At 38.7% G+C, this 119,973-nt stretch overlaps 2 protein-coding genes and 1 pseudogene across 3 annotated transcripts; 1 reads left to right on the top strand and 2 right to left on the bottom strand.

Annotated features, from left to right (window-relative positions):
- The first annotated feature begins 202 nt into the window (after positions 1-202).
- On the top strand, positions 203-7,471 carry LTO1 (LTO1 maturation factor of ABCE1). The gene is made up of 5 exons (XM_007425529.3): positions 203-339; positions 2,386-2,491; positions 2,679-2,749; positions 5,522-5,639; positions 5,804-7,471. The coding sequence occupies exons 1-5, from the start codon at positions 281-283 to the stop codon at positions 5,870-5,872; spliced, it is 423 nt and encodes a 140-aa protein (XP_007425591.1). The 5' UTR covers positions 203-280; the 3' UTR covers positions 5,873-7,471.
- An 8,447-nt stretch (positions 7,472-15,918) lies between these two features.
- CCND1 (cyclin D1) lies at positions 15,919-39,023 on the bottom strand. 2 transcript variants are annotated; one of them, XM_007425530.4, is made up of 5 exons: positions 38,493-39,023; positions 36,676-36,891; positions 35,666-35,825; positions 29,092-29,240; positions 15,919-18,022 (listed from the first exon to the last, which is right to left on the bottom strand). In XM_007425530.4, the coding sequence occupies exons 1-5, from the start codon at positions 38,688-38,690 to the stop codon at positions 17,867-17,869; spliced, it is 879 nt and encodes a 292-aa protein (XP_007425592.1). In that variant the 5' UTR covers positions 38,691-39,023; the 3' UTR covers positions 15,919-17,866. The 2 variants fall into 2 exon arrangements, with proteins under 2 accessions (XP_007425592.1, XP_088001940.1); XM_088145814.1 differs by lacking the exon at positions 38,493-39,023 and adding an exon at positions 38,209-38,448.
- A 22,741-nt stretch (positions 39,024-61,764) lies between these two features.
- On the bottom strand, positions 61,765-111,115 carry LOC148214964 (uncharacterized; annotated as a pseudogene).
- Between the last annotated feature and the right edge of the window lie 8,858 nt (positions 111,116-119,973).

Here is a 119,973-nt window from a genome sequence, read left to right on the forward strand (position 1 = left end):
TCCCAAAGGAAACAGATGCGCGCTCCCGCGGCCCTCGCGAGCCCAGGCCGCTTGTTCTCTGAAAGAGACTAGCTCCCTCTAGCTACTAACCTGGGAAGCAACGGAGGCGCGCCGAGAGACCAGTCCAACCCCCGAAAGCGGAATGTCTCAGCGCCTGCGGCTGTGACGTCAAGCCGGCGCCCTTTCGAGCGTACGCAACGAGGCCGCGTTCTTCTGGTCCCTTCGACTTGCCGTCAGTCGAGGGGACGAGCGCCGCAGTCGCTGGGTAGTCGGCGGAGTCATGGCAGCCGTTGAAGGGGAACCGGACGCCTTCGATGCTATTGTCATGGCAGAAACGAGGTAGGTGTTGGCGCCGCCGCTTCCCGACGAGGAGTTTTCCCCCTTTCGCTTTGGCATCGAGCGAAATGGGAAAGGCGTGCCTCCAGCCTTGAGGAGGGCCAAACGGGGCCCTGTAGCTGCATTCTTCCTTCAACTCTTTCCTCGGCTTTAGCGTATCTCCCGCGGGAGAAATTCGTCGCTGAGGCTACGCGGGATGAAGGCTTTTCCAACGAAGTAGCTGCCCCGGCACTATTCGGTTTGGTGAATGGTCACTCTTTCCCTTGGACCTCTCGCTTTAAAACGTCCGCTGCTCCCAAAGGTTGCTAAATTCCAGGTTTGCGGCAGGGCTAACCGGCAAGGCCGTAGACTCTCCATTCTCAGTAGACAACACAGACCAACCTGATGTTGTGTAAAAGTTTTGGACCAACTCTCAGAGTCCCCAGCTAGCATGACTGGGCAAGAGAAGACTTGTGCAGTGCAGAACCTTAGTCTTTGCTGCAACTATCTTGGGTCTCTGGAATCTCTAGGCAGAATGTTCTGTTTCTGCCCTGACAATCTGTGGTTTAGACTGTCTTATCTTGTTCTCCTTCTTAAAAAGTGACTGGATTTACCTCTGCATGTCAGAAGTTCCGGTTTCTTTCTCTTCACTTGGTCCTGGCAGAAATGCAATGATAGGGAAAAGTTTTATATGCTGAATTTCTTCATACTGAATATAAGATTCCAGAGAAAAAAGAAGGCTTAGGTGAGAATTTGGCTTAGCAATTCAAACTCCTATTCAGGAAGGAAACCATGTTGTAGGTGGTCTAGGAAATTGGTACCCTTCCTGCGTTCCTCAAGCTGTAAAATGAGTTGGCTTCCAAGGATAGTGCTGTGTGGTGTAACTGATGATTTCTCATAGCTTTTCTCAAGGTTTGCATATCCCCATTACCCCTCTCCTTAGCCATGCTGATCAGTTAGGGTAGAAGTCAAGGTTCAGCGGTGGAGGAGACTTAATATTTTATTCCCTGTGCAGTAATCACTTTATTCCCCAGGGCTCATAATAATAACAGCTTGTTTTGATGCATCCTTATATTAATGTGTTTTGTTTTAAAGGAGATAAAACTGTGCTTTGATAATATCAGATATACTGTATTTCCTAAACATTGTTTTGCAGCTTTAACATTTTTTGTTTCTAAGGCAAATAGTTTTAACAGCTTGCCCAGTTTTTTTTGAAGTTAGGCATAAAATAGTGTGAAGTAACAGAATTATTACAAAGGTATATTAGGATACAGTACAGATTCAGTAACATTGTGAGTGTTGTGCTAATCTGTTAAGTTTTGTTGGATGGCAAAAGCCATAATTATGTTACATATTTAGAAAAAGGAAAATAAATGTTCATCAAGATGATGATGCTGGCCCACATCAACCCTTCAATTTGTTACCATTGTAGCTTAACAAATTTAGATTGAATCTGATTACATTTCATTCTGTTACAGAGACCAATCAAATTCTTGCTGAGGTTTTCATACAACAGCTGCATTAGAAATATAGTGCCATAGAACTTCAGTCACAATGTTGCTATACATTTTTTAGAGTATGGAAAATTATTAAAGTGATCCTGTTTTACTGCGGATTACAAATGGAATGAGAAATATTTTACATTAATGAAATTCAGTTCTTGTACAATTTGTTGAAAGAACAACCTCAAGAGAAGCCCCTAAAACATTGTTTGCTACTGTAATCTATGAAAGTCCAATTTTAAATTATTATGAATATATGTAATTACACTTTTAGTAGAACACAATATAATCAAGAGTGCAATTCTAAGCATGTCAATCAGAAGTGAGCCTTATAGAATTCAATGAGACCTACTTCCAAGCAAGTTTGTATGCCATACTTCATATGGGATTACAGTCTAAATGAACTTATGTTAAACCAATGTTTTGTATAACTATTGCTTAAATTCTTTTGAAATTGATTGGAATGTACTGGATTATTTGAAAGAAACATGCATAACAACTAAATGCAAGGATACATTTATTGCTGCTTCAGGCTTGTATGACTTGCTGTTCCAAAATCTTTCCACAGATTTCATGGTGAAGGCTATCAGGATGGTTATGCTGAAGGCGTCCATGCTGGTGTTATGGAAGGAAGGCAATACGGAGTGCAACAGGGTGCCAGCATTGGCTCAGAAGTATGTTTTAAAACTAAAATCAGTATTTTGATTAAAAGAAGTAGTTTTCTCTTCAATGCATACAGGCTGAAGTGTACATTAATCCCTAAAGTGAAGTTTCTCTAGCTCTGAAACTATACTTTAAACATATAAAAATAATGTTAGTGGTTTAAAAACAAAATAAAATAATCACTTCTCAAATTTATAGGTAGGGACATACCTTGGTTTTGCAGTGATGTGGCAACAGTTGCTTCGGAAAACATCGGGTGAAAAATACAGGTAAATTTGTGGGGTGCGGGGGGACCATTGTTACCCTGTAAGTTGGATCAAAATTCTGCATCCTGAATATGGAACAACTTCTTGTTAAGAAAGTTATTTGATCCAGTGGGGAAATCTCATGGGATGCTGAGTTGGGAGAGAGATTTTTGTCAGTTCTCCTGCTCTGCTGGAAATTTGCTCTGGAGGATTGAGTAGTTACTGCCATTGTAAAATATGTAGAACTGGTGGCAGCAGAGAAAAGAGAAGATCAGTAACTCCCCCACTATTTTCCTTTCTTTCTGTCAGTGGCAGCATTCTCAACAGATCTCTGTTTAATACCTTATTGCTGATAGAAGGACATTCTGTATTCAAATCTTTTCCTCATTTCTCATGGATCTAGCTAATTTCCAAAAAAAGAACTGCTTTTCCATTGAGTAAAAAAACAAAGCAGTCTAGAATGGTGACAGCCTGAAATGTAATTAAAGTATCTGGTGGAATTAGGTTATGTGTGTGTGATGATGGAATTACATTAATTGAAATAGTGTTGAAATATCATATCAGCAACTATACCACCACGATAATCATTGGGTATCACTTTGATGGTGTTCCAGCAATCGTTATGCATATATCAGAAACATATCTTTTAGTTTCCAGATATTTTAAAGTGCAGCAACCTGGTACTCTTGTGGTGTTTGCTGGAATTGACATTGTTATCAGTCTTGCTGGATTTAGCTGCTTAAAGTTAATCGGCTGCTCTTGCCTTTTCATTTTGATCTAGCTGAATAATTAATTAATATAATAATAATAATAATAATAATAATATAATTTATATACTACCGAACTCCCAGCAACTTTGGGTGGTTTACAATTGTTAAAACATTTAAAAGGCAGAGAACAATACAAAAGGAACAACAGTGGCAAAGAAAATAAACCCAGAAGGGAACCCGAAGGAAGAAAGGGGCATCAATCATTTTCTCCAAAGGCCTGAGCAAAGAGCCAGGTCTTTAAGGCCTTTCAAAATACTGGTAGGATGGGAGCCGTTCAAATTTTGGGGGAAACCTCATTCCAGAGGGCATGCGCTTTACAGAGAAGCTGTGCTTCCAGGGTCCCAATAGGTGGCATTGTTTAATTGATGCAAACTGGAGCATGTCAAACCTGCCAGGTCAAACCGGTCAGGCAAATACTGTGGGAGGCAGGCAGTCAGTCAAGTAACCACGTCCTATGCCATGTAGGACTTTATAGGTAGCGACCAGCACTTTGAATCACATCCAGAAGCAAACTGGCAACCAGTGCAGCTTGTGAAGCAGAGGTGTTACATGGGCATACCAAGGCCTGCTCATCACTGCCTGGGCCGCTGCATTCTGGACTAGCTGAAGCTTCTGGGTAGTTCTCAAGGGCAGCCCCACACAGAGCATGTTGCAGTAGTCAAGCTGTGAGGTGACCAGGACATGAATGAGTGACTGAAGGGCCCCCGATCTAGGAAAGGGTGCAGCTGACGCAACAGATGAAGCTGGGCAAAAGCCTTCCTGGCCACAGCTGCCACCTGCTCACTGAGCAGAGTTCTGAGTCCAGGAGGACTCCCAAATTGCGCACCATCCTTGAATGGGGAAGTGCAACTCCATCGAAGGTCAAAGTTGGAATATCGCCAGATCTGGGTGGAGTAAACATCCACTGCCTCCAGGCACTGGGACACAACCTCAGTAGCCTCACTTGGCTTGCCCAGAGTCGAAATATATAATTGGGTATCATCATACCCAATTATATATTTCGACTCTGGGCAAGCCAAGTGAGGCTACTGAGGTTGTGTCCCAGTGCGGTATCATCAGTATGCTGATGATACCAAACCTCAAACCGGCAGAATGACCTCACCCAGCAATTTCATGTAGATGTTGAAAAGGAGGAGAGAGAGAATAGAATCCTGTGGCAGGTGAGGGGCCTAGGAGATGATCTCTCCCCACCAAGCAACACCAACTGGATCCAGCCCTGGAGAAAGGAAGAAAATCACCGTAAAACCATACCTCCAATCCCCAAGCCACAGAGCCAGCTCAGAAGAATACCATGGTCGATGATATTTCAAGCTGTTAAGAGATCAAGGAGCACAAGGATGGATGAACCACCACCATCCTGGTTCCACACAGATCATCAACAAGCATGGCCAAAATTGTCTCATTACTGAATTCTAGCCTGAAACCTGACTGAAATGGGTCTAGATAATCCGTTTCCTCCAGGGTTCTCTTCAGCTGCAGACTGACCCCTTCTCAACAACCTTCCCCAAGAAGGGAAGGTTGGAGACTGGTCGATAGTTATCGAAAACCATTGGATGGATTTGGAGAAGTACTGAAATGAGAGATTTGATACAGTGTTGATAGAGAACAGGTGTTCTGAGTTATCACTGTAGAGTGGTGTGGTAACATCTCCTGCTGCTCTATTAATGGGTGTAAAGAAGGAAGCTGAGTTGGAATTGATCCATAGTTCTAAATGGCCTGAGTGTCTTTATCCCAAGTTATATAATTTGTCTTTAGAGACACCATTAATTCTAAGTACTGCAGTAACAGATCATGTGGAATGATTTCCTATATTCTAATGTCAGCATGTTATTTGAGCCACTATTACAGTGATGACTACCTTTGTTAGTAATAGTGAACAATAGTCTTGGTTTTCTGAGTTGCCCATCTTGTCAGTGTGATGTTAGAATGAACAGGAATAGTAAAATACATTAAAACATAGGCCTGTATGTAGATGGACCTTGAAAATACAGTGTGTGACATAATTATTAAATCAATTTTGTTTCAGTAAAAAAATAAAAGTCCTGGAGCAGTTAATAGAGATGATTCAGAACTTTCCTTTGGAAGATCCAGTCTATGACAAACTTCAAGATGACTTGGAGAAAATTAGGGGACGGTTTAAACAAGTATGTGCCTAATTTCATTGTTGGAATACAAACACTATTCATCATTTGGTGTTCAAATAGAATAACAATATCATTGTAATGGAACATAACTAAGGAACAGAGGAGGGTGATATTTAATCTTAATTAAAACATTAATGTTTCCAAATTTCTTTTTTTCTTTTTAGGTTTGCTCATTACTGCATATTCCATCTGATTTAAGACTTGGTTCTGAGAGAATTTCATTTTCGTTTTGAAAGCAACATGAAAAGAAAATGTCTGTTGGATATAAAAAAGTGGTTAAATCTCACACAGAGGTGAACATCTTTTCTCCCCACTGAGCAGATAACTAACCTTTTACAAGGATAAAGCTAATAATTTCATTTTATGCTACTTGAATTGTATCATTGGTTCAGTTTGTACATTCAGGCTCAACTCAGTGACTTCATGCTGTTGGTTAATGCACTTTTTCAGAAATTAATGTTACACATTATTTATTAGAGAAGATAACTGGGCTACAGAACATCAGTTCAATAGTCTATTGCCACCATTTATATTGAAAAGGTGACTAAAGTGTTTTAAAGGATTTTTCAAGTAGATTTTGTAAACACTGAAGAGTGCCTTCCTAAAACTGACATTCTGTTGGAAGTCGATAAAATACATAATTTCACTATATTAGTGCAAAAAACCCCACAAATCTGTAAAACAGATGTTATCACTATATCTGTATTTTCACAAGTATTGGTGTCTTTATTTGTAAATTAAAACAATTAAGGTGAAATTCATTCGGCTTGGAGGCTTATGGGCATGCCCTATGTATCCTGTTTCCCTCCTATTCTTTTCCTGCCCTTTGGCATTTGAGAGAAAATAAGTGGCAAACTTAACTCTGCCAGTCCAAATGAGACTGAAGTAATGACTTGAAGTTGCACAAGGAACAACACTTTCATGTATTTATTCATTTTTAAAGCATGCTTGCCACCTCTCAGGTCCAGGTCTTCCTGAAATGGTTTACAATGCATATAGACAATATATTAGAATAATAATTACAATAAAATAAAATAATCAGTGCAGTGGTCAAAGTAGTAAGAGTTTCAATGCAGCATGTATTTACCAAGCCCTGAAAACTTAAAAACTCCTTTGCCTGGCACCAAAAACACAATAAAAGGCAGCTCAAGGAGAGCAAGGCTAAAATTTTATTTTGAAGTTCCAATGTTTTCCTCCATGCTTTGGAGTTCAGAGATATACTGAGCCCTTGTCTTCAGCATATTCACTTTTTAAATAAAAAGAGTAGGGTGTCTTTATCTTTGCCTCATTGGCTTGTGAACAACACTGTAGTAACTAAATCATGGGGATACGAGAAGGGTAGGGCACTTTCCCATTCCTTGGACTGAACTGCTGCGCCAATTGTATTTGCTGCTTTGGGCTTGGAAGGATCAGGAGAAAACTGGGTTATGTTAAAATCCTGCTAGATTCCTTTGTGCTGTACTTGCACAAGTAAGATTGTACTTAAACTGTTGAGATCTTAGAAACCAGCTGGTTAGGGCCACCTAGTGGGAAAAATAATTATATCAGCTTTAAAATTTAAAATTCCAATGTTCTGTTGAAATTCCAAACAGTTTTTTAAAAACTAAATTGGCTTTAGGAGGAAAGTTTTTGTTTTGTTTTTAAAAGATGGAATTATAATGACTGAGACAGTGTTTGCTGAAACAGCTGGATGTTCTTCATTCATGTATTCAAAGTTCTATTCTGAAGCTTTACCTGTAACTTAAGTTATATCCATAATTGTACTCTGTTAGTGTTATCTGTTGTATTGATCATAAGGTGGTCAAATTCACTGCCTGCTTTGTGTTATATATTTGTACTAAAATATTATTTTCTTCAAATTGATTGTTGTGGTATTTCAGTCTGTTATTTAAACTAGAAATCTGTGAAAGTAGCTCTGTTTTAACCCATTTATTGATACAGTTTTTACTTTGGGGAAAAAGAAAACTAATTAAAACAGTAATATGGAAGTACAAAAGAAAATAAATCCTGTGAAGAGAACTCTTAATCATACCCCTGTGTAAGAAGAGTCTGGAAAAGCAGTTTACAAATAATATGGCTGATTTGCAATCAAAATGTGTGCCTTTCAAGAGTTCTTTCTAATCCTCCAGCAGCATTTTGGATAATACAGAAGGGAGTAAAAGACAGTGCTCTGTCTGAATAGTTCTTTGTTCAAATACTGTGATAAGAAAAAGTTGTGACACCTAGAACATTTGTTCACTTTGAAGATGTCATTTTGTTTGAATATGACTTTTTCATCAGCACATTTACTAGTCAGATTACAAGACATAATCAGGTGTGTGTTTCTAAAGTTAGTGATTTAGGTTTTTACATCAAATTATTATTACTATTTAAAAAGCCCACCACCCTAAAACTGCTCCATTCAATGCAGTATCTCATTTTGGTGAAATGGAGAAAAATTAGTAACAAATCCACCTGCAAAAATTGCTTAGAAAAGGCATTGCTGATTGCTTTATATGGACTTGATTTACACAACAGAGATTAATCTCAGTTTGAAAGGTTTCTGAAACCTAAGATCCATAAATGCTTTTATGTCTACACCATTGTTCTTCATGCTACCAAATTAAATATACACCATGCCAAGTGCAGAATGTCTTTTTCCAGGCGGCAGCTTTTAAGGTAAAGATTTAATTATATCAAAGACTGTACTTTGGAGTAACACAACCCAGATCATTAACATGTATAAGAAATTACTCCCTTGTCTAAGAATTTGCACTGATGTTTGACACAGACAAAAATGACCCTTCTGCTTTGATCCCAGGTAATGTACTGCCTTTTGTTTTCCCCTCTACTATACAGATAGCTATTTTAATAATTAGGGGGAAATGTTTGAGTAGTATTTAATGAGATTTAGAATATTTGGGCTTTTTGAAACAAATGTGATGCTTTGCTTCACTTGGTATAACACATCTCATTTTGTATTGAATTTATTATGTTTCTTCTCTGCCCACTTACTGAAATCTTTTGAATAGATTATTGAAACATTTACAAACAACAGTGAAAACAATAAAATGCAATGAAAACATAAATAGTACATGAAAAATATAAAACATTTCATTGAACAGCAGGCACTAAGACTTTGAATGCAAACTATAGAAAAGCCATTCAAAAAGTAATGTTTTCATTTAGCCTATGTTCTTCTGAAGAAAGCATTCTATCAACAGGGCTCATAAGAACATGGGTAGGTAGATAAGGGAGGAGGCTTTGCTTAAGATTTTCTGGTCCCAAGCTACCAGAGGCTTTAATGTCAGCACCAGTATCTCAAAATGGACCTGGAAGTTGATTGACTGCTGGCAAAGGACTGGCAGTGTGGTCATATCAGTCATTCCTAGTTAATAAACTTGCAGTTTTATGTGAATTAACTGAAGTTTCCAAATTATCTTCAGCAGTAGCCTCATATATCCCATGGCTGTAATCCAATGGAGAGGTTACTGGTACAAGGGATGCCAGGCTATCCTGCCTCAAAAGAGGGGCTACTGGTAGATCAGTCTATTGATACAGTTAACGTCTTCCAATTTATGTTCTTGTGATCTGTTGGACTGCAGCTCCCATACATGTTGGAGTAGAACTCCCATTATAAGTATGGCTGTTGACATGAATGTTAGGATTACAAGATACCCAGAGAACATTGTGGTAGGATTGTGGCAAATTAATACATCATTCTTTCTAGCATTTTTAGTCTTCTCTTTCTACACACAGTGTCACATATTTTCTGTCCCCACTCCACCCAGCAAGAGGCAAGCGGGAGAAACTAATTATATTTATGCAGTTTTGATTGTATCCAGCATAGAAAGCTTTACACACCTCTCCCAGTAGCTTTTTTAAAACAATGGACGCTGCCTGGAGGTGCATAACAAAAAGGGTGGTAGATAAATACATAAGAGGCAATGCATTCATTACTTACAGTATTAAAGTTGATGTCTGACCTTATAAATTGGTGCACAATTTATAATATCTTTGACCTTCCTGAAATTGGAATAGTATAAAAACATTAGCACTTCAAAATGAAGCATCCAGAACACTGACATTTACTACAGTTTTTGTTTTGTTTTTTGCACAGCACCATCTAATCAAATGCTTGAAGTCTGAATTGTTCTGCAGATAGGACTCCTGTAATAATTCTGTTATCCCATTTTATATTGTGAACTGCCCAGGGTCAGTTCAGAGTTGGCCAGTGCCCAAAATGAATGATTGATTGATTGATTAATTAATTAATTAAATTGCTATCTTCAGCAAACCTGGCCACCTCATTGTTTATCTCAACTGCAGATAATTTATGAATACTGTAAGTTTAAAAATAATTAATCCCAGTCATTCCCTGATCCTTCAATTTCCAAAAATGGACTATTCCCCCACCCTGCCTTTGTTGCTAAATTAGTTTAATAACTAATTTTCTTCTCTTACCCCATGACTTCTAAGTCTACTCATGAGTCTGGTGAGCAGCTTGGTCAAAAGCCTTTTGTAAATCCAATACAGATGATCTTGGTAGATAATCATCTGTATTTATGTTTGGTGACATTCTCATGAAGAGCTAGTGAGACTGGACATAATCTATGAAAAATACTATTTCTTATTGATTCTATTTTTTTCTTCAGCAATTATTATGGGTGCACATTTTCCCCCTTCCCCTATACTTGTTTCATCATGTTCCATGTGCATTAAATATAAGCCTGCTTTAATGCTAAACAGAATTTAGTTTCATAATGATTCTCAATGATGTAACAGCAAATGCAACAGTGATAGCTGCAAATGGATCTTCCTGTTTTTAAGAACAATATTAAGGAACACAATGTATTGATGCTTAGACATTTTTCTATTTTAACAGTTTTACAAAAAGGGAAAATTAGCTGTAGCTTTTCACTGCATTTGAAGCAGAAATGCTTTTTAGAAATACACAGAAGGTGTAAATGAAGTTTATAATTCAGGTCCCTTAGAATCTAGGGACTAATCAATATTGCATGGAATCTTTTTTGAATGTGAATCAGCAGGTCTTTAATTTTTTTAGTTGGTGCTATTGTTCCAACAGCAAGCTTTACTGCTATTGTCCAGTGTTTGTCCAACTCACGTTTACTAGACTGTGGGAACGGATTAGGGTTTCATGGTTTCTTCCCCCTTCTTGCATAAATGCTTGATCAAAGACATTCCTTGGATGACAAAACACTGTATACTGTGTCACACAGTCCTGACCAGACTGCATGAACAGTAGCTTAAAAACACATGCCCATATTGTTCTCTAACAAGCTTTTTCTTTTTCTTTTTCAAAAAGAACAACACATTTAGGTTTAGGTACACTTAAAAAAAAATAAAGACCTAATGTACTGTTTTATATCTATCTATAGCTCTGTCTACCTATCTAATTATTGTTTCTATAAATGCAACTCCACACAGTAAAATCAAAATAGAAATAGTGAATGATTATTAATATATGCAGTCATATATTAATTTTGACAATGTCATCTTTTTATCCTGATTTCATTTAAATGATTCCAAAGTAGCTTGCAATAGGATATAGTGTTTAAATGCAAAATATTTACTTGTGTCTGGTTGGGAAAGGAACAAAGAAAAATGCTGGGATGGGAATTGGGAGTAATGTTAAAACTCCTCTCTGGCGTTTTGGTGTTACTGCTGTCCTCACAGCCTATAGCGAATGTGGAGATAATTGCCTATTTGATGCCTAAGAAGATTTCTGCTGACCTTAATTGGATGTCATTGTTACTAAAGCACTTTCCCTGTTTTCCGCCCTCTTATTGTTAGACTTGTTCAGTCATTCAGTTGCTTCCAACTCCCTGACTTGAGAAACTTCATTTCACCAGGATTGTCTGTCAGTAACTGAGTTCTAAGCTCATGCTTGTATCATTGGTTATAGTATCTATCCACCTTATCTTCTGTTGGCCTCTTTGATTTTTTTTCCAGACATCAGTGTCTTCTTTAATGACTATAGCATTTGCACTAGGTGTCCAAAATAGGTAAGCTTTCTTATTAATGACTGTTGGACTATCACTCTCATAATTCGTAGGCTAACCATTGGTGTGCTGGCTGGGAATTTTGGAGCTATAGTCCAACCATCCAGATGGACCCATGATAATAAAGGCTGGTCTAGGAAGATGAGCTTTTTCCTTGGGCAGGCTAGTTAGAATGCAGCTCCTGTGACATGGAATAGACAAGTCTTCGATATAATTCTATTGTGTGTAGTTTCAAAGAAAATCCTTTGAAACTACACACAAATAAAAACTGTTAAGGAAAGGAATATAGGAAATGATCCTATTTTGTAGAATAGCTGGATAAGGAGGTTGCTTAAGCATCTCTAATGATGATTATATGTTAACGATGCTGTTTTGTTGATAGTAAGTAGGGGTGTGTAATTTGAAACAGCAGTTTCAAGTTTGAATGTGTTCTTCTGACCTTACTAAAAGTGTTTTGATGCTGTTCCAATCATTCCCCATGCGTTTCAATTTAAGTTCCTAACAGGTGTTTTGAACTTGAAGCTGAGCTGTTCCAAGCTTGGGGTGGATTGCACCAATGCTCCAGTCTCTCCCATGTGTCAGTTATGAGTGAGCATTCAGCCTACACATGTAAGGAATTGAGCCACCTGTAAGATTAGATATGTAGGAAGTCTTCATTCACTTCTTCCTTCTGAATAAGCGGAAGTTTTTTGAACTGAATGCAATACTTTGGAGAAGCCTAAGGAAAGGCTGAACAGAATTATACAAATATTTGTGTTAATTCTTTAAATTTGATTTAAAAACAAATAATTTGGTTTCAGATTGGTCAGACATAAAATATTGGTAGTGAAATACAGAGATCAAATATTGATTGCAAGTGCTGAGTATCATTTGGTTTCCATTATTTTAGTCACAACTTATAACTGGATCTCCACGGGGAGATATAGACAGCTAGATAGCTGGATGGATGGACAGACAAGTTTTAAAAGTTTGCTAGGCTGTGAGGTACTACCCTAGTCCAATGGCATGATGGTCTAGAAACATCTTCTGGTCCCCATTTTTAGTCAATGGCAGTGCTGCTTCTATTCTTCCCTCTGTGGTAACTCTGCTTTCCTCTCTGCCTCTCTCTATAAATATTAGCCTGGGTGAGCGAGCTGGTTAGAATAAAGTCCCTAGCACTAATGTCAGGTCTGGCTGGTAGAGGCAGGGAATGTGTGGTACAAATATCTCCATACAACAATCCCATGTAGTTGGTGGTTCCAAAACTGAACAGATCTTGTTATCCCTGAACAGAAAAGGTGTTGCATCTGAGTGCTACTGGCATTCCACCCGATTCAGATTCAACCCTGATCATGGTTAAGCTTTTCTTTCACAAACCTTTCTGGAAAAAGTTGGTCAGGGCATGTTTAGTAAATTTAAGACAGTAGGAATGAGAGTCTAAGGCTAGGTTCACACATCAGACTGATCTAAGGTTTGTTTTAACCAGTTTGTTTAATAAATCACAATTGACTGGGTTCATACAGTTAACCCATAATCTATGGTTTACAAATCAGAATGGCTTGATTTGCAGAGCCAAAAGCTAACAAACTTCATGTTGTCTTTGCCCAACAGACGTTGATGTGGCTTGGTAATACAAATCAGGATTCAATATGACCATCTTTATCAGCATTCTTGCTTTTATTTGAAACTCTGACCTAAAGGTCTAGAGCCAACTTCTATAAGCCAATGACATCTGCTGGTTTAGAACTCCTATTACCCTGGACTAGATAATTATGAACGAAGTGCACCCTCAACTTTAAAGGCCTCCATAGAGATAGCGAAGTATACTATATAAATTTATTCAATTTATAAAGCTGCCCATGATTTCTAATGACTCATCACATAAACATTGCAAAGATGCTTCTTAACCTGTCTGCCATGTATCACCTATTCATAACACAATCCTAGTTTATAGCCAAATATTATTCATTTGAATGTGTTTCATTCATCTGAATATATTTCATGCTTTAGTCCTCTTGGAATCAGAATTTTTAAAGGGATTGTTTTATCTGGCTTCATTAAGATGGAAAAAGGTCACAATCTACTGTATTCATATTGGATGGCCTCAAAGCTACATTGGCTGTTGAAATTGGATTTCAAGAGTTTCAGTGTCTGCAAGCCCTATGTAAGAAAATGTTAAGTACTGTATCTGGGCAGGTAATGTTAAGTACTGTATATGGGCAGGTAAATCTAGACTCAGATCTCTGCTCATTGGTGACCTTGGCCAAAACACTCTCTGTATTGTTTCGTGGAAGTTAAAACACATGCACTGTTAGGGTCCCCAAGAATGCCTTCAGCCCCCATCTCCTGGGTACTCCTCTTAGCAGTTAGCTCACCTGTCCTTTTTTACTACTGGGCAACAGCATGCTTATGGAGATACAGAATTTCACACCTGGTTTGTCTTTTCTTCCTTTGGGAAGCTACGCAGGTTGGGTCCCAAAAAGCAAACAAAAAGACAAGAAAATATGGGTCTGCTCAGAAGGGAAGCTCTGCTTGGGGCACAAGAAACAGCATTTCTTCCCTGTAAATGTTACTGCATTTTAATTCAAGTTCAATTCTGTTACACTGAACATTTTAGTATGTTCTTTGCTGTTGTAATGTTAGCAAGGTGCAGTGTTTTTTTTCCTGTTTCTAAATGACATAGAGAATGATAAAATTAATCCCGTAGTAACATCTGCTACTACATGAAATAATAATAAAACTAGTAAGTTACATAGCTTTGCACTGGTTGGGAAACATTATGCTCCAGTATTCTCAACAGGTTGGTATTTTAGTCAACCGTGAGTTCTTTCTGTAACTTTTATTCAATATCCCAAATATCTTCCCAAAGGAACACCAGATTGTATATGCTCTATGTCTGAACACTAGGTGTAAGTAATAATTCAATCTATTGAGCACAGCAGATCATCAATGACACTGTTAATACTGAACAACAACGAAGCAGAAAACCAGCAGTGGGTTTTACAAATTTATTTCTAGTCTTTTAGGGGAGGTCTTTTTTTCTTTTGCTGGAAACTTACGTTACAGGTCTGTTGGTGACTGTGCATTTCAGACCAGTGGTGACAATAAGTACAATATACATATATATAGAGATATATATATATAAAAAGTACAATTCTGAATTGCTTGGCTTTCTATAGATTGTTATATCAATGTGACAAATAAAGCATCTCTGTTGGCACGTGAACCTGCTTGTCAGCATTTGGCCTTTTAGTACGTACAATACTTTAAAAATCTGTGGTACACACTGCCGCTTCTCAGTGAAACTAACGTCATACAACTAACAACCATTAACTCAATCGTCTTGGTTGGTTCAGAGACACAGAGATGCCACAAACAGAAGTGTCTATGAGGTAAGCAGTAAGAAATGTTCCTGAAATTTGGACAGAATGTATCAAGTCCTCCTGGGTCCTGCGACTGCTAGTAGCATTACACGGCTGTTGTCTTTAGGTAGGATCTTAACTGCAATTGCCCTCAAAATGAAGTTCTAATTCTGTTTTGGTTTAGCAGCATACAGGCAACTAGATTATTCTTCACCATACAACTTGATTAGCTGGCTTACTTAAGATATTTAGAGGTTGTTGCTTTCTGTTTTTGTTTTAAATTAGCATTATGCTATAATTAACATCATCAACAAAAAACCCTAATATATCATAACAGATTAAACACACAAAATACTTAATTCCAGAAGATAACCTATCATACCGCATGATGAATCCTCACTGGTGGAAAACATCAAAAGGCATATAAGAGTTATATTATAATGCACCTTTCATATAGCAAATGTGGCTAATAACACAGCTTAAAACTACTATGATAATAAACCCCAGATCAGAAAAAGAATCCACTTTATAAAAACACGTAACAAAAGAACCTGACATTACTCAACCTTCTGAAATGTTTAGCACAAATTAGTTGCAAATCGCCGAGACCCATTCAGAATAATGTCCAATGCATTTCTGTTTGCAGTAAAACTATGAGGCACTGTGAACAAACATTAAAACCTGATCTAAACACGGTTAACTGAAGTATGAGGTATTGTGAAACAGGAACCTTTTTTGGAATAGAGCAGTAATCACATTAAGTAAAATTGATCACATAAAAAAAATCTACCAAAAAAAAAAATGATGTCAATAATATAATTTTCTATGAGAAAATTTAAAACCTATAACATGGCAGTATATGACATTGTATAAACAAAAAATGACCACAAAATAGCAGCAAAACACAATGACAAAGATACAGAAAAGCAATGTTAATTCTTTTTTTTTTTTTCAATTCATGCTGGGAATTTATCCATAGCAGCTCAACAGAAAATGTGGGAGCATCCGCTCCTTTTTTTCTCCTTTTTAAAAACTTTTCTTTTTTTTTTTCCTTTTTTCTTTTTTTACAATCAACACCTTAGCGGCAGTTTCTCACATACATTTTGCCATCACATTCTCCTCAAGCATCAACTTCAACAGCTATGTCCACGTCCCTTCAGCTACCTTCTACAATAATAAAAGATACATAGCCAAGATGTGCAAATTTTCTATTTGTAGCTAAATTTAAAAAAAAAAAAAGGAAGGGGAAATACACTGGATTAAGATCTTTTTTTTTTCAAGTACACCAATTGTACAGTTTTAACTATGGTCCTTTCTCATGGTTAATGCTATTTTGAAAATATCTGGGCCAAATGTGTTACTGTCTTAAAATGTCCTAAATTCTTAGGAAGATGAACTTAACTGCAATATTGAGGGTAAAAAGAAAATTCTTATTTTGTTAGACTCAACGGGGCGATTTATTTTACAAATTATACTGGCCTTTCTGAACATCCTCTGCAATAAATATTCCTTTTAGCCTCAACTATAAATTATACATTTTAGTGTTTAAAAGCCTTCAGTTGTACAACATCTAGAGACCACTCTCAAAATATGCGTTCTATAGGTAAACCTTTCAGGCCCCTAAATTTATATTAACAAAATGAATTGGCACCAAAAAAAAAAAAAAATCATCTAAATATCTTTTCTATCAAAAAGGTTAGGAAGATATCCTGGCAATTTTGTGAATGCAATTTCTCTGACTGGAACACAACCTTCAGGTGAAAAAAAAAAAAAAAAGACCAAAAAACACACCTTTCCTCAACACCATAGTTAAATGCACTTGCTTTGCAATTCCAAGTTTGCACACAAGCACTTTATATATATATATATATTTATATATATATTTATATATATAATTTCCAAACCATTCCATTTGAAGAAAAAAATTCCCACACACAAAAAAGGAAGTATTTCCTATACCTAATGAACTGAAAGTGCTTTGAAATGGAATGGTTTTACAACTTATTTTTTTTAAGAGATAAGCTGTGGATTCAACCTGGACATAAGTAGGCTGTGTATCTTTTGGGTTAAAACTAGTATGTTTTATGTATACACAGGTAACTATAAAAAATAGGAAGGTTACAAAAATATATTATGTCACTATTGCAATTTCTCTTTATTGTTGGAACGTATGTTAACGCCTTTCTCCCGCCATGCTAAGGTGGAACTCTAGAAGGCTTATGCACAGGCAATCCACAGGCAGAGAAGATTAACATATAATAATGATGTATGCTAACATATACTAATGTAAAGATTACATTAACCATTTATAAGGTGAAGAGGCTAAACCTAAGAGAATAAAATAAACATTTACAGATGACTTATAAAGTGACTAAATGCATAAGCAAGCAAGATAGAGAAAAGCCTAGAACTGCATTAAAGCTATGCTTTTTAAAAGGGAAAACGCACACACAAACCCAGAACACAGAATCTATCTAAAAACACCCTCTTCTACTTTAAAAATGGTTGGCTTTTTAATATGCAAGAAACAAATCTAATACTCCCCTGGAGACATTGTGTGTTGCTTGTAATGCCTAGTCTGTAACATACATGCATACATACACACACATACGTATGCAGTACAAGTCCCTAGAGAGATCATGCAGATACTATTTTATTTTCTTTTTAAGACAGCTGGGGAATTAGGGAGGGTGAGTTGCCTGCTAAACTGATAAAGGGAAGGAAGGAATAGCAAGGAAAAAAGAATGAATAACATTTTCCCTTCTGGTATAAAAAGTTCTGGAGAAAAGGTTTCTGGGGAGAAGATCTTGATGCCAATTCCTTCTCAGATGCCCTTTTGTCATTTGCTGGAACAGCCAAGTAAATCCAATCACTGAAGTCCTCCTTAAATATTCACATCTCTAACATCAGTGGGTGTGCAGGAAAGATCAGCTTCCTCTTCAACAGTCTTTGTTTCTGAAGATATGTTGTGTTGTTGTGCCTGGCGAAGACTAGATTCAAGGAGAGATTCAATCTGTTCTTGGCAGGCTCGTAAACAATCCTGTAGATGTTTAAGAGAAAGGGACAGGGGAGGGACAATAAAATTTTCTTTAGCAAATAAAGGGAACTATCATATTCTTCCAAACAAAGGGCATGTACCATGGCTTCCAGCCACGTCATGGGATTTTTCCTCACTGTCTTCTGTTAGCGAGGAAAGAGGAATTCATTCCATTGGCAAATGCCATCCTGGCATCAAACAATCCCAAACTATTCTCCTAACTCAAAAGCCCAGCTCATGTGATAGACTTTCACTGGAGGCAGTTTTCAATAGTTGTTGATGTTTATTAGCTTTCTTCAAAAACTGTATTTGGACCTACTGGTTGAAGGTGGTACATAAAAGTACATGCATAGTCAGTCACCCTCCCTCCCTCCCTCTACATAAAAGTGCAGGATATTTGACCATAGGGAAAGATCAGCCACATGTATGATTTGGAGACACTGACTCATTAGGCCGAAGACAGAAATGTTAAGCCATCTGTTTAATCAGCAGACCTCACAAGCAACTCCAGACAATTTCTTGCCACCACTCTAAATAAAGAAACAATGGCTGCCTTCATTGCAAAATTGTTAACTTCCTATCTTGAATAAAGAAGTCTATCTGTAGTGTTTTTTTCCTGTGTAAATCAAAAATATTAGAGAGCAGCATGGGCAGGTTTCATGCTTCCAGATTTATCATTAAAAAACCCCAAACAAACAAATTAAAACACAGCCCTGAAGCCAAGACCAAAAAAAAAAAAAAAAAAAGGGGGTGAGTGGGTGGGGTGGGGCTGCGACCCAGTAGGAACCAATGTAAAATGTCGAGATCATTACCTTTATGGGTCTAAGCCATTGAGATCGTTTCTATCCCAATGTAAAAATTTATGACAGAGTATTTTAAACCAGACATACAATAACTTAATTTATAAAGAAGAAAAAGGGCTTTTCCTGCAATTGATAAAAATAAAAAATTAAGAATCAGAAACTTTCAGCAATCTATTCCAGATCATTCTCTGCAGCCACCTGCAGATCCAAATTCATCCTGCTGCTCACTGTAATGGAGCAAAACTGCCAAGCAATAAGAAAATTACTTCAAACGTGAGTGAATGCCAACACAATCCTGAATGAAAATTAATCTAACAATAACCATCCTGAAGATACCTGCAGGTACTCCAAAACCTTCTTTCTGATTCAGAAGTAGTACTCAAGCGAGTTCATCTGAACAATTGTGGCTAAGAATGTGCATATATATATGTTAGAAATTAAATGACAAATTTTCTTTTTTAATCCCTGTTGCTTTACAGAGCAACACAGTTGATTTCCAACTGTAGGAAAACAAAGAGCACAAGAACTTGAAACTCCAAAGCTAACAGATCAAACAATTATGTGAGTGTAGGCATTAATAACAGGGGATCAATTTGTAACTTCATTCTAAAAATAAGTTTCTTAATTCTGAAGATACTGTCTAGTGCCCCAGTGCATTTTATACTGAGAACAAGGTACTACAGGTAGTCCTCGGTTATTAACTGCCTTGTTTAGCAACCATTCACAGTTATGACAGTGATGAAAAAGTAACTTGTGACCAATGTTTGCATTTATGACCTTTGCAGGTCTGTAAAGCAAAGGAAAGCTGAAGTAAGATTGTAAACACAGTCATGGTTTCACTTAATGACTGCTTCACTTAACAGCCAAGTTGCCAGTCCCAATTGTGGTCGCTAAATGAGGACTACTTGTACTGTGACTTCAAAGCCATCTCCCAATCCAATATACTTCAGATATATTGGGTTACAATGCCTGATATCCCCCAAAAGCATGGGGAAGAATCACGACTGCTGAAGATGATGGATGCTATAGGCCTGGGAAGCCAAACTGAGATTCAGGGGCACCAATGGGCCTATAGAACATCTCCATTGGTGTCTATTTCCCCACCTGATTCTCAATATTTAAAAATTCCTTCATTAAAAAACAAAACAAAACAGAACACTTGAATGCTCCAGAACACGACAACAGCCTTCAGTTTCACTTTTCCTTCCAAAAATGCCTCTGGGCTTCAAATGGAGGCCAGAACCTTGATAAGTGGCTGCAGCCCAATGGGGGTTTTTTTGTAAGCATGTCCAACAAAAGTAAACAGGAGTGGTAGAGAAGCAGCAGCAAATGGCACTTACTTATGTCTCTCACAGCAGTTATTCTGTCAGACTGGGCAATGCCCCCCCCCCCTCCAGCAGCCATTTGGTGAGACTGCCTACAACCTACCATCAGGATTTCAAATGTGTTCACCACAACAAGGTGCTTGGAAATGCCTATTACAGAAAAATGCAATTGGAGGGTATCAGGCAGGCTTTTTATAAGATATATTGATAAAACAATAAGCAGGAAGAGCAAGTGTCTTCCTCAAAGAATCATCAATGTATTTCAGTGCATACATTTGATGGCATTAGTTGTTTCCTTGTTTCTGCAGCAGATCTGGGACTTCTCTGATAGAAACAGGCATTATCAGTTAGAAATTAAACACAGAAAAAATCCACCGATACGCATATTCATGTGTGCTGGTGCAACACCTTTCTTGGTACACAGCCACTGTGGTAATAGCTACCTTAAATGCACAAAACAAACAATCCCACAGTAGTTTGCTGAAGTTCCCTGGCCCCCTGTTTACTCCTGTCTCTAACAAACATTGTAAAAGCTTTTCTCAACATGTTTAACTCTGTGCATTAAGAACTTTGAAGTTTTCTTTTGGGATTGCCTTTTCTGATTTAACCTATGACATGCACTAGCCCTTGTGGCGAACCCAGTCTTCCATGATAAATTGCCGTCAAAAGTGTTAGGATGTGCATGACTGAAAATGAATGTTGCTCTCCTGAGATGGTGACCTGCCTGCTGTTTTCTTTCTTTTCTGTTTCAGTTCTGCCTTCAGAGGCTTCTTGGGTGATCTACCAGCTTTTCACTGATTCTACTGCCACAAGAACCTTCTCTACCACATAGCATTGGGATAAAATAAGATTAAAAATCCAAGCTTACAATTCCCTGCAAGGCTCTTCTAAGAGAGAGGGAGGTTAATCCTACCTCTAAGCAGATCAGACCATCAGTTACAGCTCACTGAAAACAAATAACCCTTGACCTTTACTGATTTAAACTCTAGTGTAATATTTCCTCTTGACAGAGACTCAGTATTTTAACTAGCAAAAAGAAACACTCCATGTCTTAAAGTCATTATGCCACAGATAGTTTCTCTGCTCTTTGCTTTTCCCAATGAAGACAGGAGGATGGGATATCCATTATATGAAATAAGTTTTTTCATCATAAATATCCCTCTTTAAATATCCAGAAGTTTTATCTCAAAAAGAAATGTAAAGAACAGACTTCCACCATATTTTTCCTCTCCTCTCCTCTCCCCCTCCCTACACTTCTTTCAGTTTCAGAAAGTCTGGGAAAGTTCTGAGGTTGCCTCAACCGTAACTATATGGCATATTCAGCAATTCCATACGGGGAAAACAGGATACATATTTCTCTCATGGTTCTGTTCCTGACTAATCAAGTGTGAAATGTTATCTTCCTAAGTTCTCTGTTGGAATTCAGTAGACTGTCTAAGATGAATACATAACCATATGATTGACAATGAAAAAAAATACCCCAAACCTAAAGAACAGCTGCAAACTATAAGTAAAATAATAGGGTGTCCAAGGCCTGTAACTTTCATAGTGTGTTTTACAGCTCAATACACAATCAGGGAGCAAACTGTCCCTTTTTGGTTCTACTCTTGGTAGTAGAACTAGAAATCATTTCTATCCCACTGCACTTCCAGGAAGCACTCCTACCTCCGCTTGAGCTTGGAAAGAAGAAACTATACAGGAAGTCCTTGTTTAATGATCCCTTGTTCAGCAACCATTTGAACTTGCGACACAGCTGAACAAGTGGTAGTTATGACCAATCCTTGAAGTTCTGGCTGTCAGTGCCTCCACAGTCACATGATTATGATCTGGGCACTCGGCACCTGGCTCATGATTATGATGCTGCACCATCCCATGGTCACATGACCACAATTTGTGACACTCTCTGCCAGCTTCCACAAGCAAAGTAAATGGGGAACCTGGCAGAAGTCAAAAGTCATGATCACATGAGGTCCTCCCTTAACAACTTTACCAACGGTAACCAGGGACTGCTGGAACTGCTGTTGCTAAGTGGCACAGTCATGTGATGTCATGCTTTACAACTGCACTGCTTAGCGACAGAAATTCCAGCCCCAATTACTGTTGTTAGGCAAGGACTACCTGTATTGTACAGGTGCCTATGATGTAGATAAATCCCAATCTTCCTTTGAAGTTTGAGTTGGGAATGAGAAGAAGATCATGATTAGTTTAAACCCTATTCCTTTTATTTATGGCTAAATCTGGATTTAACCCAATGAGGAATCTTGGAAGCAGCAAGCAAAATTCTTATTTTCTCCCAAGACTTCATGAAGTAGAACACAAGATACCCTCTGAAGTTTTCTGCGTATCAGAAAACATGGAGGGTAAGGGTGGCAGAAGGCCATATCTGAAGTAGAACACCCCACACGTTTTCTGTAATGCACAAATTCTGGTAAGGGGAATCTGTGCTGGGTACCTGGGGCAAAAAAAGAAAAAGCAGATGACAGAATGTAAATTTATGGCTGGTAGTGGTAAATTCAGAAATCATGTCTGTGGAATCCTGTTCTTGAGAAACCATTCCTGTATTATATTGGGTTGAGCCAGAGTTATATTAAGACAATAATTAATACTGTCAGTCACTGCTTCTGTTAATGAAGAAAGCAATATACTAGAATATACCGTTCTAACTGGAAACAGCTTTTATTGAAAGACTATAGTATTTTAATGAATTTCTAATTGCTAAGTATTTTATCTGGTAAATTGTATAAATGCTGTAGTGGAACAACAATCCTCTTTCATTAGGCTTTGGAGTTATAATATATTACAGTACTGCTACTGCATTATCAGCTCTGTTTATTATTTTTTACATGATTTTATTATTATCATGAGATGGGTGGTGTCTAAATTCAAAATATAAATAAATAAATAATGTGTCTTGAGTTGTCAATTGGTTTTATTTTTATCTTTCTAAGCTGCCCAGGGTCTCATGATTATGGCACAGAAATCCTGTAACACAACCATAAATATGAGAAAGTATCGTGCAGTTTTGTGAATTAAATCTGTATTTAAAACAAGATCACTTCATTCTGCTACTGGACCTAAGACATGTGTGTGTTGGATATAATTTTGGCCTATATATATATCTAGCCAACCTGAATAATAGCTACTAAAATGACATGTAGATTAAACTACATGCCTTCTAATTATCTCCTGGATTCTGCGCACACAGACCCATATGCAAATATATATTGAAGCAGAGAGTATATCAAACTGGCTGTAGTATAGCTACCATGATGTTCTATTGCATATAGGCTCAAAATGATCAGTGGATAAATCTCCTATGACTGGTTCTCACATATGACAGCAGCTTGAGGAGGAAGGAGATACCTCCATCAATATGGCATCTATCTCAGAATTACATGAAAAAGGGACTTCAACTTCACTCTCCAACCCCCATGATCATGATATAAAGAGTGTTGTTTCCCACTGTTCATATCCTGAGATTCTGATAAAGACCATGAGGAGGATAGAGCACAGGAAGAGTAGCTGTTCTCCCATGCTTCTTCCTCAGTGGGAAGAGAGATTTCAAGGAGGCACAGGCAGCAGCATCATACAGTAACTTAAACATTTGTAACTTAAAGCTTGCTTAAGCTAGTCCTGAGTTGGCAGCAAATTAGTTTGCTACTTCCACTAGTTTAAAAAATGATTGGGCTTAGGTAACAACAGAAAACATCAAAAAAAGAGGCAGCTTCAGCATTTATTGCCTACTTGGAATACAAACAAGATGCTCTATGGTTTGAGGAGGCCTGACAAACTCCAATTTATTTGTAAATAACACAGAAACCTAATCAAACTGACTTTTGCCTGGCATTTGTCTGAAGATGGGAAAATGGTCTAACGATGAGGTCAGAAGCCAAACTGATGGAAGATAGTTCAAGAGGGCTTACTGTTTTATCTGACTTCTAATTACCACAGATAAAGGCAAAATTGGAGTCCTAGAAATATAAATATGAACCATAAAGGAATTCCAATCAGATGCTATTAAACTGTGCAATTGTTTTCTCATAGTTAAAGGAAAATATTTAATTACAAAACTCTCAGATCCTTGGCCATCTATTCTAGGTAAGAGTCGGAAATGTGTTTCAAACCGTTCAAATGAAATTAACTGAAGAACACACCGTGTTTTACATTCTGAATTTCTTACACAGGCTTTTAATGGCACAACTATATGATAATCTTTGTATTATACTGGTCAAAGACCAAAATAAAGATTGACTGAATGTTATGGTAGAAAAAAAATATGTACAGACAGCAAGTTCGAGAAACTATAATAACTCACATTCTACCACTCATGATAATTCATCCTATATTAACCTAAAAATAGAAATCACAACAAAATCAAGCAACAAATGAGATTATCCTATCATTGTCATCATCATCACCTGATATTTACATTTCAAGGGATCCATTTTTGAAAAGCTCATCAAGGTTTTGCTTATGACTCTCCTGCATGCTCTCAAAGTCTGTATCACTGATCTATGCTGCTTTTTTCTCTAAAATTTGAAGAAAACTTTTTAAAATGGCTTCCAACACAGCTTTGGGGAAAGGTCAGATAAGAGCCTATGTCATTTAGGTGCAGTATGATTCAGTTGCAAACCCTAATGATGGCTATGCATGAGAAAGTCCTGCCTGAAACTCTGGGAAACTGCTGCTACGTGGCTCACAGACAAATTGAACAGAGTTGATGGATAAAGGTCTTTTTTTCAGCCATATGGTGGTTCTACAATTGAGAAACTGCTTTTGGGAAAATATGAAACAGGTAAAAAATGAAAATAGCACTTGCCTTTATTGAAGCAAGCTTAATTCAGCAGAACTGAACATTCACATTCTTTTATTTAATGTATTTTTCAGAGGCAATATAGAAGTATGCTTCAATCAACTTACAACATTGAGCAGTTTGGAAATATACAAACTGATCAATCCCTTCAAAAGTTCTTTTTTTAATCAGAGAACCTCATGCTAGTTGCCTTAATCATACCTCTGCATGACTGCAGTGTGAACTGAATCTGTACAAAATTCTTTGTAAGGCTCCAAAGCATGTGCTAAATAATAATCTTGCAGTTGACAATGATGGAAATATGAATAAATGGTATGGAATGGAAGAAACAAGCAAGCCATGGGGGCAGAAACATTTTGAGCTTCCCTGTTTTGATAAAAATAATAATAATAATAAGCATGATGATGATGATGATGATGACGATGATGAATTGCTGTGAATACAAAACAGGGAACTATGGATCACAGCTCCTTCAAACAATGTTCTGTCAGATGACTTCTAAATTATCATGACGTGGGTCCAAAGAGACCTGAAATCTGAGTTTGAGAAAACTGGTGCTGCTTTTTATAAAGCAGTGACAACTGAAGGGATCTGGTGCTTGAAATCCAACACATCTGGGTGCACCAGGTTGGGGAAGGCTGTTCAAAAGCAGTTCTCATGTGTCTATGCAAGAGTTTAGACCAGAAATAGAGCATCCTTGGATTTAGTCTTATCTTTCTGTAACAATAATATAGTACTCTAGCCTAAAATTAAAACAGCTCTTCTGTGAGTAGCACACCTTTCCAGGTAAAGTGGAAAACACCTTCCTCAGGTCGAGTGAAATCCATAGACTGAGGCCCTTTGTTCCCAGCGATAAAGCTCCTCTTTAAAAAAAGAAGCTTTGCCCTTGATCAGGTCATACGGAAAGGCACTGTTACATCTGGTCAGAAGTATGTCATGTGACAGGGTCTAACACAAATGTAGGAATCAAGAAGGCTTAAATATGATTTTCTTTTGAAGTCAGATAACAGGCTGGGGGCACATTTGGAATTTTGAGAACATGTATTAGGGGCAAAATGGCTTCTATTGAAGACATGGCTGTTCACAAAATGGCTGCCATACGGTAGGCATGGCCAATCCCAAAACAGTCACACTCACTGCTCAGAAGAAAGTGAATTAGATCCCTACAAGATGCTCTCTACTATCCCACTAGAACTTTGTATGACTTCACAGTATTTCCCAGTATGCTGACTTCTCATTACATTTTACTAGAAGAACATTTTTTAAAAGTCACCTTGGAAAGGATTTTAGTGGGCACTATTTCAGAACCCAGGATGAACACTGGTCCTTGCAGGCACCATGTCGCCTACCCTGGTATTACCAATATAGTAAATCACTTCATTCCTGCTAATTCTCCAGGAAACAAAAGAACTAAACTGCTTGTAGTTGCTGGAACAACTCTGCTCTCTTATTTGAACATTTCAAACAGCCTAAGATTTCCACGGTGAATTCAGACAGATGAAAACTGAACATTTTTAAGATACATCCTTCTAAAAAATAGTCACTCCATTAAAATAAATGGGACTACAGTTGAAATAAGAATTCTGAGAATAGCTGATGAATTTTTTGTAAAGTTGCAGAGAAAGACCTCCATGTATTAAGCACCATCTCTGCATATCATCAAAAATACTGTGCTTAATTCAGCAGTCCTGAAAAGATGTTCTTAAAAGTGACTAAAGGAGTACCCATCAGTGCTGGCTAAATGGCACCCTAACATCTTGAACCCACATAGGCTTTCAGACAGAACGTTCTTAGCAGGGCCGCCACAATCTGGTGTGTAAATTGTGCATTGCACAAGGGCACCACATGGGGTATGGTGGGGTGCCAGTTGCCCCCCCCAAAAGCAATATTAACAACACAGGCTTGTTGACATTGTGCATGTGCACTTGGCCACTGAGACTGAGACAGAACCTATATTGATGACCCGGCAAGCCCTTGCATAATTATATTTAATAAATCTTGAATATTAAAAAAATTGTTGGGGAATTCTGCATAAAGATGTCTTGTATGCCAGCAGTGACCCTGATTCTTAGCACTACTATCTATACTAATACTATAGTAGTACTAAGTACTAACTGTTTTTCCCTGCCTGGCTCTTTTTCATTTTTGTAATACAGATGATAGAGGGGAAACTTCAGATAGAAAATTATGAGGAAGTCAGGATCCTCCATAAAACAATGTGAATCACACACAGGGTGACTATTAAAAAAATTTGTTTAGAGCTATTCTGAAGGATCCTCAACATTACTCCAAAATACGTTGTCTTGCTGTCAGTGGAATGCAATTTCCATTAAACTAAACACATCTTTATGGGCCTCATTTGGTCCTAATTTGGCAGCAAATTGAAAGCCTACAAGGTAGCAGAGCCTTGTCCCCAAAATGGCATTTTGAATTACACAGACAGCTTGCCCTAGGCAAACTTGTTAAGCCACCCTTTTGCTGCATACTGAGATGATGAACTTCAGGACAGGCAAACTGGGATTCATGTTCTTTACACTAAGTGCACATAATCCTGACAAAACTTTGCCCTCAGTCCACATCAAAAAATCAAGGGGGGGGGGAAGTGTTTGAGAAATACTGTACCATAATAAATCTATCCATAATCTAGAGATGAAGCAAAGTTTGCCATCAAAATGCCTCAATATATTATTCCTCATGATCTTTTAGTATGTTTGGGGGCCTATGTGATTGTCCTCTATCTACAATTCTCAGGGGAGACCCTGGAAAGAGGGGGTAGGGTGGGGCATAACACACAATGGGCACCTCAGAATCTGCTCAGAGTAAGAGATCCTGGAAAAGAGACGGAGGGAAGGGTTTCTTATTTGGTCTCCTCCTCCTCCTCACACAATGCCATTACTAGCTGCTCCATTAGAAGGATCCTCAAAGTTTGGTCTTCAATAATATGCACTGTATTTTTATTTAAAATTGCTCTTACTGCTTGTAAGAAAGACACTTTAGGAGGACTGTTATCCCGAATAGTTGGATAATATCCACAACATTTTAGGGATATATGATGGCTTTAGCCATGCCTCAAGATTTGGAGGAAAACCATAGGGCTAGTTTTATTTCATACATTGTTGGCATTTGGAGACCTCACAAGAACCTTTTCCAAGCATCTATTTACTGGGTTCTCACATTGTTCCAAAACAAAGCTAAACTCTGTCTTAAGTTCACACACCATTATAGCATGGATCATTGACTTTAGGTCTCCCTTGTAGGCGCCTTTCCTGCCCATTCATTCATGAAAGGTTTATTGCTCACCAGTTACTGATGAGCATCTCCAGGAAGCTTTGGGGTGGGGGCGGCAGGAAAAGGACCATCCAAGTGTTCTCAAAATTACGGGACATATTTTTGGTGCACTTGTTAAGAGGAAGGCTGAGGGAGAAGTAATTCAGCATTATTTTCTGTAGAGGCTCCCTAGCAGTAAACCAATCATATAATTAGAATATTCTTAGGAATGGGGTCTTCTCCTTTTTAATCATTTACAGTACAGAGAATCTTCTGAGCAGTTAAATAAAATTAAAGATACTATTAAGTTTGCTCATTGCAATAACTATTTTCTCCCCTTATTTTAAGTGTAGCTTTCTTCTGCACTGCAATTTCCTTTAAAACAAATCAATACAGCCTTGATTTAAGAGTTCCTTTTCCTCTTTCTTCGTGCTTAAGTTTAGAACAAGTGGTGCCTTTTCAGCCCATACAATCTGGTATTACATCTGCCGTATTACATCTGCCGTATTACATCAGCATGAGAAAACCACTGAAGACAAGATGACTTACTGCAAAGCATCCTCCTTAACTGCTGTGTATTTTAATTTTTGCATTTATGATGGAACTTTGTTTTTAATTTATTTTAAGTTTGCTGCCCAGAGTCACTTGGTGAGATGAGCAGACATACAAACTGAATGAGCGAATGAATGAATGAGTAAATAAATAAATAAATAAATAAAGCAACCTTTCCACCTTTGCATGACTGGAATCCACAAACAGAACGAACACCATGTGGAGGCACACAGATATACTGCATCAATTTAAACACAAATCAGAATTCAGTTACAGCAAAAAAGGCTTACTTGAGGATCAAGAATCACTTACCGGATCACATTTGATAACTTTTGATAGGAAAGGTGTGAGGCATTGATAAGAGAGAAAAGAATTAGTGTTTCCAAGGTGAAGACCTTGCACAGCTGCTACCACACTACCGGCTGCGATCATGGAAGGTGGGTTTGAAATAAACTTAACATCTGCCAGAAAACAAAAACAAAGAGATGTTACTGTACAAACCATTCTTGTGGATGCAAGTAAAAGAAAAATAACACTTAAGTGGTAGACACCTGACAATTTAAAGGTGCAGCCTATGATAACTTAAAACACAGAAGACCATATTCCAATATTCATAGGCATTTAGGCATCTTGTTATTCCTAGGACACCTCCCTGGATTAGTTCTGGTCTCCTTATAAATAATCCCAAGTAAGTCAACCTACTAGAATTAAGGTAAACTTACCCAAATAATTTGCTTCCATCAATGACAAAGCATCTGGTAGCTATGTTAGGACTAACAGATCTGGGCTGCAAAAATCTGGAAGAGCACTAGATGGCGGTAAATAAATTGTTACTGCCATCTAGTGGTTGTGTGGAACTTTGCAAGCTATATTTGACAGTCTCCAACAAGATAGAATGGGGATTTGTGGTTAGGCCTTACTGCATCAAACCTGAGTAGTTGGGTTAAAACTTGAGCATAACTTTTTCTTTCCACTGCAATTCCTTCTCTGACAGCTGAATGTACAGATCTCAACACTGTCCATTTCTAAAAGTTTCCCCATTTCCTTTTCTATTCAAGCATATTTTTCTTTAATTTGTGAGTTCTACGCAAAACAGCATCTTCCAGACCAATTATATATTTACTCAGAAGAAAAGAACTTGGTCAAATTTATCCTGGAGTAAGAGCAGCCTTGCAGTCTAGGCACATATCCTTTTTGATCCAGGTATCCTCATCACATAATCTCACAGTCCTCTCTAAGGAAAAGTCAGACTAACCCCACCAAACTGCCAACATTCCCCAACCTCCAAGTACAGAAACTAGATTTAAACGAACACTTCCTTTTGCAAAGGCTGTGCTTCACCCTTTTCTCTTATCAGCAACTGCCTGCTAGCCTGGCAACAGGGATGTAATGTAAATGTGGTGTAGCTAAGTGGAGGGGGACCCACGAATTGGCAGATAATCAGTTACATTCTGATGTGACACCCTGCTGACAAGAACTTGGGCCAATTTCCAAGCTGCATTGCTGTAGGTCTTGGTATAAAACCACTCCTGTGATTGATTGGCCTATAACTGCCATAAAAAATGTTATTCCTTCTTACAACAACAAAAGTAATCATTTGCATTTTTAGGCTAAAATTCCTTCTTCTAAGCAAGAGGATTTGATTCACGCTTACATCTGACCATGACTGAGAGCTAAAAGAAGTGGAGCACGGCTTAGTTGTTCTTAGTATAATTAATAAATGCTATCCGATCAGCATCAGCTTAAGAAAATGTTCTTAGCAGCCTGTATAACCAATGAATCTTTTTAACTCTGATCCCAATATCATTAAAACTAGACCACACTGGACAGTTCCTTAATTATTTCAATGCTTCAACTGTGATTCTATGCTGCCAAGAATGCTTTAAATGACCTGAAGATCTGTGTTTAAAATAATTTGATATGTAAATTTCTATCACTTTTGAGATAATATATGTAACTTAAGGACACATGTGAACATTTTATCCACCACACTGCATCACAGTAATATAAAACCCTTTTCTTCTTTTAGAAGTGGGCAGATCCAACATTGTAAGCCTACAATGGGACTTCCCTTCTAACATTCCACCTCAAATTTTATCTATTAACTAAATATATTCGATCTAGTGAATCCTCCATCTTCTGGAATAGATGAATTTATAGAGTGAGAAGGACTCTCCCCATTTCTTTTATAATCTATTTCATCAGTAGCAGGAATTAATTTTATGCCACTCAGTCAGCAAAGGTAACAATTCCAAGTTAACACAATCTGCTCTTAATACTGGTCCTTTATCTGAAGAAAGAAGGCAATTCATAATGCAGTAATACTAGAAGTGCAACATATAATTGCCCATCCTGAAGGTGTCGAATCATTGCATTTTAAATTTATTTAATCATCTTATATGGCTGCCCAACCCACAACTGCTACTCTGTACAACATCAGTTTAAATTCAAGTAAACAAAAAAATGACCCCCACCCAAAAAAATAGAAAGATGCAATACATCAGAGGCCAACCACATTCTTTGAACCTTTACAAAATAGGTTCATTCAATATCCAGGAAAAGAGCCAGATTTTCAGCAGGGTTGGGGCCATCCAAATTGTTTGTATGTGTGAAGGGGGAAGGGGACGTTGTTCCACAGGTGAGGGCCCCCACCAGAGATGGTCCATCCCCTGGGTCCCATCAGATTGCATTGTTTCATAAAGGGACCCAATGCATGCACGCCCACCAGACAGATCTTATGGGACAGGCAGAGATAATCAGATAGGTGGTTCCACAAATAATGTGGTCCTGTGCCTTGAAGGGCTTTTTAGGTGGTAACCAACATCTTGAATTGTATCTGGAAGCCTGCTTGGGGCCACTGCAGCTCACAAAGTAGTGATGTTAAACAGGGGTACACCCGACTACCTGCAATGTGGCCTTCTGAACCAGTTGTAACTTCCAACAGCAGCCCCGTAAGGAGTGCAAAGATTCCTTCAGACAATGTTTCCAATCTGATGCTTTCTAAGTGGTGGAATTACAACTCCCAAATTCACATACAAATGTTTAGGAATGACATAGTCAATATGTGGTATTTGTTAAATACTATTTGATGTCTGAGATTCTTATTTTGTAGAGGTCTGAACTACTGTTAGTGTGTGTACTATATGTGCATCTGTGTAGACTTTGTAAGAAGTAAGTTTAGATAATTTCCAATTTTACTCATTTCAAGCATTCTGATCAAACACATGGTCGCTGTTGTTAAAAGAAATACAGAAGACATTTTATTCATCAAATATCATTTTCCCAATTTTGAAGGATTGTTTTAGTATTTTTTCCCCTTTCGATCTGAAAGAAAGCATTCTGTATTTAAAAGACAAATCCATCACAGATCACATTAAGATGATCACACAAGCACCTTTGGGAATCCATTAAAACAACAACAACAAACACCTTCCTTTTAAAATGGCAATAAACGAGAACATGAATTCCTAGTCACACTTTTTCTTTCCGAGATGGGAAAAGTGATAATGAAGTTTAAATGACCAGTTTGTGTCTGTCCCCATAACCACCCCATGTTCCCATAACAAGCCGCATGGACAGACTTTTTTTTGTTGCGACCCAACAAGGAATTATTTGTGGCAGAGACCACTAATTTCAGCATATTAATCAGGGGGCCCCTCTTGGCTGTAATTGGATGCCCGCAAGTGAAGAGCGTGGCATCATTGTCAGCCTTCATCGCCTCATCTTGCACTATTGAACGCTCCAGAACAAGGGGGCTTCGGTGAGATGAATTAGACCTGACATAGCTACAATGGGGAAGAGGCCCCCTCAATTGAAGCACACATCCCCAGCAGCCTATCTGAGACTTCATCCAAAAAGAATAAACAACTTCAGTGTGGTTAAAAAAAGAGGAGGGGTGGCGGAGGGAGAAGAATGCCAGCCACCCTGAAGGGAAGACAAAGCAGGCATCTAGGCGCTGTAGCGCTTTAAAAAAATTCCTAACAAGGCAAGTCACCCCCTTTTCCTTTTTCAATGGAGCAGCAATTCCATCTGTCTGGAGAGCCGGGGGCTATGAATGAAAATCTTTTCATTGAGCCAAATCAAAACTCTGAACATAAATCACCGGCTGCAAGATTCAACAAGTTCCAACTGGTCACATACCTTGAGACTTCAAATTTTTAAAAGCCCTGAGAATGGAACAACTAGGGCAAGCAAGGTTTCAAAGGGAACAACTTTTATCCAGGAAAATCAATAATAGCAAATCATCATCATCATCATCCTGATTATGCCTAGGCAACCAGACGAACACAATGAAAAATGGTCACGCCCAATATTTATTCCTATTAATCATTTGGCTTTTATGTGCAAGAGCTTCTCTTAGCAGCGGTCTCAGCATCACTTTTACTTTATGTTATTGCTGCCCTGATTTGCAAGTCCTTATTCACTTAAGCGAAACAACTCAGGACTTTCCTCCCCAAAAATGTATCTTTGGTGAAAACATATACGAAACAAAACACTGCAAAATAATCCAGCTGGACCAGGCACATAGCTGAAAGAGGAGATACATTTCTTTTTATCGTCACTTTTACTTTTAATCTTCTTTGTATCCAACACAAAGCCACACTCACGCAACTCTTCCATCTCGTTTTCTCTTCCCCTACCTTCACCTCATGTAAACTATTTTCTTCCAGTATTAAACTTGAGCAATGTTGTGTTGGAACTTCCTCCAAGGGGCCTCTTCCTTACATATTTGCGCTCTAAAGAATCGCCAGTCGTCAAATAGATTATTCCTACAATGAGCTTTGAATGAAACTTCCATCAGTTGCAAATGAAAAGGAGTTTGTAACTCATCCAGATGAAAACTTGGCAAATTAGACGAGGGCGACACAGACATGGCAAATCCTCAATGTGCTACAGAAAAGACAAACACCCACATCTTGGTCTAGGCATCCCCAATTAATCTAATGACTACTAAGGATAAATTTGCTAACATAAAACCCTATTAAGTAATGTTGACTTAGGCAAAATTCACACTGACTTTCTTGGGGTTGGGGGCTCCCTTGTTGACCTCCACACTTCCTTTAAGCTTGTGTAAAACGTTTCTGGACAAGGTTTGCATTCATCAATTCATTTTCCGTATGGGCATTTAGAACAATGTTTAAGATAGGCTTCAAGACCTGCCTTCTAAAGAGAAACATAACAACGCTGACAGCAGATCAAAGTACTTGGCCCTTTGCAAGCCTCCAACCTTTGAACTATTCTTGTTTTCATCATTGTGGGACTCTTTCTGCCAGTGGCACAATCCAGGTTAAATATCCCCATACCCTAAAGAAAAGGCCGGGCAGGCATTTGAAAGGAAGAGTCTATTAAACTAACACCATGGCTGCAAATGAGGCTGATAAAAAGCCTGTGTTTTTTTTATATATATTTAAAAAAATGTTCTAAGGATTTTAAGGGCTTGGCAAAGAACACATTTCCCAGAAATCCCTAAGCCACCTTCTCCCTTTGGTAGCTAAGCTTGGGAAGCAGGGTAAGCTTGAAAAATGCCTAATATTTACGTATTTTCTGTGGCTAGCTTTCCAAACCAGACTGCAGTGGAGAGACCATTTAAAACCTTTTTTTTAAAAAACGATTTGCTATTTTTCTTGGATCCTTCTACCAATTTCATTTCAGGTGTGACATCACAAGCACTGCTGAGCATTACCTCTGGCGCCAACTTGGCCCTTGGAATTTATATGCCTTTCAGGTTTCCAGTCTCAGATAAATCTTAAATTTTCCTGTGCCCATCTGGGATCTGATGAGTCATATACATACAAATCAATCTGTGCAATCCTGGTATGCGTGACTTTTAAAAACATTCAACTGGACCCTCCAGGTATGTTGTAACTGCAAGTCCCAGCCAGCATATCTCGAAGGACCCAGACTGGAGTAGGTTGTATGAGATCCTTGCTAGTCAACCTTACAAGCATTTGAAAGAACACATACCCAGGTTGTCTTGTTCTTTAGTTGTTCTAGAGCTTGCCTAATTACTCATTTTTTTCTCTGCTTTGGCACTTTCTCCTCTCTGGCCTACCCCACTTTGTTCTTTTTTTAAAAAAAGCAGCAGCTGGTCTACCTGGACATCGGGAATATAGTGTTGCATTTCTGACCCCCTGCTCCTGGTTGTTTGAGTGGGTGTGGCAGCAGCAATCAAGGAAATGAAACGACAGCAAGAAAAGTTTGGAGGAGCTGGAGAATGTAGACATGCGCAGACACACACATTGCCCTTGAAACCCAACACCAGGCCTCTCTGTGAAATCCTAGAGCTTAGTCAGTGTCTCTAGCTCCTCCTGAGGCTTTAAGTGCACATGGCTGCAGCCAAGCACGTGGTGAGACTCAACTCCTAGCCAGCAAACTTTTATAGTACCCACTTCTTGTTTCTCCTGGAAAGGAGAAATGCAGTTAAAGAATTCAGGTGGGAAAACCATAAACCGGGAAAGGACAAGAATGAAATATGAGGTTCCAGGGAAAACCTGATGTATGCTTGTAACCCTGAATACATTCTAAACAGTAATGCACCAGCTTTCAAGTCCTGCCAGCCTAGTGGCTTTGGTGCTTTACAGCCATTTACCCATTCCTGCCAGCTGAGCTGCCAACCCCCTGCTCTGACACCACAGTTCACAAAGCACCAACTTCAGCCTTGAAGCCATCCAGAAAGGCCACTTGTAGAGGCCAACTCACCTTTAGCAAAGTAATCCAGGTGCTGGGAGCAAGCTAATGTTCTGTGCAAGCATTAGCTATGCTGAACTACTGCCACCCATTTTATAGGGTGCACTATAAGAATTCTGGACAGTGGAAAAGGGAAGCGGGTGCATTTGCTGGGGCACATAGAAACATAACACGCCTTCGGAGAGTGCAAGGCTCATACCTGTTGCACAGAGAGCCACAAAAGTCTGGGCGTGTTTACGGATGATCTGCTTGCTGTCCTCAGCCACAGGCATTTTATTTAGAAAATGTTCAATAAAATCGTGAGGAGTCATGGCAGCCAGATTCCATTTCAGCTTATTCACCAGAAGCAGTTCCATTTGCTGGGTTTGGGGGAACAGAAGAGAAGAAGGAACAAGAAAAAGTATGTGGTTACGAAGTTCTCTTTATAAATAGTTAGGCACACAACTTTTGTGGTCTTCTCACCCTGGTACTACATCGCTTTAGTTTAGGTCCTCTGCTTCAGGCAACAGAAACTGAACCCTTGCCGAATTCAGCAGCAACCATAGTGCCACCAGAGAAAAACAAATAGCCAAGGTAGGTGCCTTTCCAGATGAAAATTACATAATTCTGTTCCTTCCCCCCACCATTTCCTGGCGCTATCATCAGCCAGCTGTTTTGAACCAGTGTGCGTTAACCAGGCAAATTGTTCAAATTAACACAAGAGGGCGCCAGCCACTCATTTTATCCCATATCTTGTTACTGTATTTTTCCTAGAGTGAATAATAAGGATTTAACATATTAGGACATTTTCATTCAATTAATCTACTGCACCATGTGGGCTGCAGCTGCCCAGGGGTTGACTAATATCCCAAGACTAAATGCATCTACTTGTTTCCCCATCCCCCAAGAAAATGCCTGGTTTAGTGGTCTGATTCTGATGTACGTTCACTTGAGAATAAATGTGCTTGAGTTCAATGGGACTTGCCTCTCTACAGTGTGGTTATAAGATTGCAGTTCAGCTTTCATTTCAAAACAGGGGGTACGCTTATATATTCCATTTTATCCGGGAAGTCTAAGAACTTGCATATTTAACGACTGAAAGAATTCTAATGGGAAAACCATGCCATCTCAGACAAAAAGGACTGTCTGGAGAATGGAAGAAGTTTTAAAAAAATCTACTGCCTTTGTGTAATTTGTTGCTCCCCAACGAAATAAAAAACAGGAAATTACCAGTAATTCATTAGGTCTAATGGAGTTATCAGTGTAAATACACAGTTTTTCTGCTGTTAGAGGAATAGTTTCCTTCATTTTTGAAGCCACAAACATACAGGTAGCTCCAAGTAGTTGCAAGCGGCTTTTCTTGATGGGTTCAAAAGAGAGATATCGGTCCAAATAATTCATCGCCAAGGGGAAAACCTCCTCTTCACATTTCTGTTCCTCACAAACCTGCAAGGAAGGGGAAAAAGGGGGGGGAAAAAAAGAGAGACATGCTAGAAAGCTTTTACTCCCTGAATCAAGTTGGTTTCTTTCCTTTCTGATAACGAATATATTTTTAGGGGGCAGAGAGCAAAAGAAAAAAATAACCCACAAATTAATTGAGCATCCTTTATTTAGTTAATTTTTTTAAAAAAGTACGAAAACAGTGGTATGTAGAAGAAGTGAAAGAGAAAGTCGCAAGAGAAGAAAATGTGCCTTTCGGAAACGTGGTTGGACATTTGGGTGAAATGAAGAAAATAGGTGTCCGAGACCCCACGATTTACCAACAGGCAACCCCAAGGAAGCAATCAGGGCTTCAAAATGTTGGGGGGCATATGCCTTGGTGCCCCCTATTGGTTCCATTTGGCTTGAGTGCGGCTGATCCCCCCCCCTTTGCTCGAGACACAAAGGTGGCGTCGAGAGGCAGCTGCAAGCTTTTTCCCCAGACGTCATCTTTTCAAAAAATATTTAAAAATATTTAAAAAATCAGCAGCGCCCCCCAAATTGGCTGAAAACACCCCCCAGGGGATCCTTTACCGATCCCCATTGGGACGGGACAGGAGTGCCTTACAAAAAGACCTCCCCGAAGTCAAACTCCAAGACCCCCCATTCCTCTTCTCTCTCTTCCTAGAGAAGCAGCGTGCGACATTTGCTTGCACCCAGGCTTTCAAAAATTAATTAAAAATAGTTCGCAAGCACGCAGAGCTTCGGGAAAGGGCTGAAAATATAGCCCAGCCTGTCCTGATTTTGCTGGGACCCCTTTGAAACGTGTCTCAAGGGGGAAACGCGAAACCCACACTGTTTTTTGCCGGGCGACCTTGCCGACAAGTTTCTGTAGCAAAAGCATGTCTTCCAAGGGGGGGGGGGAAGGGAAAGGAAGAGACTAAAGCCTCCCTCTGCTCTGAACAAAGGAAAGTTTCAACCAGCCGCTCCCCGAGATTTGGAAGCCAAGATCCCGATCCCTCGGTCCGGTGGCCCCGCGGGGACCCCACTTTTCTCCGCCGAGCTTTTCCCTTTCTAATTATTAATAAACACTTGGCCTTTGCAATAAAAGAACAAAGATGGCGCATAATACTGGCACTAGGAGCACTTGCATACGTGTCCATGGATATTAATTTAAAATAAAATCCCCATCAAATGCATGGCCAGCACGAGGGGCCGCCGAAGAACCCGGAGGGGGTATTCTGGGTTCGCGGGCTCTAATGTTACCGCCTTTGGGAATCCATAGAGCCACAAGAGGGGTGTGTGCGTTGGGGGAGGGCGCCTTCGGAAACTTCCAAAACTTACTTTTGCACCCCCGCTTTTGCCCGGATTCATGCCAGAGGGGTTCCCGAGCTCCGAGCGGGCTGACAGGGCGCGCGATCGGCATTCCGCGTCCTCCAGCCCGAGTCCCTGCAGCCGAAGAGAAGCAGCCCGGCCGCTGGGAGGGGGCGAAGGAGACCTCTCCTCCGCGAGATCTTTTAGGGTGCAGGAAACAGGGCTTGGGGTTAGGAGAGGAAGAAGGGGGGACGCCTAGACGCAAGGATCGCTTTATTTCTGGAAAGCCCGAAACTTTTGCAAAGCACGTTTACCTCCAACATCCAAGTGGCCACTATTTTCCTCATATATGGTAAGATCTCCTTTTGCACGCACTTGAAGTAGGAGACCGAGGGCGAGCAAGTCTCCTCCGCCTTCAGCATAGTCTGCAAGACCCTGTCATTGAGGAGGTTGGCATCTTGGTACGCTCTCCGGATGGTCTCGACTTCACAGCAGAGCAGCTGATGTTCCATGTCTTCTTCTGCCGCCGCCGCCGCCGCCGCCGCCTCCACCAGCGCCGCCGCCGCCGCCTTTCTACTTCTTCCTCTTCCTCTTCTTCCTCTTCCTCTTCTTCTTCTTCTTCTGCGGGCTCCAAGGGCTGAGTCAGTGTGTTCTGGCGCTCCCCCTGAGTCCCTCAGATGCTGCTCGCTGCCGCCGCCGCTGCTGCTGCTGCCGTTGCTGCTGCTGCTACTGCTACAGCCCTCTGGAGGCTGCAAAACTTTCTAACTTCCAACAAAACTCTCCTGTATGAGTGCCCGTGACGTTACTGTTGTTAAGCAGAGATCAAAGCGCGAAGAGAGAATGCGAAAAAGAGGGGGAGAAGGAGCGAAGCCAAAAGCAGGGGGCCGAGCCGTAAAGCCATCCCATAGGCTTCAAGTCCTTCCCCTTTGCTTAGCTGAACAGACGCAGGGCTAAATTTTAATGCAAATGCAAATGAGGACAAGGACTCGCTTTCTTTTCTTTTCGCTCTCTTTTTAGGGGGAAGGAGCGAAGTGGTGGGGGAAGCCCAAATTGCTCCCCCCCCTCCCCGATCAGGCAGAATTTCTTAAAAATGGAGAGGGCTCCGCGAGGCGAATGATGAATGAGGCTAGGCCACACACAGGCATGTTGGGGCAGAATATGGGCTGGAAGACGGGCTCCGGGTGCCTTTTTTCAAGGGAAGGCACACCACCGCCCCGGTTTCGCGGGAGCACCAGGACCTGGATAGCTAAGTTCTGATTTTTCCTTTCCCCCTCCTTTTTTTATTAGAACCCCGCCATTTTCAGGAAAAGGTTCGGAATGAAAGGGCGGTAGTTGTCAGAGTTTCCCCCTCCGTGGATTAGCACTCCCGGCGATCCAGAATGTTTGCTTTGCGCTTATGTATCTGCTTGCTCTCCTCTAATGTTGAAGGCGACCACCCTGTTCCTCAGCGCAACCCTCCGCGGTGCCGGGGGACTGAGCTTGCACAAGGCTGCGCTCAAGCTCCAGGATGTCACTCTGCTCCTTGCAGGAGGGCATCTCGCCCGCGGTGGCCCGAAGCAGCGTTATGGCCCCAGCAAGGGCATTTGCTTGGTGAGACAGGAGGGGGGGGGCATTCATTCCCCCACCACGCACCAACTACCCAGTGAAAATCCAAGCGTGGTTTGAGCAAGATGGTGGCTACTGTTTCTGGACGCGAGAGAGGAAGACGAAGTGCGGTCTCATTTTGCCCCCTAGATTCAGGTCCCGTGCAAAAACCCAGGGGAACGTTCTCATTCATTCATTTCAATGGGACGGTCTGGTTTTACTTCTACCATGAATTATACAGGCGGATGCATTCCGCAAACATTTTTTAGAAAGCACGTGGCAAGTAGGTTCGCACGCCGGTGGTGGAGCAAGATTCAGCTCTTCGAGTTCAATATGTTCAGGTCCCCAGTGTTTCAAACACGCAAAATTAATAAAACTTTCTTCTCTTTCACCTATTAGTTTCAGGGAATAAAAGGTTTGGAATAATCCCTGGGAGTGGGAATTCTAGGTAAGTCCAAAAAATGCCATGCTTAATATTTCTCTCAGCAAAACTGCCTTTAAAGACCCCGGATGCCCAAGTGTTCATTTGAATTCGCAAATCGTCAACCTCCAAACGCAGTTCACACTTCGAGAGTTGCTACTTTCTTTGTATATGATATTATGCCCTTTGCCCATGTGGCGCCCAATCCTCCTCCTATTTACTTCTATGTCAAGTCCCAGTGAGGTTGACTCTGAAATAAAAGGGCACAAATGCAGTTCTCAGGCAAGGCTGCTTATGATTATGCCTCTGTGGGAGCAAAGTTCTAGGGCGGATTCTGCTCCTTTACTATTAGCAGTATGTTCCACTTTATCTGGTGGGGCTTTCTCCCTCGTAAATGCCTAGATCCCAGCCTGACCTTCCCCACGCTTGGGTTGTGTGCACGCATGTATCTATACGATACTTCCAAGGGTTATTTCTGTGCATTTCTGTTTTAGCATTCTAGGGAAAGCGCAGCCTCGCCTTTAGAAATGTTAAATAAACTCCCTGCAAATTCTAGACGCCTTGACATATAAACATAAAGGATATCTCTCTGCATAATTCCTGACCTCTGTCCCTCCCCCTTAAAGCATTAACATTAGGAAAGGAAGCTACCTCTGCTCTTGATCCAAGTGTTTGCGGCTCCAATTTTTATTTCTTAATTTACTTTTTGTAAATAATAGTCGGTCAATAACCAGCTACGTGCACTTTCCCTCTTCCAAACAATATTTGCTTTGTAAAATCGGTTCCCCTTTCCAGTGCTTTTTTTTTTTTTTGGAAAAAGGAACACGGTGAGAGCAATGTTATTTCTTCATTCATAAAAATGTGCATCGGTGTGGCAGGAGACCTGAATTTATGAGACGGAGTAGTATCAGCTACAGCTTTTCCGGAGCCCCCCTTATACCATCACCCTCCAGCTGAGACGCCTGCCCAGAAAGATCGGCTTCTGCTGCGTGTGGCAATATTGCAGGGGCGAGATCGCCCACTTAAAACAAAATTGGCTCTAATTCCTGGAGGGAACTCCCCCCCTCCCCAACTGGGCTCCAATACAAGAGGAAACTGGAATTAGCATAAACCAATAGGGGAATAGATCTGTTACCAGGCGGATCAGGCAGATCTGAACTAGGAACTTGTTTGATTTCTCTGACAAGACGAAAGGGATTTGGTCAAAAGTGCCAGAACTACTGAAAAACGTGAAAGCTTCCCTTCCCCAAAGGGTAGGAAACTTGTCTGGAACTCTCATTCCGCTGTTGCATTTGTCTTTCTTGCCTGTTCTTTGTTAAAGATCAAAAGAGAAACATGGGTCGAGGCATGCTTTTTCTTTAACGGAGACACAGTGGACTTTTTTATAAACGGCGGAGCCAAGCGCTGTGCACACGTGCAGTTCTAAAGCTCGTTCAGGGACCAAAGTGGAACATCTGGGTGTCAGTCCTTGCGCGATGCGGAGGCCAATTATGTGGCTGCCTCTATTCCAGAAATTTACGAATTGGTATTTGTCCTTTAATTCTCTTATGTAGTTAGAGAATCGTGGGAGAATGCCAAAATGGGGTTCCTTTGCTATCTCTCCCTCCTCCCCCGATTTCTTCTTGGGCTATTTTTCTACTTCAGGAGAAAGAGCAGCCAGCAAATACCATTTCCCCATGACGGTCCAGTGATCTCTGCTACTTGAAGGCGCGTACTTTTGCCTCGATCCCCAGCGACGGGAACCAACCTTCTTTTGTTTGTAAGAATGCAATAAATTAAACAAACCACTTCCCACATGTGTAGGTGGAACCTCACCTTGAGCTAGATACCTGATGGGCAACTTTAAAGGCGTCTCCCCCCGCTTTTCTCCTCCCACCCTCACCTCTGCTCAATGTTTTCCATTGTTAAATCTTTCCATAAAAAAATATGCAGCTCCTTCAGAGCTCACGTTCGATTTCACATGGGGCTCCTAAAGCACGCGCGTAGTTCATTTTTCATCCCCGGTTTAAAACACCCCCCCCCACACACACACACACAGAGGTAAACGATGAGTGATTTCAGCGTTTCTATACCTCGTGGTGGTGACGAGGGCTGGGGGAGAGAGCTTTTCGTTCTGTCAATACCCGACCCCCTCAATAAATATTAGCTGCAGACGGGGGTCTCCTTCAGAGTAAAAGGTACAGAAGGGACAGGGATCCCGAATTCAGGAGGACTGACTCGGATACCAACCCGACTGGGGGCGATCGTCCACGCCAATTCCTCCACCTTCCAGCAGGCTAAACCTAGGGCTACTCTTGCTTCCCTCGCCGAGGAGGCACGCTGAGCAGCTCTTTCGCACACACCAGCCTGTTTACTGGGAAGTAAGCACCTGTGCCTAACGGGGCTTGCTCCTAGGTCAGCTTAGGTGGGCTCAACAGCCACGAGGCATCAAACTGCGAGAGGAGTACTGATGATCTAGATCCACAAGATAGGGATCGGGGAACCTTGCGCCCCTCCCACTCTCTCAACGCGTAAAAGAAGCGGACACTGTTCAGGAACAGCAGTGTTTGGTTAGATCTTGTCTATCGGCTGCCTTGTACCTTGAACGGGCTACAGGCGGTGTGTATTTCTGAGGTTGCCTACCACACCGCGGCGCGCGCATTTCCTCCCAGCCTTCAGTGTTTCAAAGCATCGTGCCAACCGAGTTTCTCTCGGTCCCTGTCTCCAACCCAGTATTTAACGCGTGAAATCTTAATTTTTTCGCTTCTTTTCTCTCTCTCTCCCCCCCTCCCCCGCTTCGTGAGCGTGTGTGCAGGGGCTGCACGTTTCCCCTCTCCCTGTGAGAAATGCTATATTCGATCTGCTTCCCCTGTCTTTGCATGGATTGGATAAGAGCAACATCAGGAAGTTGGAACTTCTGCGTGAAGAAGAATCTTGCAGGCAGTTTCTCATGATGTAATCAGCATTCCACCCCCTCCCCCGCTTGCCTCGCTTTCTAAAAAGTATATATGCAGTGCAACCCCTTGCAAATAGGGAGGGGGCGTCAGAAACTAGAAGGAGTTATCTGTTGCTGTGCCGGAGAGGTGTGGTTAGATCTTTTCTCTCTCAGCCTCCTGGTCTCGAGAAAGGAAGCAATAATCGTCATGGGATTATGCATTCTTACTTAAAAAGCAAATTCGCAAAGGCTCCCCCTTACGTAAGGGCCATTGACTACATTGTATCTGAATAAAAGAGGGAGATCAAAATGCAACTGGATAATGCAAATTATGATTTTTCCGGGACCTGAGCACTTTCGATAATTTCCCAGACTCTTGAAACGCTAGGAAGGGGTGGGGTGAGGGAAAACGTTAACCTATTTCTAAATGCATTTTGAGATTTTAAGAGATGATAGCCTTTTGTTTGCTTCTTTTGTGTGTGTGTGTGTGTGTGTGTGTTTTAGAAAAAAGAGGGGGGAATTGAATGGCATCTGTATTTTAATGAGAAAGGACGCTGTTCGTTTAATTCTCCGGGTCGCCTTATTTTCCCACGCCAAATTCCCGGGGGAGGGGTAGATCCTAAGCACTTCACAAGTAAATGCCAATCCTTCTAGGTGAGCAAGAGTTGTGGGGGTTGTATCAAAATCGAGGCTGGGGAAAATCTAGAATGATATCGCTTTAATTGAGGCTTCTGTCCTCTGATCATTAAATGGAAGCCTGGTGAATTCCTATCATTCCTGCCTGTGCCTAAGTTAACAAGCCCACATGGTTTCTCTTATCACCATCACTCACCGTAATGTCTCGAAGAGCTGAGCCCACTAGAAGGCCGATGTCAGATGGTTACTGTTCTCATCACTGGATCTGGTTTTTGTGAAGCTTGCTGTCTCCAGCTCTAGCTCCCCCCAAACAAAGCAAAGGGAACGGCTTGGGATTTCATTTATTTTTAAAATATTGTTTTAGGAACCTGGTTGGGAACAAAATCATAGGTGCAGAGACATGGAAGAGAAAATAAATCCTTTCATTCTGGTAAAAAAATAAGTATCTGGGCTCCATGTCATCCCCATTTTAAATTAATATAAGATTAATAGAAACAGGGCTGAAATTGTTGGAACTCAGAAGGCCTAGCTTCGGAGTGAATTCGCTCAGGATTGTGCTCCTTGGTTGTGTAACAAAGTTAATGGTACAGTGTAGGCAGTGGGTGAATTACTGTTATTGTCAGAATACAAATAGGAATTAGGGCAAATGTCAAGCAATTTAGAAATCTCATGTCATAGCAGTTCTTGGCTTGCTGCTGAGGCATTCTCTGTCACTGCCTTCCTGAACCAAATGGTGTCCAGTTTCAGTTCGTTCATTTCTAAGGGCTCTTCTTCACAGCCCCATTAATGTGTTGTCCACCCCTGTTGAGTCAGGAGGGAACTGTGTTCATAGGAAAAACGCTGCTCCCACAGCCAGCAAGGCCAGTGAGGTTGCTGCCCTCCCAGAACATGTCAGGAGTTACTTTCAGGGCTGTCACTGGTGGATTCTCAGCCACCCTTTCTCTTGCCAGTGAGAAAACCCACAGCTAAATCCCTTTGTGAACGCATGGCTGGATTGGGGTGTTGAGTTGTTATTCTTTCTTTCTTTTGCCAGACTTCGTAGGGTTCACTGTGAACTTCTCACAGCAAGAAGGCCAGCTACAGAAAGAGGGGACCATCCGCTGAGTTGGGCATTGCTCACGTTTAGTGGGTTCAGGGAGAAATTGGTCTGTTGTGAGGTTAGGGGACATTGATGTAATGCACACTTAAATCCAAAGCGTTCCATGAGCCCTATTAGGACAAAAGGAAGGGCAGGATGTGCCTCAGGCAGAAATGTCCCGAAGCCACACTGTAGAGCAACCAACAATTGCTATCCTTTGGAGCTCAGCCCTTCAGACCCACAATCCACCCCAGTGTGTTGCTACTAGGAAGGCTGGCTGCAGTCTGAGCATGCCTGCTGAATGTCTTGGGGAGATACATGCACATATTTAATTCTGAAATTGCTCCAGCTACTTCCGAAAGCTTTCTTAGGGGTAACCTCTTGGATTACAAATGGCTTTCTCCTTTGGAGCTCCAACTCCCTTTGCGTTTAGGAAACTTTTTTTAAAATATTTTTTTATCTGGCCTTTAATTTATGAATAACTCAAGGCAATGAACATACCTAATACTCCTTCCTCCTTCTGTTTCCCCCACAACAACAACATTGTGAGGTGAGTTGGGCTGAGAGAGAGTGTCACCCAGCCGGCTTTCATGTCTAAGGCGGGAATAGAATTTACGGTCTCCTGCTCTGTAGCCTGGTGCTTTAACCACTAGACCAAACTGGCTCTCTTCATTCATTTGAAATTAAGCCCGAGGCTATGCTGTGGGCTTCATTTGGAAGGTCTTGATGGCTTGCTTTAGGATTGAGACTGGGGCCTTAGCAAACAATACGTATGTATGTTTGTGTATGTGTGTATGTCTGTCTGTCTATCTCTAGAGTAACCTGCTAGAGTTCCAGAAAAAAAATGTTCTCCTTTCAGGGAGGATTATGAAGATTATTTTTATTATTAATAGATAGTAATATGAAGAGAAGGGTCCTGTGTGTGTGATTTTATGCTGCATTAATTCAAAGATACTGATTTCAGGTAGAATCATTGGAGCTCTTCACACTGAAGGAATCCTACCCTAAGTTAATCATGCACTAATAGGATCTGCCCAAGCATTTGTGCAAGGAAAATTGTCTCTGGCTTTTATACTGCCAACTCCCTTTCAAAGTCATATTGGCATTAAATTGTCCTGCCATCTGTGAATTTGGAATTTCTTCTTTGGTTTTGATTTTTTGGTGTTCAGACTTTTCAGCAAAATGGTGCACCTTGGGAAAAGGTGACCTGCTTCTCCACATGTCTTCTCTTCAAAGGCTGGGGTGGGAAAGAACAGCCAACCCTCAACCAGAAGGCTCTGCTACTGGAATAGCCACTTCATTTCTTCCAGGGCTGGTTTTCAAATAGTTCTAGTCAGTGGAATATTTCTCAGTATTCACAGGAGTAGAACTTTTAAAAAATCAATATGTGATTTCCATCCTTTGAAGAATAGAAGTGTCCTGATGAAAATAAGCACTTATGACTGGGGAGGCAGCTACCACATGAGTTCTCCAGGACCTTTATTTTGGTGTACCATGAGATCAATATTGCCTTATCCAACACCCCTCCCCAATATTAAGAAAAAATAGGCTGCACAATTGAAGTGTCTGGTATCTCTCCCAGCCACAGAAGTAATGGCCAAGGAGGTAGAGAGCCCGGTGGTCCCACAGGAGAAATACCATACCAACTGGAACCCAGCATTTTGCCCACCTCTGAAGGCTCCTTGGATGCATTCTACAATGTTCACACAGCAGATCTTGTGTCATGCTATGAGGGAAAACACTGCTATCATGCCGAATCACCTTAGACCAACTTCAGGCTGCCTCAGCAGCAGATTGGCAACAAGACAGGCAATCTTACGAAGGCATATTCTTTACAAATATTTAGCGGGGCATCCTCACACAAGCAAGGCACATCAATGAACCCTACATAGCAAAGTTAATTGTCAGGGATGATAGGTAAAGCCGCTCTACCTAACAAACCAAAATCAAAAGATTCAGTCCTCAGTGGGTCTCATTAAATTCTATGATACAAAGTAAATTGACTGTTGTTAGCAAGCTAATTGGAAGAGGGCAAAGTCATTACTGGGATTGATGGATGAAGCTTCCTCTGCTTTATGGTTAAATATGTATATGCAAAATGTTCTGTTTTTATATTCCTAATTCCCACTACGGTACAGATTGTCTGGAAATGACTGCATGGGGGCTGTAATCTCTTTTGTTCTGATGGTGCGCTGACTTACAACTCACATAGTCTTATCCCATGTGGTCATTTTTCCATTTGGTACTTTAAAAAATGGACATTTGGTTAAAAATGTTCCTTTCCTAGATACCCAGGAAAAATGTGGTGCCAGTTCATTCCCTTCTCTGGAGTTAGTTCCTCAAGTTAATAGTGCAGTTTTAGCCTGTTGTTTCATAAGCCCCTTTGTGTTCAGTGGAGCTTACTTTCTAGGAAATGTACATAGGATTTCAGCTTCATTCCATTCAGAACCCTCTTAGATATTAAATAAAGACTCCCTCGAGTTGAGCTTGAATCCTGTCACCTCTCAACAGCCATGCAGAAACGGTTTGTTACTGTGTGCCTCTAGGATCTTGTTTTACTTCCCAATCTTGCTTATGGCCCAGGAATTCCCTTATGGTCTCTCATTCAAGTATTAATGAGGTCTGACACAGCTTCACTTTTTGGGGATCAACTAAAGTTGGCTAGGTGTAACACAGATTCAACAAATTCTCCCTTCTTTTTCCTGCCTTTCCACTCCCTCAATACATTCAGAAAGTACCATATTGGACTCATAAGATTGTAAGATGGAAAAACTAGAAATCATTGAAACTAGAAGTAAAACACATAGTGAAGAATACGTGGAACCTACCCAGTAGAAAAAAAGAGCAAAACCAACTTGATGACGTATTGTAAATACTTTGGATAGTTAGGAAAAGTCAATCAGCCAAGCATTGTGCTGTGACTCAGCTGTTCCAGGAGATGATAACATCAGTATTTTTTAAGGCATCTGATTCAGGTTTACAGTTCCTAGATTAAATGTATAGATGCATATATGTAACCTTCTAAGCTTCTTAATGTATATTAACTGCAGAACTGCAGCTGTTCCTGCTTGACATTTATTTAGCAGTAATTGTCCTGGTTCATGCATCATGCTAAGCCATAATATAATTTGATTTGGTTTTGGCTTTCCATGTTGTATGAAGCCAACCAGTGTGGCTTATAAGCTAAGGTTAGTTTAACAGGTTCTATAAGATCAGCTAATTGCCATTTATTCAATAGCAAAGCATACAAACCATAGTATGCCAGGTGGGTTGCAGCATTCAGCCTCCATACGTTGTTTGGAATTGGAGAGAAGGAGACCAAATTATCAGTGCTGCCCTAAAACCAGCGTCTCAACCTGGTGACCTGTAATGGCAGCACTCCAAGAATATTTCACCTGGAGTGCACCAGGTAGAAGACTACTTCCATAAGCTCATTGCAACATGCATAGGAAGAACTCAGATCACTGCCTCAGTGTAACCTGCCTGCCTGCCTGCCTGCCTTACATTGATATTGCAAAGAGAAAAATGGAATAAGTCTGTGTATCCCAGCCTGAGCTCTTTGAAAAGACACAAAATCAGGTTTAGTCACAGATGTACTGATTTCTTATTGTTCAGTAGCTGGCACCTAAACCTAAGTTCCATTCTTGCAGAATCTGGGAATTGAAGTGAAAGTTCTACCATACCCGATGGATAAGCATATGTGTAGGTTGTCATAATTTTGGCATAAAGTAAGGAAATGCAAAAAAATGCCACTGTGGTATAGTGCTTACAGTGTAATAGGAATGGGGAGACCTAGATTCGAGTCCATCCACGGTTGTGGATCTCAAAAATCAGAAGAGGCAGTGCTGTGTATGCTTTCTTGTGCTCCTGGAGGAAAGGCAGGATGTAAATCTAACAAATAAAAGCCCTCACCCTATAATCTCAAGAATAGGATAGCGTGGATCACCTGGGGTGTGTTAATAGTGTCTCATAACAGAGACCCAATCTGTCTCAGTGTAACTGAAGTCGAGACTGATTGTGAAAGCTCAGTCAATGGAGAAGTTCTGCTGCACATGATCAGTGGGAAGTGGTGTTTTTGGTCTTATTTAGTAGAGATCCACCAAAGGTGTGTGTGTTAATGTCCTGTCTTTCTAATAGCCGGAAGCCTCCCTGGCTTCTCATGCTTCCCTGAAACCCCAATGGAAGAGAACCTGAGAAAACTCCTCTCATTAGGCTTGTTCAGTTTGGAAACATGTTCAGAGGGCCTTCTGCTATTTCCAGTATGTAATAAAGTAAGCTCAAAGACTTCCTTGAGAGCCAATTTGGTATAGGGTTTAAGGCACTAGGCTAGAAACTGGGAGACCATGAGTTCTAGTGCCACCTTAGACACAAAGTCAGCTGGGTGACCTTGGGCCAGCCACTTCTCTCAACCCTAGGGAGAAGGCAATGGCAAACCACTTTTGAAATCTTGCCAAGAAAGCTGTAGGGCTGTAGCTGTAGCAACACTGACTCAAAGGCATAGTCATCATCATCATCATCATCATCATCATCATCATCATCAAAGACTTCATTAAGAGAAATTCAAAATAAATGTTCAAACACCCTGAAAACAAGACAGAGAAAAGCCTGTTTCATAGAAGAAGAAAACTTTTGAGAAGTACATGTAAAGTTGGACACTTTAAGGAATATACCATTCTGTCTCTAGGCTCTTTTGGATGAGCTAAAAAAATAAGAGATGATACTTCTTTAATATTAAAAAACAAAAATTGTAACAGAATGCATTTTCTATGTGCTTGATCTAGATCCTAGTTTTGTTCGTTTTAGGTGTAGAAAATAGGTTTTTACCCCGATATCAAAAGAAATACATAAGATTGAATCCTCTCAACATGTAGAATGTATTATGGTACAACAGGAAAGGGTTTGTTTTGTGTGTGTGTGTGTGTGTGTGTGTATATGTTTTCAAACTGGAGTATTAATTGTTAACAAACTTAGCAAATCTGAACTCTGCAAGTGAAGAACTCTGGCAAGATTGCAAAAAACTTGCAAATTATAATGACCACATTTTAATTTAAATATCTGTATAAGTTCTGTTGCTTTTTTCCAAATTCCATTCAGTATTTTAATGGCTTTACTGCTGTTTTCCCCCCAGAACATTTTAATCCTTCCCAGTAATATGTGTATGATATTTATTTTTGGTAAAGAATTGATAGCAACATATAATTCCCCTAAAGAGATTTTGAACACTTAAAAGTCTAACCCCAAACATCTCTCCTCACCTTTAGTTGTGCTCTGTAATTTCTAAAAACAAAACAACCCTTTGCTGCATATAGTTCTTAAGTTTTCTCTCCTGATTTTTATTTGGCATTTATCCAGCTACAATTTACTTTGCCTTTTTTTTATTACTTTTACTAGACTTGTATTTCCTCTTCTTTTTTCCCTTTCTCCTCCTCCTCCTCTCTCTCTTTTTTGAAAGGCACTTGGGTGGTTTGGTTAACCTTTTGAATGTTGTCATTTAAATAGACTAGCCTGAATGCAGATGAAGGCAGGCCAAAAAGGAACAATAGTCACTTTCTGTTAAGGCCTTTAGCATATGAATGCATCAAAAGACAGACATGCAGTTATAGGAGGAGGCACTTGGACATCATTGCAGAGTCATTAATTGCATTGTGACTCCCAAATGTAAATAACAACAAATGTGGGCCAGGATGTTAATAGTTAAAGGGACTCCCTACTCACATTCAAGGACACCACAGTGAAGAGTGTGTTGGGTTTGTTATCTTCTGAAGAACACTTCAAACTCACATTTATTTGAATGAAGAAAACAAAGTTTTGGCTTCATCTGGATTGATAAAGGTCTTATTTAGACTATAAGCTGTTTTGACAATTGATAGGAATAATCATTTTTTGTCCTAAATAATGAAAGAAAAATTAACATGTGAATATGATGGAATGCCATAGACAACAGGAGCAACATCCTTTGTTAACCTAAATGAGAGTTTAGAATGTGCTCCTTAATACTAATAGATGTTCTTTCCTGCTCTGAACACTCTTTGATCTGGCTCACACATGCTTTAAGCCACAATGTGGTTTATTTGGCTTGATATCCTGTTTTGTGTGACTACACTATGGTTTGACAATTGCTTAAAGTGTTTGACTAGGTCAAGGAAATCCCAGGTTAAAATATCCACTGAGCAGTGAGGTCTTCCATATGATCTTGAGTCAGTCCCTAACTTGCTCCTACAGTGGGATAAACTTGGTTTAGAAAGTCATAAAGTCTTCTTAGATGTCTTTGGAAAAATGTCTGATAAACATCTAACATAGTAATAATCAACAGCAGCCTGGACAGTAAGATAGATGATAGAGCAGTTGAAATATCTGAATGGGGTCCAAAAGGGCATTATGAAATTTACTTGTATACAATAAACATATGATTAATTTAAGATCATTTAAAGTTCATTTAGTTGGAAATGTTGCCTTCAAAATGTATTGGGAATAAAAGGTGTAGCTGCTTTTTCTAAATAGCAGCTTGATTTTTCCAGGATATTTATTTTTACTATATATAATGTTTAAATAGCTGAAAACACAAAGGAGACAAAGGCGCTTGTTATGATAAAATGGTAGGCTGTTATCTTTGTTCCAGTAATTTCTCTTAGCTCCTGTTTATCACAATTGTTTGGATTTCAGGCATTGTTGTTGGAGAGGATGTGCATAGGATCTGTGAAAAGTCTGACAACTTGCCTGGTTCTAGCCTGCCAAGGGACATAGACTTTGGTTATTTCAGAGGTGAGAAATCTGTGGCATTCCCACCATGCTGAATCATAATTCTCCATCTTTCTCACCACTGTAGGGCTATGATGTTTAGGCTGCACAGAGCTACAATGCGAGAAGGCTACAGATTTTGCACTTTTGCTCATTCCATGGTTCTTCAGTTGTTTCTAATGCTGTTTTTCCTTCATCTTTGAAAGAAATATGCTTTGACAGATCTGATTGATTGGCTCTCCATTTTATGTATTTATATTTTTAAATGTATATTATATCTTTTTTTGTTATAGCTTAAGGCAGACATATATGAGGTTTTGCTTATTTATGTAGATTTATGTCCTGTCTTTTCTCCAGGAGCTCAAGGCAGGGTACTTGCAAGTTCAGCAAAGTTGCTGCATCATGTGTCATCAGTCCATAGCCCCTGGGCAAGTTAGCTAAGCATGGGGTTGGTTAAATAACTTTACTCATAGAGAAGCATATAATTTGTACCATTCTCTATCCACCCCTGTCTCTGGAAGTGCTACTTCCTTAGCTCTGGAAGATTATGAGTTGTTGATATCCTGGATTTCTCAGATGCTTTTGTCACTTCTGGATATCCGGCAGAACCTGGTGTGAATTTGTGTTACTTGGCCCGTTGGTTGGAGAATTACCAAAGCAAGATCTATTGATTTTCTGTCTTTCAGAAATTGGCTTGGCCATTGTGGGGAATAGGATGCTAGAATAGATGTATGATCCAGTACTGCTCTTTATTTTTTAAGCGACAAGCCCCATGAGAAGTCACCTTAGCATTCCTTTTGGCTATGTGTTATCATTTAACTTGTTGCATATATATGACACAAATGAGAAAATCAAAGCTTCATTTAAATGCTAAACTCTATTTTTCTCTGTCATCCAATTGTTAGTTATGATAAGAAATTGGATTTACAATCCTGTGGAAACTCATATGACTTTTAAGAGTAGGATATGGTGCCTTGTATTAGAAGAAAGCTTTCTAGAGGATCAGTTTATAATAAGATTGGGATTGTTTTTAACTATAAAGAAAAATTGTGTATAAATAAATAACTTAGATGTGGTCTAGGATCTGGCTTTGTTCTTGGATGTTGTCCCATTCATGGACAGAGGTATGTCTTATCAATTACCTTTTGATTGTTTGCTGCTCTCATTCCCTTTATGGTAATCTCTTGGAATAAGTACTGCAATGCCACTGTGGGACTGTTTACAGAAGAGTCTTCAGATGCTCACTTGGAAAGCTCCTGGTTTTCTTGGTATCAAGAGTAGAGCATGGAAAATAAGATTCTTCACGATCTGTTGGGAACTAGGCATCTTCTCATATGGTCTCCTCCCACCAAACTCCATTCTGTTAAGATACATGAATGAAGAGCTTGCTTTTGGCCTTTTCTCTTTTGTTTTTATAGTTTTAAATGTTCTCGTTCTTGCCAACGCATGTCTTTTTTTTTTTTTTAACTTCTTAAAAACGGTTTGCTGGACATTAAGGAGCTATTCTGACAATAGCCATGGCATGACAGCTATGATCTGTGGATGAAAACTTGAAAGTGTGAATTATGGAGATGTTGTGCAAAATATCTGGAAGGTGCCAGATGGTTGCCTTCTCATTGCCTGAAGGTACAGGATGCCTCAAGTCTGGTTCTATTTAGTGCCTGGAAACCATGTCAACTTTCCTTGTCTTGAAGAAAGTCTGGCATACAAATGAAATAAATAATTTGAAGGAGCTTAGCATCCATCAGAAAAAGCAAAAATCCAGTCCATGTAAAAGCTAGAAACACTGCAATCATCTGTTTCCTTATTGTCTTTCTTGAGGTCAATCTACAGTTACCAGAACTACTTTCTGCAGAAATGTATTAGTCACACAGAGTACATTTTGTATTGCTAGATGTTTCATCTATTTTTGTTGTGCAAGCTTTTCAGTCCTTGGATATGTGTTGTTTCCCAATCTGGGGAGTTTTACCTGATCATTTGGCCATGACAGCAGGGAATGTAAAGTATGATGATGGCCTCCTGCTTAGCTTAATTGAATTGGTTTTGTTGAGTAATTTTCATTTGGGATTATCTTGTTTACTATATTGGTGAGATTTACAGTCTTCACCTGTGAATATTTCTGGTTGGGGGAGAAAATTGAGAAATTTTGATTGCACTGCAGCTACTGAATGAAAGATTAGGGAGAAAAGACAAGAGAAAATATGATATTTCAGTGTATTCAAAAAACCCACCATCACCACCAACAACCAGTACCAGGTCTTATAAAGTTTTTTAAAATGCTATTTTGGTTAATTCTGTATGAGAGATTTATATGGGAAACTCCTATATATAGATGCAATCCCCATATTTATTGAATCAGCCAGTTGTTGAAAACAAAAGGGATACTTTCTTGGGCCTAACAATTTGAAGAAGATAAATCATAAAACATAGCTTATCATATGCTTTGATGGGTGGTTATCTTGTCAGAGCACTCAAGGAACCAAGGTGGAGTTGAGCAGTGAGGACTGATCTGTGACTGATAGAGAACAAAGCAAAGTAATCACCTAATTGCTTCTTCACGTGTCCTGCTCATAGATCAACTTGTGCTGATGGTATTGTAGCTCAACTGTTTTTGACAGGTTAAGGTTAGAAGATGAGAATTTGGCAAAGCATTTGTACATACTATGTTCCCTCCAGACCATGTACGCTTGAATTCATCACAATTTGCTTATTTAAAATAATCATGCTACTGCTGCTAGACCCGTCAACAATAGCAAGCTCCAGAAACATATTCCACTCTTATGGTTTTGATTTGGGGTTCTGTAATTGTGCTTGTGTAAACCCTTTTAACATACACACATATTGGGCCATTGTTGGGCCCTTGACAAGGTCGTGTTTAAGGTGCTGCACTAGAAACTGGGAGACCATGAGTTTTACTTCTCCCTTAGGCATGGAAGTCAGCTAGGTGACTTTGGGCCAGTCACTCTCTCTCAGCCCAACCTACCTCCCCAGGCTGTTGTAATGAAGAAAATAGGAGGAGGGAGCATTGCCTATGCCACCTTGAGTTGTAGACATAAAGGCAAAATATAAATCTAAAATATAAATATCCCTGCAGAGAGCCTACTCTTTATCCCTAAGGTTTTCTTGCTGCTATTTCTTGCTGGTTTCCCCCCCCTCTCTTTGAGAATGCATGCAGTAACACAATGAGGTGGTAGGATATTCTCTAATATCTTGTTCTGTTCATCTGAGTAGTTTTATCAGTTGGGTCTGGAGAGAGAGGACAAGTGTAAAAAGGTGGTGCTAGCCAGGGAAAGAGAGACAGCAACTCAGAGCTCCATTGAGCGAGCACTGTGGAGCTCTATAACTTGGGGTACCTATTACATCAGACCAGTACTATCCACAAAACTTATTTCTTAGCTTGGAAATGATGCCATTTAAACTTCTGGGAAAGGCAACACAATCAGGCCTTATGAAAGCTGTACATCTAGCTATCATGTTAGATATTGCTTCTTTGCACATAGGTGAAAATGTTTGCTTGGCATATTATTTTCAAATACTTTGCCTGAAAAAACACTGTGTACCCCCATCTAACAGCAGTGTGAATTAAAGGTAATCCTCAGTTAATTACCATTCTTTCAGCAACCATTTGAAGTTTTGACGGCACTGAAGGAAGAGACCTATGGGTGGTCTTCAAAGTTGCAGCTGTCGCAGCATTCCCCATGGTCACATGGTCACGATTCAGGCACTTGGCGACTGGATTGTAATTACGTTGCAGCATCCCATGGTCACATGATTACCATTTGCAACCTTCACTGCTGGCTTTGAACAAACAAAGTCAATGGGGAAGCTGGCAGGAGGTCGCAAATGGTGATCACATGATATCATGCTTAATGACCACATGGGATTCACCTAACAATCGCAACTGGAACTGCCGACATAAGTTGATGTAGTTATGTAACGTCGCGCTTTATGACCGCATTGCTTAGTGATGGAGTTCCCGGTCCCAATTACCATTGTTAACCAAGGACTACCACATTGGCAGTATATTCTTATAAGTGCTTCCAAATGAGGTTTTATTATATAATTGATCTTATCTATGGGTTTTTACAGGACCTGAATAGTTCAGATGAAGCTGCTTTGCATATGTAATTCTCTTGTATTTCCTGTTGATTTTCCCATCTTTTGTTCTTACCATAAAAGATCTGTTAGAGTGGGCACAAAATCTTTTTGTCTGGGGGCTATTGATCTGGAAGCATCTCTAGTTCTAGGCAACCTTGAAATCTAAGAAGGATATTATCTCACAATTCATAAAATTCCACTAATACTGAATAGCTTAGAAAGCAACAGTCTTTATGCTGCTGAGTGCACTATCGATGGATAGTAAAAGCTAAAATATAAAAATATAAATCAAGAAGAAGGAATTTTTCCTACATATCTTGTAAAGAAGTAGAAGAGATATTATACGTGGTTCCTTTTATTGACATATTTGTAAAGAAGCTGGCCTACTCCTTTACAAGATAGTTTAGAGAAAGAGATAATTTCATCAGGTATTTTCAAAGCTCAGTCAGTTTGCTTTCCCTGAGATTTGATACAGGTCAGGCTCCTTTTGAATGAGCATATAAAGATTTTAAATAGTTTTGAGTAGGTGCTAGACACGTCTTTACCTTATAATGGAATTTCAATCATCTAGAGTTCAGACAACTTGTTTAAATATGTTTGTAATGCAATTTTCTTTGATGAGGGAATACAGATAACCGAGTCACAGGGGATCCCAAGGTGATGGTGGGGACTTGAATTTTCCAGGCTTGAGTATCTCAATATGCCCTAAGGAGAGAGACAGGCGGAGCTCAATAGTTCTGATGTGGGAAAATATTATGAAGTAGTATCAAATGTGTTTAGCTAAAATATGAATTAGCTAAATAAAATGTTTAGGATCTAGCCATTTCAAAGAGATGCAAGTACTTTGCTGAAATTGAGCAGGTCTGAATTTTATCAGTGACCGGATGAAAAATCAGCAAAGACTCTCATGCCTACTGCCTTCATAGAGTAAGACACTTTATTTGTGCCATGGACCCCTTTGAGTGTCTGATAAAATCTATGGACCCCTTCTTAGAAAAAATGTATTTAAATGCATAAAATAAAATACATAGCTAGAGACTGCATTGCACTGAATGCACATTGGAAGACCTGAAGGACTAGATTGGGAACAGATCCTCCTGGAGAAAATCTATCTGTTAATAGATTGTATTACAAAGGAAACCAGTTATGCTCAAAATGTTAAAAAAATAAATCAAGTAATTTTAGATAGTGAGATTTATTGAAGTTAAGAAACATTTTTGGAGTCTAGGGGCCAAAACCATTACTTGCTTGTCTACATTTATTATTGAATGAAAAAGCTAAATTTCAGTTATAGGTTAGTGAAAATGAAGTTGTAATTTTTTTCCCATCCATGTCCCTAGATCCCCTGAAATCTATCCATGAACCTCCAAGGTTGCGAACATCTGGAGTAAGAGATCACAGGTTTTTGGGCAAGCTCACCCAGTAGTAGTGCTGGGGAAATATTTGGAGGTCCAGACAAATTATTTTTCTGCCTTGTCTCTTCTATGGCAGCATATGTCATTCTTTCCCCATTTAACTCTTAGCAACTCTGTGAAATACAGTAGATTATGTTAAGAAATTGTGACTAATCCAAGGTCAAGCCAGAGACTGTGCTCATACATTTGTGTTAAGATATGATTTTGGTTAATCATAGTTTATTGAATCAACTACAATTAGTTGGATTTGCACAACTTGCCCAACCATAAACCATGGTTTACAAACCATAGTGACTGGGTTTGTTCAAGAATGGGAAGGCAAAACCAAACAAACAGCATTATGGCTTAGTGCAGTGTATGAACCTAACCAGAGTAACCATTGTATTGAACTACAATTGAATCAAATCAGCACATGGTCACAATTATAATGGGAAAGGAAACAGAATGTTTAAGATTATAGTAAATATTATTAGTACTCTCGTCTTAGTCTCTGATGATAGTACCAATGTCAACATTTTTCACATGCACTTTCTACCAAGGTACCATGTGGATTGATTTTGCTGTTGAGATCAGGTGGGTTTCCAGTGTGCTGACAATTGAAAACACATTTTCATATGATTTTGTTGTAAACTATATTGGGAATTTTTAAAATAGAAACCAAAAGCTGTATCTGTAATTTTCTAATAAGTAATTCCTAAGTAAAAGTTCTCACACTACACAGAAGGTGCAATCTCCTAGAATGTGCCACAACTAGTAATACGAGGTTCTGGAAAGATCAGATTGTTGACTAAGCACATTGTTCAAGGAATAGAAGGAATGTAGTTAAGACATGTGCTTCTGTATAGTAGAATCTATAAGTCATTCCTCATGGGCCATCAATAATCTGATTTCTGCAGCTTCTCAAAGTTACATTGGGACTGAACTGGTGAAATCTGGTGTGCTCAAGGAATCAATTTGTCTAAGGAAAAAAAACACATTTTGCTAAATATGAAGAAAATGTGCATTTTGAGAAACGGATTAAGAAATGCTCTGGAATATCTACCTAGCATTAAAATTGGATTAGTTGATTGCTTTATCAAAGAACATAAATATTCTTATATCAGACTTAATAGTACCATAATGGTCAAGTTGCTTCTATCATGGGAGAAAAATATTATTTTTATTATTTTAAAGTACAAATTCATCTTTTAGACATTGAACAACATAGTAAATCAGCAATTTGATATAGTGTGATGCCCTGCAAAAAATGAGTTAGCAAAGTTCATAGTTCCAAAGTAAACATCTTGTTTTGAACTCCCTGATATGGTCATTCTTTGTAACAGAGCCTTCTCTATTCATCTGTCAATTAGTTATTTATTTAGAACACTTCCTTTATTTCCCCCCTCAATACCCCAAGTATCTTAATGAAAAGTCCACCTGCCCCAAAGCCCCTAGAGCTTCTGTGCCTTTCCAGATGGACGGCTAAACAGTAGTTTGTTGCTGGTTTGGTGAGCTCTCAGAAGAATGACTTCAAAACATTTGGCTAAGCATGTGCTTTGATTGTCCATTTTAGAATATTAGGTTAAGTCTAGAACTGTTTATATTTCACAGTGCACCTCTCTCTTCATTTTTTTCAGTTTAGATACATGTGAATATATTTTTTAAAGTCACCTTAAATCTAATACCCTTTTCTCCTTCAGAAAATTTGCAGAAAGTGGCCCTGAAGTGATAGGCAGATAATACTGTTAAATATCATGCTTCTTTTCTTTGCTGTTTCCTATGGCTGTCACATGTCTCCTCCTCCCTCTTCATCAGATCTGCTCTGGATGTGCTTACATTTTAGGCCACCTCTAATTCTCACTGATTTTGGTTTTCCTTGTGTTGTCTAGCAGATGTTGTGTGGGTGAGCAAAGTCTGAGAGAAGCAACAGGGCCAAGGAACATCACGCAGTAAAATAAAGTTTGGATGACATATTTTACATTTTGTGGACTATGATTATCTGATTGCCAAGGACATTGCTATAATTAGGGGAATCTACAAGAATTTTCTCCTGCTCTGTCTTAAAATGCCTATCAGCTAAAGTTTAGGGCCACGCAGGTATACATTATTAACCTAAAAAATCCCCTATGAAATGTGTATTTATTATTTCCCAAGCATGCATTAGCAATTTTCCCATGAGAATGATTTCTCATGCATGGTTTTGTATTTTTTCAGATCATAACTGAATTGCTTTAGGCAAATATTACATAGAGTAATAATGGTACTGTATTGTACTTTAATAATTTATGCAACATTTTCATTTTGACTAATACTTTACAATTGCCACTGCATGCTTCCTCTTGCAACACTCCTGTGAGGAAGGTCATTCCTAGCAGGGTGATCTTATATCTTTCTTAAGATACAGGATGGGATGAAATGAGCATTGGATTGGATATTTTCTTTCTATCAGCTCACAGAGTAGAACTGATAATCAAATTGGACCTGAGAAGGAAAGGCAGGCTAGCTGTGGAATAAATAAATCATCCTAAACAATGCTAAGTATAGCTTTCTCTTTTGCTGTAGATAATCACAGATTTCTGTTCAAGTATTTTATTTTAAAAATTGTATTCAGAGTATATTTTTCTCTCAGTTGATAAAAATCATTAAAGACCTCTCTCTCAGGTGATACAAGCCAAACCATGGTTTCCAGGCACAGCAAAGAGCTTGGTAGAAAAAAGGGAGTGTTGCATGAGTCTGTGAGAGATCCTGATTAAAATCCCTTCCCCAGCCTTGAAATTCATATTTTAAATTAATTTATTTCATTTCATGGATATATAGGGCCACCCAATATAAACAGTGTGACTCTGGGCAGTGTACAACAGAAACAATAACAAAATGTTGTTTAACCACACAATATATGAAATCGGGGCCCATAGCACTGGGAGTAGCTGGTGACTTGAGGGTGCTCTCTCTGTCTTTTAACTTTATTTTTGTACCTTTTTTTTTTTTTACTGTTTTTATGGCTTTTATCTGTGAACTGCCTAGAGTCACTTATATAGTGAGATGGGCAGCATATAAATTTGACTTAAATATATATGTGTGTGTGTATATATATAAAAATGGTAACCAAATGGGGTGATGAGATAACCAAAAGGGAGACTCCATTCAGCTAGATCCAAATGCCTGGGGAAATTCTGTAATCTCCTTTCTAGCCTTTCTAGTTGTCTTGCATTTGCTATTCCTGATTTCTAACATAGTCTTATCTACTCTCATCATCTCCAGGTTTGATACTGCTCTAAAAAAAAAAATAGGAATGACAAATAATTAAATTATGCTCTTCCCTATTCTTAGCATTTTTCCAAATATTATTGTTCCCTACTCCATAGGATATGCCCAGTGAATCTGTTGTTAACAAGGATGAATGTCAGTTTGGGAATATTACAATTTGATTAATATATATATTAGCCCTAGATAGCTTATCAGGGACATTTTTTTCTCCATGTTTATGCATATAAAACTAGTCATGCGTAATATGTTTGTTGTGTGGCTGTCTTGGGCAATTATTGGAAATGCATTTGTGATGTGAAATTGACAACATCTTCTGTCACACTTATCTCCATTATGTATTATTTTTCTTTCTTTTCATTACAAATTATTTGGCAACTGTTCTGTTGCAGCAGTAGGAAAAACATGTACAGAGACACACAGATGGTTTATTCAGGTTTTAAATTTAAATCTGTGTTTGTATGAGAATTTGGTGCTATTGTATAGTTTCTTTCTGGGTGATAATGGGCACACTTCTACATTACAACAAACCTCTACAGAGTCAACCATGAACAACTCAGGAGATCATACAGGTAGCCCTTGATTTACAACCATTTGTTCAGCTACCGTTCAATGTTATGGCAGTGGTGAACTAAGGGACTTATGACCAGTGCCTGAAGTTATGGCCGTTGCAGTGCCCCATGGTCATGTGATCAAAATTCAAGTGCTTGGCAGCCCACCCGCACTTATGACTACAGGGGCACTTCAACTCCCTCCACCCACCTATGTACCCCCTATTTATGCCTTTTTGGCCTCCTGCCACCCTGCAGTCCACCGCCCCAGCTGACCTTTGCCATCTTCTTGCTCCTGCTGCTGATGAGATGTGCCCGACCTCATCAGACAGAAGAAGAATGCAGGTCAAAATAAGTAAGGAATTGGTTAGAGAATACGTAGCTGCTCTGAACGAGTTCAAGTCTCCTGGACCGGATGGTTTATACCCCAGGGTACTGAAGAAGCTGGCAGATTTGACCTCAGAACCACTGAATGAAATCTTTGAGAGCTCCAGGAACATGGGGGAACTGCCAGAGGACTGGAAAAGAGCCGATGTGGTTCCAATCTTTAAAAAGGGGGAAAAAGTAGATCCAGGAAACTACAGGCCAATCAGCTTGACATCAATACCTGGGAAAATCCTGGAAAAGGTAATCAAGCAGGGGGTTTGTGAATACTTAGAAATGAACACAGTGATTACTAGAAGCCAGCATGGGTTTGTTAAGAACAGGTCATGCCAAACAAATCTTACTGCCTTCTTTGATAAAGTGACTAAATTGCTGGACCAAGGAAATGCTGTGGATATAGTATACTTAGATTTTAGTAAGGAATTTGATAAAGTAGACCACAACCTACTTCTTGGTAAGATAGAACAATGTGGGATAGACAGTACCACTACCAGATGGATTTGCAGTTGGCTGACCAGCCGCAGTCAGTGTGTGGTCCTTAATGGAACTATGTGGAAGGAAGTACGCAGTGGGGTATCTCAAGGTTCTGTCTTGGGCCCAATGCTCTTCAACATCTGCATAAATGACTAGATGAGGGGTACTCATCAAATTTGCAGATGACACAAAGCTAGGGGGAATTGCTAACAGTTCAGAAGATGGATTCAGGATTCAGAAGGATTTTGACAGATTTGAGCAGTGGGTGCTATCCAACAAGATGTAGTTCAGTGGAGAGAAAAGTAAGGTCCTGCACTTAGGGAGGAAAAACAAGATGCGTAGGTACAGGATAAGCAGTACCTGGCTCAACAGTAATGCCTGTAAGAGGGATCTAAGTGTCCTGGTCAACCACCGCTTAAATATGAGCCAGCAGTGTGCTGCAGCTGCCAAAAAAGCCAGCGCAGTCCTGGGCTGCATCAACAGAGGGATAGTATCAAGATCAAGGGAAGTGATAGTACCACTCTATGCTGCATTGGTGAGGCTACATTTGGAACACTGCATCCAGTTCTGGTCACCACAATATAAAAAAGATGCTGAGGCCCTAGAAAGAGTGCAGAGAAGAGCAATAAAGATGATAAGGGATTGGAAGCTAAATCCTATGAAGAATGGATAAAGGAACTAGGTATGTGTAGCTTAACAAAGAGAAGACTGAGGGGAGACATGATAGTAGTCTTCCAATACTTGAAGGGCTGCCACAGGGAAGAGGGCGTTGATTTATTCTTTACAGCACCTGAGGGTAGGACAAGAAGCTGTGGGAGAAAGCTCATCAGAGGGAGATCCAACCTGGAAATGAGGAATTTCCTAGCAGTGAGAATTATTAAGCAGTGAAACAGCTTGCCTCCTGGAGTTGTAGGTGCTCTATCGCTGGAGGTTTTCAAGAAAAGATTGGACAACCATTTGTCTGAGATGGAATAAGGACTCCTGCCTTGGGCAGACGGTTGGACTAGAAGACCTCCAAGGTCCCTTCCAACCCTATAATTCTGTGATTCATCCCATTATCAGTTGGGACAGAAAGCTGACGGAAGGACAACTGACATGGCTGCTTTTCTGTTCACCGATGGGTTAGGTTTGCACTCCTTCCCTCTTCACGTGGTATTCTTGATAAATTATTTCCCAAGACTTTGCTTTGAGACCCTAACCAGAATTCAAAATAAGATAGGGAAAATAGAGCTTTGTCGATTTCACATTGTGCTGGCAGAAGAGGTAAAATGAACTGAGGTCCATTAGCTGAAAAAGGTCTTCCTCCTTTCCAGGGTTTGAGAATGTACATGCCTTCCCCACTCACACCACTTACTTTCTTTTAAATCCGGAAGATGTCAAGTACGTGCAGACTGATGTCTTCTGTATTTCCTTCTGTGTTTTCTGGCATCTAATTTATAGCCATGGTGTTTCAGTTTTTATTTAATATTTATTTTTTAATTATTTTAAAATGTTGATTCTTTCATTACAATAATATTAGTGACGTACAGTAAAACATAAGACAAAATAAAAATACTGAAATCACAGCAACACATTAAACATTAAGTAACAAACATCAATAATTAAACACTTGGGGAATAAGGGTTTTAAGGCCTTTTAAACTACCTTCAAGGAAGTAACTTCCCTTAATTCAACAGGAAGTTGAATTCTAGAGACTTTTCCTGTTTTATTGTTCATTTTATTCCCTATTTTTTAAACCAAGAACATAGTAATCATCTGCTTCTATATTAATTACTCTAGCATCTCTTTGTTTTCCCCCACTTTGGGAGCTAGACTCCTTCTATATATTTTTCTTTCGTATATAGAAAATGAAATATAACCATCTATGTAAGAAAGCAAGTAAATGCTAGTTGCACTTCGATGCAACTAGTAAAGGTTGAAGAGACTCCTCCTCTTCCTTCTTCTCTGCATCTCTTCACTCTAAGTGGAAGAAGTAAATATAATATTTCACTTAGCACATTTACAAAAAGCAAATGCAACCATAGTACGAAAGCTACTTTATTTTCAAAGATCCTCCCTCCCTCCCTCCCTCCCCTGTCCCCAACTAATTCCTTCAGCTCTTCCAATGGTGTACCCACTGCCACTATAATTTATATATATAATCATTCAATTGAGTCTATCCACCTGCTGCTGGTTGTCCTGTTTTTCCCTTTCCTTCCACTTTTTCCAACATTAGAATCTTCTCCAAACATGATACATAAATATTTTTTATGTGCAGGAAAAAAAAGCCTCCAGGAGACAGTAACCTAAAAAATTAAAATTGGCCATTAGAATACTGTGGATAGCCAAGAAAACAAACAAATGGATCATTGAACAAATCAACCCAGAGTTCTTGAGGCACAAGTGACCAGGCTCAAATTATCCTACTTTGGACACATTGTGCAAAGACATACCTCTTTAGAGAAGACTTTAATGCTGGAAAAGGTGAAAGGACAGAGAAGAGGAAGACCAGTAGCAAGGTGGACGGACTCAGTTACAGTAGCAATGAGTGCACCATTGGAAGAGCTGAAAGACCAGGTTAAGGATAGATTGACATGGAGAAAATCTATATATGTGGTTGCTAAGAGTTGACATTGATTGATGGCACATAATCAAATAATCAAAGCAAGCCATATTTTTCCTTGCAGTTCTAGTTAAAGAGAGAAATATGCTTATGGTAATCTACATGTATGAGATCACCAAACATATTAGCACACAAGTGGCAGAGTCAGTTCTTTAATGGAAGAATTTTTCATGGAGAACCTTCCGTTTTTGACATAGCCTTTATGAAGTGTGCTTCATGCACCAAATGGAACGTCATGCTAAAAACATCCAGGAATAATTTTCACAGTTCAGAGAGGTCTAAAGCTACAGCGTGAGAGTTTATTCCAAAGGAACTCTGAGATGTTGCACTTTTCTAATATCAGCATACATTGTATGCTTTAAATTGAATGTTAGTTTTTCTTCAGGGAATTATGTGTCCTGAGGCATGAAGTTTTTGTAATGAAATCCAGTAGGAAAGAGCAGAAGATGGCCACTTTCTTTTTCCAGGTAGTTCTCTCAGTGCAAACATTGACATGGTTTTCCTGCTTGTAATCTCAGTTTAGAAATGTAGGTCCTGGATAGTAAGAAAGCACAGTAGCTTTTTTGTTTTTAATTGAGATTGTGTACAAAGTATGTACACAACTAGCATCATAATTTAAGGTAGAGCAACTCAAAGACCTCTCTAGCCTTTTTTATAGCCTCTGAAGTCTAGCCTCTGGAATTGCACAAAATTAGCAACACAATTTCCTGCCTTTTTGAGGACATCTTTGAAATACAAAGATTATAGAGCAGTGTTTCTCAACCTTGGCAACTTTTAAGATGAGTGGACATGGCTGGCTGGGGAATTCTGGGAGTTGAAGTCCACTCATCTTAAAGTTGCCAAGGTTGAGAAACACTGGTATAAATTATGTCCTAAAAAAGGGGTTATCATGATAAAAGGAGAAAAAGAGACCCACACCTTGCACACATCTGCAAAAGGAGAAGAAATGGAAAATGTATCACAGAGTCCTGTCCATTTTGCATAATCATTCCATCTTCTCCCCACAAGAAACAGTAAAGGCAGCCCTCTGAATCAAAGGGAGCCCATCTAGGGTAGAACCATTGCCTTGTCCTCAACCTCTGTGGCACAGTAGTAGATTTTTAAATATGCATGCTTAGCGTATAATGGCAAGCTTTTCTAAATCTTCAGTTGATTGATCATGCCGTACCTTGCCTTCAAAGGATATAATCCTTCCAAGGATGTATAAAAATCAATAAAAGTAATGGAAAATAATGTCATTAAGTAAAACAGCATCAAATTCTTTGCCACCATCACTTTCTAATTAACATCATGTCTAAAAATAACAGCATCAATCCTAAACATGTTTAGTATACTACATACTGTATCTCATTTAAAATAACTAGGCTGTTTTGTGCATGTATGTGCCTTCGAGTCAGTGTTGATTCCTGGTGACCGCTTGGACAAGTCCCTGAAGTTTTCTTGGCAAAATTTCAAAAGTGGCTTGCCATTGTCTTCTTCCTAGGGCTGAGAGAGAGTGATTGGCCCAAGGTCCCCCAGCTGGCTTTGTGCCTAAGATGGGACTAGAACTCACGCCTCCTGGTTTCTAGCCTGGTGCCTTCACCACCGCACCATACTGGCTCTCGCTTAGGCTTACTTCTGGATTTAAATACATAGGATTGCCTGAGTAATTATGAAAAGCATAGCAGAAAAAAGACAATTTTATTGCAGTTATAAAGACATTGTGAGAAGGGAATTGTACATCTGTTGTGCCATCCCAGAAGAGACCCTATCCCTAGGGTTGCCAGTTGAATCTTAAATAATGATTGACAAGTGTTAATAAAACTGCAATTTATTGGCAGTGTATACATTTGTATATGCAATAGCAAAGCATGTACAAAGGCAAGGGAGGTCATTCTTTTTCAAGTGAATGCCCTTGAGAAAGTTTATCAAGGGAAATGTATCACAAAAACTCCAGAGTTTTAGTTGCAGACGGCTTCATCTTCAGTGAAGCTTCTGGGAACTACTTTTGTGTGTGTGTGTGAACTTTCACTTTGCTTTGTTAGGAAATTGTTCAGTTTCCACAGAAAAAGGTGTGTAAACTTGAAACCCGTCCGACATTATTTTTTAAATAAATAAATTATCCCTCTGTTCTGCTTCCAAAAATGAAGGCCCCAAAGTAGCTTACAATAAGCCAGTGAAAACAATAACATAATCTTCCATTTAAAAAAATGGAGAATGCAGTCAAAATTATAAATGCAGCAATTCCTCATTAAAAAGAGCCAAGGAATTATGAAGTAGAGATATTGAACTTTTTGCTCAACACCTTGGATTTTTTTTTTTCAGATGGCAGTGGATAATTTAAAAAGGGAAGGCAACCTAATTTCCCAAAGTGATCAAGTTATTCATTTATTTTTAGCCTCCCCCCCCCAAAAAAAACTAAAGATAGCTTATGTATATGGGGCTGGGTTCTCCTGTGATGTTATTATCCATAACCACCCTGTGAGATTGATCTGAGAGACATGAGACTGGCTCAGGGTATCCCAGTGAACTCCATACTAGAGCAGATGTCTTAAACAAGGGAAATCTGGCTTAAACAAATTCGCCATTATACCATGCTGAACTCTTGCTTCCACATTTTGAGTATCACAACAGAAGAATCACATGCATATTTGTGTTTGAAACTCACGATACCTCACAGTTATGCAGAAGTTGTACTTTCACTGTGTCCCTATGAGGAAGGAGCAACATGGTATCTGAAAAAGAGTTGTGGTTCTTTGGCATATGACCACTGTGGTTGCAGATACAGTATGTCTCTTTATTTTGAACAAAGGAAATCTCCTTTCAAGCCAAGCTGGACTCCAGGTGACTACACAGATATATCTAGGCAGGGTTTTGGGCCAACAGTATAGAAGCAACTTGCACTGTCTTACTTTGGAATAGCCTTTTGACTTCACAGTGATATTCCTTGCAGTTTCCCATCCAACGCTAACCAGATTTGACCCTGCTTAGTTTCTGAACCTGCTCAAGGTCAGCCAGGTGCTACCATTGACCAAAATTAGGCTCAGCTCTTAATGTTGCTGCAGTAGTTTGGTTAAAAACAAACTTCCATACAAAACCCATATGTGTATCTGTGTATTACATCTATAGCAATTTGACTTACTAAGAACTTTTTTTGCATGTTATTTTAGCCAACAGTTTGGTATGCACTTTTTCTTAATTTCTGCTTTTCCATGCACATTTTTAATTGGAAAACTGCAAAACAAAACTCTAAGGAGTATGATTTTCAAAAGATGATTAAATTGCAGTTTGCATCCTGGTTCAAATGTATGATTTCAACTAACTATCCTCTATCCTTCTACAAGAAAAGGGAGACTGTTTTATTTTCTTATAGTCCCTTTTCCCCCAACTTCTATGTGTGGAAATTCATTTTGACTTCAGTAGGAGAAAGGAAAAGAAAATGCTTTAAATTTCATTGCAGAAACTGAGATAAATGGAAAGCAAATTTGGGGTGGTGGTGATTGAGAAGTGCTATAGGCACATTCCTAACTGGAGGATTATGGGGGTGGGGGTAAAGGAAGATTAGGCACTCTCGCAACTGAGTTTTATCAGGGCAAGTTAAACACCTTTGCATACTTCTCTACCTTCTGACAACAGTATTTCTGAATGCACCCAAGAGGCTCAGCAAAATTGCCAACATTCAGTGAAACAACAAGACATATGTTGAAATGGAAGCCAAATGTGAGCAGTTTCTTATCTGCCTTTTCAGTGATTCTGAGTCAAGGTACCCAGGCTTTCTAACTCAACCAAACAATAAAGAGAGACTCTTGGAAAGATTAGTAGTCAGAGCCCAGAGCGTCCTTGTGCCCTGTCTTTTCCTTTCTCCTATCTTGGCGTCCTCCTGCTTTGAAAAGGTGGTATGTTTATCCCACAACTCTATTCTTTGCATGATTTGCACGTATCCCTCTCTTTGGTATCTTTGTGAAACTTGGACTTTTGGAGGCTGTCTCAGTTCAGAAGTTTTTAAAAAAAAACAAAAAACAAAAACGAAATAACCATGGTATTTATATATTTATATATTGTTTGCTTCCCTACTTTTAGCATCTCTCTTTCAAGAAGCTGACAAAATAGGGTAGAACAAAATATAGCAGCAATATACATAAATATATAAATATATATCAAGAATAAGACATTAAAAAAAAGGATATTTAGCTCTCAAAAAAAAAAAAATCTGAAATCAACAGTAAAATGCCAAAAATAATTTGCCTTGAAAAGTCGAGAGTAGGGACTGACTGTTGTTTTAAAACAAGTACAGTCCATAGTTTGAGAGGGATACAAGAGAATCCTTTTTCTACAGGGCTAACAAGTGGACCTTGTAAACAGTCATCTTCTCTAAAGGAAGGGCCTCATCGACACGTCTTAGTAAAAGGACAGGTCCCTAATGAAACACATGCTTCTTAGGTAGAAAGGCCCTATATCATTTAGGGCTTTATTATATTGTGCCTAGTAAACTATTGGCAACCTTTGTACTTTTCCATTTCTGCAATATTTCTTTTGAAGTGTAATGGTTATGATATGATAAAAAAAATCTAATTTTTTATTCCTTTCTTAAGGATTTCCAACGTGGAGTTGCCTGTTTCATGTTTCACTGGTGTAGGCCTACATTTTATCCAACACTGCACCAAGACCATTTTTCTTATCAGCTTCCACCAGTTTCAACCATGTCAGAAAATATGTGAAGTTATACTTTTTGTCTTAATATGCATCACTGTACACTTGTTCACACTAAAACGTACTGTACAATTTTAATGTCCATTTTCCCATTTTGGAGAGATTCCTTCTCTGTGTCTTTTTGCTTACTCACACTAAATAATTTGGTACTATCAGCAAACTACTTATTACTCATCTTTAATTTCTGTTCATTTCTGAATAAGTTAAGAAGCAACAGACTCAGTTCAGATTTTTGAAGGAGCATTCTTTGTGTCCATGCATTGCAAGAATTATGTCTGCTTTTTGTTGTTTGACCAGTTACACATTTCTAAAAGTTTGCCCAGGAATCTTTTGTGTGGGGTTTTACCAAAAGCTTCTTGAAAGTCCAAAAACACAATATCTTCTGATTACCCCTATCCTTATTCTTTTTAGCACTTTCAAAGAATTCTAAATGAGCTACTGAAATTCTTGAGCAAGCCCTGTCCTTCTGCATGCTCAATAAATTTATCTGTAATTATGCTTTCCACCACATTACCTACAGAGAGGTAACTCTGTAATTTCTTGGCTGCCCACTGAATCTCCTTTAAAAAAATATTACTTTGGTTACTTTCTGTTCCTCTACTATATAGATAAATATATTTCACAATTTGCAGGAAGTTTAGCTATTTCATGCTGAAGAACTTTTGGATGGACCCTATCTAGATATTGTTTTGAAATTATCAGTAGAATCTAGAACTTCATTTGTTAATGCTATTGTGATCTTGGCTGCTATGTAATCATGCAGTTGCTCTAAGTGAACCGAGAGTGCAAACAGAAACAGATTAACTTAAATTAAATTGCATTTATCTTGTTTGGAAGGGATGGCGTAATGATGGCTGAGTTTCTGAATATCATTGATCTTCAGAAACTCAAGGAATGTGAAAAGAAGATTTAAACAAGCTGACAATAGACAAGAGACTATTACAATGGCAAATCTAATCCTGATGGAAGATGCAGTTAATATGTCAGTTGCATTTTATGTGAATAACTTTTGAAATTAAGTCTTTGTTTACTTGATCATTCATGAGTTTTCAGCAAAGAATCTTTTAACTAGTCAAGTCAGAAGGCAAATGATTACAGATAGTGCTGTATTGATTTTTGAATATGTTATTACCTATTAGCAGAATTAGATGTGACTGTGAAATTAGCAGCCTGGTAAATTTCTCTCCTGTATCATTTAGTAATATAAATATGTGACCTTCTGTTGTCACATTGTGAGCATCATCATCCTTGCAAATGGTAGTCAATGAAGTGGAGGCAAATGGGAGGGAAATACCCATGGATGTGATCTCTTTTATAAGTGAAGTAATACATGGAAAACGGTGCGGACTCCTAGTCTCAGGATATTCTTTCTAGATGTACACATAGATTCCTTTAATATTCCTCTGATTATAACTGTCTCTACCTCTCAATGTTTTTAATGCATTTATGCAAATTGAGCATACAGTTATATGTGCAAAGAGCTCTGCCTGATTCCATGTTGTGTATAATTGACATGACCATGTAGATGAGTACACGCACACAATTATATGCAAATAGTTCCTTTTGCAGATGGCCAAACATGTTAATAACAGGTAGTGTGGCACAGGTAGAACACAGTAGGGAATAGAACCAGCAGATGCAGTTCTGTTCCCTTCTCCACTTGTTATATATGTTTAAATGAAACCAGTATGCTAAAGGTTAGCAGAGGAACAGAGAGGAAGCTACATGGGTGGCAACAACATTACGCTTAAAAAGTTTCTGGGTAGAGTTGAAAATAAGGTACACCAATGGAGTGTTTTCCAGCAGTGCTATTTTCCATGTCTGTAGAATGAACTGCTATAAGTAGTTAATAGATAGGTTTCTACACAGTCACCATGGATTGTGCTGAACTTCTCTCTGTGCTAGATTGTGTACATTTTGTTGGTTCTTGCACTGAGAAAAAAAGCAAAGACACAGACAGCCTCTTTTTAAATCAGAAGCATTCCTTTCAGCATGAAACGTAACCACCCTAAATCATTTTCTTTACTACACACTTTTCTTCCCTTCACTGGTGTCTTCTTAACTATTGGAATTAACATACTACCTTGAATGACATTACTCTGAAGGAAGACCTGGAGTCTGTACAAAGCCTTCAAAAGAGGTGTTTCATAAACACTTCTGGGACTGTCAAGGAAATGCTTTGCATGGTCCTCCTAGAGTCCTCTGGGTAGCAAATAACAAGCAGCAAGTTGAGAAATTCCTTTATATTCAAGTTACTGAAAGCTCCAGTTCAGACTCAATGGAACCTCTGACTTCTAGCTTTAGGGAGCAAAGGCAGCAGTGGGAATGAATTGAATTGAACTCTGGATAATGGAGGTCCCATTTGGGAAACTGAATTCTTGTTATTGATGATCTACTCATGATTAAGTTCTTTGTGAGAAAAAATGTGATGGCTGGCAACCAAGTCTTTAGGACCTCAGGCTTAAAAATTGAATATGCTTAAGTAAAATGAAGCATTCTCCATAGCTGAGTTTCTTTTTGTTGCCCAGGTTTGCTATCAGATTTTATCATTCTGTTCTATGCACTGTCCAATAAAGTTAGATTTTACTTGATGTGTTGTTTAGCTCCCATATTAAGCTTGAAACACAAAGAGACCCAGGTTGGAGTTGTACTTACTAAGGCAAATCTTCAATGGTGCAAAAAGTTTTGGCACCACATGAACATGCTTTATCTCTCCTTTTTATCATTGTTTCTTTCCTAAGTATTCTGTTATCAAAAAAAGTAATATTTATTTCCAAATAGCAACTAGAGTTAGGTGGTGCCATATCTGCATTTGGACTGTTGCTGAATTCACTGATGGGAGAGTGAGAAACCTGTATAAAAACACATAAGCAGTTGGGAATGTTCGTTAGTTTGGAAAGGATTCTTAATACACAAGACTGACGAGACCGTTGCTTTAGTAGAAGTTAATTTGCCTTATGTTAGTCTTCTCAACCAGATGTGTTGTGATTTCAGCTCCCTGAATGTTTGGTCTGTTTCATTCATTGGTGTGTCCATGGCATAAGAAGTGGAATAAATGAATGAAACAGAATATGCAGTGATGCTGAAATCTTATTAGGCAATAGACAAATCAATACCCACTGAGAATGAATAATGAAGGGGAAACCCATTAGTAAAATGAAATGGTCCTTCATTAAAATAATCCGTTTATCAAACTTTCTGCAGAATTTAGTTTAAAACCCCACCCAGTTGATTATGTAGGGCTTGCTTTACTTCAAGTTTTATCTGCTTTGTGAAATGCAAATCCTTGCTCTACAAAAAGCAGATTTGGTAAATAAAGAGGATCAAAGTTGCACAATTTCTGGAGTTACCCATGCCCCCAAAGTAATTCCCTGACTTCTGATATCCATAGGTCTGCCATTCATTTTCTGTCTCCTCTCCAAACATCTATAAAATGTCTTTTCACCATATAAGAAGGCTGTTATTGTAAAAGCAGCCACACTTTAAAAAGGTTTCATTTATTAACAATATCTGTATTAGAGGCTTGTGATGTCTCCTTGGGCTTCTGAGCTCACTGAACTGCTTGTGGAAAGAGGGGAAAAGGCACACCAAGAAAGACTTTTTAGGGACATATATGTTATGAATGATAGTCTGTATCTCACTCAGGTAGGTTTTACATAACTTTCTTAACATGTACACCTGTGTCATGAAACAGGAGTAGGGGTTAAGAATTGGTTCTTCTGAGGGTGAGCTTTGTTTGCAGGGTACATTGAACTACATATTAACCAACAAATTAGCTTAACAGGATGTGTGAACCTAATCTCTGTGTGCTTAGCATGTTGTGTGAACACAGAAAATTAGGATAATTGAGAAAAATGTAATTAAGTCAACCATGGCTAAGTGAAATGAGTTCTAGCACAGACTATAGAAGCTAGACTGAACACCAGCTGAGAACCAGGGAGGCCTAGGGCTATAATCATAACATCACTACCAGTTTTACTTCCCAAATTGTCAGAAACAGTTTAGGCCAACCCAGTCATTTTCACTGCTGATGATTTTGAATGCAAAGGACACCACCACTAAGTGCCCCCTTCCACTGTCCACCAGAAGGGCACAAAACATGGAGCCCAGCTAGTGCTCTGCACCTCCATCCATGTTCTGAGGTCATACTATGATTCGTATTTTGTGTTTTGCACAAAATCTGAGTATTTACCACAGGGAAAGGGACAGTAAAATTACTAAGATGTCAACCTTCTGTTCTACCTAAAACAGCTGAGATGTGATTTTTGGTGGCTTAATCTGGAGAGAGCTCAGAAGCAAGGAAGTGGGGTGAAGCAGAGTTCTGTCTATGCCAAACAGTCTGCCCCAAGTCTTCAGAGCTCCAGTGCTTCCCTTGGAAACCAGCTTCAGTATGATTCCTGATGAATTGATAAAAAAGAAAATAGTTCAGCCATTGAACAAAAATACCGGAATGGAATACAGAGATGCAGAATCATTTTTGGAGTGGTGCAAACACCAGATATGGAGATATCCAAAGTGACCATGGGCCAATTACTAATGCTCAGACTAACATAATGATATTGAAGAGAAAAATGAAGCTGGGGAAGGGCAACAGAACTGAATTTTCTGAGCACTCTAGTAATCATCTCTCCCAATATCCACACACCCTCTGCCCCTTTCCCTGGTATCACTTCATTCAATTAAACATCAGGAAGGAGACACTCTACATACATATATGGAAGGGTCTGCAACCTTGAGCCCTTTAGGTATTTTGGATTTAATGTCTCCTTAGTCCCAGCAAAGTCATTGGAAATGGAATATGGGAACTTTAATTGAATAGGATTTGCTTATGAATAGCCCTTAGAATGAAATATGGCTCAGTGACTTAGGAGAGCAAAAGAACTCATTATAAACATATCATTCATCCTTGCTGGCACAATAAAATAGTGATTCATTTGATATTATAATGTATATGTGTGAGTATTTCTAAGGTGTATCCAAAGTAATGAAAAATATCCCTAATTCTGTTTTAGATAGAGAAATAGATGCTTTTTGCAATTTTGTGGTAATAAAAGTGTTCTGATCAACAACTCTGATCATGTAAGATTTTTACTCAGCTATTTGCCTAAAGTCAAAAAATTTTCAATAGACAGTGCAAACAGAGCAATTAACAGTCCCAAACTCTTTGTATCTTTCACTCACAGAAGGAGTTACAATAAATAAAACACCAACTCTTTCAGATACAATTGTTATAACGCTACACTGGGATAATAAAGCAACTGTTCAAGGTGGTTTCTCACCTTGGAAATTTGAGTTACTCTTCTTTGATGCTGCAAATTCAGGCGTCAGATGGATTGATATGATTTAGAGGGCCACTTTGCTCCAGTGAAAACAGACCTCTGCTATCTGAGATAGAGCTACCATATCTGAATTGCAAAAATGCAGGTGATCATTAGGTAGCAGCAGATATAGAAAAATCTGACCCAGCGTTACCATCTTGCAGTCATCGGGAGTTTTACCACATCTTGTAGCCCTAGGTAAACAGTAGCAGATTTCGGTTTCATCTTTAGGTCAAGGGACCACCAGTGATTGATTTAGGCTAGAACACCAGCAAGGAAGATTAGGTGGTCCAGACAACATATAAATGTTAGCTGTTATTTTCTGTCAATAAAGAACAATCACCCTTTCTCCCTTTTCTCCACTCCCCATTCTTGATGTGTCTTTTAAAAAAAAATTATTTAGCTTAAGGACAGGACTTTTCTTTTACTTGCTATGAGCTGCTTCAGGAGTTAATAATTCCTGAGAAACAGGGTAGAAAAACAGTAGGTAACCAAATATACATGAATAAACACTAGAGGAGGACTCTTGGGATAGACATATGGTACTACTGCACGGCAAGTGGTCACTGCTGTTTCCTGACGGGCTGCTTCCCACAGAGCTTCTGTGATTTAATGTCACTGCTGGGAGTTGAAGTTCAGAACTATCTGGAAAAGCCTGGGTTCTTCAGTCCCAATGGACCAATGATTTAGCAAAGTATAAGGCAGTTCCTTATATCCTTAAGAAAATCTTTAATTGCATAATGTATAACGCTTGGAGGTTAATATTCCTTTTGTCCTAGTCAGTAGAACATCACTGCCTCCAACTTGTCAGATTCAAAGAGTAACAGTAAAAGTAACATTTGCCACAGATAGTAAAAGAACCTGAAAGAGACTTATTTCTACTTCCTGACATCTGGGCAGAAACACTTTCTGTGTGAATAACTTGGCTACAGTAGAGGTCCAACCTATGGAAAGCATTTGACCATCTTCTTTCCCAATGGCAGTTCTACAGACAAGGCACAATGGCATAACCATGGTTTTAATGTGTCCTCTAAGTAATGGTAGTAGTGGCAGTTGTAATAATAGTAATAAAAGCCTTATTTCAATCATGCCATTGACAGATAATATTGTGTAAATGTAACATAGGGTTTTTAAAATTATGTTCTGTGGTACATCGGTGTTCGACAAAGAGCTTAAAGGTGTTCCACAAATTCCTTCAAAGACTTTGAAGGTCCTATTACTTTTTCTTTCAATATATCGTTTTGAAAAATGGATCATTAGCACTTACATAAATAAGATCAGATATTTAAACAGGCTGAATGTTATGCCAACTCTAAGACTTGCTTTAATAAATCTCACTCTAGACATTAAGGAAATATGCCCTCATATGCAAACTCATTCAGCACATTAAGATTTATAATCAATGTATTAAATGGAAGGGCAAATAACAAACATTATTAAAACATGAGGAATTTCAGTGTTTCTTTTTGATATATGTATTTCCTTTTGTAAAACAAAGGCTCATAGTGTTTCATTTTTCATTAAAAATAATTGTTTGATGTAGTGTTATCTTGAAAAGTTTAAGAAACTTTACTCTATGAATACAAAACTGAGCTGAATATTTTTATATATTATAAATCATAATATTATGGAAACTGTGATTTCATTCCCATTCAGGAAAAAATGCTGTGTTCTTTGGGTGGTGTAATTGTCATTCAAGGAAAAATAACCTGGTTTTAATGTCTAGTGTTGTAGCTGTCACGAGAGCTTGTATGCCTAAAAACTAAAATTATATCCCAGTCAAAACAGCTATTTAGATTGACATCAAAGAGCGGGAAAATGTCTACAGGTCAAGGAGTTTAATTTCCATGGCATTTCTACTTTGATTTCTCATGAAGTGTACAGTAATGACTTAAATGGCCGGGAGCATTAATTGCAATCAATGCTTCTTGTGGATAAAATGAAAATGCAGCAGAGGTCCCTCTTTAGTAATAGTCCTAACTTAAGATGGTTAAAAGTGACTGGTGACCTGGGATGCCTTCATTGCTTCTATAGTTGCTTGAAGCAATTTTTTTAAAAAAGGAATAGATCACAACAATCTGGAAATCAAGGCTTTTAAAGTATAATAGCTTGGGTAAATGCATGCTTTTTTTTTTTTAGGAAACAGAAACCTCTGCCAATCTTTTCTTAATTTAATTTTTTTCTTAATTTATTTCACTGACTGAAAAATTAAATTATTTCATTAGCATTTCACACTTTCTCCGAGCAGAGTTAAGGCTTTGTACAAATTCAAAGCCTTCTGCCCCTGGTTAAAATTAAAGAAACAAACTGGGAGACATAGTCATGGATCTCTTATATTTGGAGATCCAAGTGTGGGTTGATCTTCATCAAGGAGATCTTGCATTGCATGTTTTTTAGATTCATGATGCATTTCCTTTAAAAGAAAATATTTTAAAATGCTATGTGTATATATGGTGATCAACAAAACATAAGGACCAAATTAAAGAAAAATAAACAGAAAATAAACTGTATAAAATGTTTAAAAACCCACATAATTTGGGAACATCTGTAATCTTAAAAAAAACACCTCCAAATACTTTCCACAATCCTAGCTGCAGATATGTGTTATGTTAAAAGGTTCCCAGAAAAGCACCTTTTACACCATTTTTGATAATTGGGTAGCAAAAAATGTGTAGAGTTACAGAAAAGATCTTCCTGTGTCACCAAAAGAGTCTTCCTACATTTATGATATCCTTCCTCTCTTAGGGCAGAGCAATAATAAAGGGATCCATAAACTATTTCATTTTTAAAAAATATTTGTACAAACAAGTATTCACACAATGGCCTAGTATTAAGGCCACAGAGCTGAAGGACAGACTTAAAGCAAAATAATATTTTTGTGTCCTGTACTGTTTTCTTGGTTAAATCTGCTTTCTCTTAGCAAAGCAATATATGAAACTAACTCTGCTGCCATCTGGTATTTGTCTAGATGTTTACAGTCCAGATATGGTAGCCCAACTCCTCCTTCTCAAAGCAACTGTTTGCTCTTTGGGCAAAATTGTATTTTTAGCCCTGTGAGATACATAATAGCTTCGTGGGATGAGCAATTTCATGCAGTCAAACAATATGGCAACCACAATTGGGAAGGGTGAGAGGAAACAATTTAACAACTTTCACAGTGCTGTTTCCAATCTACCATAAATCTTCATCTTCGCTGATTCTTTTTCTATTAGAACACTGGACAATCTGTATTTGTTTGGTTAAAGTATTACCAAAGGTAAGAACAAGATCTCATTTAAAGACAATGAATATAAGGACAGGCAAGGGACTGGTTACATGTTTAAATATAATCTGTTTTGAATTCATGTTATTTTTCTTCTAACAATTTATTTGATATTATTAAGTCTGTTTCTATTTTTAGTGAATTACTGAAGAATTTACAAGGAAGAGGGATTGATGAAAGTGGAAGGGCAAATACGAGAAGGAAAACTATGGGAAGGAAATTCAGTGGTGCCCTCCAACATCTGAGGAGACAACAGAAAATGCCATTGTATGGTAGTGAAACATTCAGTCATCTTTTCTTTTGGGAAGATAGTTTTGTGCATCTTGAATAGAGAAGTTTTAGAAATTACACCCACAAGACCATTAAAAAATGTTTGCGTTCTGATATTTTAACTAGTGATTTTCCATTTTTTTTAAACTTACAGCTGCATAGGCTATAAATTAACGCATCAGAAATAAATGCTTTTGGACTTTTTAAAACCATTTGATTGCAGCCCTACAAATTTGTGTTATATAAGGCTAGGAAATTGGTTTGCCAATCTGTTTTAAGTTTGAGAGGAGGTAAGGTTAGACAAGAGAGGATTAAAACCACACCAGAGAATGCTTAAAGGTGATCAAATCAACAGAGCAGGAACATCCTTTTGTTAGGCAAATACAGGTGATAAGTTGCCATGGGAACAACGTAGTTAGCTAATTGCCTTTTGATACACGATTATTCTTGGAATATTTTGAATGGGAAGAACAATCAGGCAAAAGGTCAGGCCTTTCTTCAGTCCCTTATCTCTGAAGATGATGTCCTCAAGGTGTCTTATGTGTAAAGTAAAAGATAAAGACACCTTCCAGTGAAGTTTGACTCCTGGTGACTAATAGGACAGCAGTTTTCTGGCATACTTTGCCACTGCTTTCTTCTGTCCTTGTATTCCCTGGTGGTCTCTCATCCAAGCCCAGACAAGGTTGGCAAGATGGTGCCTTAAGGGGAGACCCCAGCTGACTCTATTGACTTGCTTTCAATAAAACTTTAAAATCTCAGCTGGTGTTTTCGTGTCTGATCTTCTGCTGGACTGAATCCTAATTGGGAGAATCAAGAACTCTCAAATTTTGCTAACACCACCATGTGCAATTCTGTTTCAGAAAAACACAAGAAGACAAAATTCTTGTGAAATTCTTCTTCTGGAAGTATTTTAAGATGCTGCCTTGTCTTCTCATGAGATTTAATATGGAAAAAAGAAATTTTGGGTATCTCTTTTGCATTCAACCTTTATACTTGGAAGTAAACTGAAATATTACAAAATGACCAAGCCTTCTGTGACTTGTTCTAAAGGAATTACATCAACAACTGGTTTAGCTTCTTACTGGTAATCTTGGAACTTCTCACTGGATTGCATAGGTAGAATGCAGAAAACAACAACATATTATTTCTATTTATATGCTTCTTTCTTTTGAATGCAAAATTAATTTGTAGAAAGGTTTCTTAGTATCACAAAGATCTAATGGGTAATGATTTTTTAAAATATATTTATTTCTTAACAAGCTTTACAGAAAGAAATAGAAAAATACAAATACAAAAAATAAAAAAAACCCAATACATGAAAAACTACAAAGACAAATCAAGACAGACAAAGAAAGAACAGAAAAGGGGGAACTATCAATATATGTTACATATTAATCAAATGTGAAACGGAATTCTAAATATACCTTTAGGGGAAAATAATAATGACGCTGAAAGTTGCCGGCCAGAAATGGTCGACGCTTCAACGGTTGAGTCCAGCCTTCGCGTTAGCAGGGTGAGCTCCTGTTTCCTCCCCAGTTCCTGTAAACCCAACAGTTCGAAAACTCACGTGAGTAGATAAATCGGTACTCTCACTCCGGTGGGAGGAAAAATGCTGGCGCGGCGACTTGCAAAAAAGGAGTCGGGAGCAGTTGCCGGTAAGCGCGAAAAACTGCACGTGCCCGAAAAGGGCGCGAAGCAACGGAAACCCCGCCTCCTGCACTCACCAGCTGGGCTCTGCTCTAGGAAGGAGGCTCTGGCAAACCACTTCCGAAACAATTGCCTTGAGAACTGCAAGGACTCGCCCAAGCAGTCACTGCAGAGTCAGTAATGACTGAGTGCAGGGAAAAAAAAAAAAAACTGGCTAACATTACAAAATATAAAATCTATGGCACAGAAAAACATATTGAGTCATTTTTTGGTTAGTAGATAAAAATGCCTTTTCAAAAACAGGTAAGTCACACAATCTCTTGAATCCAATTTTTAATATCAGAAATATTACTACTTTTCCAATTTCTCAAAATAATTCTCTTAGCAACACCACAGGTCCAGTACAACCATAACTCCTCAAAAATAGTCAGATTCCAAAGTTTCAGGACATAATTTAAAATAACATTAACAACTTTGACAGTAAAAAATTTCCCCATGAATCTACTTATGTACTTCAAAATATTATTCCAAAAGGATGTCAATGATAAACATGAGTAAATCATATGAATCAATGACCCCTCAATTTTTTTACATTTCCAGCAGAGAAATTCAGATGTCCATCCTTTTGAATATATTATTTGGGGTTCCAGTAAACTCGAAATCTTTTGATGAATCAGTTTTAATGTTCAATCCACTGAAACAAATTTAACATCTTAAATTTAAGATGTGCAACCATTAATGATCCATTATTGGGTGCTCTAATTGTTTAATCCATGAACCATAGATGCCTATAAATGTCAACTTTAACAACATTCTTTAGTTTTTGATAGAAAAAGGATGTGGCTAATAATGATATAATGATGATGATGATGATGATGATGATGATGATGATGATGATGATGATGATATAAATGATATTTCACCTTCCACAACAGGAAAAAAATACTCTAGAAAATGTATCAAAGCAATTAATTAAATAAAATCTGATTAGCCTTTTTTTCTTTTTCAGAAAGCATATTCATTATTTAGGACTGGCTGTAATAATTATTAATCTGTGAAACTTATTACTGCAATATGTGGTGATAGCCCTTAACTTGGAAGGACTGGATAATAGGTCTATCAAAGACTATTAGTCCTGAAGACTCAATGTTACCTCTGGGCTGTTGGTGGCATGCCTCCAAAAATCAGTTGTACAGGAAAATATCAGCTAGAGAGGGATATATCTACATTTTCTACTTGTGAGCATCCCAGAGACATCTGATTGGGCGGTGTAAGAAACAAATTGCTGGACTAGGATGGGCCTTAGTCTGATCCAGCAAGGCTACCCTTATGTTCTAATGCTTTTTTAGGACTAATCATGCCTGCTCCAACACTGAAGAAGCCCAGCATATTTTTTTCCCTAGTAGAAGTGCTGAGGCATTGTTAATGTTGGGGTAGATTAGACTTGTAGAGATGATGATTAAAAAAAAAAATGTTGGAACACAGGAAGCTGCATTATACTGAGTCAGCTCATTATAATCAAGCCCAGTATTTTCTGTGCTAACTGGCTGCAGATCTCCAAGATTTCACAGTGAAGTCTTTCTCATCCCTACCCAGAGATGCTGAGATTGAACCTCAGCACCTGCTGTTTGCCCCTGAACTATGGCTCTTTTCATTAAGTAAAACAGAAGTTATGCTCTGAAGAAAAGAAAAGGAAACTCTCAGAAAGGACACAAAGTAGGAGATGGGATTTTGTCTTCTACCACCACTTTTGATCACATGGAGGTATCAAGTGACACTTGATAGCTGCAATAAGAATTGTGGTAAGAAACATAAATTTCCCACAGAGGATACTGAGATTGATGTGTTAAAGAACTGCCTCTTTGTGGAATCTGCTGTCTTCTGCAACAAAAATGTGTGCCAATGCACTGGCCTCGTGGTTTTTGCTTGAGGAGCAGGTAGCAGCCATGGTTAGGAGGATCTGTGCACAAATCCATTTTGTGCACCAGTTGCACACATTTCTGGATCAGGAAGACCTGTTCATGGTCATACATTTCTTGGTGTCCTCTCATCTGGATTATTGCAATGTGTTCTACATGGGGCTACCCTTGAAGATCACTCATAAGTTGCAGCTGGTCCAAAACCCAGCAGTGTAGGTAGTTATGGGTACACCTTGATATGCCCATGTAACACCATTTCTACCCAAGCTGTACTGGTTACCACTTGCCTTCTGGGTGCAATTCAAGGAGGTGGTTATTCCTTATAATGTTCTTCATGGTGCAGGGCCAGAGTACTTGAGGGACCTCCTGTGTCCAATTATCTCCGCCTGCTCAACAAGATCAGTCAGGATTGGGATGCTTTAGATCCTGTCTATTAAACAGTGTCATCTTGTAGGACCGAAGTAGCATGCCTTTTCTGTTGCTGTGCCTGCCCTGTGGAACAGCATCCCCTGTTCTGAGATCTGGACAGCCTGAACCACCTGACTTTTAGCTAGGCCCTGAAGACCTGTCTCTTCCCTCAGGCACTGGGCCAGGATGTGTCAATATATGGTTTGTGACTGATCCTGCCCAGTGCTATAGATGTTGTGTGTATTTATTTGCTTTTTATTATTGGTGTATATTGGACTGTTTTTAAAGTCCATTGCTCAGAGCCACCTGGTAATTGGGCAGCCATATAAATTGAAAAAATGAATGAATGATTATTACAACTGTTTACTACTTAAAAGAAACCCTGCCACTCATCCTCTGGTAGTCCTACCATAGCTTGTGAGGCTAAAGAAAACTTACAGACTGAGCAAAGCCCAGCAGGCGTTTAGCCATTAGTACTAAATGCTGACCTTTCAAATGCTGTTGAGAAAACAGCCTTCTTCAGCCTAGCCTTCTGAGGCTGCTTACGTCAAGATATCTACAAACATCTGGCTAGCCTCCTTCGCTAGTGTAAATTGTTGTGGATTTCCAAAAAGCTGTTGAAATGCCATCAAGAGAAGAATACATAATGGCAAGCTACCCCCAAATGCAGAGATTCCAGCCTGGGAATGCAAAGTAGATGTGATAGGACATCCACTCCTGTGGTTTCTGCTTGGGTCACCTATATCGCAGAGATAATGAATGACTGAGCCCCCAGAGCTTTGCCTCAGCCTGTTTTGTTGGTATAAGGCAGCAATTTCTCCCATCTTCACTTTGCTTGTGGAAGAGAATCCACTAGGGAAAAAAATTCCTAAAGCAACCGAGTACAGTATAGATAGAAGTGGGCTTTTCTCCTGTTCAACCTGCTTTTTTTTTCTTCATATAAAATAATGTGCCTTCTGTTTGTTTCATACATTAATGGGAAGCACATGAATAAAATACAGGTGATCATTTGACAGACCAATCTGTATCCCAAGGCAGAATGGGTGGTTACAGTGCGACCCTATGCATGGGGACTCCAAAAGAATTTTGATTGTGTTTAATGGGGAGTCCTCCTACATAAGTCTGTATTCAAGGATGGAGTCTTAGTTGATCAATCCTGATCAGCCTTTCCATCCTGATGACCTCCAGATGTGTTTGGGACTACTGTTCCCAGAATGTTTTGCCAGTGAATAGGGATTCTCTGTGATATAGTTCCAGCACATCTGGAGAATATCAGATTGTGGCAGACCAATTTATAGGTAGAAATGTCAGGATGAGAGAATGAATGGAGATTCATAAAGATCAAGCTGAGAATCCCAGAGAGGGGTTAGCTAAATCATGATGCAGAATTTGGAGGCTGCCTAGGACTGGAGCTACCAGGTTTGGGTTGCAAGAATCTAGATGACCACTAGATGGCAGAAAAGAGAAACAAAGACAGACCTCTAATGTTTGCTGCCAACCAGTGGTCATCTGGATTTTTCCAGTCCAGGTCTGGTAGTCACAACTTAGAGCAGCTGATGATAGGTGTCAGGAAATCAATTCTTTGTCTCCCACAGGTTCCAGAATTTGGCTAGCCTTGGATAATATGAATCTTGAACTGGGAATTTGCTACATCCCTGGTTCAGTTAGATCCCTGGAAGAATTAATCAGAGTTGAGAAGCAAGGTATTGTTCACTCCCCACTCCAATCAAACAAATGTTAATCTTTGCTTCATTATTAACATGCTTCCTTTTTGCCAGCCGTGTTCAATTATTTTTTATTTTAGTTCTGCTCTGACTTACTGAATATTTAGTAAGGATTGAAGCTTCCTTCTCCAAAGCCTGCTGCCTTTGTATTAATTATATCTCTGGTTATCAGTGTTCAAGAAAGAAGACTAGTTAATCTTTGCATATCGCCTCTGTTTTATGAGAATCCCTCTCCTTCCTTTTTGGGAGAACTATGTGGGCCTTGTGATGCAAGTTTGTCTTCCTGTAACATACAGTCTTATGTCTCCTAGGGCACTGCTGTTATATTCTGTTTGTCCAAGATAAGAGGTAAGTATTTTCTTTCAATCTTTCAGGTTTTTTTTTTAAGTCTTAGTGCTTTTTAAATGCTTGTCTGCTTCCTTCTCTTCTTGCTTCCTTCAGGGTTTAGTTTGTGACTGTTTCTTTCAGATTTTGCAGTACACTTAATTTTTTGTACTGTATGATTTTACCTCTGTTTTATGAAGCAGATAGAACATTGCATGGTGGCATCACAGTGCAATAAGTAACTAAATATATAGAACGATCATTTAACCAATAATTTTCCAACTTTGGCTATTACCATTGGATACCAGCCACCAGAAGAAATGAGGGCAGATTTCAATAACAGAAGCATGCTGATAAATCTTGAAGAGTGCAAGCCTATGCCTGTCTATCAGAAGTCAGTCCAATTAAGTTCAGTGGAATTTACTCCTCCTAAATTTACTCCTTCCATCTATATAGGAATGGAGGCTGATCCAAGCTAGTTTGTGTATTCTGTTTACGGTAAACACTTGTGCTGCTTTGCTCTGCAGTAATGGTTTGGTTCCCTCACTTTTAATGGAAAGAACTTTAGAATAGCTGTGGAAAAAAATAGATAGTAAATTGATCTACAGGAGCAGCTATTGGGAATTTAAAAGCAGGGCAGCACGCTGCAAAGTATTCTAGGGTTCTTGTCATTTTGTAGTCTAGTGAAAGAATAGATATTGTGAAGATTTCTTCTAGTTTTTGCTGCTCGCCTGGTGTTATCTGATAATTCACTTTAATTGAAGGTATTACAAATGGATCCCACCACATTTATGCTTGTCTGATCAGTGGGGCTATTCCTGGTGCTAGAATTGTACCCTTTATTTATACACTGGGTAATAGTTTCCATGCAAAGGTCTTATTTCAGAACAGCAAGGATATCATCACTCTAGAGGGTTGAAATTAATGAAACACCAACCAGCAGGTGGAGATGCATGAAAGCCTTCTCAGTCATGAACATGCTGCTTGAGATCTCATTCCCATATCCCAGGACATGCACCAAAACTGGCCCAAGAACTGACTGATTGAATGAAAATGTCAATTTGTATTTCTTGGCAAAGTATAGAATTAAAACCCTGGGTGAGAGTAAACATTGAAAGGAGAACATTTTGCTGAACAGGTCTGGATCTGGATGAGAGACCACTTGGAAACCTATGTATGCTACTTTGAGGTTCATGATGGAAGAAATGTGGGAAATAAATGTATATTTAGAATTGCCTGGTAGTGAGAAAGATGCCCGGTATTTTTCTGATTGCAGGGTGTTTTGTTTGTTTGTTTACTTTATACTTTTGTTAAATACTTTACTATTTATTTATTTATTTATTTATTTATTTATATAAATTTTGTACTTGCCCCAGTCATTTGCAACTCTGGTGGCAAACAACAAAGCAGAATAAGAAGATGATCAACAGAACAAAAATATAATATATACCCAAGATCAGCATCCACAACCAATTGGTTTGAGTGAGACACATGTTGGAATAATATACTTTTCAGTGTCTTGCAAAATGCAAGGAGGGAAGGGATCAACAATGTGTTCCAAAGCATAGGGGTTACAATGGAAAAGACATGCTGCTTAGTCTACTTTTCACATCCTTCTCATAGGAAGGATTCTCAGCAAGTCCTCTATAGATGTTCAAACTAGATAGGCAGGTTCAGTTCTAGCTAGGCGGTTCCTGATGTAACCTGATGCTACATCACAAAGGGGTCTCAAGGTCTAACCCACACTTTGAATTGACCTAGAAGCCTATTGTGAGTCAGTGCAGCTGTACTTAGAATTAGTGCTATTCTGTAATGGGGAGTTAGTCTTGCCAGAAGTCTGGTCACCACATCATGGAACAGGTACAGCTTCTGAGCTGTCTTTAAAGGCAGCTCCATGTGAAGGGTATGGCAATTGTCCAACAGAGTGTTGATCAGAGGGTGAGTCACCAGAGTAACTAATGGGATTGGATTGCTCTGATGTTTATTGATGACAAGCAACTTCATCTAGAGTTTGAGTTTGTTTCACACTGGTTCAGGCTTTCTAACACAGCCCAGGGTGGAGATTTATTGCTGGGTGACATCAGTATACTAAGGACACTGCACCCTAAACTGATAGATGACCCCTCCCAGCAGTTTCATAAGTTGTTGAAAAACTTGAGGGACAACACTGAGTCCTGGGAAATGTGACACTGTAATAACCAAGGGCTAGAGTGTTCCTACCTGCCCCATTAGTACTGACTGGAACTGCCCACTGAGGTAGAAATAGAGCCAGCATTGAATGGTGCCCTCAATTCCCATCCCTTGTAGGTAGTCCAGAAGGATACCACGATTGAATCCACTGAGAGATCTCATAAGTGCCCCTTTCTAGGTCCCTGTGCAAGTCATTGACCAGAGCAACTAATGTTGTTTCTATCTTATGTCTGGGCCAGAATCTTGACTGGTAGGGATCCAGATAATCTGTTGCCTTCAGCAGGTGGTTTACAAAAATGGGCATCATGTATTGCCATCACCAACCAACAAGAGCAATAAAATATCTCATCAACCCCATTAATTTATTAGGAGACCTGTAGTACCTCAGGCATAAAACGATCTTTAGGAATCTATTGAATGCTTGTAATTGATATCAGATAGATAGATGATAGACAGGCAGAAAGACAGACAGACAAGGAGATTTTGGGAAGGGAGTCGTGTCACTGGAGAGGCCCTTTCCTTGATACTTGCCATTTAACAGCTTTGATTACTGGTTCAGAAACCAATACCTCTGACAGTGATGTTAAAGCTTAGGCAGGCTTGTATGGATACACAGAATCCTTTAGACAACCCAGCTTCAATACTTATAGGCCAAAATAATAACTTTAAATTGGGCACACAAGTGAATAGGCAGCTAATGATAGTGAAGTAAAATTGATGTAACATGATTTGATCATCTGGCACTTATAAGTATTCTTGGTTTTACATTCTCTACCAATTGCACCGTGGGGATATGTTTAAAAGCAACCCCATATAAAATGCATTACAGTAATCAAATCAGGTTATAAGGAAAGAGTGTATTATATAGTCCATGCTATCACTTTAGGATACTTATGACAGAAAGCATCTGGCCAACCTTGACTGATCTTAACAAGTATAAGCAGGATCAAACTTACAAGTCAGATTGCCAGGAAACCCCAGGGCTGTAGTACGGACTGGGAAGGTGGGGGGAAAAAAAGCAGTTACAAATTATGTCAGTATTTTGCCAGGAGAACTACATGAACATATCCATGAAGACATCAGGAATCACGCCTGAGTCTGAGAAGAATTTTGTAGTATCTTACAACTACTTTATTGTGCTGATTAGGTCCTCCAGACCAAAGTTTCATCTCATTAAAACATGGGACATGAAGAAAAGGAGGATGTACTTTACTAAGGCAACAGAGTTGATAAATATGAATTGTAGCTTGTAAAATAGCTATGATCTTTTCTAAAAGGTGGCATAGTCCTGTTTCCTAGGGATAAGGATGGTCAGTTCCAAAGGTTTGGTTAACAAATTCTGAAAAATGAGTTTGCTCTACATTTCAATGGGATTTGGGAAATACATCTAATTTTCCAGAATACTAATGTGACTTAGTGACATTCACAGGGCTTTATCCCCTCACATGATGAAGTAGCTGCAGTTTATGAAAGCTTATGTCTTTTAATAAAATGTGTTGATTGGAAAAGGTGCTTCCAGACTCCTCATTTTTTGCTTCCATACATAGGTATCTATTTGTTACTGTCATTGATAGCTATATAATACTGTAGTAAAGTTTATTTTGCATTAATTTTTATTTTGTAATCTGCTCTGAAAAAATTGTGCCCTTAAACTCTGCCAAAACATTGATCTATTATTTAGATAAATATTATTTAAGCTTGATGGCTTTTCCTGACTGTTCTTTCTTTCCTTTTCTTTTTCTTACTTCATTTTTTTTCTATATGGAAGTTAACCTTGTTAGTCAGGAGAAAAAACATGTATCATATAAAACTCCTGAAAACATAAACACACTTAAAAAGTACCTTCATCACATTCTGTTTCCAGATGTGGAAATTTCACTCGTTTACCTTTTATCCTGTGGTTGTTTGTTGAGCTATTGAGAAGACATTCTTCAGAATGCAGGTTTGGGTTATAAAAACACATAGTATATATATCAGTGATTCATCAGCTTCGAAATAAATTATGATGGAGAATGGTTGAACATGAAAGATCACTTCTAAAATGTATTTTCTAAACATAGTTCCCAGGGTTTACTGAACTCAGACTAATTTACTTCTGAGTCAACATGCTTAGCATTGTACTGTTTCCCAAACTGGCATCATTGAGATGTTTTGGTCATGTCACCTAGAATGGAGAAGAATTGTTACCTGATATAAGTTGAAAGTTGGAAAAGCTATACAGGAATTTGCCTTGGCATCTATAAAATACTCTTGTGATATGTCTTGCGGTGAATAGATTATTTCATGATGGATTATTTTCCTGTTCAATACCATAAGGGGAAAAGGTTGATCTTGCAAGAGCAGGTAAGGCCCTTAGGGAGAGTCATCAGACATTTGCCAGAAAACCTGCAGGCAGCTGTACATTCAGGGAGTGTGTGTGTGTGTGTGTGTGTGTGTAAAGCTAGGCACATCCTAATATATTGCTAAAACGTCTATATGTGGGGCAAGCCACATTGAGCCAAGGATTCCCCTTGCATGGAGGGTTCTCAGCACATACAACCCTTCCATCTTGATGATTGTGTGACTTACAAAAGAAGAGTATAACCAGCAGGAAGAAAGTGGGTGGCAGGTATCACACAGTCCACCCAGGGTGTCTACAAGATGTGCACCATTGCACAGGCATAAATGCACAGGTTGCCATTTGCTGTATAGTATCCAAGTAAGCTAGTGACTGAACAAGCCTAGAGCTTTTTTTACTCTACAGATTGACCCCTTTGCAGGTGAAGGTGAAATACTAAGATTTAAGACTGATCCACCTTCTTGATCTCAAAGGGAATCAAGAGTACAATTTACCCTTTTTCTTAATGATGTTTTGACCTAGCCCTGTAAAAGTCACACAGTGGAGACACATCTTTCCTTTTTTAAAATGTTAATTAACTGAACCTTTTCAATCTTATATATGACTGAATGAAATGAAAAACTCCTTTCCTTGGATAAAAAGAAATAGTGATTCTACCACCACCAGCCCGCCCCAAAAGCCAGGAGGTGCCAGGGGATTTGTAGGCATGATGTTGCCTTCCTGTAGCCAAAGCAAATTGGCAGAAGGAAGCTGTATTTTCCATCACCTGGGCCTGGGAGTTCTGCTAGAGGAAAGCAAGCTGTGTGCCAGTTGCTTCCCATCAGCCTGGGGCCTGAAGTGGGAAGAGGATGGGGCTCTCTAAAGAATATGTCCTCTGTGTCTTTCACTCTGCTAAAATCCATATTAAAATTTAATGTGTTACAATAGTCTTGAACTGCCTTTCCCTCTAAAGGTTCTAAGGCAATATACAATGTTAAAAGAAATTCATATTAATGCAATTGAATGAACATAGAGTTAGCCTTCTTTTAAAATGTTCAGTGACATAAACTCAGCTTGAGTCAATCAAACGTCAGCCTAAATAAAACAACAGTTTCAACCTGCCTAAAATTTATTGGACCTTTTTAGAGAGGAATTCCATAATTGAGGTGTCCCACAAAAATGGCTCTGGCCTTACATCTCCATTAGCTGAATCCCTCCTGATGGTGGACCTTGAAGTGGGTCCAAAACAAAATTGGAAGCCACTGTAAATTTTAATTTTTATAAGAATGATAAATATACCCTACAAAATACACTCTACAAAAGACATACAAGAAAGTGATTTGGTTGATGGATTTTGCACCAATAGTAGTTTCCAAACTCTGTTCAAGAGCAAGCACAACTAGAATACATTACACAATCAAATTGTGAAGAGGACATGAACAGTATGGTGCTATGTTGTTGTGGGAAAGAATGTCAGAGGGGTCAATGGTCAGATCTAATGTGCATTTTCTTATGGTCTTAAATCCATAAACCATGCATTGTGAAGGGAAATGGTCAAAGATCATAGTTCAAGAAACCACATATGGGGAAGCTGTTCCTTTAAGAAGGTGGGGCCTATGCTATTTAGGGATTTATATATAGTAACATAATTTGACTTGGAAATCAAATTAGCTTTTTTATTTTTTAATGTTTGGTTTTATAACTTTTAACTGTATTTATGTTTTTTAGTATGTTGTAAGCCGCCCAGAGTCCCCCATTGTGGGGAGATGGGCGGGGAAATAAAATTTATTAAAAAAAAAAAAATCTATTGGGAGCCAGTGCAGCTTGGCTAGAACTGGTGTCATGTGCTGCTGTTGGGAAACCTACAGAAGCCTGGATACCATGTTTTGGACCCATTGCAATTTCTGGGTTTCTTGCAAGGGTATTGCTAACTACCTGTTGCAATATCCTAAGCATGAGGTAGTCAAAAGATGGAAAATACCGTATCTGACCTCTGTAAGAAGGGATGTAATTGATAAATCACTTGTAGCTGGAAAAAACGTTCCTCATCACTGAGCTAATTTGAACACTCAAAGGCAGGATAGGTCAAAGAGTTACTGACCTGCCCTCTCAGGAGAAAAATAAACTTGCAAAGGACAGGAAGGTGTGAGGTCCTCCTCAGCTACCATCCCTTCTGACTGATCTGGATTCAGCATTAATGTCAGCAATCCAGTCCAAGTAGTCAGATTGCTTGGCACACTTGATGTAGAGAAGGAGCCATCCATATAAAGATAGCATCCAGCCCCTCAATCCCTGACAATTACTTCTAGAGGCTACTTCTAGATGTTGAACTACATGGAGACAGAACAGGATTCTGTACAAGACCACAGGATGGAACAATATCTCCCTGATGCCCCCTTCTAAAACCTACCCTTGAGAAAGGAGTGAAAATATGAGAGAATCCTTACTTTAACAGATTTTGGATGAATGGACTTTAAATTCAATGGACAAAATATGTCCTTGCAATATATGTATCTGCACAAAGTCCCTTTTTGCCAATTTACATATGTATACAATACATAAAATATGGAGATATGAAATAATATTTCCATTTAAGCCTGTATAAAATATGCAAAATATCTGTGTAAAGCTGCTAATTACTAATAGGTACACTACAATTGCATGTGTGTGTATATAACTAATACGTAAAATACCTTATTTAATTAGAGAGCCTCTCATCTTGTCTGACTAACAGATACATTGTCAGCTTCTTTCAAATATCCACTCTGAGTTTAAAGCACTGACCTGAGGGCAGGATATATTCCCCTGTAGATAAAGCTTAACACCATTGGTGTGCTCTTTTCTCTTGATGGAAATACTTTATACATGCCACACATTCCTACACACATTTCTCAAGCTGCTCATCTGAGTTACAAAATGTTGCAACTGGAACTTGCCTTGACCTAAATATTTATTTCCTACATGACTGTTGATCACTCTATCAGCAAATAATTTCCTGCAAGCTTTTTTCTCCCATCCCATGACTTTTGCACATAGTTTTCTGCATAATCAAACTGTCCCAAGAAGGGGGTTCAAAGTCCCTGAAATGTGCCCAAATGTTAGTCTATCTATCTGTTCTTTTGGGTGTATATTACAAACTCCCCCCCCCCCCGCAATAAGATGAGTGGTGTTAAAAATGGATTGCCTTCATTATTTCCAATGTCTTAAATCTTTAATATAAGGTTTATATAACAGAAACACAAAATAATGAGATACATGAATGGGTTAGATATGATTCAGTCAAATGTTATGGTAAAATAAATTCCTGCCAACAAAAACGTGATTTGAGAGTCTAACAGTGTTTTTCAAACTTGGCAACTTAAAGACTTGTGAGTGCTGGCTCGGGAAGTCTGGGATTTGAAGTCCACACATCTTAAAGTGGTCAGGTTTGAAAAACATTGGTCTAAGATGTACAGTCACTTATGGTAAATGTACAGCAATGTCACCATGTTAAAAGCTGCATATTTTATGTTATATATGCTGGCTACTAAGTCTAAAAAACTGCAATGTAACCCAAATCCAGTGTTAAATAAATTTGGAATGGACTTTTTCCAAAAGGTGCCCATGGTGGTCATGTTTATAAAGTGCCTTATCTGCAAAGAAATACATTCTAATAGGATTATTGGAGAACGGCACCATTTCAGCTCTGATGCATTTGCCTGCAGCTTATAGAGTTTGTATCTTTTTTGCATGTTCACTTTCTTAACATACTTGGTTTAAAAAAAATTCAAAAGAGAAAAAACAATCCCCAAAGTGCAAGTAGCAGTTTCAATATATTTCAATGCTATCTAAATTGTAATTTGCAATATTATGCAGTATTATCTGAATTGGTAAGATAATAATTTATTTCTAAAGATATTTATGAAAAGGAACTCGAAGAAGACATAAGTCGTATTCAGTAACTACTCCCAATCTTTACCAATAAATGAAAATCATGAACTGGAGAAGGTCAAGAGCTACATCCACCTTGGTCAAAACATTAACATGAAGGGTGGCTTCATAGAAGAAGTTTTGAACTGGACTAAACTAGGGTTGAAGAGCATTGGGACAATTTTGTGCTATATTCAAAAGTAAATACCAACCTGCTTAAAGAGGAAATTGTTTAATCAATGTCTACTACCTGGGCTAACATACAGTTGCAAAATGCAAATGCAGAACAGAAGTTGAAAGTTACAGAAAGAAGCATGGAATGGCAAAATGCTTAATATACGATAACACAATTGGAGAAGAAAAGAAATATATGGATCTGCCAAGTGACAGGAATTTGTGACTAATGGGTAGCCATTGGCTGGCCATATTGCACTCCAAACAGATCAATGCTGGACAGCAGCAATCCTTGACTGGATACCAACTGACCTTGAAAGACCCAGGAAACACAAAAGAAATCCTGGGCAGGTGATTAACTCGGTTCAAAAGTGTGAACTTGAAATGATTTGCAGTGTATTGAAGCAGTCGGAAAGCAGCTGAAGAGGTCTTCATCCTGCAGTAGATTGATTCAGACAGGTAAAGGTTGATATGCCTGAGTCAATCTCTTCACTGAAGATTATGGACCGTAATCTTACCATGCTGGTCCAGCTTTCCAGTCTAAGGCTGAGAGAGGGTGACTAGTGTCCAAAGTGGTCTCTTCACTCTTAGACCAGCACCTTAACCACTGTACCACATTGCTCTCTCTCTCACACACCATTATATATACAGTATGTATGCAGAATGGTATATTGTGGGTGTGGGTGTGGGTGGGTGTGTAAATAGATATAAAAGGCTCAGTTTCTTAAAAAAAAAAACTATATAGAAACAAATCAACATAGATAAAGCAAGTTAAAGACATTTGACCAAATGCTTAAAAATTCTCTCTTTGCCATTATATCAAAAATTATCATTTCAAATGCTGGCAGAGAACACATTATCAACCAACTGTGTTGCAGGTCAGGCATAGATTTGTTGTTTCAATATTGTATAACAGTTTCTTTAGCTTGATCTGCACAAAGTATTCGTAACTCTTGGAATATTGATCAATTCCATATGTAATAAACCCTTACTTTAACAGATTTTGGATGAATGGACTTTAAATTCAATGGATAAAATATGTCCTTGAAATATATGTATCTGCACAAAGTCCCTTTTTGCCAATTTACATGTGTATACAATACATAAAATATGGAGCTATAAAATAACATTTCCATTTAAGCCTGTGTAAAATATGCAAAATATCTGTGTAAACTCCCATTCACATTTAATGGATATTCTCTTTAATACACCCTTCTTTCCCCCCATTAATCCAGTAAATTGAAGGTTCTCTGTACTAAGGATATAAGCTAGTTAGCAAGATGTTCAGTATGTATCCTGGACAGGTTGTGCGTGTTATAGAACCACATGACCAATTTCTAATTACAGTGGAAGAAGCTCAAATCATGTGTGAATGTTCTACTTGTTAAACTGTATTTCCAAAATATGGAAATGGTATCCAAGTCTTATTTTAAATTCTCTGAGGAGTCTAGTAAGTGTGGAATATCCACATTCTAAAATCAACAGAAGCTCGCTTCCAAATTGTTGAAATAACCTTCCACTCAAAAGAACTGGATGCTCCAACTCATTCCCAAGATCATGTACATAATTAAGATCAATTTCATCTATATTGTTTTAATTTGTGATAAAGATAATTTCTTGGCTTGGATATATCCAGTTAAAATCCCTTAACAAAGATGAGGTTTCAAAAGCTGCTGCAGAATCAGGAGAAAAAGCTTAAATAACAAATGTCTGCACTGAATAAATGCTAAGTGCAAATCAATATGTATTTTCTTTTCCATTTGTGTGGAGTCCCATGGGTAACGAGGAGATTTTTGTAGCTCTGGTGGCAGCATGTTTGGTCAGCTGAAGGGAGCATTTTGGTATTCTTGTTTCTCACCTTGATGATGCTGAGGACATGAAGATAATCATTTGTGGGCTTCAGAATGTTTTATAGACATAAAGGAATGGGAATGGTGATAGTGTGGAAATGTAAGTACACTCTTTTGGGGATTGGAAAACAGAAGGGAAAAGAAACAGCATTTTATTAACAAAGACATGGATATTTTTAGAAAATATAGTAGGCTAAGCAAAAAGATTTCACATTCTAACGGGATAGCTTTATCTAGTAATCAGAGAAGATAAGACCATAAGACCCCACCGCACCCCAAAAATCCTAGCTCTGGTGTTATAAAATCTTGCTTTGTCCATAGAGGGAACTCCTCCTTCTGAGTACATAAAAAATAAAAGCAGCCATAATAGCTATAAAAAAAAATCCAAATTGCATATTAAGGCAGTACTTTTTTTGGAACAATTCAAAGGATATACAATAATGTGCAAGCTTTGGTTTGGAATTCTCTAGAACTAAGTTTTTCCATTATCCTGCCCCTCCATAAAAATTAGGAAAAAAACAACAATGAATGAGCATTCATTTTTGGAGCAGAGCTTGGATGTTCTAAATTGAAATGGTTTTGTTGATTTCAATAGAGCATTAGCCAGTTTTACTGGCTGAACACCTAGCTCTGAATTTCCAGTTATAAAGTCATGTGAAACAAGGACGTGACCCCTGTCAAATGCATTTTGGAACGGAAAATTCAAAATGAATGACATACCATTGTATCAGAAGGAGTTGCCCTTAAAATTTGTAGAGATGCCAGCCTGACTATACAGTGTAAAAACCCAACTCAACCCAAAGCAGAAAGGTGTACTACTGGCATGTACCTAAACAGCCATAAGTGATGTATTTATGTTTGAGTACTTCAGTAAAAAAAAGGAGTGAACTTCTAACTATTTTGTGCTTATATTAGCTCCAAAATGGTTAAGGCACCAGGCTAGAAAGCAGGAGACCGTGAGTTCTAGTCCTGCCTTAGGCATGAGAGCCAGCTGGGTGACTTTGGGCCAGTCACTCTCTCTCAGCCCAACTCCCCTCACAGGGTTGTTGTTGCAGGGAAAATAGGAGGAGGAAGGAGTGTTAGGTATGTTCACTGCCTTGAGTTATTTATAAAAATAATAAAGGCAGGATAAAAAAAAAATCTAAAAAAAATATCTAAAAGCACCTTACAAGCAATAAATGATACAGTTTAGTCTCTTGGTCTGTGTTTTAGAGTAGATATGGAACTTATTTATCTAGTTGTTAGATTTACATCTCATCTTTCCTTCAAGAACTCAAGATGGTGAATGTAGCACTCCATCTTCCATTTTTTTCTAGCAGCAAAAGATAGCAACTGTTCCAAGTCAGTCAGTGAGCTTCCATAGCTGAAGATGAGACCACTACCCCATGTGGCAGTGAGGAATCAGAACCAAGTTAATTTATATCTGGATTCATTGTAGTGAAAGTGACATTATTGCAAGATCATATTCCTCCACGGGCAAAACTCTTGCCTCACCCTGGTTCTTTTATCGGCCCCCACTGTCTAGCATAACATTCAGGATTGGCCAAAGAGAAGACAAATGGTGATCAGCACAAGGTGCATCCATGGGACTGAAGTCTAGAGGTGGTCTAGTAGTGAAAGGCTCTGGGCTAGAAACCAGAAGACTGTGAGTTCTAGTCCTCCCCAAGACATAAAGCCAGTTGGGTGACCTGGCCCAGTCACATCTCTCAGCCCTAGAAAGAAGGCCATGGGAAACCAACTCCAAACATCTTGCCAAGGAAACTGCATGGACGTGTCCAAGTAGTCACCAGGAGTCACGACGGACATGAAGGCACACACACACATAAACAAAAGAAATAGCAAACACTTTTCAGTGTAATGTGTTGGATCCAGTGGCTTTACAGCAGGTGAAAACATTTTCTTCAGTTATTGAGAATTCCTTTTAAAACAACTATATACCAGAAATGCCAATACACGTCCAAACGTTTTGCTTTTTTCACTCATTGTCTTTTAGGGAAAGAGGAGAGTGAAGATATTTTAAATTGGCTATTTTCTTGGTGTGTTTTATCTGCCTGCCCTGGTTTATATATTGTTCTTGATTTGTTATTTTGCATTTCCTGCCTTTTCATTAAATGCCGTTTGATAGAATAACAGGAAACAAATTTAAGTACATAAAAGTAAATGATTTCTTATGTCAGCATGTGATCTTCCAACTTCTTTTCAGTTTGGAAACCTTAATTGATTTCAGCTGACAGGAAAAATGAAATTAATTGTGATCTGTATATCGTCTCTCAAATAGCAGTTATTTAGCCTTCAGCAGTTGCATTTCTGAACTTGGAGGATGAGCAGCCCTCTTCTTTGGCTCACCTGCTGACTGCATGGTGACCATCTTGTGTTGCCAGTACCGCACGGAGATAAGACCTGACTGATTCCCATGTGATAAGACTCATTTAAAAGGAGGCTACAGTTGTAGGGATCAGCTGTAACCACACAGACTGACTGTTTACAGAGTTGAGCTCTGTGATATGGCTTCCATGGTTTTCAGCAGGATCGTGGGAATAGAGACTGGAATGCCCTTACTGTGTTCTGCCTATGCAACCTCCTTTGCTTGCATGAATTGCTGCAAGGATTTTTGGAGAACTGGTTTATATGAGATTTCTCACAAGTCTTCAAGAGGGCTTTCCCAGACACTGCAATTATAGATTTTTCCAAAGCTTTCTCTCTGCTCTTTCTCCAAGAGTTCCAAGGCTGGAACTATATAAGTCTCATTAGACCTATTCATATTCATATTTTAAGAGGCTGCATTTTTCCCATGTAGTTTGATACTTTTCACTGTAAATCTATGTTTAATTCCATTAAGGGGCAGGGTCAGAGCAGAACACAGCCAAGTAGCCACTCATGATTTAAACAGGTGTTTCGATATTTTGAGCCAATAGGAAATGCCTGGATTACTTTTTCCCATCCTCCCAGAATTAAATGCCAGTGGATTCAGTACTGCTTAACAATAGCAAAAGGTTGCAAATAGCTGGAGGATGTGCACAGATAGAGGAAATGAGATTGAATGAAAGACACAATACACATTGTCCTCTTATCCCAAATTATTATTGCTGGGAGTCGGGCAGCATATACTTTTAATAAATCATCATCATCATCATCATCATCATCATCATCATCATCATCATCATCCCTAAACAGCAAAAATATATATCTGAATATTCACCATAAATAACAAATACATTCCCAAAGTTCTCTTCTTAAGAGATGTTAGTACTCTACATCTAAGTTACTAATATTGTTGAGAAGATCAGTGGGGAGAAATGAGAATCTCCTTGAGTTCCTGGAGAAAAGTCAAAATATAAGATGTAATAAATATAGAATAAATAATTAGCATTAAGGCCACACATATTGCTTGGGTTTGTCCCATGGCACAACTCTTCAGTATATTCGTATACTTATTACAGTTCCTACAAATGTCTTCACATTAGAATTCTGAGTTTAGGGTTACCCATAATTCTTATAGAAAAAATCAGGTATACTCAAACCAGGCAACAAGTAAGTATTTTCTCTTTTATTGCTCTTCTAAGCTATTGTGGTATAGTAGTTAAGATTCTAGACTAGGAGTGAGGAGGCCCAGGTTCTAGTTCTGCTTTAGGCATGGAAACCAGCTGGGTGATCTGGGCCTGCCACTCTCTTTCAGCCATAGACTGCGAAGTAAAAAACTTCTCTCTAGCAGCCTATTCTGCACCAGCAGAGGAGATCATAGTCTATAACCTTTAATGAAGAAAGGATCCTGCAACGGATTGATTTGGGCTGATAATTTTCTTATACGGAGCGTGCAGATACATATTTTTATTATTAGAAATTTATTTTATTAAAGACAGAGACTAAGGAACTCTTGAACAACTATCCAAGGAGGATTGGATGAAGTGAAGGTAAGATGGAGTTTTGCTACTGGGAGCATATTTATCCTGTAAATCCATGGCTGTGGAAAGCTCCACATAATTGTAAACTCATTAGGACTCAAAATCAGGTATTCTGAGGTTGGAGCTATGGCAGGAAAGACAGGGGTGTCTCATCACTGGACCTAAAGCCTCTCCGGTTACTGGAGATGCTTTGTACTCACCTGCCATCTTATTATGAAGTTAAACCTATTCTCCTTGCTACTGGAATCAGTGGAGAAAGAAATAAAATGTTAAAAAAGAATCATAACCACTGCAAGCTACTGAAGTTTGGAAATGATGCAAGTCTCTTAGTTATCTACCCCTTCCTCTGTATGTTTGTAATACTGGCTCCTAAAATGAACAGAAGAAGCATATTTTCATAAATGGAATCTTCTTCATAGACTGAGCCTTTTCTTGAACTTTACTGTTCATCCCTAATGGGAGCTTAGAATGGAACAAAAAATTGGGATCCAAACTTGAGACTAATAGACTATGTTAAAAACTTAACATATAATGATTGTACAAATAACAGATAACATGATGGAAAATTAAGCATATATTGTATCAACACTTGCTTTAGAAAATAAACTAGATCATGCTCAATAACAGTGTTAACATTATTCTCTGAGCATTAGGCTCTATACTTATTTTAGCATTAGGTTGAGCATTCTAGTAGCTAGTAAACTTTTTCCAATGACTTTTCAAATGTGTTATTTCAGTTTGATCCACCTTCCAAAACTATTGAGACCTATTTAATTATGCAGTATTTATATACTATTCCAATAAACTTTGTAAATGAATATACAAAGACCCCAGGAGGGCATAATAATAACATAACCAATTTCCTTAAGCCAGTCACCTATTAGTAAGTTAATTACCAAAGTGCAATCTATTTTTTTAAAAATTTTGCTGCCAAATGAATGTAATTTATACAATATTGTGTTTCTCAAGAAAATGTCCAGAACATTGCTTCTCTGATAGAGGTCCATATTACATATCTTTTCAAATCTGGATGGTATAATATTTTGCAAAATGTTTATGTTTACAATATATAAAGATATGGGTGGTCCTGCTTTAGTACGCTCAAATCAATTCAATAATTTAAAACTTTAACAGTGCTTTAACAGTACAATCCTATACATGACTATTTAGAAATAGATTCCGTTTAATTCAGTGAATCTTACTCACATGTAAATGTGCACAGAATTGTGGCCTAAAGTTCTTCTAAATAATTATCTTCTTCACCATCTCAAGTATCTTTAATTTGAAGGATCAATGCCTTCAGAATAATCCTTGTCTACTTTTTCTTAGTTTAATCTGAAAGTGCATGTAAAACTGAAACATGAGTGCATAAAAGCAGCAGAAAAAGTTCAGAGTGGGACAATCAGAAAAGTAAGGGTCTTTTCAGATAGTGAATGATGGGAACCTATCATTATTAAATCAGATTCCCCCATCTTGCCACTCAGGGTAGAGTTACAACATATACACACAAAATGTATACATATATCCTAAAAAGGCATCTGAAAATAATCATCTGCTTATTCTTTGCTACCAAGTGTTGTCTGATTTTTTTTTTTTTTAAGTTGTATTGCCTCCAGAAAAATCTGCTCTGGCTTTGGCAGTCATTCAGGAGAAGGGAGTTCCAAAGTTGACACATAGAATCTCTGAGTCATCAAGAGACTACTTTTGGCACTTTGCTCAGATTGCAATGGAACATAGGGAAGGAAGTGGTATTAGAGGTATGTAGGAGAAGAGAGAAAGCTGCCAAAATGGACAGAGAAGTAGTGGCAAGAGGGAAAGAATGAGAATAATATCATGGAACACTGATATGCCCAATGCGAAAGAGAGGAGGATAATAAATATGAATGTTACAACTACTGCTGTTCACTTATGGACCAGTCATCAGTGCTCTATGGAATTCAAACTAAATACCGTATTTTTCCGACTATAAGATGATACTTTTTTCTAAAATCCTTACGCTAAAAATTGAAGGGCGTCTTATTCAAGGAAGTAAGCTGAGGAGAGAACCGCGCGGTTGCAAAACTGCCCATACTTTGTCTCTGCAACAGGCTTCCTCCTATTTCTAGCCTCCAATCACGAGTGAAATAGCTTGACTCTTCAAACAGGCTTCCTCCAATCACGAGCCTCCAATCACGAGTGAAACTGCCCATACTGTCTCTGCAAACAGACTTCCTCCAATCACGAAACTTATGTAACTGACATCAGCTGATGCTGAACAAACCAATTAGAGGAAGTCTGTTTGCAGAGACAAGCTATCGGCAGTTTCACTCGTGATTGAATGTAATCACTTATGCAAAAGAGCATGGAAATAGAGCTGCAGAGAGATGGTTTGGACCTCCTCCCACTGAGTGTAAGGTAAATGTTACCTAATTACTATATAAAAATGTGTTCTGCACTATCTTTAAAATATTGATTTCTTAATTTTGGGTTGGAAAAGTGGGGGTCATCTTGTACATGGGGTCATCTTATTGACGTAAAAATACGGTATGTTTCTGCTCTAAGCAGCTTAAAATTGGACAATGAACTGCAGACCAAAATCATAGCTACAAAAAAAAAAAAACCAGGAAAATGGCAGATAGGTTGAGAATGAATTTGGTGGATATCTGTTGATTTATCACATACAATACTGTATTGAATGGAGTTGGAAAATTATTATCTGGATGGACTTTTTTTCTCTTCCACCTTTTCTCTGCTTTGGAAATACAGGTACTTGCATTCTGCCCGTTATTTAGTGTCTGGATGAACTGAATACAGGCAAGCTGAGGTTAAACTGAACCTTCTGTGTTGGTATCATCCTCAGTTAATTGTTGTTTTTGATCTTTTTTTAATCCTGTATGCCACCCAGAGCCGTTTTTTAATTGGATGGTGGTACAAATCCAATAAATAGAGACAATTGTCATAGGAATTGGGGGCAAATGACAAAATGTAAGCAGTATTAAAGACATTGTGGTGCATTGTGTCTGATGTGGGGATGCACGTACAAAAATTCAGGGTTTGCACTATGATGTCATGGCACACATTTTGTCACTTTTGTTTCATCATGATCAATACTTATGGGTATTGCATGAGTAGTTTTTAAATGCTAATAGCAGCTGATGCAACGTGTATGCTAATATCAGGCTCAAGCAGGCAAGGAAAGAAGAATTAACTATGTATGTATGTATGTGTGTGTATGTATGTATGTGTGTATGTATGTATTTAATTTGTGTGCCGCCCATCTCCCCCAGCGGGTGACTCTTTTTCCTCTCTTGCTATGGCTATAAATATTGCTTCTGAAACTGAAATTTCAGATCCTGTTGGGAGGATCTCCACCCATGAGAAAAATGGGATTTTTCTCCCAATGTAAGTTGCAATTGCAGAGGAAAAGAAAGCAGGATTTGGTGAATTAAAATCTCTCTTCCTTATCTGCTCTGATAATAACTCCATCCGCTGGCCACTATTTCATAATTTTCAAATCTTGCAATATAAAAGGGGAGAGAAATACCTGGCTTTGGATAGGCTTGACTAATACCTCATTTCTTCAGGATGATATTGTCTGCTGCCAATGCCTGAATTAATTATTGTCCTGTAAGCATGGCAGTTTATTCGACTAATGCAACAAACAAGTTTTCAATCAAATCCCACTCAGCATAATGCTATCTGTAGTTTGTTGGGGTTGCTCCTGTTTAGATGTTGAAAGAGATATCAGTACATTTTAGGATGGAATATGCAAGTTCTGGCATAGATCCAAACTTGGAGTTAGACCCCTGAATGAGAAACCCAGAAGTATTGTACTTCTTCAGAGTTCTGTGAACTCTTCATGCACCCAAAAATATTCTAAGGGTAGAAGACAAAGAGGTCCTACAGCAGTATCAAATGTGCTGCTACAAAATGGATTCTTCCCTATTTTTTTTAGAAGTATCTATTCCAAAATCCAACAGTTGGATTCTGCTATGTCTACCCACTTTATTCATAAATGAGATTATGATAGACAAGGGAGGAAGGCAATCTTTGTTGATCTTTCCTCTTCCTTGCAGACCCCCCATACAAATCAGGAGATGCTGGCAATTCTCTTCTTCCAAGGGTTCCCCAGTAAAAGATAATTAAGGTAGGGTTCCCCAGTAAAAGATAATTAAGATAGGCTGCCACCAGTAAAACTGGACTCCTGACACCCTTTGGTCTGTCCACCTATGAGTTCTTATCCCTTCTAAAACACTGTCTAGTTTTTATCAGTTCTACCTTTGTATAAATGTTTCTTTTGGGAAACAAAAGCCGAATTCCATGTATGCAGGCTTCTCAGCGTGGGCTCAATTTACTAGATATTTTAGGGGGCTCTGTGGAACCATAGCAAAAATAGGGATGTGTCATTCCCTCACATCAGTTCCAACATTGTTCTGAAGGGCTAGCCTTCTGGAGCAGCTGCACAAGAAGGAGAAATAAGTAAGAATCATGCACTCTCCTTCCATCAGTGGGATTATATTATAAGCATCCCATGTGACAAACCAAAGTCTACACTCACAGGTTTGCCCATCAGAAACTAGAAATGGAAGCCACATCCTGCTTTATTATGTACTTAGCAAGAGACTCAAATATGTTGACATATAATGTGAAGCCTAAAGAATCTGGTGCATCACATAAACCAGTGCCAAGAGAAGGAGCAAAGCTTCCTCAAGACCATCTTCTGAGACTGCTCCTTCAAGAAAGCCTGGATGCACTACACCACCTAGTTCTCTAATGCTCAATTCTGGTAAAGAGTCCAGAATGATGCTGTGATCGGAGGTGCTTTCTCAAAGGCTATTTTCTTTTCAAAATCTGGCCTGAAAGTGCACTGAAATGGAACTCAATAATCAGCATTATCCATCAGTGCCTGGAGTTGAGAAAGTACTACCTGTTCCATCATCTTATCTTTAAAATCAAATTAAACACTGATGGAAACATTTTCTAAGCAGCCATTAGTATCTCTTTCAAATATATAACTGACTACATATATTCCTCTTTATTTTAGGATGACGATGGCTCAGTGGTAGAGCACACACTTTGCATGAAGAAGGCCCTAACTTCTAACCTCAGGCATCTAGGAGCCAATGGCAGTCAGTATTGATAATGCTGGGCCGGAACGCCAGATGATCTGACTGAGTTTACAGCTGTTTTCAATTCGTCTGTGCTGTTATATGTTGAACTGATCACTCAGCTTCTCAATTTCATTCCAGTGTTCTAAATAAAAATCTCTTCTTTATTATCTCCCTCATGGAAAGACCAAAAACCTGATGATTCCAAATGCTGTGGGAACCCTGTGCAGCATTCCTTCTTGTTTGTCCTTTGTAACAGAGCTCATTTTTCAGTGGAGGTTTCCCATTATTTCTAGGAAGGTTGTGGTCAAACCCATGCACTCCACAGCCTTTTGATCTCTTGCATCCTCTTCATATCCCAGGAAAAAAAGGCAGCGATTAAGACAGAGTTCCTTAAAGAACACATAGTCTGTCTTCTGTTTGACCAAAATGGTTTCCCAGTGAATCAAACTTTTCTCAGCTGAGGGGGGGTGTCCCACAATAGGCTCTGAAAAGATGGATAGAGCAATTGTCCTGTTTAGTGATCCACGAAAGGAAAGGAGTCCTTAGTGAAGGGAGACCTTACACTAAATCTGACCTGACACTTTAGGAGTAAGACAATAAAAGGTCAAGGGGACTAACGAGAGGAAAAATTCCAACAATAGGTGCCATCGCTAGCACACAGCTCCTGCCACCCAGACTATGGGGCAGCAGCATTAACTGCCTCAGACATGTGAAGAGGAAGTGAAGCAGAAAGAACTTGAAGTTTCCTTCTGAAGAATTGTGGCCCAGAATTTTCACAACTTAGCCAGGCCCCCCAAAGAGGTCAAAGCAATACAGTTAGGATGGAGGGGAATTTTTGTTTTTAATGAAATTAGCTAATAAAGGTTAAAGGGAGGAAGAATGTAGATGTTGCACAAAGTTGATTAAAAGAGAAACAAACCAAAACCAGAACCTGGTGAGTAAGATAATATAAGTGTGTGTGTGTGTGTGTGTGTGTGTATGTAAATTTCATTTCCCCCCTTTTTTGTAAAAAAAAAAGCAAAGCTCGCTATATTATTATTATTATTATTATTATTATTATTATTATTATTATTATTTGAATATACAACTAGGGTTTTCAGATGACAGCTAGTCAGTAGTTAGGGGAACTTCCTTCAAGCAATGGTCAGTTGAGTCTTTTTCCCTGGGAATGAATTTTTTCTGATCCTCCTGGAGACAAAAAGAGGAATTTCTGTGGCACCTGTGTGCCTATCTCTGTTGTCAATCACATCTCCATTATCACTTCTTTGTAATCAGGATCTGGCCTTGTTGAAACACTCCTTCGGTCCAGCTAGTCAGATACTCTAATTACTTTCTTTGGTGTTGTATGCATCAGCAGGCTATCTTTAGAGATGCTAACAGCTACCAACAGCTAATCAGGAAATTTTTTTTTCTTTTTTTCATATAAATGGGAAAGGTTTGGGGCCATTGAAATGGCACTCTTCTGCTCTTTCTCAAGGAGGACCTCAGACCTTGCCTTTCATAAGAATATCACTTCCAGGCAGTGAATTATTGTACTTGAAAGATTTTACCATAGACTGCACCTTGAAGCAGAATGCAGTACAGATTCCCTTTCCAAGGCATTTTAGTCTAGGAATCCTGGCCAAGAAAAATGTTATTTAGTTAAGCACAATTATTAAAATCACACTGGCCAGGACAACAGTATTTCACCCATACATCCATCAATGCCAGAAACAGACCCAACCATTTTTTGCTGTTTTTAATTCTCTTCCTCATTGTAATTCATGGAAGGGAACTGCTCCAGTTCCAACCTGTTGTAGTTAGACTATCTGTGAAGCCCTCTGAGGAGGAAGAGGAAGATGGGTCTTAGGATCCATAGTTCCAAAACGTTTTCCTGCAGAAAATGTGATGTGCCTGCAGAATGCCCCCTTTGGTTCTACCCACACAGCAGAAACAATGCTGGGGAAAAAGGTCAGTCTGCTGAGTTTTCCATAGGCATCTGTGGAGTCTCTGCAGCACACATATCTACTCACTTTGCCGAATGTCATTGATCAGATCCGTGATTTTGCAAGATATATAAAACACTTCATTTTCTTTCTTTTTTGGGGTGTGTTTGTGTCAAAAATGTGTTTATCACTGCTGCTTCTCTAGTCTGATGTGCATATAGTGCTAAGTAGGTGCTGTGTTCACATTAAGATCCTGAATCTCCCTACTTCAAGAAGTCAGACCTTAATGAGAGATGGAAGAAAAAAGGTGGTGGAAGACACATGAAACAGAAAGTTTTAACTATTGATGGTATATAGTATGACTTTGAGAACAAGAATATTGTAGAACACATAGATCACATTTTGGAGGCTACCAGACAGGGCCTGCAAAAATACAGAGTCTACCTATCGTAGAGTCTATTTATGTCTGGATTTTTGCAGCCCAAATCAGGTAGCCTTAATGTTTACTAACTGCAGTTTGCTTATGAAACCTACATGCATATTCTGTTACTCATCAGTAGCTGAAAAGGAAATTAGTTTAGTTTTTGAAATCTAGATGCAAATCATATCACTTAGCAGCTGAAAGTGCAAATTAGCTTCTGCTTTGGACCTTATTATATGCATCAGTTGTGGTCTTCTCAAATTCTTCAGCTCTGAGATAGCTGAATTGGATTTAGAAAGGCCAGGTCATGTGAGAGTTCCCACTTTTAAAAAGAACTAGAGGAAGAATTAGTATAAATGTCATTCACATGCTTGGAACCTAAAAGTAGCTAAGAGCCAAACATTAAGGCAATATTAATGCAAAAGTCCAAATACTGCCCCATTTAGCAATTTAGAGATAAACTATCTTTGCATCATCATTTTTGCAGGCTGAGACTTTTTTTTCTTAAGCACTGTAATTTTACTTTTGAACATTAGCTGTTTTTAGCCTCTGATTGTCTCTTGAGCCATTATTATTTTTTGTATACAGCCTGTGTCTCTTGAAACTATGCTTCCACTAAAATCTCTAGGTAAGAGAATGCAATGAGGAACAAATTAATTTTTTCCTTTCCCCTTTTCCTGTTGTTTTGTAAATTTTAAAAATCCAATGTAGAATATTATAGTGAAGAGGAACCAGAGGCCAAATACTCAGGATTAGGTAAAAAAAAAGTCTTTTGCAGTACAAAACTTGGATCTTTTATAAACCAATTTATGAAAGATTCATGGTCATAAAAATTGCCAAGAGTCATTTTTATTGCAGAGGGAGATAAACAAAATAAATAAAACAAAGAACCCAGAAGTAGATCAAAGGCTTGTAATGTAAAAGTCATGGCATTTCCTGATGAAAAAGGATGTGATGGGAAAGACCTGAGACACAGAAAACCATTGTCAGAGTTAGCAGTTCTAGACTGGATGGGCTGGTGGCAGTTTCGTGTACTTATCTCCACTAATTTTGAGAAAAGTATACAAAGTAAGAATTATCCTAGACCTAAGACTTCTCAAAGATCCAGTGTTAGCAATGATGATGGTAAGATGGATGATGATGATGATGATGGTGATGATGATGATGATGATGACAACAGTGACACTAATAAAGGATTGGAATATTGTTATGCTGAAAAAATAGCAAATGCTTAAGTCTTAGGTTGCCTTTGAACTCTCTGACTTCCTTTCTCTCCCTTTGATTATCTCTGGATCATGAGCAACAATATTCAGCATTTCATTTCCAGTAGCAACCATCCAGATGGGGCTGGGTCATAACACAGTGCTAAAAGCTCCTCAGAGAACTGCATTTCACTGGGATAATGAGTTGGGGCTTACAGGCTGGCAGAGTGTATTTGCAAAACCTAGGCGCTCTCTCTCTCTCTCTCTCTCTCTCCATCCCTCCCTACCATAATACCTTATGGCCTGAACTGATCCAGGTAGAGGGTTTGGAAAAGAAGTCCAAAACTGCGTAAGTCCGAAATAGAGGATTTCTATCCAGCTTCCCTTAATAATTCTTGTACTTCTCAGCTTTCTCAGGCCATTTGTAAATGAAAAGCAAGCACAGCTTAATAAATGTGTGACAATAAGGCCAGTCCATGGATATTGTGGAGAAATCAATGAGTATTTATTACAGCAATGGCAAGCAGTTAGAATAGGACATAAAACATAGTTTTGTCCAAATCCTGTTATATGAGCTATTACATGAAATCAACATGCACCAACCTCACAGTTGCAGTCAACAATTGCTGAGCTAACGCAGTTCCTAAGAAAACATGTTTAAACGTGCTCACATTCCAGCAAGAAGAAACTATGAAGGAACAGAAATCCAAGATAATTTGGAATTAGAATTTCTCACATGCAGATCTTTTCTTCAAGATCTGATGCATAGATATAATAAGATAATGACAATGTCTAAACTGCTGTTATTCCATGGTGTCTGCACATCTGTGCACATGTCTGCTGGATTGGAATTGTATATAAGTATCAATAAGTAAATAAATAAATAAATATGTTTGGGGTTTATTATAATAATAGCTTTCTCAAGACTTATTGATTTCATCAACAGAAGCAAGTGGTGACATTTTTGCTACAGAGTATATTTTCAAACTGCAGGTAAGGAGTTGTGTGTTGTAAAGAATCCTTGGTATGCAGAAATATCTTAGCTCTAGAAAAAGACTAGGCTGTATTTTTCCCATTGATAGATTCAATTTGTATATCAGGATTTTTTTTAAGATGGGGACGTTTTCACATATATAATTTACTACTAGCAGTGGTATGTGTAGTATAGTCCCCAAATACATTAGTGACTAATGTTTAGCATAGATTCTGACACAACACTAACCGCATCCTATATACTGTAGGGCATGAACAATAACCATTGTGTAATGTTGGTCCTTCTCTTGGCTGGTCTATGTTTAGATGCAAATGCTTCTGGTTAAGATTTCATTCATTTTTTAATTATTACTCTTTATATATCACACCTCTTCCCCAAATAGTCCAGGATGGTATATAAAAAGAATTTTTAAAATCCTTAATAGGTAAAACAATCAACATGTGAAACCAGACAATAATACAGTATAAGAATACAATAATTTAAACAAAAGTAAAGGTTGTCTATTTCTGGAGCAATTGTTAACCTGCAAACAAATACACAGATAAATAAATTCACACACCCCTTTCCTACAGGAGCTTAAGGCAGCATATGTAGCACCCCTTCTCCCAATCTCCCCCACCCCGTGCACATAGCAATGAACCTGTGAAATAGGTTGGCCTAAGAGAGAGTGACTATCTATATATTTATTTATTTAATCATTCAATTTATACAGTTGCCCAATCAACATGCAACTTAGAAATAAAAAACATCAGACAATAACCCCCACAAAAAAAAAATTAACAAAAAATCATAAAATATAATGTGCCTGAGGTGACTTCATCCAACCAAAAACAGTCCAAGAACAACCGAGACAGGCCCGACACCACCTCACCTAGTGCCTGGGGGTAAAAAACAGTTCTTAAGAGCCTTCCAAAACACAGGTGAGTCAGGGTCATCTGAATTTCAGAGGAAATGCTCTTCCATTGGGCAAGCATGACAACAGAGAAGGCACATCTCCTGGATCCCATCACATAATACTGGTTAAGTGGTGGGACCCAGATCATGCCCAAATCTTATTGAGGGGCAGAAGTAATCAGAGACAACCAGGCCTTGTGCCATGAAGCACTTTATAGGTCATGACCAGCACCTTGAAAATTGCACTCAGAAGCAATTTTGATACTGGTAACCAAGGCAACTAACAAAGTGATGATGTTCCATGAGTATAGCAAGGTGCTCCCATAACTACTCACACTATTGCACTCTGGACCAGTTGCAGCTTCCAAGTGGTCTTCAAGGGCAGCCCCACATGTTGTGTATTATAGTAGTCAAGATGAAAGGAGACAAAAGTTTGAGTGATGGGCCTCCTAGTCCAAGAATGGGTGCAGTTGGCACACAGGATGGATATGTGTGAAAGTCATCCAAGCCTCAGTTGCCACCTGCTCTTCAGGTGGGGAGATCCTGCTGCTGAGGCTGGGATTTTATAGCACCTGTTCATTTTTCTTAGCCCATCTGCCTGAGGTGGGAATGAAATATTAACCTACTTTTTCTCTTTCTCCTCTCACTAGAATCCTCATTTTAAAAGAAATTAAAGTCAAATGTGTCAATTGGAATATATGTGTCTTAAGCATAGGTCTATTGCTCTTGGTTCTGTGTCAAACAGCAACAGCAAAACCCTGTGGATTAGCAGTGAAGGGTGGGTAGAGGCTTCCCAGTACAGCAGGAAGGGGGAGCCCCTGCTACCTCATGAATCAGGTTCTGACAGGTGGCTGAATCCAGGAGACCAGCCATTGATCAAAACTCACCACTCTTAAAGCCTTAACCCCAACTATATGGCGGATGCTTTCCTGCTAGCAAGGGAATTTACCAACCGCTTTCTCTAATTTCTCCTGAACTGAAAGTGTGAGGCCAATACCAGCATTAATTCATCCAGAGCAGACTTGAAAGTACTCAGGGGGATCAGTAAGAGGGGGTTTGGCCATTGCTCTCCATTCAGCAGGTAGATCAAACAATACATTTTAAAAAGCCCAAAGAAAAATATTTTGAATTTAGGCACATGAATCTGATCTGTTTAGTTAGAAATAAGTAACCTTGATTTTAAGGAGGTTTGCTTCCCATTTGCTGTTTGTGGGCTTGTAGTCTTGGGTGCACTCAAAGATACATTGAGCTCACTTTTGGATCCTGAACATTTTATTGATGGTTTTAGAATAATCTGTATTAATGAGGATGACTTCATGAATGAGTAACTTATAGTTGTATTGCAATTAAGCAGTATGATTGATAGAGTGATTACATTGAGATGTCTTTTCTATAATCTGATTTATTAAACAAATGCAGATATGTAGGCCAGCTGTACTCAACTCTCTACATAACATATTTGGAAAGATCAAGAGGGGTTGCGTCTTATGAATTCCAGTGGCTGTGGCTTCTTTCTGCCAAAGTGGTACAATGGAATGGGTGGGAAAAGATGGGAAAAGTCCAGAAGTAAAATCCATCCACACTTTAGATAGGGGTTAGAAGTGAATGTGTGTGGGTGGGTGTTAGTGATTGTCTGAGTTAGATAAGGTGTTCAGGAAACGAAACACTGTGCAGTTTATTTGTGAGGAGAGTGAAATTTATAAGACTGACTGGGATAAAAAAATGCAAGGAACTAGGGAGAATCCTAAAGATGCCTTCTGTTCAGTCCCTATGAGCACAAGAGCCCGTGTGCTGATAAAGGACTCTGCTCATCCCTTCTGTGTGACAGCTATCACCTCTAGGCTACAAAAATCCAGATGACCATGAGATGGCAGCAAAGAGATACAGAAAACTTTAACTTTTTCCCACTGTTTGGGACTTTTGCAATCTGATAACCTGATACTTTGTCTCCACTGTTCTGTTCCAGAACAGATTTTCCAGAGATGGGGGGGGGGGAATGAGAGAAAATTATGAGCACAACAACTTTGGGAGATTGAGATCAATCCACTGAATCTGGTAGCAAGGAGGCTGAAAGAAGAATGAAGAATCAGTAGAGTGTATAGTGCAGGAGACAAAGTTTAGGGACATATGGGGATGGGGCTCTAAAGAAACACCACAACGCTCAATAACAGGAAGGACAGTGTGTTCTGTGGAAAGGATCAGGAAGTGAGATTACCTGCTAGCTATCAGTGCATTTCAGTCTTCAAAAAGCTGTAGAAAAACAAACAAACTGCACACTAGAAGTCTATGTGAAAGTCCCATCAGATGAGCTGTACCTGAATCACCAATCAAGTATTTCAGCTTTGCACATGCTTGATATTCCTTCCTCATCTTTGCGGTCCAGGTAGCTGGTATGGTCTGCACCATTAAGGAGCCATGAGTGGGACAGGCTTCCTAACTCAGAAATGATGATTCAATTCACAAGCAACCTTTTGAGATTGGGAAATCTGCAGTGGACTCTGTAAGATTCATACTTGGCCCCTTTTGGCCCTGGACTCCTTTATTTAGTTTGTTTGGCTACATTGTTTTGAGAATGCCTGTGGTAACTGTGCTTGGAAAGTCACAGAGGCCCTTTGCTTCTGGATTCAGAAAGCACACACAGCAACTGTTAACTTGACCACAGACTCTATTAACCATGAACGTTCTGCTAAGTCCAAAGCTATACCTATTTCCTCCTCTACTGGAGGCACCTAACTGTCCTTCTTTCGTAAAATCACTTTCTCTCCTTTAGTAATTATATGGCCCTATTTTAATGATTAGTAGAGCAGCTGGATGTAAGGGGTAGCTTCCAGTGCCAGAAATGAGAGAAAGCAGTAGACTGTGTACATATAGAAGAACTCTACAAAATACTTAAAGGAATGCAGCTGCACAAGTAAGATGGAATGTGAACAAAATCTATGCATCACAGTCCCTCCAGCCTTTTGAAATTTCTCTCCCATAGCAATCACTTTTATAGTGTTTGGACTGTTTACATTAAAGTGAAAAACTCTATTTCCATTTGGAGTTTGAATGGGGAAGGTAGGAGAAGGGCAGAAACCTTTATTTACTACTGGAGGGAATAGTGCATTATAATAAAGGTTCTGGAGCTTTTTAAGAGGGCAAGAAAGGAAAGCAGGGTGATGGTAAAATTTAGAAATGTCATTGGTTCCCTTCTGGAATTAACAAAAGCAGAATAATGAATGTGAGCAGAGGTGAGATTGAGGCAAAGGAGGAAAAGAAAAAGCTCATAGGATGATTGAATTTTACCATTTCTCCAGAACTGCAACCAGCCACATTTGAAAATTTCTTCCATCTATTTTTGTATGTATACAAATATGTATGTGTGTGTGTCTTTTTAACATAAAGCCAAATTAACATTTGAAGTAAAGAAAAAGTCACTCAGATCTAACTACTATAATTTTCCAAAGGCTTTATAAAATTCCAGGCATGCTTTTGGTCTAACAGGAATAAATCTTTTGCAACTATTATCATTTGTGTCAGTCACAGAAGGAAATTGACAAATCAGTAAAGTTCAAGTCAAGCCACATGCAGCTAAGGACATAATTTAGACTTAAGTCTGGCATTTCTTCTCCTGTTTGGAATGTGAAATATGGATTGACCATGATCACCCACTAATGGATGCCTTTGAAAGAGATCTCTTTTAAGGTCAAAGAGGAAAATAACAAGTACACAATTCTTATTCATGAAAAAAAATCACTCAGACTACTAGAAAAACAAGAAAAAACAACCACAAGCATCAAACTCTGAATTTGTCTCATATAATAACATGAAATGGAGACTCATGTAGTTGGAGCTTTCTATTTATTTAAGCTAATGTTTTCCCACACCATTTAAAAAAAAAAGAAGCATGCTTCACTCTTAGCAATCCCAGCCTACATGGAACAAACAGGAACCGGCAGTACTTGTCCATCCATGCCATAATTTCTACCACTCTTAATGCCAACAAATAGCTCCATTCCCCTTCCAGATCTTCTGGAAAGCAGTTATCTTCCCCCCTTTTTTTCCTGTGAGATCAGAATGTGAAAGAAATGTAGCACGTATACTTTGAATGGGCCAATATGATCACAGTGGCATGCCATGTTTAACCATACGATATTTAAGTGGTGTATGTGCCATGACTAGTGGGCTCCTGATAGTGCTTCTTGCATATTTACTGGCTCCTCCTACAAATGGCTACAGCGACAAGATTTACAAACTCTCTGCACATGGTTGGGAGATACTTAAGCAAGTCCAGACACGTTTTCTAAAAGACGAATACAGCTGTTCAATTTTAAAAGAAATTCTACCATGCTTAAGCTATTTTGAAAGGGACATGAGAGATATTCATTGTCCATTTTGTAAGGCTACCATGTAAGGACTGTGGATAACCAGGTAGCCTCTGTTTCTCAACCTTAGCAACTTGAAGATGTGTGGACTTCAACTCCCAAAATTCCCTAGCCATCCTCACATCTTCAAGTTGCTGAGGTTGAGAAACACTACTCTAGAGACACCAAATAATGTAGGTACCTCTTTGTGGTGACCTAGTGGTCATCTGGAGTTCTGCCGGTCATATTTGGTACTCATAGTAATTTGTTGCTAGATTTGTTTTGATACAATATCTTTCCTAAGTATACTTATCTAAGAGTATGTTCCATTGATTTAAATGGGTCTCCCTTTTCAAAATAGATTTGTGGATTGGATGGATCATATAACTAGATTCAAGATACATATTTAGGAGAAAGATTAGAAAATGGTATTCTGCATTATAGAGGATTTACCTCATAAACTGGCATAAATGACAATTTTAAGCATGAAATAGTTCTTTTATGCAAAATTTTATGAACGAAGCAAAACTGAACTGCATGGTCTTGTCCACATTTAACACGGAGTCAATCATTTCTATATACTACTGTTATTTGTTGTCAATGTCTGATAAATTGGCAATAAGGAGCCACGGATAAATTGAAGAAAAGATAATCCCCCTCCCCCCAATGTTTCTAAGTGGTTAGGAATGTTTAATGGCTTGGAATTGTATGTTTGGAAGGAAACCAGTAGTGTAGCTGAGCTTGGGGCAGTGTAAGTTAACTTGAAAAGTGGCTGAAAGGCAGGAAAAGTTTTGATACTGTTGTTTTGGGAGACTGATATTGGATCTGGGTGGGTTTTTTGTTTTGTTTTTTGTTTTGCTACCCAGTATACAATGAATATCCTTTCAACAGACTCTGCTTGTCTATTTGTAAATATAGTAGATTTTGTAGATATATTGTACATTTCCACTACTTTTTCATTCAGAGGAATACAGTTGTCATGTATTTCCTCTGAACCTCTTATAGACTCCAGACTTCATTCAGTGGATCAGATTCTTCCTCCTCTTTAACCCCTCACGCACATTTCAAATCTGTTGTAGAGAGTTGGGGGACCATCTGGAGCAGATTTATAGCACATGTAGGATTTGAAGGGAGGAGTAGAGCAAGGGAAAGGCTGTTGCACGGGTAGAAGTCTGCTTATATAACATTAGATGCAGCCCTCTATTAATGGACTAACATCAGCATAATGCATATATGGAATTCTGTCTGGCTGACTCTCTCTTTAAGACAGAGACAGATAAGCACTGTTGTAGAACATTTGATTATGCCAATTTCTACATAAAGATGTTAGCCTCCTCCTTTGAACACAGTGTAACATTTTTTCCCATAAAATTCCTAGTTCTTTTTTCTCTGATGCTGAGGTTATGAACTTTTTATTTATATTACTAGTAGGAGATTAGATTTATTTATTTGGGAGAAGAGTTGTTTAAAAGAGATTTTCCCATTTTCAGATAGATACTACAGCAATACTTAGGTTTTTAACATGTATTATGAAAAGCTTTCATGCAGCTTAATGAAAATAGCAACATCAATATGCTCAAATTTTTCTTTCCTGAAGTTATTGGTTTGAAGAAAATACATTAGAAGAACTTGGGAGGGGGTAGCAGGGGAAAGCTCCATGGGTAAGATGCATCACCAAGGACTTCATTTAATGTAGTTGGACTATGCCTCCTCCCCCCTCCGAATGTTTTAAAATCTGCAGTGATGATACTTAAATAAACCATTAGTGCCAAGCCTCTCAAAATCTACTGACTGACATAAAAATGCTCACTGATTTGCATTAAGGTCTCAGAGCAACACTGTTTCTTCCTACTAATTCATAATAAATGTCACTTATTCAAATAGAAGATTAATTAGGATCTGTGGCTCTCTGTTGGTGTAAAATGAGGATCCTATGGTGAACCTGCATTTGCTATGGTGACAATTAGATATAACACTGCCTTGTTGATCAGTGGAAAGGAAATGCAGATAACGCACATTGAAAGTACTTCAGATTACTTGCAGAAAATCCTTAATTAATAGCAGTTAATTACTTCCATTTAGATATAAGGAGATTATTGAAATAAAATGAAATAGAATAGAATAGAAGCAGTGGCAAATAGTTGCAGTCAAGTAATTCTTGCTGATATCAACCATCTTCAGTTCAGTCAAAGTTCACATCCAATGACAGGGATGAATTTAGATGGGCATAACTGGGAAAAAAGCCAAAAGGATGCAAATACACCCAAAGACTAGGGACTATAAATTCTTTTTTTAAATAAGAACTTTATTAAGTTATAAAAAGCATGAGGATAAAAGCAAACAGGAACTAATAATGAAGAAGAAAAGTAAAGAGCAAGAACGTTAGAAATAGAGAAAGAATAAAAAAGTGGTGGAAAATAGAGAAAAAAAGAAATATAAAAAGAATAACTTCCGACTTCTTATATAGCAGATGTAGATAAATCATATAACCTCTTACTCTAAAACTACTTGACATACATGTTTTGTATAATCTATTAATTTAACTAATCATCAAATCCATATTTCATAATTGCATTTTTTCTGTCTCCTGCAAAAGGTCTAAAAGGGGCTTCCAATTGGCATTAAAGTTAATTAATATTTTTTGTCTAAGCAAAGATGTCAAAGTGTCATCTCATCCATCACCTTCACCATCCATTCTTCAGGGACTAAAAATTCTAAATTTCATTCATACAGAGATGGAAAACTGTGACCAACACATTTTTTAAAAATTTATTAAGATAACCACTCCTTTTGTAAATCAAAAGTGTGTATATAGAAATTTCTCCCAGAAAACATAAAGTAAAATCCATTTTACATTAAGGGAACTTACTGAAAATACTTTACTGGTATAATAATTTCACTCTTATTTCTCTTTGAAGTATTGCTTGCATTCAAAGAGACAGAATTCTGTATAGAACTAGGCCACTGTGAGGCAGCTTTGATTTGCCTCAGTGAGGTGCATCATGTTGCAAAGGAGAGGCAATTCACCTTGTTGGAGCAGAAATGAAGTAATTTTCCCACTTGAGGTGCTTCATGTTGTCTTGCAGGCTCTTAGATTCTTCTGGTACTTGCACAAACTGGGAAAAGGCTTCTGGGCAGGTGCTACTCTTCTACAGAAGCCTCTTCTGAGGCTTCTAGTCACTGAATGGAAGTGTTTAGTAGAGAACTGTGGTTGCTCACTTTCTCTTTAAAAGCAAGGAGGCCATGTTATCTCACAAAGTTGCTTGGAGAAGATGCTTCCTTCAAAGATCTGCGCAGACCTAAATAGGGATTTTTCCACACATTCTTCTCCTATGCAGGTCAGTGCAGACCCTGAAAAGATTTCAGAATCTGTGTAATGCACAATGGGAGGAATTACAACTGAGGAAAATGATGGCCTCCTATCTACACATAAACAAAATTGTCTTCCACATCTTGTCAGAGACATTGGAATTAATCCTTTCTATTTTACTACATAGGACCTTCAGTAATTGACTAATGGGTTCTTAGTTTGAATTTGAAAAAGCAGTTTTAGAGATCCTCTAGGCTGGTCCTAAATAGTGGAGAGGAAGAATTCCCTATGGGCAGATATTGTGTGATGTCATCCACATTCCCCACTTAGCAAGCCTCCTTGATCATTATGAACACCATGGCATACGAGGTCTAAGAAAATGGCTTCTGTTTCAACCATGTGTCACTGGTGCCACTGGCAATAGCTACCTTGCTATGCTCATCTTGAAAAAAAGACTAATAGCTGGGCAGCTCTCTTTATGAATACCCTAAGAAGGAAGAGGACACCATTATTTTTTTTGATTGGTTAGAGCAGTGTTTCTCAACCTTGGCAACTTTAAGATGTGTGGACTTCAACTCCCAGCATTCTGGGAGGGGATTCTGGGAGTTGAAGTCCACACATCTCAAAGTTCCTAAGAACTTTGGAGAAGCACTGATTAGAGTGATATCATGCCTTTCCTCCAGAGCAGCAGTTTTCAAACACTGTGTCGCAGTACATTTGTGTGCCATGAAAAGTCTGCAGTTGTGCCGCATCAGTGAGTCAAAATAAATGACTGGAAGTGCTGTGTAGCTGCACAGCCAGAACCCCACCTCCATCACATCACCAGGGGTGGACTGCCTCTATTTCTCCTCCTAAGTCCAAGCAACTGGGACTTACGTTACCCAGAAGTCCCACTTATAAGATATGTGTTGTGAGATAAACCACTGCTCCAGAGTGTACAAGAGGGCTCCTTTCACTTTTATCCCTACAACAGAACCCTAGTGAAGTAGGTTGGCTGAAAGAAAATGATTGCCCAAATACACCCAGTAAGTTTCCACAGGTAAGGGTGGAGTTTAATCTGAGTTTCCCTGGTCCTAGTCCAACACTTGTACCATTATTTCAAATTCCCATGCCAAGGACAAATTATTTTGATGCTCATGAAAATGGATGCCACAGGTATAATTTATTTCTTAAATCCACAGAAATTCTTAGCTCTTTTGTCACTGCATACCAATGAAGTTGCTTTTCTTGAAGGTATATGCTGTATATAAAGTACTTTTCTATACTAATGAGGAAATGCCATCCTGTAGAGTTCAGAGCTTTAGAAAAATGAAAAGATGAATGAAAACTAGATTTTTTTCTATTTTTTATTTGCCATATCCATTGGTTTATATAAAAATGAAAATTACCAACAGTGATCTTGAATTTAAAAAAAAAAAAGGAAACATATACTAAGAACAATGGTACTTATTATTGACATACAAACATTAGTATGTATTATTGTTATTATAGCTGGCATGATGCAAATGACATAAATTGATGCAAAATGATATAAAATGCATTATTTGCGTACATCAAGAAAATGATGCAAATTATATCACTTCATAATGATGTTATACAGATGATGTCAGTTCCTGAAAATTTGGCCCATTGCATGCAAGTCCTGTTCTATCAAAGTCTGCTAAATCAAGGTTTCACTGTATTACAATGCAATAATACAATGCCTCTAGCTCAGATAATTTCACAGCCAAATTATATAAGAGATTCAGCTGTTAGTCTATGTCAGTAACAATAAATAAAATTAAATATACATGCAAAAAAAAAAATATCCGAATATATGTGAAGTATGTTGGCAAGAAACAGTAAGAATAATTAATTTTAAATAAGAGGCTCGGCATAGCCTGGAGTCTTTTGTACACTCATAAACATATATTATAAGAACATTCCTTCAATTTTGTTTCAAAAGCTGAGTACTATAAATTATATGAATATACTATACAATGAAACAAAGTTTACAAAATGGAAAGGGCTAGATCAAACACAGAGAAAACACTTAATATTATTTGTCATTAACATACAGCTGAGGATCCATCTGGTTGTTCACTGGCATAGAAAAAAGCATTCAACAAGATTGAACGTTAGCTTTATATAAGTTTAAAGTAGAAGTCATTAATAAGAGAGCCAGTCTGGTGTAGTGGTTAGGGCATCGGGGTAGAAACCAGGAGACGGTGAGTTCTAGTCCTGCCTTGGGCACAAAGCCAGCTGGGTGACCTGGGGCCAGTCACTCTCTCTCAGCCCTAGGAAGGAGGAGGCAAGGGCAACCCACTTCTGGAATCTTGCCAAGAAAACTGCAGGGACTTGTCCAGACAGTCACCAGGAGTCAATACTGACATAAAGACACGCACACGCAAAGACGTGATTAATACACATTATGAATTTATCATCCTAGAGTCTTTCAGCTATTAATTGTCATAAACCTTGGTTTTGAATATTTATTCTGAGCAGACCACTGGAAACCTTGAGACTGATGTTGCATTTTTCCCCCTTCAGTACTGGAATCAAGAAATTCACATAGTGGTTTCAATTACAAAACTTCCATGAAGTGCATTGTGGCAAGCAGTTATCAGAATGAAAGCTGATAGAGAGCAACAAAATTTTAAGTCTATTCATTCTCTTTTTTTACATTCAACCACTGCAGAAAATTAAACAGCTAAAGATCTCATTGCTATGAAGACTGATTCTCAGTCAACTCTCTAAAAACATCAAAGGAAGATATGAGAATGAAAATGTTCTCCCTCAGAGAGGCAGCAAAAGCGAAGTTAACTCTTCTGCTCTGTCCAGTTTCCATAATTTATTTTCCTTAGGATAAATGATATAACTTTGATCTTGAAGTGCCAACTTATTATTTGATGCTACCATCTATTTATAAATGCTCTGCAAGGGGCAAGTAAGGATTTGGCCTTTTAGAGATGAATGAAGTTTACCAGTCAGTCATCATGATCAGCTAGAAGTGCTAAGCAACTTCAGAAAACCTAAATTGAAATTGTTTTTGTTTATGAGGCACATCTTGAGGCCCCTGTTACATATTTGCTCATCCTATTACCAAGTGCCGTAATAAATTCAATCAACAAGGTTAGGGTTAGTTATTTGTTGGAATAGACATCAATTGTAACTATATCTTAGATTAAAAATAATTTTATAATATCAAAACATAACACACGCACGCACACACACAAAATTGGATCTCTTGATGGACTAGCTCCTTCAGTACATTTGCTGAGATTCCTTACTAGAATTACTTAAAACAGTTTTATTTTAAAAGTTGAAATAATGGGGAGAGGAGGAACATTTTTTACTTCTACAATCATTTTCTGATTCCATTCTCCTGCTTCACCTCAGCCTCTTTTCTTTTCCCTGTATTAATTACCTTGTTATCCCAGATTCTGGTATAACCTCACCGCCACCACCACCACCAGTCCACACGCAGATTGAAAAAGGCAGAGAAACCCCACCCCCTCGTCTTTCAATAGCAGCGTAAACACTGAGTGACTTCTTAATTTGTTTACCAGAGCAATAATTCAGGGTACAAATCATAT

Source organism: Python bivittatus, unplaced genomic scaffold, assembly GCF_059951505.1.
Source record: "Python bivittatus isolate LINGU-HERP-01145 unplaced genomic scaffold, Pbiv_v1 ctg000480_np1212, whole genome shotgun sequence".
Taxonomy (NCBI): Eukaryota; Metazoa; Chordata; class Lepidosauria; order Squamata; family Pythonidae; genus Python; species Python bivittatus.

What these genes read in the sequence shown, in the direction of transcription:
- CCND1 (XM_007425530.4), bottom strand. Translation starts at nt 38,690, where the DNA reads ATGGAACATCAGCTGCTCTGCTGTGAAGTCGAGACCATCCGGAGAGCG. An exon ending in TTAGACCTAATGAATTACTG is followed by an intron (nt 35,826 to 36,675) that starts GTAATTTCCTGT and finishes CCCCAAACCCAG; the next exon opens with CAAATGGAACTGCTTCTGGT. An exon ending in AAGTTATCAAATGTGATCCG is followed by an intron (nt 18,023 to 29,091) that starts GTAAGTGATTCT and finishes AAACATCTACAG; the next exon opens with GATTGTTTACGAGCCTGCCA.
- LTO1 (XM_007425529.3), top strand. Translation starts at nt 281, where the DNA reads ATGGCAGCCGTTGAAGGGGAACCGGACGCCTTCGATGCTATTGTCATG. An exon ending in GTGCCAGCATTGGCTCAGAA is followed by an intron (nt 2,492 to 2,678) that starts GTATGTTTTAAA and finishes TCAAATTTATAG; the next exon opens with GTAGGGACATACCTTGGTTT. An exon ending in ACATCGGGTGAAAAATACAG is followed by an intron (nt 2,750 to 5,521) that starts GTAAATTTGTGG and finishes ATTTTGTTTCAG; the next exon opens with TAAAAAAATAAAAGTCCTGG.